The 141,717-nt window shown below is 40.6% G+C and overlaps 1 protein-coding gene and 1 long non-coding RNA gene across 9 annotated transcripts; both read right to left on the bottom strand.

The window, feature by feature from the left end:
* Positions 1-24,577: 24,577 nt before the first annotated feature.
* LCLAT1 (lysocardiolipin acyltransferase 1) lies at positions 24,578-136,580 on the bottom strand. 8 transcript variants are annotated; one of them, XM_059840868.1, is made up of 8 exons: positions 136,534-136,572; positions 136,299-136,392; positions 128,340-128,421; positions 98,854-99,022; positions 96,485-96,683; positions 83,862-84,008; positions 75,227-75,343; positions 24,578-28,733 (listed from the first exon to the last, which is right to left on the bottom strand). In XM_059840868.1, exons 3-8 carry the CDS (start codon positions 128,375-128,377, stop codon positions 28,225-28,227), a joined length of 1,179 nt encoding a protein of 392 aa, XP_059696851.1. In that variant the 5' UTR covers positions 128,378-128,421; positions 136,299-136,392; positions 136,534-136,572; the 3' UTR covers positions 24,578-28,224. The 8 variants fall into 8 exon arrangements, with proteins under 8 accessions (XP_059696851.1, XP_059696853.1, XP_059696858.1 ...); XM_059840870.1 differs by lacking the exon at positions 128,340-128,421 and having other exon boundaries at positions 136,534-136,580; XM_059840875.1 differs by lacking the exon at positions 83,862-84,008.
* Positions 49,402-67,694, bottom strand: LOC132324603 (uncharacterized). The gene is made up of 3 exons (XR_009485682.1): positions 66,471-67,694; positions 64,310-64,374; positions 49,402-50,105 (listed from the first exon to the last, which is right to left on the bottom strand). It is a non-coding gene; the product is annotated as an uncharacterized LOC132324603 (long non-coding RNA).
* Positions 136,581-141,717: the final 5,137 nt, after the last annotated feature.

Here is a 141,717-nt window from a genome sequence, read left to right as displayed (position 1 = left end):
GTTAAACTCTCAAGGGAAGAACATTAAACATGCACGAGAAATAATACAATGGCTGGAAGCAGTTCAACTGCCTAAGAAGGTAGCAATCATGCACATTAAGGCACATCAGAAACTGAGCTCAGAATTGGAAGAGGGAAATGAGCTGGCAGACAGAGAGGCAAAAGAAGCAGCAAAAGGTGAGGTGATAGTAGAAGGAGCCTTGATTCCCGATGGCCGAATCTCCCTAGAAGGTAAGCCAGTGTATAATAAAAAGGACAGAAGGCTAATTGAGGATCAAAAGGGAACGTTTAACCAGGAGGAATGGGCTGTTACTGCAGAAGGAAAACTAATTATCCCCTCCCATTTACTACGGCCATTAGTAAGAGAGGAACATCAGAAAACACACTGAGGAATTTGACACTTTATACAATTATTTGATTGGAAAGATCACTGCCAGGAACTTAGATGCCACTATCACTCAAGTGGCCTGGCAGTGGGAACTTTGCCTCCAGACTAACCCTAAGAATACCCCTAAACCAAAACTTGGCCAAATTGGAAAGGGCCAAGTTGAGAAAATGAATTATTTTATCAAGCAACAAATTGTGAGACTAGGGAAAGAGGTTAATTTGTCTTGGCCCAAGTCCCTCCTGTTAACGATGCTGCTAATTCGAACTAAAAACAGAACTAAAGAAAAACTGAACCCCTTTGAAATGCTTTACGGGAGACCACATGGAGCAAAAAGGGATATCCACCCAAACTGGGGAGGAAAGGCTGACAGCCTATATGGTGCCTTAGGTAAACAATTCAGAAAAACTGAAATACATGTGGCTGGAAGTCAGAGCAGAGGGTGAGATGGACCAGTGCATGACATTCAGCCTGGAGATTATGTGTATGTCAAGTCTTCTGCAGTGAAAACCTTAGAGCCACAGTGGGAAGGACCATTCCAAGTACTTCTCACCACTTTCACCACAATTAAGATCAAGGAACAGAATGCCTGCATTCACCACTCTTGAGTGAAGAAAGCTCCACAGACCCCTTGGATGGCAACACTGGGTGATAAGGAACTGAAACTAAAACTCACTTGAACAAAAGGAGTACATTTTAGTTGGGAATGTTTAGTAATCTAGACTGCAGGAATTTAATCAAGAAAATTGTTTTGTTTGTAATCATAATTGCATCCAAGAATTAGAAAATACCCATAGCCAGGACAATGCTGAGTGGCCTCTGTCCCAGACTTTTATTCACTACAACGGATCCATGGTAGAATATTCTACTAGAAAAGATTTAAATTGTAGTTGTGCATGAAAATCAAGTGTATGAAAGGCAAGAATGGCAAAAAAAAGGCTGTGGTCACTTCAAGGGACTATAGGAGAGGAAATTAGAATAGGATGTCAGATTATTAATGGAACCACTTATAAGAAAGCAATCCAAATTAGTTTCAACCACTCCCACAGACAAACACTGGGAAGTTGGTAGTTGTTCAAGTGAATTAGACTGTTGGTATAACTTTACGTTAGTACAGACCATTGAGATGGTTTGTCTTTGTGCTCTCATTTGAATTTTAAAAAAATGCCACAGCTGAGCCCGTTACAACCTATGCCAGCACTCCAGCCCAAACTCAAATCACGCCATCTAGGTCTGAACCCAAAATGTATGAAATTGGCCCTTATGTAATAAGGAGCACAGGCCAACAGCAATCGTTTAGTCCAGAGTAGTCTTTTGAGCGTGTTGAATTACTAATGTAAACTAACATCTCTGAAGTCCAACTGGCCTGCTCTTCTTTCCTAAAGCCATCCTTTGATGGCATGGTTGCAAAGGCAAGCACACACCAGGGGCAGAATGCAAAGGGATCTGACTGGAATATTAGGGACAGGGCTGGGAGCTCTAAACTGAATTGATTCAGAAGTATAAATGAATAAATTGGCCACTGCAACAAGTGATCTAACAAAATTAAAACAACCCTTACAATCATCTTTGTTGGCATTGGAACCAGTCAGTGGCAGGTTTCAAAAGTGTTACTAAGTTGGGAAAAAGCAGAGGACCAAGACCATAGGTTAATTATAGATGCACATGCTATGGCTCAGAGTAATCTGTCTTTGGCTTTTAGCTGTGTAAGCTGTGCACAGAAACAATTATGGTTGCAATCAAAGCTGCCTTAGTTATAAGTGAAGGAAGAGAAGGGTCCTTTCCAACTGAAATTCAAAAAGCTGTCTGGGACAATGCTACTGATTTTGAAAAGAAATTTCAATCTTGGTGGACTTTGTAAATTTTACTTATGATCCTATTGCTAACACAGCTCCTGCCTTTGTACTCACTATATGCAATGCCACAGTTTATGTTTTTCACCCCATTATAGCATTAGGATTAAATCATGAGAGATCAGTGCTCTGTCCTTTGGAATACAGAACATGGGCATAGAGAGTGGATGAGAAATGGCAAACTGTGAATCTAGAATCCGATGTTACCTGGGAGCAACACGGGTTTATTTGTGAAAGCAACACAATTGATGCTCAAGGCATATATCTTGATGATCAAGGCATATGTCTTGATATTGAGCAAAGCATTTGTCACTTCAAGATTCAGCCAGATACTAGTCAAAGAACTGTGCTTATATATATTGGTCAGGGCAGTGTATGTTTGAGGACTTTGTGTGCTTTTGTAGAAACAGACAAAGATAATGTAACTTCACTCTGTCATAATCATTCTAACTTTTGTATTTGTAATTTTGTTAAGATTGTTGGATGTGATGTTCTGTATTTAGTACCTGTTGTACCTCACCAGCTAATTAGGTCTAACCACACAATGTATCACAAGTTGTTACCTACACCTACTGGAATGAACCTCACCTTAGTGAAACAATTAATTAAGCATCAGGACCTTGTCAAAATTCTAAAAGGTATTCAAGAAGTCAGGAAAAAAACTTTAATCTCTGTTCATCATGACACAAAGGAAATAAACAAGGTCATGCAAAGGGTCAAACACGACAGGAGTCACAGCTGGTGGGATTCACTTTTTGGATGGTCACTGACTGCAACTGGGATTCTAAATACATGGTGTCAGCCCATTATTGTTTTATTGGCATTAGTTGGTATAAGTTAGCACTGTTTCTTGTGATATGATCCAAAATTGCAAGATGCTGCAACAAGTAGCAATATTAACCCCTTTATCCTGAGTACATGGCACAGCATTGAGAGACACATATGGTAGAGATTGGGAAAAGAATTTCTGTACTAAGTAAAATTTACTGCCTTATAAAAAAGGGGCGACTGAGACATGGGGTTAGGAATTAAAGGGGCATTGATTAGAAATAGATATTTAGATGAAATATTGTTGAATATTTGCTGCATTTTACTGTGCTAACTGCCTGTAAAGCGAAGACGGGGTGTATGTGAGGGACAGGGTATACGTGCGAGAGCAACATGAAAGAATGCAAGGATGTGTGATAAGGGAAGGATGATGTTCATCAAAACAGGACAAAGGCTACCAACATCACAAGGCTACCAACATCACAAGGCTCCTCTGGACCCCCGAAGCAGATCAAACCAACCTCATGGTTTGGACTGTGACCAAGGGATCAGCAAGCACGTGCATGAAGCTGGGGTGAGAAGGTCAGCTCTGATGAAGACTACTTACTTCATCCCCCTGTGACCCCCTAGGAGACCACCAGGGACAAGTTCACAGGTGCAAGGAACTGATAAGTTAATTGGCATACAAAGCAGGACAAGGTGGAGGCAGGAAATGAATATGCTTAGATGTATTGCAAACCCTAATGTATATGTAACATTTTAGAGGATAAAAAAAAACCTGAGAGCGGGTAGATACACATGCCTTTGAGAGGTATCCTGCATACATCTGTCCAAGAGTACATACCTACTTTATAACTCACTTTGTCTGTGATCTTTAGAGTCTTTCTGCATATCACCACTACCCACAACTTGGGCTGCCCTGGCAGTGCCAAGCACCTCTTGCAAACTGACATTCGGAAACTGCTGTTTCCAGGTGAATCAAAGCTCACTCTGCAGAATGGAGGGCAAAGGAATTGAAAAGACTGGAGTGGACTGATTTTCTTGGAGGAAAAGTGAGCAAGAATGACCTCAATGTAAAAATATTTTCTCTCTCTCTGCCTTTCTGTCTCACAGACAAATATAGCCCTACACATTATGCAAAAGCACTGTCCAAGTATTCTTGGAATGAGCATCTTGGGAGGCAAATTGCTACCACTTGTCCTCACTCTTGCTTTTTGGCTTTGATTTCTTTTTCTTGCTTTGTCTTCTCCCCTCCAGCATGGTCCAGCCTTGACAGCTGCCACCAAGCTACCTCAGAGTGAGTCCCTGAATCAAGGGGACAGAGGGGTGACAGAGGGGACAGCTGCCAGCATCCACAGTGACAGGCACTGCCAGTGTTCACAAAATGACCTGAGAGGAAAAATGGATTGAACCAGTGCTGTGTGGGTTAAAGAAAGGAGAAATGGTTGGGTTGAATAATGGAAAGGTCTTTCCAACAGTAATGAAATTCTGGATGGTGAGCAGGTCTTTCCAACAGTAAGGAATTCCTGGAAATCTTGCCAACACCCATCCCAGGCCACCCTTAGGAACCAGTTCAGCAATACCTGTCCAGAAAGGCACAGGCAGTCATTCCCCCTGACAGACTCACTGCTCAGCAGCAGCAGCCCAGACCATTTCCTTACTTCCCTATTTCTGCATAATTTCTTTCTCTTTCACTGTGAACATTGCGGAACATTTCTGCTGGGAGTCAAAAGGCTGCCAAGTGCCTTTAGCTGTTTCCATCATCTCCTGTTTTCCCAGCTCCAGCTGTGTTTTACCTGGAGGCTGCAGCTCCCATGGACTCGCTGTGCTTCAGTGGCTTCACTGCTGCTTGTCCTCACTTTGCTCCTCGATAGGAGCCAGCTCCAAGGGGCTGGAGGGGCCCTGTGACCCACTCTGCCCCACAGCCAGCCCCAGCTCATACCAACATTCTGTGGGGAGAGCAGCACAGGAAACACCTGGGGCTATCTCTGAAAAATGCTCCCATCCTATGGGTACCCCTGCTTGTGTTTCACATGTGGGGCTGAAAATCTCAGCCTTCTGGTGGAAAATAGGATTGCTCAGAAAAATTCCAGATGCAGAGTTGAGTGGCTGCTCCAGGGCAAGGAGAAGAAAGTGCAAGGCTTGGGTGCAAAGCAGAAATCCTGCCTTACATTATCAGCAGTAATTGAAACCTGCCCTATCCTTCTCCAGGACAGATAGAAACAGCTTCTGAGCCTTGAATCCAGCTCTGCAGCCAGACCTTGGGCTGAGTAGGTCAGGACAACACTTTTGCTACCCTCTCCTGTTCCCACAGGCCCAGGACAGAGCTGGGTTTTGCAGTCCAGAGTCTCCCAGGACAGGAAGACCCAGAAATAGGTTGCCAAGGGGCCCTACAAGAAAGCTGGAGACGAATTTTTTTACAAGGGTATGTAGTGACAGGACAAGGAGGAATGTCCTTCTGCTGAAAGAGGGTAGGTTTAGGTTAGATATTAGGAAGAAATTCTTCATTCTCAGAGGTGAAGCACTGCTACAGGCTACCCACAGAAGCTGTGGATGCTCCATCTCTGGAGGTGTTCAAGTAGCAATACCAATATCAATAATAACAGCAACAGCAATGGCAGTGTCTCCCTTCCAAGTTCTGTAATAATCCATGTTGTATTTATGAGAGAAAAAAAGAAATAAAAATGAAGAATTCAAATGTCTTCTTCAACCGCAAACTCTGAGGTAGCTGGAAAGAGACACAGATACCCTTAATGCCCTCAGGTCAGCCACTGTGTGAAGGAGTCAGACAACATCTGCAGGGCGGTCTCTAGGATGTGTTGTCCTTCCCAAGAGGGAAATGGGAAGCTGTCGTCACCCCCATGGGCAATGTCATGTCCAGAATAGATGGTGAGGGCTGGTGGCCTGGCAGTGCAGAGGTAAGAACAGCCTCTGCCTGCCATTATCCCAGATTGCATTCCCTCTTTTCTTGAACAAGCTTGATGCCGAGAGCATGGAAGCTCCTCCACAAAGCTAGTTGTGTCTGATTTCCAGGAAATCAATCAAATGGGACAAAACTAAAGCAAACAGATCAATCTGCAAACAGAGAGGCTTTTGTCAGTCTTTCATAAACTAAAAATGAAAGGAACAATTTTTCCCTTCCCTCAAAAAGCCCCCTGCAAAAGTCATCTGCCAGCACAGATATTTCCACTCCAGGGAGGGAGGCAGACTGCTGCTGCTCCCAGATTTTCTGTGAATGGGCTGGGAAGCAAAGCAATTAGGCAGAAGATAATAAACCATTCACCCAAACACAACAGCCAGCAGAAGAGGGGCTGTAAACAAGTCAAGATTTCTTACCTCCTTGCAGCTTCTAGCAGTTTTGTGATACACCCTCCAGGACAGGTTTTATGCCTGGTAAGAAGCCCGAGGATGAGGTGGTATTTACCCCCCTAAGGAGTAATTTGTGTGTGCAGAATATTAAAAATACTAAAATTCTCCAAGCTTCATATGGAGTTTTTGTGCTTGTAGCCTGCAAGAATTGGTCCAATACTAGTGGCTGGCATCAAGCCAGTTTGCAAACCAATTTATGCTTCCAGTCCTTGCTGGTGCAATGCCTGCACTACCTTGGCACTGTCAAGACAGACCAGAAGCTCTTCCTCGTGATGGCTCTGGTAAAACCGCCCTTCATCCCTGTGCTCACCACAAATGTTCCCCAAACACTGTGATTATAGCAGACCCATGGTGGGAGGCAGAGGAGAAGTCAAGGGGGATCCTGGCAGGAGCCAAACCCTTCTTGGTGGCCTCATATTGGAGACCTGCTGGTGGCCAAGGCTGCATGGAAGCAAGGAAGGCTGCAGGGACAGACCTCCCACTGCCAGAGGGATGCAGGCTTGGCCAGAGGTGCCATTCAGGCACCTCCAAGGGGTTCATAAGCATTAGTACAACCTCCCAAGGGATAATAAATCTATCATGTCCTCTACCACACTGTTTCCAGGTGTTTCAGAGTTTTGATGGAAAAGCTGCCTTTCTCACAGAAATGTCACCTCTTTGGCAGCAAAGAAGTCAGTTTTCAGCCAAAAATGTTGCAGTGGAGAGAAAGTTCCCATATGAGCAATCTGATTATCCTGACCTGAGCCATACAACCTTGGGCCTGGGGCAGCCATGTGTGGGAAGCTGGAGATACTGCTCCAGGTGTATCCCTTCAAAGAAATTACTTGACCAAATAGGACAGGATGGGATGGGGAAGAAATAATAAATGCAGTGTTTTCAATATTCAAAAGGAAAAGAGAACAAATTGAAAAAAATTTAAAAGAGTGAGATATTCTCCGTTTATGGGTTGTTGGCAAGAGAGGTGATGGGTAAGGGATGAGAGGAGGAAGGACTGTGGTATCAAGATCTATGACATGAAGAGGCTTTTTGAAAGCCTTCAACAGCCTCTCCTAGGCACATGTCTTAAAAGACAATAGTAATTTTGTTTAGTTTGGCACTTCCACAGCACCTGACAAGCAGGCATCTAGAAAGACTCTTCTGATTTTTGCTCCAGAAACACACGCTTCACAGCTGGAAATTTCTGTGTGATGATAAACCCTGAAAGATACCAAAAAAGCAAATTCCAGAAGGGGCTGCTTCAGGGTAAGAGTTACCTGTTTGACCACTGGGGCTGACTGCCTGTCTGGCATCAGCCCTTGGGAAGTCATGTCTGAGTGACCTGGGGAAAGGCACCAGCAATTTGGTATGCTCATTTTTTAGGTTCTCTACAATTTACTGGCAATTAAATCAAGTCTTTGTTGAAGTAATTTTTTTTCCTTCTGTGAGCAAACACAGAATAAAACATGTTTTGAGTGGAAAGCCTGAAGCCAAACAGTGATGGATTCCTTTTTACTACCATCAATCATGTGGAAGAGCTGTTTGGAGACTGTTGTCTCTAAAAAACAGCCTGCATGTTTGAGAAGTGTTCTACACAGACATTCCATCTGTCTTTGGGATGACAAAAACCTTCAGCTCAATCTCCTTACAGATTTTCTTCATCTGCATCTTCTGGTCCTGATGATGAGAAACCTGGGAAACAAATCTCTTCTGGCTCCTCTGAAACACTTCATTGCAGAATTGACACTGCCATATTGATGAAACCTGACAGCAATATTTTTTATATATTGTTTATTATGTTATTTACTTATTTATTTATCATGATTGGCCCTTCTTATATTTTGGAATTATTGGGACATGCATGGATTTCCTGCCTGAGCCAGGGGACTTTTTCCTTTAAATTTCACTTCTCCCAAACCACTGAGGGCATTGTCTGCTCATGAATGGTGGCATGGATGGCATAATTTGCTGAGTGCCCATAGAGCAATTCTTAGCCTATAGAGCACAAGAAGATACAAGTACAGGTCTGTAAGCAGGAGGGCTTCTCTCAGCAAGGGCAAGTGGCTGACTGAGGTGGTCCTGGCCTCGCCCAGGACTGCCCTCCCTTTCTGTTACCCTGGTAATGCAGATCCTGGCCCATTAAAGGCTTGCTTCCCCTTCCCTCTTTCAGGCTTTCTCTCATTGCTTCTCTCCTTGGGCCATATGGAGCATCACCAGAAGTATTTCATAATTTCCATTGATATCTGTAGGACAAACAAAGAGCTAAGCAGGCAGAAATGGATAGTCCAGTAGATCTGGAAGGAATAGCTGCATGATGTTAATTCCCCAGCTCTAATTCAGCTTCCCCGGCTTTGTACTGTTGTTCTTTATTCCCAAATAGGTTTGTGAATACTGAGATTGAGATTGCAGCTGATGTTCACCACAGGGGCCACATGATTGAGAACCCACCATAAGCTTAGGAGAGATGCCAGATACAAAGCTCCCCATGTCAGCCTGGGATTCTTTCTTACCCTTACCAGGACAATGGAGGAGTCTGAGGAAATTTGCTGTTCCTACAAGACCCGTTCTGCCTATTTTGCACACGTGCTGACTGGAGTAGGGCCCTTGGACACGCCTCTCCAAGCACATTTCCCTCATTGCTTTGTGCTGTGGCTCACAGAAGTTGCCTCCCTGTGATCTGCAGCAGAGCAGAGCTGTCCAAAAGTCCAAGCACTTTGTGCTAATTGAATTAACACCTTCCACTAGGGTCACTAGCTATCAATGTGCTAATTTGCTTCCTGAGGATGAGGACCAGATTTTCCAAAGTGATTTTCCAAAGCGAGGAGGCGACAGATGCAACATGAGCTTCTAATGAGCTACCTCTTGCATCTTACCTGGGTTCTCATTGTCACTGAACAGAGACTCATTTGGCAGATACCTCTGGCATCTGCAGATCCTGATTTGGCTGTCAGCAGAGACTGGAGCCACACCCATCACTGTAAAGATATTTTTCTGCTCCATAAAAAGAAATACACCCTTAAGCCAGAAGGATGTTGTAGGCTTTTGCCATTTCACGTTGTGTACAGAGATTTAGTGTGACTGTGAAACAAGGATTTAATCTTGCTGTACTGCAGATGACCCATGAAACAACTAACGGGTCAGTCAGCTCTGCAGATACCTGGTCTGCACAAAAAATCGGCCTACAGCTCTCCCTTACAGCTCTGATGTGCTGTCATACTGTGAAAAAATCAGACCTGTTTACAGCTGCTTCATGCCCAAAAATATTGTACCTTTGAGAAGACTAATGCAAAAATCAAGAGGGATAGCTTGAGACAAAAATCACTTAAAGGCAACTTTGTGTCTTCTCAAGTCTGTATGACACAAAGCAGTTACAGTAAGTACAAAATTAATTTACTATCAAGCCTCTAAAAACAAGCTGTGCACATTAGCGCCCCTGAGCATGACAGCGCCTGGGATGAGGGCTCTCAGAGGAGATAATCTCCATCCCTTCCCCTCTGTGCACACACAGAACAACATCCTCATCATTCTGATGTCACGGCACGTCCAACCGATGACAAACCCCATCTAAAGCCACCACAAATCTCCCAGACACATCGGAGGAGTGCAGCCAGCAGAGGAAGCCAGCACACAGCTTACATCAGCCTGCATCAGGTTGCTACGCGACTAGGAAATCTGCACGTGTTGCCATGACGATGCCACTTCATCATCATTCAGTGCACAGCCCCGAGGAGCGCAGCCAGTCCTCCCTGCGCACATTCCGGGACAGAAAAACGTGGGATCAGGCGGGAGCTCGGCAGCGCGGTGGGCGGGGGCTGCTGCAGTCAGTCTCTCACTCGGGCAAGGCACGCAGGGCTGCTGGGATAGGTCTTTAACCTTTTCCTCTTAATATTTTGTGGTTCATCATTTTCCTCTGGCGTTTCTCAGATGATGCCATGTCTGATATCTGTGACAGCCACGCACAGCATGCAGACGGGCAACCCTCTCTGCGGGAGGTGGCAGCATCCTTCTACCCTCACCACTTGCTGGGAATGGCAGCAGCCAGGGGAAGCTCGTAAGGGAGGGTAAATACCTAAATACCCCGTCTGGGAAGGGAGGGAGCTGCTGGTGTGTCACTGACAGTGCATGCTGCTTCCCGGGCTCTCACAGCAGTAGTGTGACTACAGCTGTGCTTGGTGCTCATGGTGAATAGAACCAAAAATATTATGGTGACAATGTTAAAGGTAACTGGAATGCCACAGGACGCCTCATTTACCCAGGAAGGATGAGCAAGCAGGAGCTTGTACAGGTAACCTCAGCTTGGTGTCACTGTCTAAATATGGCTCGGGATCTTTAAGGACACTTCCAACACAAACCATTCCATGATTCTATGATCCTGCAGTGCTGAGCTCTTTAAAAATGGGAAGAGAAGAAGAGGAAAGCTGGCATATTGTTAATCAGGCTTCAATATTGAGACCACAGGTCAGCAAAAGCCAACACCAACAAGCACATTGCAGCAAGAGGAAAGGGATGGTACGGAACACAGTCTCTGCCCCACAATGGAAAATAACCACTGTGGCCATCAACCACCTTTACTGCCCTGCTACACTCTCACCTTCTGCCACAGGAACCACTGCTCATTTGCAAAAACCAGCATCAGCTGCCAGTGCTCCAAGCATGGCAGATTATGGAAAGGTTTTGGAGAGGAAAATCTTGCCAGGCTGGTGCAATAGTCAGTTCTGGCCCCAAAAACACTGGAGGGATCACAACTGGTTTTTGACTAGCAGGCAGATGAAATGACAGATGACCTCATGCTGCGGTGAGTTATTCAGAGGTGATGTGGGACCAGTCCTGACAGATATAACATAATGGCAGAGAGGGAGAAGATAAAGATACAGCTGGAGAGGAGGATCTGAAACGAGTCACTCTGAGGAGCTGTCCAAAAGTAAGATTGCAGCCCAGTGTGATGGAAGAAGGGGCAGCTGGTGTTGAAGACTGTGGGAAGTGCTCTCTGCACACTGGGATACAAAGGAGAAGGTCAGCCCTGATGTGGTTGGGCTGATGGTTTCTCTCTGCAATGTCCATCATTCACTAGGGCTGGGACTGATTTCAAGACTGACATTTCTGGTTTGAGCAACAAGAAGCCCTTTTCTTTCCTTTTCTCAGACAAGACCTAGGCACAGCTGAATCCAATGTAAACTTGGCCAGATTAAAAATCAGAAACAGGACATGCAGGAGCTTTCTATAAATTCAGGTGTGAAGGCTGCCTGGATGTCTCCAGAAGCCCTTCAGCCTCCTGCCTGCTCTGGCTCCCTGTGCCCAAGACCAACTCATCAAAGTCAACAGGCATCAATACTGAGGCTTTTCAGCCAGGTTTGGACAATGCCAGGCACATTTCCTTCTCTTACTACCAAGTATCTGCTGCAGGTTGTATTCAGGGTTGAAGAACTGAAGGGCTGAGAGCAGAAACAGAAGACTCTCTTTCATATAGTCTGAATCCCAATCCTGCTCATTGCTACTCTTATCCTAGAGCAAGGTGTCCTGGCAATGAAATATTAAATCCAGCCCTTGCTCTGCCAGTAGGTGTTTTGCCTGGGTACCCAGCAAAATGCTTGTTCCTTTCCTTTTTTTTAATTAAAGTTTGCAATGCCAGACTATATGGTAAACACATCCATAGGAACAATATCAAGAAAATGGAAAAATTCAGGTCATTTGCCAGTCTGTTCATGCTTGGAGAAGCATCCAGGGTCTGGGTTTGAAAATAACCTTTACATTTCATTTAATAACTGCTATAAAAATCCCATCTGAACCCTAATGTAATTATTTTTTCTCTTCTCCATTTTCCACATCCATCTGAGGGAGGAATGACAAAATATTGTCATTATGTGTCCTTCAGGTTTCTGTACAACTCTTTGTAATTTATCTGGTATTTGACTCAGCCATTTGAAAGAGCAGATTGTACCACCACACATCCAGGCAGCTCCTTTCTCAGTGAAGGGAAGGAAAATTGCTGGCAGCACACAAAAGCTCCTGTATTTTGCTTTCCATGTATGTTTTCACCTTTGTGTTCTGCGGCTTTTCAAAATGACTGGATTCACCCAACCAACATCAATCTATTTTCTTTCCATCTTCTCCTTCTTCTTCTCCTCCTTTTTTTTTTTTTTTTTCCCAAAGAGAGGTTATCAAAGAGGTGTTTGTATTTCCCTCAGGGCCCCCATGGGACTGATTGAGAGGGGAGGCAAGAGTTTGTGCCTCATCTGTGCCCCAAATGTTGAGCTCTACACTTGATCCATAGAGTGACAGTTTTGGTGACACAGGTCACAGGCAGGTGACCCTCTCCTTTTCCAAAGGGAAAGTTAATACTGTTCCATCTTTGCAGTTACTGTGATAAAAGACATGGGGGAAAGCCCATTTTGTTTTAAGCATAACAGTTAGTTCACAGTTACCTTAGGACATGGGCTTTGCCCAGGGTGATCTTGAGAGTGATTTTATCTCATTTCTCGTTTCACAGTCACAACAGAGATGGAAAAATAGTCAGTGGAAAGTTTGAGAAAGTTTGTTTTGCTCCCACACCAGGCCAGGCAGAAGCTGGTAAGAGCAAAGGTTTGCACAGTCCAGTATCTGAAAAAGGGCTCTTGGGAGAACAATAAAATCAGGGCAGAACCATGAGGGCTCTTACTCACAAACCCTACAAACTCCAGCAGGATACCATTGAGGAGCTTGGCACCAGAGGCATTTTCTGGGCCTCCAAAGGGTCTTCTTCTGTCAGTGTGCCTGCTTTTCCCTTGGACCCTGCTACTTTTCTCACCACACAAAGGCCCAGCTCTTTGTTGCTGTGGCCCCACAACCACAAGTGATGCACAGAGCAGACCTCTTGATGGGGGGGCATGGGGAGAGCCCTGCCACATGTGACTGCTGCCACTGACCCCCCTCCCCATCTCCTGCCAGCTCCCACCCATACAGAATTCCTTCCTGGCCCCAAAGCAGTGCCAGAGCGGAGTGGTAACTTTCTGCTGCTTTGTCATTCAGGTCCCAAGTGCTCAAGCAGGCAATGAAATGGTGACTGTGGGATGGTGGGCAAGGGCATGGAGAGGGAGCCACAGAAATGGCTTTCAACAGCTGGCAGGGAATAAAAATAGCTCTGCTGGTGCATGGCTATAAAAAGGTTTATATGCTGCACTTTGAAGGAGAAAATTGACTCCATTACAGTCAAGTGGCTCAGTGCCTTCAGCTGTGTCTGGACACTTCTGATTATCAAGGAAATTCTTTTGATGCCTTTTGTCGAGCTCCTTTAGCAGAGCCATGCTGTCCATGTGCTCAGGCACCTGCTCTTCACACCACTGCCTTCTCTGTGCCCACTGGACCTGTGGGAGGCAGGAAAAACTGCATCCAAAGTCTCCAATCTTCCCCTGGTCCTACTAATGCTTTCCCAGGTGCTTTCAAACCCATGGTCCCTCCCATCATAGAATCTTCTCTGTCTCTGACAGTGAGAGTCTTCTGCAGGTGCTGGGCTGGATTCTGACTGCAGATGCCCCTGGCAGCCAGCAAAGAGCACTCCTACCAACCATTGCTGGATTTTGGCTTCATGGCCCCATCAGAGATCCTCCTCCTCCTCACCTCCCTCCCACACTGTGGCCCAGGGACAGTTGGGGCATCCCCAACTCCCCTGAGGTTTGGGAGATGTGAGATTCATGGCCCTTTGGGACTGTGCCCATGCTCCCAGCTGGGGTACCATGCACCATTTTTCTGTGAAACACTCACCTGGGTGAGGACCCTGGCATCAGCTGTGCTGCAGGGCTGTGAGCTCCATAGTGCTTTTCCCCAGTCTTGAAGCATCCGCTTCTCTGATGAGCTATGGGGACATCAGCAAGTGCCACCTCTCTCCAGTTAGCCCCCACACACCCATGGCAGCCCTGAGAGGGCATTGCTGTTGCTGGATCTGGACATCTGTGTGACAGAAAAGAAATATCTTTATCAGAATTTGTCAGATTGGACTTGGGATAGGGGGATCAGCTTCCAAGGACTTTGGTTAGAGCTACATGGGTTGACTGCTGCCGAGGATTTAGCCAGGTGTTCAAGTCTCATATGAAAGCCCAGAGTTTAAAGCAAATTTTGGCTTTGAAATATCCTGTGTGTTGGCTGCTTCTGCCTCAGTAAATGACTCATTTTGCCACAGTCACATATGCTTTAGATGCAAGGGCCTTTCTGGCACACCCATATTCCCTGTGGGGAACCCATATGCTGATGTCCCCCTGCCTGGGCACAGCCTATCAGGCTGCTAAGGGGGAACAATGGGTGATGGAGAATGAAGTTTCCATCTTCATTTTGGAGCAGCAGCCCCAGCGAGCAGATGTAGCCAAGTGATGCTGACATTTATAGCAACTCCCGAGATTACATTACAGAGATTATATTTAATATGGATGGCCAAGTCTTTCAAACAAAATCAATGTTCTTTTACTTAATAATACCCATACCACATCTTAATGAAGGCTCCTCCAGCCCAAGGCCCCAGATTTCTGCCGTCATTTGGTTCCGTGACATCGCTGACTGCATCAGATGGTACATAATGCTATTTTCATCCCTTTCTATTGGATTTTATGCGTTCCCATCCTTGATTTGTCAATTGCTGGATCAATTAATCAAGGGGCTCTTAGGGGAGAAACGTTTTTATTACTGAGAAGGAAAGGGAATTCATTTAAATTCTGCATCTTCCTGCGGCATCCAACATCTATTATTAACTCTCCCCACTGGGCACAGAGAGGAGGACAAAGGATCTACAGACAGATCTGTGGGCAACTGAGTTATTTGCAGAAATAAAAACCATGCTGGGCTGATGCCCGGTCTGCCCCTTGGTTTTCACACTGGGAGAGGCACCCAGGCAGTGCCCCTGAGCCTGAGAAGCCTGAGGGTCCTGCAGCAGGTCCAAACAGGCTGTGCTGGAGCCTGAGCTGCAGTTACAACATCTGTGGCTGAGAAGAGAGACACTTGTCATCTCAGTAAATTCAATTTAATTAGTGATGCCTGAAGATATTTAGTCGAGACAGGAGCTGTACTAAAACTTTGTACAATTACAGAGCCCAGCACCAGCCTTTGTGAAAGCTGGGGGGAAAACACAGTTTATTTATGTGTCAGCTGGTGCCTGTCTCAGGGTGAAGTGAACTCCAGCAGGGACTTCTGAGCATCCTTGTCAAGCTGTAAATTTGCTGCAGGCGCAGCTGTAGCCTGTTCCAGAAAGCAGACTCCTGACCCTAAACAACCACCAGTGACCATGTTTTCTCCTGTCACCTCTCTCAGGTGTGATTCCTGATTTCCCATCACTGAGTTCATTGGAATGTTTCTCATCGGGACTCCCTCTGTGCATGTTCCAATCTTTGCATGATCTCTCCCAAAATGCAACGTGGCCTTTCCCCTGGGAGACACTGTAGCAAGGCTGGTGGCTGGAAAAGCCAGCTGGAAGCTAATCCCAACCAAAACACAAGCTTCACACATTGAGTCCAAACACTTGTGAAATTTGGGCATTAAAGGACAGATCAGACTGAGGTTATCCCTGCATGATCCATTCCTCCCTTCAAATCTTCTCTTTCTGGGGGTCAGGTTGGCACCCAAATTGCCCCATGGACACCCACCTCCTCACACTCAGCTGACCAATGGCTAGTAGTCCTCCTGCTCTGGTAACATCCTCCCTGAAGGTCTGTGCTACAGAGATTAAAAATAAATTATGAAAAAGGATTATTTAAATTGTGTCTCAGAAAAGGAATATGAAATTGCACAGGCCATAATCCAGTTTGCCACTTTTCCATCTCAATCACCCCCTGTAAAGAACCATTATAATTGTTTGTCTGTATAAATTCTGCTGGGGCTGGCATAAACTCAGTCCTTGCAGCCACCTGCCCCCACATTGCAGTGGAAAGGCACAAGCTCACCATTTCTTTGGGCTCCTGACAGCCCTTCTCCCAACCCCCCAAGGAGGAGAACCCCCAAATTTTGCAGCCACAGGGAGCTGGGACCAGCTGTGGGCACACCAGACATCTGCATCTCCCTTGCTTTTGGGGCCTGTCAGTGATGATCAGTGCCTTGATGATCAGTGGTTATTTAATGAGGATATGTGGAGCTGCTGGGACTGCGGCCAAATGATAAAGGTAGGGCTTTTGTGGCCCAGGGTTTAAAAATTAAGAACAATTTCAGCAGCTACTGCAGGAGCAGGATGTGCCTTGTGAGCCTGTCCAGGAGATGTGGGGCAAGAGGAGGGGGAGCTGCAGTGGCAGCTGAGTTATCAGCAGAGAGGATGGACAGGAACAGAGAAATGTAATCAAGCACCTCTGCCAAGACCAGCTCTTCCAAATAAATTACCTTGCTCAGGAAATATGCAGTGGGCAGACCAGCCCCACAGCTATGATTGAATCAGTCCTTTTCCTTGTTTGCTGTGGGACAGAGCCTGATCCCAGAGAGGCCAGGGATGCTGGCCAGTGCTGGTGGTGGGCTGGGTCTCAGCCTCAGCCAGTGACATTGCTGGGAACAGAGAGGAGGTGGCACCCCGGTGCTTGACCAAGTGAGAGCCCAGAAGGACTGACCCAGTGGCATGGGTGGACTTTGCCATGACCACAGAGACCCCACAGACAAGAAGTAAGAGTGTGATGGGAGAACATCCTCCTGTGGCTTGTGTTAAATGCACCAAAGTTTTACACTGAAGGAAGGACAGAGACTATGCACAATGCAGATGAATGCCTTACCTGTGCCCTGAGCCCACAGCTCAGGGCACAGGTAAGATGTGACCACTGATGTTCACCTCCTGGTCCTTCTCCAGGGGCCTGTGCTTGCCACCAGGGCTGCCAGCATCTCCAGGTGTTGGGAACAGGATCCCAGCTTGTGCCTGACTGCAGAGCTGCACATGATGCACTGACACAGTCTGCATTCCTCCATCCCCTGAGCTCTTCATTCTGGCCCCTTCCTGTACTGCCCCCAAGACACTGTGGCTCCTCAGAGCTCAGCAGGATCCTCATCCTCCTCTCAAGGCTTGGTTTATACCAGCTGGAGTTGGGAAGCTGTATTGCCTCTGTAGGTAACCTCCACCTTGACTTCCGTGGGGTAGAGTTCTTCTTCAGAATCACACAAAAATACCAACAAGAAATGGCTTTCTGACCAAGCTTTTCCAAACCACAACAAACCATGGAGGCTCCATGTGGATCAGAGGGAGCCCCTGGGAGTGCAGCATTTGAATCAAGTACCATTTCCCTGCAAACCCCACTGAGAGGGACATCAGCCCTGGCTGCGATGGGTCACAGCTTTGATAAATCAATCTAATGATATAAATTATATAGAGGGGTAAAGTGGTGGGCAGGGCTCAGAGCTCATCTGAATCATGTGAAGCCAAGGACCAAAACATTACTGGGGATGTGGCAGGAATGCACAGCCATTGGGGCCTGGCCAGTCTCAGGGGACAGACAGTGTCCAGGCTCTACTCTCTGCACTGGGTAGGCAGGTCCACCAGCCTGTCTACAAGAAGGCAGAATTTGGTCCAGGGCACAGCATTCAGGATCTTATAAAGGCAAATGACAGTGTGACACTACACAAACACAGCATGGGGTAAGGGCCACTGTTTGCCTACACCCTGAGTAAACCAGGGCACTGAGCTGAGCTCCCTGCCACCACAGGCAAACAAATTCACTTAAAATAGCAGAAACCAAGAAAACAAAGGCTATCTGTTATTTCCTTCCACCCTCTCCAGTTCCCTAAAAATAGACCCACTAACATCTCCATCCATGCAAAGCAGCAGGAACACCCCTCCAGCTGCCGGCTCACCTCAGTGTCTTCACTCTGACACTCACTCCAGGGTGACTGTGGGCCACTGCTGATGTGCTGCAGCTTCCCCACTGTGATGACAGCTGTGGGACTGTGGGGTGGCACAGCTGCTCCTGAAGGCTGGGCACCGAGCATGATGAAAAAGAACCTGCCCCGAGTTTCTCCAGCGCTGAGGAGCCGGCACAAAGCTCATGCCTGACCAGCCCCCATAGCGGGGCTCAGCACAGGGAGCACAAACCAGTCTCCACGGCTGGCACCAGCCAAGGACTACCCTGACCCTGAAGGAAACCAACCATTTATACTAGTTCTATGACCCAAAAAGGAGGATAGATCCCACAAGTGTTGGTGTTTCAGGCTCAGAGGGAAAATAAAGCCAAAAGGAGGCTGACTTTACAATTCAGTGGTTATGGCATGGATTGGAGGGAGGTCTCCCTTCTCCTCTAGGCCCAGCTCAACATCCAAAACAACAGCCAAAGTCTGAAAGGAGTTTAGCATCAGTGGATTTTGCCTTTTCTGAGGCAATGACCATCTGAGCACAGCATCACCACTCCAGCCAGAGCTGGAAAGGCACATGGGGGCCTCCTGACCTTGGCTCCCCCAGCCACCCAATGATGTCCTTCTGCAGCCCAGTCATATTTTTAGGTCCTTCTCCCTGCTGATTCATTAGGGGAGCTAATGTTCGCCAAACTGCTGGGCTTTCTGACCCTCGAGGTGTGTACGCCATGCTCTCCTGATAAATATAGACCACTTCAATTACATAACCTGTCTAATAAGCAGCACCCATCCTCCCTGTGGGCAGGCAGGAACAGAAATGCCTCTGCCAAGGGTGTGAATGGATGTCTCGCTCTTCATTTTATTTCCATTGTCTTCTGTTTTCAATGACTTCCTGCTGCATCCTCTTAACGACTGACTCAGTGAGGGTCGATGGCCCTGGAAGCAGTCCAGGTTCAGGGCGACCTCTCTGCTCTGCCCATCACTGCTGGTGTGGGGGCAAGGCCCCCCTTTCTAATTCTCCCTCTGCTCAGGGAGACATGGTAGAGTGGGAGGATTAGAATTTGGAGACACTGAGCTAAAAGTTGGCTTTGTCTCCTAACTGGATGTGTCAGAGCATTTGGCAGACCAGAGGGGTAACCAGAGGACTTTATACCGAGGGGGTGCCATGGTGTGTCACTGGAAAAGGCACCTGGCTTAGAGCAGCAAAAGCACCTACCTGTGTGCTTGGCAATAAAGATGCCTCGGTATCACAGAGTGAGATATCAGGGGAGTCAGGCTGTGATTTTACAAGATGAATGTCTGATAATTTTAGGACTTAGATGTGACTGCAATGGCTGAGTGGCAAAATGCAGAGTAATCATTAAAGGGAGCATTTAAAGTACAGTGTGAAGCACATTATTAATAGACTTGACAAATGCATGCACAAGTGGGATGATTTCTTTCTGTGCTATGGTTTTCAAATCCTGGCCTCTGGTTCCTTGTGGCACTTGCAGCAAGATCCCTGTGGAAAGGACCCAGGGAAAGCAGGTCTGCCCTACAGCAGGAGGTTTCTTTTCCTTGAGGATGCAAGCCTTCTATCGTTTAGAGAGAGAAGGAGCTGTTCCCATCAGCTGCAGCCCTGGTTTGGCACCGCTCAGCCAAGCTGGCTGCGAGCAGCGACAGGATGGCAGAGGGCTGTCAAGACAGCCTGAGTGATATTTATGACAAGGACCACTCTACTTGTATTTGTTGTCCTGCTGTGCCAGCATCCAGCATGTCCTGTAATAACTTTAATAGCTTTTATGCAATGGCTAGGAATGATGAAGCTAATTCAAAATCAGGTGTTTAACCTCCCCGGTTTTATTCCTGTCTTTATCTGATCTCTTCCAGCTTCCCTCACTGTTGGATTCAGGCTGAAGCAGGGCAGAAGGCTCATCCCAAAGTGGTGGGATCTGCTCTGACCTTCACACAAGCAAATAGCTCTGTTTTGAACCAGGACTGTGCCTCTCCTGACATGCTGTGGCTGCCACTGGGCACCACCTGAGGAGATGTCTCCAGTCCTGCTGACCCAGCTGGGATGCAGGAGGTGTGTGACATGTGCCACTGGGCAGTGGCAGAGCCAACAGTAGAGCCAGGGTCTTTGCCCCAAGATCCACAGTCCCCCCATGGGGCCACAGATCTAGGGCCTGTCCCAGCCTGCAGCAGAGGACACCAAGCCCCAGCACTCCTTGCCTGCAGTGCCCTCCTCTACCTCCCGTCCTTAAATGATGCAGAAAGTCTGCTAAGGACTTTCCTGCTGGAAGGACTCAGCAGGAAGCAGCTAATGCAACCTCTCTTGTTCATCCACGGGACTGATGTCCAACTGGTAATAAAACCACAGGCTCATTTCTCATTAATCCCTAATTATGCTCTCTCTCTCACAAAGCACTTTCTGTCATTAGCAGTGGAAAGCTGAGAGCCTGCCTTTACCCTTCATATGTTGTGAGGAGGCAGACCTGAACACCTTGCTGTGATCTTGCATAAAACATCTCCTTGAGCTGCCTCTCAGGGGCTCCTGGAAAAGAATTTCCCTTTCCCCAGTGCAGGTAGGAAGCAAAACTTCTAGATTAGCACAGCACCTGTAGAGAGAGGCTGGAGATGTCCACTGGATGTGACACTTGGCCACAGAGTGACCACAGGATCAGGCTCGCCCTTGCCCTGCTCCAAGAGCCCTGTGATGAACCAGAGTGGCCTGAGCCCGCTGCCCTGCCCCTGTCAGTCATCCCAGTGCAGGAGTAGAGAAGGAGACCAGACTATTCCGAGAGCTTCAACACCTTCATTTAAAGCCAGGCTGGGCATGAAGCCTGAGGCACCCCACGTTCTGACACCACACAACATCCTCTACATGGTGCAGGAACTGTGAGAGAGCAGAGATCACAGCTGGACATCAGCTGAGTCAGGCCAAACCCCACCAAATCAGTAGGATGAACTCCTGGGGGGGTGGGTGTGCTGAGCACATGGCAGGGACAGGCCCAGCCAGGCTCCTGGGTTGCTGTAGCTGGAACACCTGTGGCAGCCCTCACTGCTGCTGGCAGTGTGGCATTTGCTGCCATTATCCTGCTGCATCCTGCACTGTCCTGCCCTTGTCCCAGCCAAGGCCTCGGGGGCCAGGAACAATACTTGTCCCAGATGGACATGCAGCATCAAACCCACAGGTGAATGTTAGAGCCTGATGCCAGACACAGCCCTGGCTTGCAGTAAGGGTGCCTGTGCTCAGTCCCTAGCCTTGGCCCACAGCACTCACAGCATCTCTGAGAGGAGCACCAAGGCCACCTGAGGGCTGTTGGTCAGCAGATCCTTTCCCAGGTGCTCCTCTCTGGCTTCCCAGCTGCTGGCTGAAGCTCTGGGATCCTGTGGGATGATGCTCCATGTCCTTTGTCCTTGTGTTGGCCAAAAGGATCTCGCATTCTTCATGCAGATGAATGAGCTGGCAGGTGCCCACACCAAAGCCCAGGGAGGAACTGGGCCCATTCTCTTTTTCCTTGTGTGGCTCTCCAGGGACAGCCAAGTGCAAGGAGCCTGCAGTGTCCAGCAGTCCTCAAGTCCTGCTTTGTGAACTTGGCCTGATCCATGTAGGACAGTGGCTCCAGGATAATTTTTCTCCTGCTTCAAGCAACAGAGGGTGTCCCAAAACCTTCTTGTCTCTCACTCCCGGGAGGGAAAGAGGAGAAGGAAGGCATAGAGCAAGAAAGGAATCACAAAAGTTTTGTTTGCTGCCCAGACAGGTTTAGAGCATTTCCTTTAAATGCTGGTTTTGCTCCTGCAGGGATTGGTGTTAAGGTGTGTGAGAAGCAGCACAATTTCAGATCCTGACCTGCCCATGTCTAGGACTGTGAATGTTTGTCTGATCCTCAAGTGTCAGAAGGTTTCCCTGCTGTGACCTTGAGACCAGCCCACTGACTGATCATTTGTGCCCATCACAAAGCACCAAGAAAAGCCCTGGGAAAGTGGGGACCTTTGCTTAGGTAGTTATAAAAAGGGCACTTGAGTGAAGTGAGTTCAGAGCTGAGTTTCAGAGAGCTCTTTGAGCAGCACTGGCAGGGGGTGCAAAGCTGTAGGAAGCAAACCTCAGGACCTACCAGCAGGCACAACTCCACTTGAATAATTTCAGTGGACAATCGGGAATGGAAACTAACTGTGCCAGTGGGGAAGGGGATGATGAGGCAGGTCCTTGCCAGGAAGGTGATGAAGCACCTGGCTGCCAGGCAAAACATGGATTGCATAAGGCAGCACTGTTACAAGTGATTTTGCAAGCTTCCCTGGAAAGGTGGATAGCTTCCCAGCCTGACAGTGGGAATCTTACTGACAGTGAGTGATTATTCTATCCTTAAAGAACTCAGGGTCTTGCACAAGTGCCAGGAAAAGAAGCAGAAGAAGCCATTTGCATATCTTTAAACACAGGACATCAAGTAAGAAATGTGAGCACAGAGAGGAGACAGCACCCTGTAGCTACAGAGGCACACAGGCAATGCCAGCATTGGTGGGCAGCCTGTCAGGTAAGAACAGAGAGACTCCTGGGGCAGTCCAGTGGTCCTGCTGGGAACCACCCTGTGGTGGATGTTCTTTCTCTTCTCACTTTCTCAAATGACGTCTAAGTAAAGAAGTATTTTAACACAGACCTTTCCTTTCAGGCTGTAAAACAGGATGACATGCTCCCAACAACTGCACCCCGCACTAGCAGGAGCCAAAACCTTCCCTAGCACCTCTATCCTGTTATCCCTAACATTTCCCTCCTCTTTGGGTTCAGTGTTAATCTACATCCCTTTCCCCTGGTTGACTGGACACACAGCTGTTCAAAGAGCAGAGCAAGCCTTGAAGGAAGGGGAAGAAATAGTGCAGGGGAGCAGAGGGCAAGACCCAGCAGTGATGGGAGTGCCAGGTTACGGCTCTGCAGGAAGCCATGCCTCCTGCTCCTCCCACACCATGCAGCAGCTCATCCTCCTCTGGGGATGCAGAAGCAATGCTGAGGCCTGAGCCCCTTTAGCTCTTCTCTCTGATAAAGCTGAAGGTTCTTCTCTACTCCCTGAAGCTGTGGGCATAGAACCCTGAGGCTGTGGGTGAAGGGGGCCTCACCTCCTCCCTCAGACAAGCAAGATGGAGAGAGAAATGCAGGGAAGAGGCTGCTGACCACCAAAACCACTACACCTACCTGCACCTGCACGTCTGCCTCTCTCATGCATGAAGTATCTCAGATCCAGCAAACACTCTCCCATCTTCTACTGAGAGCAGCAATGCATACCTGAGAAACAGTCCTCCTAGACAGAGACCTCCAGAAAAGGGGATGACAAACCACCTGGAGGCCCTACTGTAACTGAACAAAGACATCTACTTGAAAACTAAGGGCCTGATATCAGCTCCTGGTAAAACTGCTTGCCCAGCAAGGAGGGAGGCAAACTCCCTCTCCCTCACATGCCTCAGCCCAAACCCTCCAGGGGGACAGTAACCCAGCCATGTTATAAGCACAGCCCATGCTCCCTGCTCCCAGGAACATTGTCTGGTGGAGATTGCTTGCAGTGTGATTCAAAGTTCTTATGTCCTCAGGAAATCAGACCATATCCCCCCATTATATGGAGCTGCAAAGGAGGGGTTTGGGGCAGGTGGAGGGTGAAATCATCTTTGGCCTCCATTACTAATGTTTTTTGTAAGGACAAGTAAGACAGAGAAATACATTTTTTCATTGCATATTTGTGAGGAAACCAAGAGGAAGAGACAAGCACCCTTCCAGAGTGACAAGCCACTCGTTTTGACTTTGGGGAAAGGCTTTGAATGCTCTGAGCATATACAGACATGGCCAATTATCATTTCCAGCTGCAGAAACTGCTACCTACCAGGGTCTCTGTTTCTTCTTTCTGCTACAAGATACCTGCTGGAGATGTGGGTATTTCCCTAGAGGCAGCACAGCCAGGCTATTCTCATTGAGTAAGGAGGAGCTGAGAAACACAGCCCTTGTGTCTCCACACCAGATTAGCACTCAAGCAATGGAGAGAGAAATCACGGGGCCTGTGACCTGAAGCTACATTAAAAAAAGGCCCTCTAAGAATGTGAACCTTGCCATAGATGGTTTCTTGTGTCAGTAATTACATGGGAGGTAACAGAATACAGCTAAAACGGAGCACTTACCCACCTATCACTACCAGGTTATTCTTCAGCAATCCTGGTTAAGCAGCACAGCAAGGCTAAAGCTGAGCTGTAGTTCTTGCACACTCAAAGGTTTCTGTGCCTTCTTTACATGAAGAAGCTGGAAGGGGGGGTAGAGCCAGACACCCTTTTCCAGCCTCCCATGGAGAGATGGGGGGGCTCTCCTCCCCCAACAGCCACAATCCATGAGTCAAGCATGGAAACAGATACCAGTGTGCCCGAGCCAGCCAGCCATATTGTAATTCGAGACAAGGTTTGTTCCTTACAGGTGCAGTAAAAAGAAAACAGCAAAATTAAACACATGCAATGCTTCAGGTCTTTATTGTTGCTGTAGAGTAACTGGTACATGGTTAAAACATTCTAATAATATCATCAGTGAAATCTGAAAACTAAGGCTTTCTGTAGGTTTGTAGTGTCCTGGTGTTTCCTTTCAAACAGTGCACATATAAAATCAAGTTATCAAAACACAGATCTTTTTTAAACAACACCGATTGATGCAACGCACAAAACTAGGAACTACATTTCCTATGATCAAGACAACACCTCACAGACCAGCTCTGGGCCTTGCAGCTTTGAAGTTAAGAGAAAAATGTCTTGGTCTGACATCCTGCTACCCAGATGAGCCTGATGACACACAGAGAGGGCAGGATTTCAACCTTGTGTTCTGAGCAGAGAGAAAGAAACCCCCTGATGCTGATGAGGGAACATTTGATTGAGCAAAGGGGAGCAGCATCCTTAAAGCACAGCATTGATCCCAAACAATCTATGCAAGACCCAGCAAGACCTGCAGGCCCTGTAGACAAACTCAGAGAAGCAGCTGCTGGGACTACAAGAGAAGGTGAACTGGGACAAACCTGCTACTGAGATGAGACCCAGCACCAATCCATGTCCCATGGAAGAGGGCTGTGGGATTCCTGGAGTACTAGCACCGCTATCTCAACAGCATTGAAAAAATTTCCAAGTGATTCACCCAGCACAGAATCACAGAATGATTTAGGTGAGGAAAGATCACTGAGTCTAACTGTAAACCCAGCACTGCCAAGCCCACCACTACACCACATCCTTAAATGCCAACTTTGTGATCTTTGAAAAGGGAGACAGGGTAGGAACAAAGTAGTCTCCAAGAAATCTGTATATCAGAACCTTTTGATTAAAAAGCTACATTTTCACCAGAGGGAAAAAAAGCATTCACAGAAAAATCTTCCCCTAGTTCCTTAATCACTTTTTAAACAAAGAAGCTTCTCCACCCACAAAACTTTTAGTTTTTATTCAACATTTTTCCCATCTTGCATTTCTAATTGACCTGAAAAATGACGCACATAATCTAAACATTTACATCAAACACATGGAGGAGGATTCTTCACTTTCCACTCACTCTGCACCATGGAGCTGGGCATTGCAAACGTGACATTGCCAGCTGAAAAGCAGATTATTCTTTCTCTCTGATCCAAACACATGAAGGAGGAAGGTGAATTACAGATTTTGCAGGATGTTTTTACCACATTACAGTAGGTTACATGCTTGGCTCCAGCTGGGAGGAAATCCCTTGTAAGGGTCAACGATGGATTGCATTGACTTCATTTTCAGAGCCCAACTTAAATTACACAGAGACATAAATCCTGAACCGTGCCGTGACCAAGACTCACACTGGTGCTCCTGGTACATCTGATGACACCACAAAGTTCTCTGAACGACCGAGAAAAGCGTAGCTGGTATTTTATGTCACCAACACATGGAACCTGTCCTCTGAAGTCATTCCTGAAGATGATGTTAAGGCTATTGGAGTAGGTTATAGGAGTATGGTTACTCCTGGTATGAAAGCACAGCTGTGGCTCAGGACAGACTGGAAGAAGCCTTTTAGGTCTCCTCTGCATTAACCACAAACGAGGTTTTTAGGTTTTCCCTTGCAGTGGGTTACCTCAATGTGCAGGGTATTGGCTGAAGAGAAGACAGGCTATGGAAGTTTAAGCTGCAACCACGCCTGTGGTATCACAGAACTGCTTTAAAAAAAGACCTCCTTCCACTCATGACAATGCAACACCAGTTGTCAGGTACACAAATACAAACATGAAAAAATCATTAAGCAATATAACCCTAAATATAAACCTACTTTTATTTATTTTTAAGAAAAAAGGGATTAAAAAATTTGGAGTAAACCAGATGGCTTCAAGTACTTTCCGCATAATAACAATTAGTTATTAGCACAGATTAAAAAAGACTTGTCACCTTGCAAGGGACAGTTGAATAGAGGCTGGTGATTCGTCCAAAAATGGTCTTTAAAACAAACACATTAGACAACATGCTTCATGCTGTAATTTAGAAGCAAACAGGTGTGCCCACCGTGCTGCCCAACACTTGAGATATGCAGCACAGTACGAGGTACGTTTTGCACTCTGGACTTTCACATTTCACGGCAACGCCACTCAACAAACGGAGCCAGGCCATCTGGGTCTAGCTCAAACAAGCCCTCATGCAACAAAAACCAAATATTTAGTAAGTCAGGAAGGTTTTGCAGCAATACAATTGTTCAAGTTGTCTAAAATTCTGGAGGTTGCAAAACAATTTAATCTGAAGACCTGAAGTATCTCCGAAGTGCTGGCAACGTTTCTGTCTTTTTCTATGTGAGCATGAACATTACTTTTATTATATATGACAATGGATGCACTTCAAAGTGCCTTGTCTGAGTTTGAGCCTTCAGGTTTTATGAATGTCATGAAAATAAGGGAAAGCACCAAAAGTTGTGAAGGAGGTTGAAAAAGTAATGATGCCATCAGGAAACAAAGCCGGTATGCAAAGGGAAGATGCAGCTCTTCCCCGTGCTAAGCCCAAAACTCAAACCCAGCTCTTCCCTGCGCTAAGTCTAAAACTGAGACCCATCTCTTGTACCACCAAGGAGAGAACTGTTGCATTTCAACAGGTCTCTCTGACATGCAAGGAACAAGCAGTCTTCCTGCTTATGTACATGGACACGTGAAATGCCCAAGGAAGCAATGTGAAAACCAAAAGTAATACTACAAAAATTTAAAAAAAGAAAAAAGGTATCTTGCCTACTTTGAAAACTAAATAAAATGTTTTCAACCAAAGAATGTCTACAAGGATACAAGGAAGCCTTTTTTAAAAACATTTTCCAGTTACTCAAACAGCTATTTTTGCCTCTGTGAGGAAAAAAATACCAATAAACCATTAAAGAACCAGCTCCACTATCCTGCAGCTCTGCATACTACAGTAGGAACAAGTCTCCCACAGCTAACAGAGAGCCTAGAACAGTATGAAACAGTGAGAGATAAAAACTTAGCTGCAGAGGTCTATTAAATAATCAGCAAACACTTAAACGGAGGCAGAGTGAGCACTGTACTGCTTTCTGTAGTATGACACAAGACTGCAAGGCTTGAAAATCCTCCTGAGTGACCAAGCCAGAATAGGTGAATAGTTCAGTAGTGTTTGGAAAAGCTTATGCAAAAATATTACTACAAAATAAGTTTGAGTATTTGAAATAAAAAAAAGAAACAGAACAACTTCTCCTTCAACTTTCATCTACCACCAAAACTTACCAGATTTCCAAATTTGGTGCTTACTTCACACCAACATGACTCTAAAGAAATCATACATCTGCCTCTCTTTGCTGAACTATTTGGGTTTCTACATGAAACTTCAGTGCACATCACATTTATTAATGTCCTTATGATTGTTCAGTAATCCAGCAGTTTGTTTCTCAATGACAGCAGAATGCAGCTGCTAGCTGCTTGTGAGAGCAATGTCGAAATTACATTCAGAGATTAAAAACTACCATTTTCACGTGTAGCAACAACTAACATTTTTCTTTCTCTTCACAGAATCATGTGCAATTGTCTAACAATGGTGATAGTAAAAGACACTTCTCATGCAAAAATTGTTCCCTGTGCATAAAATTTGCAGGGCATCTCAAAACCACCCTTCCTCTACCCCATAACTAATTGATTTTTACTTTTGTGTTGTGAAATTTCTGTTGCTTTTTAAAGTACTGATGGCAAGCGAGTTCAATGAGTTCCAGCCCACCAAATATCTTCTGCTGCACAACGAAAAAGACGATCATGGCCACAAAGTACCACTGTGCAAAGCTGTACAGGTAGAGCAGCGCCAGCATTCCCAGTGGGAACACCGTCCAGTAGAGGAGCGAGGCGCACTTCACGGCCAGGACCCTGAGCTCGGATTTGCAGGGCGGGACAATGCTTTTCCCAGCTGCACTGAAGCATCTTCCACCCTCGTAGAAGCGTCGCAGTCTCTCCTCCTTCTCTTCCCAGCGCTGCCGGCACCAACGCTGCAGCTCCTCCTTGGAAGTGGGCACTGTCTCTATGGGGTATCTCCGGACGTGGAAGTGAATCTCCTTTGGGAAGTTTCCTTTCAAAAGGTGCTTCTCTGTCTGAGGAATGTTTTGGGGGTATGCCACAGTTATGTCATGGATGGCATCGAGGTTGTTACCTAAAAGAAAGGTTTGGGGGAAAAAAGATCAATATGGATCATGCAACAGTCATAATACTAATTTGCTTCAAGACATGATTGAAAACTGTCAAAATTATGGCAGAAATCCCAGAAATATCAGAGATACATTAACTATGCAGACTGTGTTTCATCTGCTAGAATATCTACAGACTGAAAGGTCAAACTTTTCCCAATCATTGCCTGTTCTGAATCTGAACAAAAAGCTTTGGGAACAAGATTACACACAGTACAAACTAATGCAGAATTACAATAGTAAGAGAATTAAGTCAAATGTAAAGGAGAGAAGAGGCACATCTGGTCTTGGATAACGAGCACTGTATGTGAGTCTGATGTTCAGCTGTTTGGGTAAAGGGAGCACAGCTAACCATTCAAACAGCAATTGCACATTAGAAATTCAAGGGGCTATTGATGAAAAAAACCCCTAGTCTTCATTAGAATGCCTGATTGAGCCAACATTTTTGAAAGGATATCAGTATTGCCAAAGCAGGGCTTGCTAGACCATCCTTGTTTTTACATTTTGCACTTTACATTTACTAAATGTTTTTACATTTTGCACTTTCTAAATACCCTCTTTATCCCCCAGCATCTGAACAGACATTCTTTTTAGATTTCATAAAGTAAATTCTGTTAGTGTAAAACTGATCTAAAAATAGGCATGTAGTGCACTGGACGTTGCATAACTGCTAAGTTCTGCCAGCAGTGATTTATGTTGCTGTTTTTATTTGGCTGGCTGGCTCAGGGCAAAATAGAATTGGAGACTAAAAGCTGTCTCCAGTTGCAGCAATTGAAGACTTTTTTTCTCACAGATGATGCCACTTCTTGCAAAGATGATCAAAACCTAGTCTTTAGCCCCACTCTTTATTTTCATTTCCTCTCCTTCCCTGGCATTTTGGTTTTCCTTTACAGCCCTAAAAATGACAGGGCCAGAATAGAAAGTTACTTTAAAAGGCCATGTTCAAAATGATGTATCTAAAGTTCAACTCCAAATATCACAAGAGGGAGAAAAACCCTATTCAGCCCTTCAGAGTATTTTATAACTGTGCTGTCTTGAAGCAATCTCTCTCGGACAGTTTTGTGGTAGGTTACTTTGGGTTTTAAAGAGATTTATATGTCTCCTTGGAGGTCTATCATGGCAAAACTCAATATTCCATCTTTTGTCTAGCTCTGGGATCACCTCTGAACTGAGCAGATAATCCCTGTGTTCTGCACAGGTAAAACCTGTCAGATCTCTTTCCAAGAGATACCAACATTGATCACATCTTTTAGAAACCCAGCCCTTACAAACTGCCAGCCTGTTGCACCTAGGCACAAAACATTTCAGTTTTGAGAACAGCTTGCATTTTAACTCCCCTATTCCAAAGATTTCTACCATCAGATTTACAGTCATCCTTCAGCACAGACATCCATCCCTTACTTCCTGGCCCAACCAGGGGAAGGGCTGCTACGCAAACCTCCAAGAGAATTCCATCTCTCACAATCTTCTTCTCCTTCCTCCATAGCTCCCCAGGTCTAGTGGAACATAAAGCCTACACATCTTACCCCAAAAGTGAGGCTAGAAAAGTCCAGCCTTTCTGATATCCTTGCATCAAAAAAGACTTTTATGAAATGAGTTTTTGGCCAGATGAGTTTCTTGCACATATTGCAGTCATTCATGTCTGGGCAGCTAAACTATCAGTCTGCCAACTACACGAACTACTTGAAAAATCAAGGCTTTACACTTAAGGGCCACTGGCATACAGACCACAGGTAATAAATCATCAGATCTGCTTAAGACACACATTTTCTGACTCTGTGCAAGCAGGACTGGCAGGACTCCCTGCACTCACACAGCTGGTCTGATGTCTTTAGCATGCAGTTATATTTCTCCCCGTGAATTCCTGATCAGAAACAGGAAAGACTCTACTCTTTGCCTATGGATCCATAGCTTCCCCAGACAAGACACGTTCCAGCAGGGCTTCCCACCAGACTGCAGAAGGTCTAGACTACATTATGGCTCCTTAGTTAGTCACCCAGAAGAAAGCTCCAAGAGCTGCACAGAGGAGTGAGGATGTTACTGTTTCGACATTACACATGGGGAATTTGAGGCAAACAACGATTACATGGCCTGCCCTGTACGTCCAGCTGGAACCAGTTATCTCCTAATTCCAGGCTGCAAGGTTCACCTATGAAAGTCTATTTTACACAAGAAGAAAAGAAACTTCAAAGGTATATTTAGCATATCTGAAAGAACAGAAAAATCAGAAAGAGAGAAGACCAGAATACCAGGTTTCATATGCAAGAGGCCCCTTGCTTGGGTCATCCATATTTAATAGCTCCACACAAATGGCAGCCTGAAGCCTTAATTCCCTGGCAAGGCAAGCTACAAGACAATCTGCTAAAAGGAAGAAAAGTCACCACAGCAGACAAAGGTAGACCATTCATAAGAAAGGGAATTCCCTTAGGCTAGGTTTAATCAGGCAGCTCTGAACCTGCATCCTTTGAGCATCTCTACTGTCTCTTTCCCTGTGAAGTTAGGCTGCTGTCTCTGTAGTCTGGAGATATCTATCAACATATGTTTCAGATCCATAGCAAAGTGCCAGTCAACCAGAAAATCAAGTGATCAGAAGTGAAGACACGGGGCAGTCACTGACTTAATGATGTTTTTTCCACCTGAATTTAAAGACTTGCTTCAACAATCTGTTTCTGCTAGTTTTGAAAAAAAAAATTTCCCATGGGAAACCACATCATTCTATGTGTCTGGTGGGTCAAAAAATAAGTAAGCAAACATATTTGTTCACAGCTCAGAGAAGCTGAGGAGGACAAAACACTTCTTGCTATGTTTTCAGTGACATCTGAGGGATCATCTTTATCCTGTGAGTATCCATGACCCCTTGAGGAAGAAATGAAGGACAAAGGAAATCAAATAATGTTCAGAGATCTGCATCTGAAATCTAATTAAGCTAAGAAACTGCTATTTAGGCTAAAATGTCAGGCAGGTAGCCCAGCTCCTCAGGACAAATAGAAACACCAATTTCAGTAGCTTTACAGTTCCATGACTTTCTTCCTGCAGCAGTAGAACTGTGTCTCCTTTGTACCCAAGAATAATATTTTGTCCTATGCTTTATAAGAGCACCTCAGAAAAGGAAAGTGCTCAGGAGTGAATATAAAGTTTATTTCTAACTATTGTTAAGCGGCTGGAAACTGCACAACATGCAGACGATGATTAATCCATGTGGCAGTCTCCATTTAGGGATGACAAAATGCCTCAAAAGCACTATTCTTTAACTTACTGAACTTTCTGTGCCCAATCAAAGTTATTTATAGTTCAGCTCTGTTGATACACGACATTACTTCAGGCAATTACAATGCACAGCTGGTTGCTTTGGGCACTGGACTCAGAGGTGGCATGGGGAGAACTTGACCAGGCTCAGGACTAAAACACCAGCATCAGAGAAAGACATGTTTTTTAAAAAAACACTTTCAAGGAAAAATGAGGATGTTTTCTTTCACTACACCAGTTGTTCAATCAGAATTTTTATCCTGCAGCATCTGGTAGCCCCGTACAGCTCAGTTTCTGCAATCCCCTGCCCCAGCAAACCTGAGCACACATTCCCAATATGCTCACACACAATACAGCTGCACTCTACACTGGCACAGCCACCCAGCATCTTTTATCTCATCACTTATCATAAAACTTTACAACCAAGAGCCTCTTACTAGGTTCAAAATAAAGATGTTACAGGTAAACTGAAAATTACTTTTGATTCTGTGTTCAATAATACCATGCCAGTGCAGTATTTTAATTCCAGGGGGAAAAACCCAGCCTGAATGTAAAAGGCAGGATTAAATGATATGCGGCTTCCTTCAAACACATTCACAAAGAGAATATTGCAGCGCAGCTGCAATTGGAGGCAACTACCAGAGGTGAAGCTCAGCCCTACAGCACAATCCCAAGTGAGATGGACCCAGCCCCTGGTCATGGATGGATGGATGGATGGACAGATCCATTCCCTGTGCTAATGCTTTGCTTGGGAGCTCAAGCACAGTCTGTTCCTCAGTTCTGACTCACACCAACCACAAGGACACTTGCTTGCTCCTACCCTGCGATGCTGAGCAAGCTCACTGTGAGACAAAGGGATCTGTACAAACCAGGGCCAAAATAATGACTCAGAACAGGAGCTCTGAAAGCCAGAATGACTGCCAGTGAGCTAAAAAAGAGGATGGCCCCAAGGCAAATCCATGCAATGAACTGCTCAGACTCCCAGCAGCCTCAAAGGTGAATTCAAGTCTCCTTGGCATTTACAGGGGTGGCTATTACCCATTTCCATCCCTACCAAGGATCTCAGCAGCCCTAATTTGTCCTACTTTGGTTATCATTGACATTCCTTTACACCTCACAAAGATTATACTGGCTCTTTCCCCGCTCTGATCCAGCAGAGAGGATGCTATTCTTAACCAGGGTACATCACAGAACAGCAGCTGATGAGCTGCTGAGCCACCATGGGGAGAGGCACACAGAGATGCTCTCACAACAGAATATCCATTCTTAATTTAAGCTGCTCTGTTGAAAGTGGGACCTATATGTGAGGCCCTTGTCCATCCTACCTCCCAGCTCAACATAACTGCTTTCTGCTGCAAAATGACATACCTGTCCCTTCATTGCACAGCTCCAGATATTTCAGACATTTCCAGGTTTCCATGAAACCCTGGCTGTTGTTCACCCACCTATGCCTTAATATCCTCCACCCCATTCACATTTCCTCTGACAGGAGGAGGCTTGGCACTTCTGTAAATAAACTGATCAGCAAGATAATGAAAGAAAAGATGGAAACAAGTAGAAGAAAACTTGTCAGGTTATACAATACCTGAGTATTTTATGTTAGCCCTAAACACAGGTACATTTTTGGACATCTAAAACTGCTTACTGGGAAATATTACTGTCTTGGCTCACAAGATTTGAGTGTTTTTTCCTTGAGAACACAGTATCAGGAGGGAGCAGCTTCAAGGATTTACAGCTCCTCCTGGGAAGTATCATGCTTGTGAGGATTTAAAACTTCAGGCAGCCCTCTTTAAAGCAGCGGTGTCAGCTGGGGTTAATCTAAATCACTTTCAACTCAGTAGTTATTGGAAATCTTTTTTAGGTAAGTGTAGCAATCAAATAAGCAAACAAAAAAAGACAGAATGATAATGCTGCTTTGATTAACAGAGAAGAGTGATCCTGCATACCAATTCTTTCTATACCTATTTGATTTTCCACTGGCATTGTGATACAAGGAGAGAGGGAGTCCTTCCACCTGCTGACACTAAGGAGTTAAGGACACTGCACCTCTGGTCCCTGAGGGTGGGAGCCAGCTCTGTCTGCTTTCTGCTGCCCAGCAGGAAGGAGATGTGCTCTGGGTGCTGCATACAGGAGTAGAGGACTTCTGGGATCCCACACCAGGTACCTCCAGCCCAGAGAGTACAAAGATCAAGACATGTAAGGACATCCTCACTGCTATCAGCAACCATTACATGTGCTTAATTCTGTTCCTAAATACATTTAAATCACATAGTTTTGCAGCCTGATCTCATTAATATGTAAACAATACCACTAACTGAAGCTGCTGAGAAGGTGGTGGTGGGGAAGGAGATCTGATTTGACTTTGAAATCTCTGTAAATACCTCATTTAATTATTCTAAGACCAGACTGGAATGTTATCATCATCTAATCTGATCTCCTGAATGACACAGAAGCTTATGCAGAATGCTTTGGTTCTGCCATGGGATGTGGTGAGACAGACAGCCTGCACAGCCCTAAAGCTTTCACCACCAGACAAGCAGCTCCCCTAAGTTATCAGGGGGGCGCGCATGTGTCTGTGTGCATTATTTTTGTACTTCTACTTCCTGACCACATAACTTGGCTAAATTAGAAACCTGTCTGCTCACAGAAATCAGTGGTGGTATGATCTGTCAACCTTGGAAGTTGCTCCTGAACAAGCTAAACCTACTAATTGCTGGGATCTCAATATGAAACATGGCTTTTAAAGTTCAAACCCCTTTAGTAGCTCTCTGAATCTCTTCTAATATTTCAATATACTTTTCAAAGTATGGGTGCTGGAACCAGTAGAATTTTCCAAAATGGCCTCATAAAGTCCATACAACAGGCATCTAGTACTAACATTCCTACTTGCTTCTTGTTTTTCCACTCCTACCTGTGACAGAGCCTGAGATTCTCACACCCCAGGCTGGTGTCTGCTAATTGGCTCCACCAGCTGCATTCTGGGCTGCCTCCCAAGCAGTGTGGCCAGAAGGTCCAGAGAAGGGATTCTCTCCCTGTGCTCCGTTCTAGTAAGACCTCACCTGGAGTGCTGCATCCAGCTCTGGGATCCCTGGCATTGGAAAGACATGGGCCTGTTGAAATAAGGCCAGCATAGGCCATGAAGATGCTCAGAGTGTTGGAGCATCTCTGCTACAGATAGGCTGAAAGAGTTGGGGGGGTTATTCAGCCTGGAGAAGAGCCCTGTGGAGACCTTAGAGCACCTTCCAGTAGCTGTGGGGGGCTACAAGAGAGCTGGAGAGGCACTTTTTACAAGGCATGGAGTGACAGAACAAATAGGAATGGCTTTAAAGCTTTAAAGTAAAGGAGGGTAGAGTTAGATTAGATACTAAGAAGACATTTCTTACTGTGGGGATGGTGAGGCACTGGCTCACATTGGCCCAAAGAAGCTGTGGATGCCCTATCACTTGAAGTGTGCAAGGCCAGGCTGGATGGGGATTGGAGAAACCTGATCTAGTGGAAGGTGTCCCTGCCCATGGCAGAGGGCTTAGAACCCCATGATCTTAAAGGTCCCTTCTAACCCAAACCATTCTATGATTTTATGATTCACATCTATTGCTTGAACACGTCTCTCCCCTTGTCCTCTTCATAAAAAATTAGTAAGGAGCTCTGCAGTTAAACCTGCCAGCTCCCTTCCTCCTCTCCAGACCAAATCAGATGGTTTAATATAGAGCAGTCCAGTTATGCTATAAGAAGTCAGTACTGTGGAAGACCTAAGAGCAGGTCAAGAAAAATCTTATCCTGATCTGCAAGTTAAGATGTATCAAGTACTAAACTGACCCTTAGTTTGTGGATTAAACTGGACAAAAATGCTGGGCACGGGAATTGAAGCAAAACACAGAAGATTTAGCTCAGAATTATTGCAAGCATTGTTTACACAGCTGTGCTTTACAGGATTCATGCAAATATGGGTCGTGCTGGTGGATTTCATGCGTTTCAGGACAGCTTACAGCCTGCACTAAGGTTTCACTGATAAAACTCAGCCTTCCCACCTCTCCAGACTTGAGGCCTCTGACCCTGCTGCTGTCAAAGTCACAGCCAGCTGGTTTGAAACAGCTCACGTGGCTCCTGTCAACACAAACCCATGAACGACTTCAGGAACCGAGGCTGCCTGTTAAACAAGGAACGAATCTCTGTGCAGATGAAGGAAGGATGTGCACGGGAAAGGGGGAATCCAGCCACAGCAACAGGGAATGATCCAGTGGCTCTATCCACAAGACTGCCCAGGAGCTGCTGCTCCTCAGTCTTCCCTCCCTGACTCTGAAGGGTTATTTTACAAATTGCAAAGGAAAAGCTGGGAGAGCTATAAATAAAACACAAAAATATGTGGAGAGAAAGGAATGAAGGGATAAAAGGGTTGGAATAACAAGTTATTTTAAGTCACTGGAGATGACCAGGCAAAACTGACTCACCACTCTTTACTCTATCATTCCCAAACTATATTTATCAAATCCAGATAACAAAAATGCCATGTTTATTCCCTTGCCTGTATATCTGCTCTCTCCCAACCTCCGCTGCTACAAGTCCTCTTGACACACACGTGGGATTTGGTTTTCACAGGTATGTTACAAGTTAGGTAGAAGAACACATTGCTGTTTCTAGGCTTATAAGACACCACTGTTTTTTCAAACAGAAAAATGATGTTTTATGTAACAGAGAGACACTGACACACTGGTATGCAACTTTCCAACTCCTCTGAGCTCAAACATGCATTTCTTGGCAAACAGCCAACCAGCTCAGACAAGAATCACAATTCTGCTTGAAATGAAGATAATTTGCTACACTTCAGTGAAATCTTTTCAAAAAATATCATGTGTACTCTACCATGTTACAATAAGATGTCTTGCTAGGTAGACAAATATACTTAAATTAGGAAATGGCTGAGTTATTTTTATTTAAAAAAATGCTAAACTAATCATCCAGGTATTTCTGGAAAGCTAAGTATCATTACAATTAAGCAAAAATAAGACACCAGATATCCTTAAAATAAATCATACACAAACATACAGAGCTCATTCTTAGCTATAAAATAACAGACTGTTCACCTAATTTTTCTGTTACTTGTTGGGCATTTCAAATCCCTGGGAATCTGGGAAAGAAATAATCCACCCCTGTATGAATATACATTTCTTTGCTGTCTACTTGAATGAACAATCTCTCTCCAGTGCAGATGAAATTAAGCATCAATCTCTACAACAGAAAACACATTCCTATTTGAGGTAATCCAGTTCTACCAGAATCCAGCTGTTGTATCTGCAATTTCCACTGCCATTTCTGACTGGTCTCACTGAGTTAACAGCAAAGCAAAACACTCTGGAACAGTTTACATACACAACTGTCATACCAATGATGCTCAACATTGCAGGATGTTAGTGCTAGGTAAACAATGGAGCTGGCTTAAACCCTGGAATTTTTGGAGAAGAAAAGTGGTACATTTTTAAAGATGCAAGCAGCAGCAGTATGTATAAACTGCCATGCTGTAGTACAACAGCATGTGAAGGCTTTTGGGATCCCAATTAAAATATAAGGGTTAAAGAGGTTCTACTTCCCAATCTCCCTGGTCTTCTTATTAAATGTCATTTAATTCCCTCAATTCCTCCAAAACCCTTGCTCATACTCTTTTCAAATGCTTCTATCTCTTTTCTATACTTCTAGGATTTGTCAGCATGTAAAGTAGGAATTTTCTCATCATTTTTAATCATTGCCTTAAATAAACATTTTGCCAAACCTGCAGACTGAGCACGCAACTTATTTTGAGCCTTGTCTTTGGTAAAGTCACTACAAAATCAGTGTGAGTCACTGTGAATAGAGGAAACTAATTCACCCCAGATACTCAGAAGGAAGCAGCTGTGGCAGTTCTTGCTTGGTAATCAACAGATCAAAGTGCACTCCATCTCCTCAGAAATGCCATGGATTCTTGCTGTCCATAAGCCCTCACTTCAGGCCAGTGAGGAGCCTGGTGCTATGAATAGCATAACACCTCCACTGCTGTACTGCAACAGTAGCAATAAGAAAATAAATTAAGACTGTTAGAGAAAAGACATTTTATTCTTGGCTTCTAGAACATTACAACTATTCTTTTTTATAATTCAGATATAAAGGTCAGCTTCCTTTCCTCGCCTTACTCTGTGTTTCTTCCTTTTTCCAGCTGCTATAGATGAGTACCCTTTCCTAAATTCAGGGCACTTTGCTGTCTGTCCTCACTACCCACAACCAACCGCTAGAGAGAACCCTTCAGCTGTGCACTGACCCGACTCCGCCTCCAACCCTGCTCCTTCAGACCGTCCCAGGCATCACTCTCAGCCTCCAGCAGCCCCAGGAAGAGCAATCAGGAATCAGGGGGCAACTCTGATTCCATGCAATATGACAGACTGGCTAGATGATATACCCAGTACCATTACATTTGGGATACACGAAACTGAAAATGCATTTTGAGATATTTGATATTACAAATATGGCCCATCCCAAACCAAAACACTAAATGAAAATGTACCCTGAACCAAAAATAGAGTATGAACTGGATATTGAAAAAAACACCTGCTAGCTGCCACCTCAAATATTTGGATGGAGTGCTTCTGCAGATGTCCTGAGCCGATCTCTTGCACGCCTCACCGATTTGTGCTATTGCCATTCTTGGTCACAGTGGTTTGTTTTCATTTCTGTGTACAAAGCAGGAGGAATGCAGAAGAGCACCAGCAGCCCCACGAGAAGGCATAATTTTGGCACACAGAAAATAGTGATGCTTATAAGCTCTCTCCAATGGTTATATACACTAAAGCCGTATCAACGGTTCAGTTTAACCTTGATTTTGAATCCCAGGACAAGGATTTTGCTTGAAAACATTTCATTCTCTGCTGTTAGAACTTCTGCCAGGAGCATCTGTTTTATTATCTGAATTTTCATTTGAGGCATATTTACATAGAAATGAGCTCATCTATACATCTCAGGGAGAGGAAATGGTTTGGGGTAGAAAAGCACTTAGGTTTCAACTCAGCAGCAAAGCCCTAGTCATGAAAGAGTCAAGAAAACAGAGCCTCTAACATACTTTAATCTTCCCTTCTTTATTGTAACCCACTAGATGTAACTTAGCCCTTTGAAATTCAACTCTAACACTGCTAATTCAATTTCCATGTTTTTATTCCACTGCTGGCTGGCCACACAAACCATAGAGCCCCCTGAAAGAAGAGTCTATGGTACAGTGCAAAACAGGCATTTAGACCCACGGCTGCCTGCACCAAGATATGAACTTACAGTTCCCAATCCCCTGGTGCTAAAACAGTTTCCACCAGACCATGATACACACAAGTGAACAAATCTTGTTAAATTTAATCAGCCCAGTACTTGGGGGAGCCATCTTAATCAGAAAGGGATTTAATGAAAAGCCGCAACGCCAATGAATACTCTTTAATTACGACTGACTAATATTTATCCACAAAGAGGAATTTGTTTCAGGATTAGTCTGAGACCTGGAAGAAGCCACAGACATCAATTTAATAATGGAATGCCTAATTAAAGTATAATGGAAACCTAATTGTGATATACTGCTTTGTAGTGCACATGATTTATTTAGAACAATTGCTTTTCACTGGGCTCATTAGGAAAAGTTAAACAAAACACGACAGCAAAAAAGAAGAGGGAAAAACAGACACATTGGAACTTCCAAGATGATTATAATCAACTGATGAGAGACAGTGACATATTTGTCAGATAAAACACTGCCATCCCTCCGCAGGCTGTGATTAAACTTTCTAAAAAGGATAATGATTATATAGTTTCTTTCCTCCCTAATGACACAGGATCAGACCCAAACCCCATTGCAGCTACTTGGTGGAGCTCCTCTGATGGAAGTGAGCCATAACATTGAAGGGTCGAATGGCCTTTGGATCCTCCTCATGCAGAGAAACCTCACATAACACAAGTACCCTCCCAGACACTATGGAAGGAGAAAATGAAACCAGTGCAGACCCCTCCAGCCCTTCCTACCTGTAGGAACTGACTGCAGGACTGACTGTTCCTGATCAGGATGCACTTCTTTAAGAAGGGATGGTCCTACAGGTACCATGGCACATAACCCATGGCACTTTTTTTTCCTAAATAAAAAATAAAAAGCTGCCCAATCCACTCTTCTTGCAAAACCAAACATCCTCCTGATGGCATCCTGGTGGCACTGGCATGGCAGTCCCAGAACACTGGGCTAGTTGCTACTCCTCCCTTCACTCAAGCCAAGGTGAAGGACATGAGCTGTTTACCCTGCAGCACATTTCTAGAGTGTCAGAGCAAACAGTCTTTCTTCCCTTCATGGTAAAATGGTAGGAAAACTGAAGGAAGTGCTCCTCTGCCCAGCAGCGCCCTGCAGAAAACAGACACAGGGAAGTCCAGGAGCAAATGAGCTTCCTCTGACAGTGACTGCTGGAATCATTGAAGAATTCTCTCAGCTCCAGCTAAGTTATGGTGATGTGAGAATGGCTGTACCAACAGAAGCTGTCACGACAATGCCACAGAAAAGAGAAAGGGATACTCCATATCACGGGATGTGTGGAAACACAGTACACCATGGCCTTACAGATGCATGAGGAATTGCAGCAATTTTAAATGCACAGCAACAAAAAGATCTGTCTCCAGTGATAAAATGATTTGCTAATGTTTTTTCCCAACTACTGCTATTCATGGCGATGCTTAGAGGAATTACACTAAAGTCAGGTCCTTGAATGAAAATGAAAGAAGACTGCTGGGAGTGCCTGGATAGTCATTCCTGTGCTGAGATGGAGGGTGAATTTTGGGTACCCATCTTATACTTCCACATGGGTGGTGCTGTCAGTCCGCCAGCCAGAGAAGTAAATACTGAATTCCTTTTGCAAGGACAGTGAAAGAGTCAGATACAGGCCAGTGGTTCATCTTCAGATCTGGTCTCAGTGTCACAAGAACAAGACTGAGTGAGGCCATTTATCCCAGTATGCAGTGGCCCAACACTGAGCCAATGTACTTCTCTGCTCAAGGCAAAGACAACCAGGTGTAGGGTCATCCTCTGTGCTTTGTACCTTCGTATTAAAGATGTGTACAGCAGTGGTCTGATTTTTATACTGATCAGAAGGCAAACCCATGCTGGCAGCTGAAGTCACAGATGAGAAATGTTGTAAATCCTTCTTGTAGAGCCATCTTTGAATAGAAGTCTAAAATTGGTTTCCTAAAAACATCTGCTATAAACTTCCATTTCTGAACTCCAGTGGAACATTTAACTCCATTGGCACTGCATGCTAGAAAGCTCTGAAAGCACTCATCACTAATGTTTTTAACATTGCTTTTTAACGCAAATAAAAGTATGTACATAACTAAACCACAATGAATAGAATCAACTTAGGCAGTTGAATTTATTTCATAGGAATTACAGAAACAAATGGCCTGCAATTTAAAAAGCCCATTGTTGTCAGTACACAATTGTTTTCCTTAAATATTTTAACTCAAGGAAAAATGTAGCCCCCTAAATTTCACACAGTGCATGGAGAGGACAATGCTTAATTAAAGGGAGAAACTATGTGTCACAACAGAAAATCCTTCTGAGCAACGTTTTCCACTAATACCCTTTGCTACACCTAACACATTTGAGTTCAGAAACAGTTTCCCTCAAAACCACCTGAACAATCATTCTATCTGCATGTTGCTCCCCTAAGGTTTACCACTGAAGGCACACGAAAGGCATCACAAAAATCTTCATTCCACAGCTTCCTCCACTAGGAGATCCCAAGGTGCACAGGAACAGCAAACAGATGGGAAACACTCACACTGGGAGGACATCCCAGAAAACTCCATGTTCCCCAGCAGAATGTTGCTATTTTCCCTCAAGTGCTCCTGAACATAACCCTGTTCAGTGCAAACAACATTTAGCCTTGCTAAATTCTGCCTCAGTGCCCATGGACAAGCTACACACCATCTGCACAGCCTTCAGGGGAAGACTGCTATTGCCACTCATATTTGGCCTACAGACACAAACAGCTGTGGAGGGCTTCAGGCAGGAGGGAAAGGACAAGAGACCTCCTAAACACCCCTGAACACTCCAACATCTCTGCTCTGGAGGAATGAGAGCCAAGGAAGAGACCCAGCTCTGGGCTGATGTAAAACTCTCAGTTGCCTGCAGGAAGGCTCTGCTGTGGTACAGCACGATGTCTTCACCAGCCAGGTGCAAATGGATGTGCCATCCCAGTGGGAAGGGAAAAGGCTGTCCTTACAAACAGAACAAAGAAGTTGCCAATGGGTCACAGGGCAGATCAACAAAAGTGGCGAGAGAGTTGAAGTTTATCTGAAGAGCATAATCTCTCTTCTGAGGAAGAGTGAGGCTTTTCAAGAGCTGCTGAATGACAAACTGCCAGTTAGTCTTCCAAAAATAAACAGTGGGGTGGGTGATGAAAAATCTAGTGTAGCTTGGCCAAGCAAAGATAGTTTAGCTCTAAGAGGTAATTTTGGTCAAAACCTTTCTCTTTTTTGGCAAACACATGCCAAGGAGAACTTAAGTAGCTTTGACATACTTTCTGAAACATGGAATGCTGAAACCTACCGTCCACCACTCAGTATATTTGCTGCCTAAGCAATGGTGACACAAACTACCTCCCACCAACTCTTCCATTTGCCCCGCTTCCAGGAGCAGTAAAACAAATAAACACACCAAACAATAAGCAATTATCGCATGAATATCTCTGGAACTACACACACTTAGTGTCTGAGACAAAAGAAATGCAAACCAAACAGTAAGACCTCTTATTTTTATTCTCCCAATGTCATGTCAATCCACAGTCATGAGTTCTTAAAGTGATGACAGCAACATTTACTGTGTTGCTCTATCACAGAAACAGCCTTTCAAATATCCAGGCTACAACAAAATTCATTTGACCACCTGATGACAACTGTCCAGGCACCTGTGGTAACTCATGTTTAAGTGGCCTGCACACCAAAGTGATGAATTTTTTGATTAGCTGATAAGAGATTTTGTAGGACAAATCAAAACACAGTGTAGAAGAGTGAGTACACTGCTGCAGTAACAGCTAATGTCTTAGGTTACAAACGGAATATTTTTCCAGATCAGTCTGTGATCCAGGAAGTCGTCATAGTATCACTCCACTCACCAACTGCAGACATGAATGAATAATTCTATACATAGAGTAAAACCCTGGCACATTTTGGCATTTTAAACTGACTGGTACATTGAGTTATGGCACTGCCTGTGATGAAATAACATTGTAGGCAAGAGACCCGAGATGGAAATGAATTGGCTACTGTCCATCTTTCTTCACTGACTTTCAAAAAACTTCTCCCTCGATTCTAAGAGTGAAAAATTAGGTACCAACATGTTTTTAGACTCTGGTAAATTATCTGACTTAATCTGAAATAGGGAACATATAAAAGTCTGGAACACTAACTTATTCACACCTTTGAAACTATTTTGGCTACTTCTCAGTTGCAATTGCAGGGTGCATTTTTATATTGCTCCCTGTGCTACACCTCTTCAGAGATGTAGCAGAGATGTACACAGCAGTAGACTGATAAAGCTACATCTCCACTGCTCTCCTGGCAGTCTCAGGGCAGGCAGGAGGCCAAATTAACTACCTGTTCCTAGTTTCTTATCAGGAACACCCTTCTGGAGCAAGCAGCAGGAAATCCCATACAGACTCTCAGAGGGAAAACTTTGGATGAGTCCTGTGCTTAGCAAGGATGCCCTCCCTAATTTGCTGTATTGGGACCTGGTGGTCTTTGTCCTCTCCAGCCAGGTTAACTCCAGGCAGACCCTATACATTGCCCAAGGTCCTGCATAGAAGGGTCCTGGCACCATATCCCAGCGGGACCTCAGTGGGATTTGTACAGTGCCTAAAGTGACAGGATCAGCCAGGGGAGAGCAAGAGGGCTGTGCTGCTGTGTTGTCACCAGCCCAGCCCTAAGTGTGCCATCAGAGCCCTCTGGCTGAGCAGGGCACTCCTGAGCCAGCTCCACCAGCCACGGGTCCTGAGAAGCCCAGGCCCTGAGTTTTGGATGGACCATCTGCAGCAGGAGCAAACAGCTCATCCATCTAGAGATGCCACAGGCACACTAACACACAATAATCATCTACACAGCACTTTGAAAAATACCCAAGAGTGCTTGTACTCTAAAAAAGAACTGCATGCAATAAGAGGGGAAAAGACCAGATGAACAATTACCTTCTCTTGTTTTCCTGCACTAAAGACACACTTCTACTACCAACAGCTGAACTCAAACTATGACGTACAAACTTGAAGTACACAAACAGAAATGCATCCCCTAAAGCAAGATGAAGATGACTAAATGCTGAGGAAGTACTTGTTATCAAGGAAGGATTCCAAAATTGAGAAGACCATCATTTTGTTCTGTCATTAAGCAGAACCTCAACTAAAACTGTTGATGCTATAGCTGATCTATGTAGCTGCTTCTGATTTATCACACATTGCTTTCCCTTCATGATCCATGGTCAGAAAATGTTAGCCAGTAACAGTACCTCTCTCATTTTTAAAGACTGAAAAAGGGAATTGCAGAGCAAAATACCAGTAAATGCATGATGCCCTGAATTCCTGACTCTTAAGTATACATTCTCAAAGGGCTGTTTTAAGAAAATATTTACTTTTTGGTTGTTATGGTGATCATCTTTTCACAGCAGTTTAGAAAAATAAGGATGGCTAAAAATAAAAATCCAAAGGAACCTAAGGCACTAAAAAGGAATATGGCATGCAGATTTGTCTGCTTCAGAATAAATCTGCATATAGTGTCCTGCAGCAGCACGTTTTACAATGGGAATTAAAGCCATGAAATTAACATTTTAATGAAGTAGAGAGACCATTGACGTCAGGACTACTCACTGATTGTTGCTTCCAGGTGGCCTAATGAGATGAAAATGAAGTTTATATCTTCAGCTAGTCTAAGCCAGCCTTGTTTTGTGATTGTGATTGAATTTAAATGAGAAGATACTGCTGTGTGCAAACATGTCTAGGCTGGTAAGTAGCCTTATCAAATCTAGGCATAATAAATGCTTGATTTTAAATATTTTATGTTAAGAAAAGGGATTTCAGTCTTCCTTTCACAATTCAACACAAATGGAAAGCCCAAGTCTAATCATTAATTGTATAGCATGCCACAGCTTTTGTGCTGGCTGCTCCAGGAATTCCCATATAAAATTTTTACTGCAAGATATGCTCGTTTATCTATCCAGGCACAGAAAACATTCTGCTTACGAAGGTGAAATAGGAAATTGTAAATCCAGCATAGCCTGTGGGTAACCCACAGTGAGATGTTGTGGCACCAGAGGCGTGTCAGGCATTAAGGCACACTGATGGAAATGTGAGACCACCATATATTGTGAAACACAATAAACAGAATATACAGGGAACTGTAGCACATCATAAATTCCATGTTCCTAAATGCCACTGAGAGCACTGCATTTCATTTTCTGTCTTCACTATCCAGAGTGAATAGATGTGTATAAATATTTTTCATTATTTTTTATTAGAGGAATGAAATGACACTGGTTTTGCTTTAAATACTGTATTTCTACCTAGAGAATAAGACAATCATTTCCTGGGGACAAACCCTCACAATTTCTGTGAAATCCTTTGAATAGTTTAGTGCTGTTTCACTCTTAACCCTTTGACACCACATCAAAAAATAAATAAAAAACCTAACTCAAAGCCAGCTCTTAAGACCACACATATTATTAAAGTCTAATTCTCACTTAATTCCTGGGTTGACACAACTGTGAAGCAGTCTTCAACAGTTCTAATTTCTCACTTCCAAAGATGTCCTGACATACAATCTGCTACTGCTGTTATAATTGATCAGCAGTAGAGACTGGAGCAGGGCTAGAGAAACACAGACAATAAATTGACTTGCCTTCCAACTCAGCTCTCCTCTGTAATCTAGAGCTGAAGAAGAGCTATGAGGTGATTTATTTTAGATATTCTCTATTTTGCCCATTACAACATGCATAGTTTTAGGGTCATAGCAAGAATAGAGGTAGCCCATCAACAACTCCTCGCTCTTTTTAAAATCTAAAAACCTCACAGGAAAGCCCCTTGTTTCTCTGTAAGATGAGACCACTAATATTTACTACTCTTAGCAGACTGCCTGTAAGCCTTTTATAGACATTAGCTTTCCAGGCAAGAGGCATCTCGGGATAAAATATGTATATTTACACTCCTAATTTTTTTTCCTTCTTGTTGTTCTTCTTTTTTTCTCCCCTCTTCCCCATGGGAACAAGCCCCATGTTGCACATGGATTACATTTAAGGACTCTGTAACTAGGCTTAAAACGTGGCCCCACTGGTAATGTAAGAGTCATACCATGCCTGAGCTACCCCTAACCCTTACACAGCATGGCCAAACAATCTTCCTGCCTGTGAAGGTGGAAATTTCTAGAAATTTCTTCCTGTTTGAGATCTTGAGATCTCCAAGAAAGCTGGTGAGGGCCTTTTTATAAGGTCATGTAGTGACACAAGGAAGAATGTATTAACTTGAAAGAGGGTAGGTTTAAGTTAGGTACTAGGAAGAAATTCTTCACAGTGAGGCTGGTGAGGCACCAGCACAGGCTGCCCAGAGGGCTGGTGGTTGCCCCATCCCTGGAAGTGTTCAAGGCCAGGATGGATGGGGCTCTGAGCAACCTGGTCTAGTGGGAGATGTCCCTGTCCCTGGCAGGGGGCTAGAACAAGATGATCTTTAAAGTCCCTTCCAACACAAACCATTCTGTAATTCTGTGATTTTACTGGGTATGAGGCACAGCAAGGCTGTTTGGAAGGACTTCATGGAGCGTGCTCCATGCCCTGCAACAGGAAAGGGAAGGGACTGCTGGGAGTGGAGGTACAGCTGGCAGACATGTATGGGGGATGCTTGTGCATCATCAGCACAATGACCCATGTTCTCACAGGCAAATAAACACATCTGAGCTCAGGACTGCTCTCTGCCCCCTGGGGACACCTTGAATATGGATCTTCTGATCCGCTGCTTGAGTTCCTTTAATTGTTGAGACAACTGTCCTGGACCGAGGGCTGCAGAAGAACATGAATGCTCAGTATGCTACCAAACCAGAAGTGTAGCCTGTTCAGTCTGAGAGCAAACACCTTTCCCTCCAAAAGGACGTTTTAAGCCACTTTTATTCTTGGGATGCAGGTGATAACCAATCCAGTAATATCCCATCTCAGAAAGGAACTATCTTGCTGTCTCTTGCCCCACACTGGATGCTCCCTTTGCTTCACCAGATTCTGCACTGAGTCCTTTCAGCACGTGGGGTCAGCAGAAGCCAGACCTGCTGAAGAGCTGTACTGGAGCTGCAGAGGAATCTGAGCCCCTGACTATGGATAGACATGGGCTACAGGTATTCCTATTGCTAGCCTGTGGAGCCAGGGAAGTTCATCAGGCTGGATGCTATAGGAACAGTACGTTTTCTTTTTAGAAACCCCTTCCTTCATCCAACAAAGAGGGTAAGTGCTGTTTCCCACACCCATCTAAGACGTGGGTCCAGGCTTGTCTTCTCATGGCAGAAGACCCAACCTGCAGCTGACATCTGCTGTGTTGGTAAGATGCAAAAACAAGATTACACAGAACACAGCGTCCTCCTGCAATTCATACAAATTCTGGGCCAAGGGTTGGGACATTTTTTCTTCATTATTCTCCCATTGCCTAGAGTAGCATTTTCCTCTATTAGTTGCTATTGCCTGGAAGGAGCATCTGGAACAAGTTAGGTAGCCAGAGGAGAGTAACAGACATGAGCTCAGTGTGTTCCCAAGACCTGATTTGCAGAGATACAACACACCTGCAGCTTTCAGCAAATTCATCACAGAGCTAAAGGGCTCAAAGCTATCTGAAAAAGTCAAGCCCATGCTGATCAAACCCATTGGGACGTATGCCACTGCTTTGTACACACCACACTAAATGCTGGGGAGACTTAGGATCCAAGTATGGATTGCAGTATTTCAGCCTGGGAGGTGACAAAGACATGAATAACCTCAGCAAGATCCACATCCGAGAAGGATGTTCACAAATTCCTGGCTAGCAACAGATGGAAAAACAAAGGCATGGAACCACAGCTGTTCCTTTTCTGAAATGCTGTAGGGCCCAAGAGGACCTCCAAGCTACAAACTCCATCAGAAGTGAGGGGCACACCCTCCCTCCTCCCTCCAGAGGTGTAGGCACTCACTCCATCCCTGCAGACAAACACGCTCGTCACTGCTGCTTAGAACCCAATCCCTTCACCACTGACAAAACAAAAGAGAGACTGCATTACAGAACAGGTACCTGCCTCATGTGCTTTATCACAAACATCCCCAAACTAGGTGAGGAGAAAACAGCAATGATAGACTCAAGTTGTCAAGAAACTATGAGGCTTAGCACTTTTTAATCCCTCCCACAGTATCCTTATGCATTCATTTACCTAGAAGAGCAAAACTTACCGTGTATTCCTGAAGTAAAAACTTTCAGGGAGGAAGAAATCCATATTAAAATATCACCCTGTGACATCAGTCAGTGATCAGCTCTGACACCTTCACACTAATAAAAAGGTTCCTGTTGTCAATAGGAGATACTCAAAACAGCAGTGCCTCACGAGAGGAGTGGAATGAAGACTGGGCTATGCCACTGCCTCCAGATGCATTGCCCTGAACTCCTGGATATTGGAATGTAACAGATTCCATCTTAAAAGCAAAATAAAAGTGCAAACAGAAAAACAATTGAAATAGTTTCTTAGGTTTTGGGGTTTTCTTCTTCTCCTCTACCAGTAGAGAAAAAAAAAAGGCAGGACTGAATTCAATTTATAATTTTAGGTTTGGGGATTGTTTCCTTTCTTTTCCAAACTGAGGTGCTGTGTTTCAATACAGCAATGTTTACAAGATGCTTCCTGCCTCCCATCAGTCACCCAGCTCTTGATCTTAACTGCTAGGGAACTGACAAGACACATATATTCCTTATTACACTGCAAGATGCTCCAAGCTCCCTCTATGACATACTGAGCTGATATTGTCTTAGTAAACAGTGCATTTCTGCCTTTCAGTGCTTTTCAGTTTCAATGTAAGAATTCCTACTGAAGGCTTAATACATACACTTGTAAACTGACAGATCAAACAGCGCTAACACTTGATGCAACATAATTACTTCTGCTGCAGAAAGCACTTTGAAAATGAGTAACCATGTTTCAAAAAAAAAAACCAAAAAACCAAAAAAAAAAAAAAAAAAACCCAAAAAAACCACCAACCCCTGCTTTGCCTAGTCCTTCAGTCTTGCTTCCTTGAGTTTATACTGCTTTCCAAAAAGCAAAGTGCTTGACCAAAAAATTAACTGCAGAGACAGAAACAGTAACCAAATCCCACCCAGGATTGTTTATAAGAAACCATGTCTAAAGGCACCTATACAGTAATAAAACTCTGAGTAAGTGGCTGCAAAAATCCTGGTTCAGACAAAGAAAAAGAGATTTGCCATCAAACTGGCACGGAAAAGACAAGCCTGAACAAGACACAGGCATTCTCCACTGTGACTTTTGTTACAGGTATGAAAAAGCAGCTATAAAGTGATGGTTAATGCATTTTCTCAAAACCAGATTGTAGTCTGTGCGCCTAACACTTGGAATTTACAATGCTTTAGGAGACAGAAGTATTTTTTCCACACACAATGTGTACAAGAAACATGCATGTTTAAACCCGTCTAATTTTATTTTCTGCCTTTACAAAACACATCTAGAATTTCCATCCTCAATTACACCTAGGATTCTTTATTGTAAATTACGTGACTCACCCCTGTATAGGTAATCTGCCAAAAACTGCATGGCAGGCACATTACTGGCACCCCTGCACATGGATTACCTCAGTCTCTGCTCTCCCACCCACCAAAAAGTGATCTCCAAAGTGTTAAAGTTCAAAGATGCTCCATGCTGCTTTTTGGGAATGCTCCCACCATGTGCAAAATGACCAAAGTTCTGCATAGAAACAATTTTCTTCCAGGGAGGATCAGTATCTTTTTGTCTGTTTATCATGTGTTCTCTGTGCTTGGCAGATATGCATCAAACCTTTGGGTCCTGGTTGGAACCTGCAGAACATTATTAAAATGCAATTCATTACAACAAATTTCAGCTTTATGGATGAATTTCAAAACAATCTTGTGGGTTCCAGGGAGGCTCTTACTAGGACAGAACACATAATTTATATTTGAAATTACCCAGACTGGTTGCTGAAAAGCTTGGTTCAGGTTTTTCAATGGTTTCTATGATGTTTCACTGCCTGTTTCTGAAAATTAGCTCCTAAGTGCAGTAGATTCACTTTCTCCTGCAGCTTAACTGAAGTACTTGACAGTTTAAGGATGCCTCACTCAAACAGAACTCGAGTTTGTACTTTTCTCTTTCTCAAGTGGAAACAAGATCACACAACTAAATGCTATGTTCACTTCTTGCTTCATGCACAGAATTGCAATTAAATCCTAACCTCATACGTTCAGAGAGGAGATCAACCAAGGTTTCAGAAAAGATATTTTTATATTCTACTCCAAAACAGAAAGGAGACGGGCTACTTGGAAAAAATTATGCAGTCATTCTGAATTGAGGATGATTGCATTGCATTTGTTGAGGCAAAAATCTGCATTCCTCAACCACATTATAGCACTGATATCCTGTATGTGAAAAAGACCCCAAGCCAGGTACTACACAAAAAGATGGCCAATTTTGGTTTTGAGAGAAATGCAAAGACAATTGTAACCTACTTTAGAATTCTGTAAATATATTTTCATATACCAAACCTTACTAAATTAGCCTAAAAATGAATGCAACTAAAGTTTTTAAAATTTACGATTAAAAATATCAACTGCTCATCTGGAAAACTACATATAGAAAAAAATTACATATGCAGTTGTATCTGTTTATCTACATGTCTTAAAAAAGCAAGCTGAAGGTTTTTATTCCTGTGGTTTCAGAGTAAAAAATGATTCAAATTGGACAGAAAGTGACTACTGACAGCATTTAACAAAATGTGTAAAATACATTTGGAGGAAAACCACAATAAAATAGAAATCAGGCCTGTTTTATTTAGTTGACAGGGTAACTAATAAAAATATATTGTGTTTCAACATGTTTGAAAGAAAGAAGATGCCTGCAGAAGATGAATTACATAAGGAACGCTGTTTGAGTTTCATATAAACTGCTTTATTTTTATTTTCAGAAACCTAATGCACTGACAGTCCTGAAATCAGATGTGCATAACTTGCCCTGTATATTTGTGCAGTCCCTTGACCACAAACGAAATTGCTAGATTAGGATCTAAAATTTAAAGAAGCCCCTTTCACCTCTTGTACCTGTTTATTCATATGCACGGCCACCATTGCCTTGAACAGCTTACAACCCCTCTGCGTGTGCTTATTAATTTTCCCTGTGCCAGCTCTTTCATTTCTCCTTATTTCCTGCAATCCACAAACCACATTTGTGCAGGCAGGGGAAGCCATGAAGTGAGCCTGCCTAGGCAGTAAGAGAAGCAGGGCATTATATAACATGTTATTCTCCCCTCACATACATTGTTTGATTTTCTCGGACACACAATTTAAAAGGAGGAACACAGACCCCAGGTCTCTCTCTGTTTGCAGAAGCAGTTGCTGTAACAGGACAAAGATCAGGTGAGTGCACATTCTCATTCTGGAAAGTACATCTGCATATCCCGACCTACAGAGTTTGCTGTAAGCCCACCTATCTTTAGTGCTGTAATTTTTAAAACCAGCACTAAAGGTTATTTTCATAGATTTGACTTAGCTCATGATTAAAAGTATTACCTCTAACATTTACCAAAAAGGACTCCTAAATCTTTGTTTTTTGAAATCTGCCAGTGAAGCTAGGAAAACCTTGGCTTTTTTACAGTTCTGAATTGAAAAGATTTAAAGAAAGATAATACCTTTTAAGTTGCTTCTCACAGACCCTTAGTCCTCATTGGAAAATGTTTATATAACATTTCCAAGTTATTCTATGTTGATATATAGACCCTGAATTTTATTAACAGAATTTAGTGTGATCAAAATCCCAGTAGGGTATGCTGACATTGCTCTCCCTCCAGCTGCTCCTCTCCAGCTGAAATCTTCTTCAGTCCATAAACAGGAAAAACTACTAAGAAGCCGACAGCTTCATAGGCTGCAGACACATGTGTCCCTGCAAACGTGCAGTTTACAGTATCAACAGCTGTATGGAAAAAACCACCCAGAAAACAAAAAGGAACATTTCATAACAAGATTAACACACAAAAAAAACCCCCTCTTAACAATTAAGCAGTTTGTCTCTGAAAAGCTGAAGCTTAATACAAATATCCTGTCTAAAAGTATCAAATTGTCCAGGTGCAGAAACAAAGATAATGTACGAAGACAGATGTCACTCTGAAGATGATGCTGCATGCAAAAATGTCCATTTTCATATCTACTAAAACACAACAGAGGGTGTGCAGGAGGTGGAATCCTTCTGCCAAATGGACAGAGGAAAAAAAAGAATTTCAATATGGGATCTGTCCAGAGAAAGAGGTCAGAGAAAAGAGAAAGGAGAAAAGGTCACATTCAAGCTTTTAATAGGCAATAACATTTTCTGGAGGATATAATTCCAAAACTATTTGGCAAAACTTCAGGACATCCATCAGCACAAGCAAAATGAGGGTCAGTTGGCTATTCTGTGAAATATTGAGCATTTTATGAGTCATAAATTTAATAAAATGTGGATGTGCTAAATTTACTCCACTCCCAAGTCACACCCTTTTTTGGTAACCTCTGTCCATGATAGTCTTCAATGCATCAATAACTGCAACCCTCCAAAAAACTAAACTCAAAGGAATTAAGACTGAATAAAACCAGACAATACATGAAAACTTAAGTCCCATTTAAGGTTACAAAACAATAGGGTAATAACTACAGACACACACACAGAAAACCAGATATGTCATTTTTGCTGCAGGGTTGTAATTAGTGATGGAAGAACCAACATTTCACAAGGCTCCCATACTTGAAGGAGCAGAATCTCATTAAGAGTTTTGCTAGCATCTGATAAGATATTTTGCACCTCTTTTACTGAAAACCTCAATTTTTAAGCTCAGCCATGTCCTCACACACCTGACATATGACACTACAGAGCTGCAGAATGTGTCCCTTCAGTCTGTCTGCCCACTGCCACAGCTCACAAAAGTAAATTTTGCTAGAGACAGATTTATAGCATGTACAAACCCATGTTTCTCTCTGTAGTAAACCAGCAATGATCTAGGTGGTAGACCCAGAGTATTTACATCTCTAGGTGATTCCTCGAGAGGCTGGTTATTACACAATTTCTTTGTTTCTTGTATCTCTTCCAGAAGCAGCTGCGGAAGGAGTTTGGATACTAGTTTCTTCATTTTTCTTTCTTTTAAAAGACCTTTGCTACTGCAATACAATACCTTCTCAAACCCCATCCTCTCAGCCACAATTTCAGTGGACAGGGCTCTATTTCCTGAAGTCTTCAATGGGAGACTTGCTGCTACACCACCCCTTCACAGTGTTCTGCCTGATATTCTTTTTATTTCGACTGTGAATTCCTTGGTTCAGCATTTTAAACTGTAGTGGAATGAAAAAAGAACTATATAATAATAAAAATAATTTAAAAAAACCCAAAAAAACCAAACCAAACTACAAAACAGAGCAATGCCAGACTTCATGTGAGTTACTAAGAGGTGAAGACTCAGGCACAATTTGCAGAGGGCCTCCGTTACAGTTTAAAATAATTCCTGGAAGAAAACCAGTAGTGGTAAAGGGACAATCTGTAGCTCCCAATACTTTTAATACCTACAAATTAGTGTGAGTCATGAAGAAAATGCTGGGTGGAGTGGGAGGGCAGGGGAAGCAAGGCCTAATTCAAGAAACCACCAAATGGAAGCTTTAACTCAACCGACATTTACATGTTCCCTTTTCAGGAAAACAAGAGAGAGAAAAGCAGACAGGAGGCAAATAGAACTGAAACTGGCAAAAAGTCAGGTTCCCAAACAAATCTTCATGCAAGAAACTATATCAAAACCACTGATAGATTAATGGACATTTAAAGACAGTGTTTTAAGGAAAGCCTTCCGTGGCTAAGGCTTTGAATTTCAAGCTCTAGCCAAGAAAGAAAAACAAGAAAGTGTCTCTTATTCTTGGAAATTCAGAAGAGAAAATAGGTTATCACTGTTTTACAAGCATGACTTAGCCTGTATTTTGGTGTCCTTCAAAAAACACATTTGTTTTTATATTCACTTATTACAACTGACTGCATATTTCCTTCGGAGTTTCAATCCATCAGATGTTCCCAGAGAAGCTACAGCAGTCAGCACAAAATGAACGATTTCTTAAATTGCCAGAACAACTGTCACCACAGGTGACAGATTTTGCATTAGATACATGTAATTACTCTTCATATCTCTAAAACAATCTTCTGAAAATACTCCTGCTTAGTTTAAACTCTTAGGATGGTCAGGAAAAAAGGCATTTGCTTCTAAGGCTGTGCCTGCAGATAGCTTGTTCCCATTGTTACCCCGAAGTTGGCTGCACCCAGAGGTTCAGCTTTTACAGCTCCTTTTGAAGTACTCACATGTTAAACTTAAATTATGCAACCTCTTGCAAAACCACTAAAATTGCAACTGCTGGTAAGGCTACCAAACAAGCTCATGAAGTACAAAAGGTTGTTTTGTTTCTGTCTAAGGGTTTTGTTTGTTTGTCTGGAGTGAGGAGGATATTTGCTGATTTTAGAATGATCCTATCTCATATGAAGTAGAGCAGGCCATGTCATGATTTTATCAAAACCATTTCTTTATTAGGATCTTTACAACACACAAGCCACTGCTGGCTTATAATTTCAAGTTAATTAGCTATAAATACAGGATAATAGCCACATTTAATGGAACATTTAGCTTCTTTTGTTGACTCCCGTTGTTTAAAAAGCAAAACAGGAATTAAATCAGACAATACCTGTAGTATTTGTATAAGAAATAGCATACATTAAAAAAAAAAAAAAAAAAAAAAAGTGAGATGAAGCTCTATAAATTCCAGTAAATATCTTTTTTCTTTTGGTATTTCTAACACAACCATTTTCAAAGAGAGACTAATCTGAATATAGAGATTACCAGCATTTTACTGAAATATTTTATACCAAGCACAGTGGTTTTTTTAAGTTCTAAAAAAAATTAAAATATCAAAAGAATCCCACAACCCAAAAGATATTCTAGAAAAGAAAAATGTTTAACTGTTCCTTGTTAAATATTTGTAATGAATTGCTTTGCCAGGTTGGATGGGGCTTTGAGCAAGCTGGTCTAGTGGAAAGTGGCCCTGCCCATAGCAGGGGATAGAACAAGATGATTTTTAAGGTCCTTTCCAACCCAAACCTTTTTATGTGTCTGAGATTTGCTGTTTTTTTGGAACCCACCAAGGAGCTCGAAGAGCTTGAGATAATAACAGATTGACCAGAGAGTATTAGAAGGCATTTACACTTGTTAATAGCTGTGGGTTATATTTTTGATTCATCTGTATCAACAAGACACGAGAAACTTAAAACCAGCAATGTTGACACCTAATATCAAGCTGATTTCAAATGAATTTGTGTTTTTTCCTTGATCCACAGAAATAAAGCATTGAATTCTCAGCTGATATACAAGAGGAGACAGCAAATACTAAATTTCATGAGATGACAGTCAACTGGAGAAGAACAGTATTCCAGAAAATGGCAAATGTACCAGATTTACCAATTTATTCCATAGCCCAGCAAAAACATGAGTGTGAAGAGGAGATTTTGCAGAGATCTGGACTCGTCATGTGCTCACTCCCATGAAAGCAAAACAGTTCAATACCCCGTGGTCTTTTCAGATATATCAAACTGAGTCATGTGCCTATTCATGCATGAAAGACTCAATGATTTCTTTTGCCAGCTGGTCTGATTGCCCTGCTGTTTTAGATGAAGCTGCAGCACTTGAGGTGGCATTCTCCACTGCCATCAAAATGAAACAGCTTCAACCACCTCCCTTGCTTTCTGGCTGTGGCATTGTAGGTTTGTTCCTTCCCCCTACAGCCACTGCTATGACATCAGGATTTGCAGGCCAGATGGTGAATCATATAAGAAAAATTCTCCTGTTGAAAAACAATCCTTTTCCTGTCTTTTTCCCCAGTGGCAGTCGCTGGTTTACATGCACATAAAACTACACAGTTGGTTCCAAAGCTTTTGGGTGGATCAATAATCCCCCATCCCCTGCACCTCAGCTGTGTAACCTTTTGAGAACCAAAGCAACTTATGAATGGCTTCCTGGTTTATCTTTACTAAAGTTTAGCTGGGAAATAAAAACCTGAGCTTCCAAGTGCAAATCCACACATTCTAGCTAAAAGAAGTGCAAATACTTGAGTGGATGTACAGTGACAAATTCATCTGTATTTCAAGAGAGCTGAACTAATTCTCCCCAGACTTGCAACAGTAAGGCAGAAAAGCAGTGAGAGCTGGATTCAACTTGGCAGCAAAATCACTTTACCCATAAAGGGCAAGATGCTATTAGTAACAAAATTCTTCACATTCTTGTCACAAAAAGATGTTTCCTATTGCAAGAACATACCCTAAGAAACCAGCCTTAGATGGCTGGACCAGGTTTGCACGGTGGCAATGCCAACATAGCAGACGTTCTCCGAGCCAAGCAAAAATCAAAGTAGGACAGACTGTCCAGGCCAGATTGGGCTATTTCATCTAAAAAGAAGAGTTCCTTAACACAAATTTTATGTTAGTATGAAACAACTCAGATGACAACAGCCAATTTCTTTTACTATAAAGCAGGCTCAGTACCTCCACATTACAATTTCCCAACTCTTTCATTACAAGAACCTACTGTAATTGCTATGTGCAACAACAAGTTTAAACCTCTCGGACTGAAGTGGTTTAAATTTCCAGGCTCTTTCAGACTCAGATTCCTTCTTTTATTTTTTTTTGAAGGGAAGAAGGAGCACAACAATCTCAGTTAAAGCAATTCAGCTATATCAAAGACTGAGGCTATGGAAAAAATGTTTTTGTTACTTAAAAAGTCACAAAGAATTTCAGATGGTTTGTTCTTTGGAAGGGAATAACATCCCCAAGCCTTGGAGCTGAGACTTGAAGTTTGGCAGGAGATGGTATTTGTGTCAGTAATATGCCTTTTGCCAACTTTCAAGAAAACATCCCAAATTTGGCCAACAACTACGAGCCTTTGAAGAATCTTAATTTTGCACATGCTCAGCAAACATTTTGTAGAGTTTACAGCTGAAATTTAAAAAGAATCTGTCCTTACTGAGTATTCTCAACTTCTGGTCCTTAATTCATGCACCATTCCCTCTGAGTAAGGGACCATGCTATATCTCCACCCCCCTGTGGCTCCTGCATGTGACCACCCATGCAGCACGGGGAAGGAAGCCATCTGATTCAAATACAAAGGGGACAACTATTTACCAAGTCTTGAAGGGAATTTGGCAGCCAAAGCAGAGACCCAGCCTGTGGAGGGATGGTGACAGTATCTGTTGTGTGATCGGCAGCTGATTTAGTGTTTGAAAACATCAGTAGTGAAGAACATTAGGTTGTAAAGTTCATTTCTCAGATCTAGGGAAATGCCAGATCTAAGGTTGCCTCTGCCTATATAATGGATATTATCTTTAGTTCTGTGATGATATACTACTTTGCCCCAGGACCTGAACCTCCAGTGAATCAGGGCTGTCTAACAGCTGAATGTAGGAGCTTTGTTTCATCTGCTGCATAAAGGTCTGCAACAAACAAAACAGAGGGACGGGGGAGCAAACAGGACAAGTTCAACTTTAGGCAGCTGAGTCTCAAACCACTATTCATGCTAAATAAAACCCAAGAGAACTGCATGCTATTTCTGCCTTTTTTATAAACAGACTTGAATTTCTCATCTTCTGGCTGGGCTGAGTGGATGTTTCTGGGGTCAGTTTTGCAGTGCTGCTGAGCAGGCTGAGCTGCACGGGGCATGGAAAGCACCTTGGCTGGAAAACAAACCCACAGGTGGCTGAAACCGCGCAGCAGACCTGACCTTAGTCTTGCTGCACACGTCCATTTCCCACACACATGAGAAATACAGGCATTGAGAAAATAAATGCTTTCAAAATCAGGAAGCATTCTAGCACTAGAGCAGCAAGCAGCAGTGATGCTTACATAGAAAATCTGTTTTCAGAGAAGAGTTTGAATAATGCAGCACGTAACATAAGCCCCAGGGCCACACACTGAAGAGGAGAGGAAAACAAAATATTTGTAAGTTGCTCCTTCAGTGAGTGCTCAATGAGGCAGAGGATGTGTGTGTGGAGAGAATGGCATGCAATCATTTAGCTAAAGACCAAATCATCTCATATATACATGTAAGAAAGCCCAATTAAGATTCCACAAATCGCTTTATGATGTTTGTCAACTTCTGAGTGTCGTGTCTAATTTTCCAAATGCTGTACTTTTTTTTCTCTTTCTCTCTCTTTTTCATTTTGCTTTCAGTATGGGTTTCATCCAATTAAAATTACCAGTTCTGCAACTAATGAAATAAAATAATCTTGTAAGACTTAATGATACTGGATGCAGGAACATGTTAAAGAAATTTGGCCTCAGTCCTAAAGAATACGTTAGACCTTCAAATATTCAGTTTTGCACCAGCTTTTAAATTCAAAGCCCAAACCTATCTGTGCAGGAAGACTCAAATTTTATAACGTCAATGATCAATTCTTGGCACTTTTCATGCAGAAAACCAGTGCTCACTAGCACCTATAAAGCTAATTCACTATGATTTTTCTGACTCTGTTTCTCAGACAGAGAAACAGAATCAGAAACAGAATTATTCATTTTAGACTTCAAATCCACATGAAAGTTGTAGATTTGGAAACAAGCTAAGGAAAAAAATTAGAATTTTGTCATTTTGATTTTCAGCTCAGTTATTAAAGCCTAACCCTTAAACTTTGCACATGTAAGCTGTTTGCAATAAGAGCCTATTTTTATTTTGGCCATTATAATATGAACTCAGATGATGCTTTTAATTTTTGTTAATTATCCCTAATACAAACACTTTTCCTCAGCCCTTCCAAAGTTCTACAAACCTTTGTAATACACAGCACTGTATAACACAGAGGTATAACACTGTGCCCTGCATGCCACTGGCAGTTTATTTGCTGATGAAGGACTCCTGTCTTACAGGAAGCTGAGTGGTGGCTCAACTAATCAAATTCTACAGTAGATTAGAAAGAAGGAATAGCACCAAATTTGCAGCTTCAAGCTGAACTCTCTGTCATGACAAACTATTTGACAGTCACTGATCTAAATGCCTTGGGATTTGTACTGCAAACTTGAATAGCCATATGCTTACCACTGAAACATGCCAAAGGCAGCTGTTCTTTCACAGGGCTTGAAGTTTGTATACCAGTACATATTAATAAAAATACATTTAATAGTGGCTTTAACACCTTCCTCCCTGACTCTCAAAAGACTAACAGCTCCAAGAGAGTTTTAGAAGGTATATACATCTGAACTTTTTGTGTATCCATGGACAACTCTGAACTGAAGTAATATGAGGACCATAAATAAACCATGAATGAAGTCATTAAAAACATTGCCATCTATCAAGCAACCTGCAGTAAAAGGCTGAAGACAAATGCACTATTTTTTTGAACTTTTTCTTCCTCCTCAATGCTCCTCAGTTTTTATTCTGCACTCAGTCACCACAGGTGAGTTTTCTTTCTTTCAGGTAACAGGCTTGAGCTGAATTTGTGCTGGAGCTGTTCCCCAAGGAAGCAGTGTGGTGCACCTGAGCCCATCCTTCAGAGTATCTCCACCTCTGCCAGACCAGTCTCATAAGACACTTCCTTGGAGGGAGCACCCCTTTTCATGAGTCCCACTAAGTTCTGGAAATAAGCTAATCCTTACACAATCTTGGCATTAACAACGCTTTCTTATCACAATGATTCAACACAAACCCCTCCCATCATTACAAGAGAGAACACAGACATGAAACCCACCGAAGAATTAAATTAGCTTTTAAAAGTCTAAATTGTCTGATTGTTTCTGGACAAGATTTCCCCTATGAGGACCACAGGGTTTTTTACTGTGGATAGAGCAGACATTAAGATATCTACCCAGGAAAAGACAGTTAAAGAAGAAAGGCTCCATTTCAAGTGTGAATTTGCTGCTTTGTTGTATTCAAATGCAAAACAGTGTTGTTGCTTATTATATTGCCACTTTCAAAGTTGATTAATTTACATAAAAATTAACTAGACTCTTCTTTTGCATGCATCAAGTATTCATGGTTAGCTATCTATGTATATTTAATATATTTCCATGTCATCATCCACTGCTAGGTAATTAGTTCCTGGAACTCTTACTGTGTTTCAAACGGTGAAACATAAGAAGATCTTATTTAACATCAAGTTTCCATTCAATAGATGAGCAGCAATTTCCCCTCATCTTCACCTCTTCTGTGTTTTGATTCTTTTTTTTCTGATGTTTTACATTTAAAGGAGATGAGCATTTCAGTTCCACTCAACTGAGTTCAAACACACATCTAAAGCTCTCCCCTCCTTTGTACTGCCCCTTCTCAAAGTCATTCTACCTATCCCAACATACTGACATACAAGAGATGCAGAGAAAGCCTCACTGAAATTTAGAATAAATACATCAATACCCGTTTGACACACTGGGATTTTAAAAATTGCTGTATATAGACATTATACATCATTTCTTGACACATGCAAGAACACATGCAACCGCCTTTCTAGTACAGTCAATGTGAAATTTTCTACCAACTTCACCAAGGGAGGGATTCTGCAAAGATCTCGTGGCCAAAACAGACACCTAAAATTATCTTAATGCAATCATGTGCTAAAAGCCACCGAAATTTCTGGAAAGGAATTTCTAGATAATGACAAGACAGAACTGCTATATTTAAAAAAAAAAAACAAAACAACAAAACCTTAAAAATGCTTCTATTTTGACAGTACACAAAGACTGGGCAATACCAAGGTATTGGAATAGCTGGGGCACAGGTTTGACAAAAACAACTTTGCCATTTCTTTTCCTTCTAAGATACCTAAAACAGTTTTCAGTTCTGGGATTAGGTTCCACTCACATCTGCTTTTCCTGGGCTAGACACTTTGCACCAAATTTCACCTACACTTACCAAGGTGACAACATGCTGTTTGTTTACTAGCAGAGGCTTAATCTCTTTTCCTTTCCAGATGTGGTGTTCCAGGCATTTATTTTTAAGGCCAGTCAAAAATTTATGGCAAAGCTACAGCTGGACACCTCCCCCCCCGCCAAGTCTCTGCCTCCTGCCCAGAGCATCACTGAAGTTCTGGTACAGATGTTCCTGTCCCTCACTGAGCTTTACTCACACATCCTCTGGGAGCTTTTCTCAACATGGATCTGCCTTCCAATCTGATAGATAGGATCACTCAAGCACATCACCCCCTAGAAGCAAATTCCTTTGAGACTGACCAGCTGGCTGGCTGTCATCTAAAACACGAGTTTGGGGGACTCTACTGATCATGACTGCTCATAAAGACAGCTCATTGAATTTCACTCAGAATGTCATCTATGGGGTGCATTATTTACACCGAACTAAAAACAAGAAACCAACTACATCTCAGCAGTGTTGAGTTGGAAAGTTTACTATCACAAGTGTCTGTTGTGTGGCAAGAAATTCTATCCATTGTATGCTGGATTAAAATATTACTGTACTAGGCAACTTCAAGGCACCAGCACAAGCAGGGCTGCCTTGGATGGAGGCATGCAGAGCAGAAGTCTCAGAGAGGCTACAGAAGGGTCCTTCTGACAAATGCCTGATCTGGAGTGACTTTCTTGAAGAAAATTAGCAAAGCATCATGTTTTTCATGTTTGAGAGAGAGGCCTATCTAAATTATGGCTTCTTTCAAGACAACAAGCTGAGCATAATACACAAAAATTACCAGCAATTAATTGCACTGTAGTCAGTTCCAGAGCAAGAATATGGTGGTGGGTGCACAGAGCAGAAAGAAGAAATGTCCAATAACCAAAATCAGGAATGCTTCAGATTTCTTAATTCTCTTGAACTTGAAAGTTTCCTCCCTTTGCTCTCAGATGAAGACAAAAAAACCCAGGTGGTGTAAGAGAGAAGGAACACTGAAGAATGAATGGCCTTCTGCAGAACTGTGATGCCACTTGGGACACTCTTGCAGGCCTATCTGAGGGAGGGGCATCAGGACATGCAGAGGACAGACCCACAATGACTTAAAAGTATTACATGGAAGTGTATTTGAAGTGTTTATAGCAGGGAAGTGTAGGAAGAGAGCCTTCCTAAAAACCCTGCTAGTGTTCTAACCAAGTATGTGGAAAAGATTAAGAATTTGGATGATCCTGAGCTATTGTGTAATAGCACACATTGTAATTCACCCAAAAGATCTTACTAGCTGATAAAGAGGGAGCTGGCCATCAGGCTAAAATCTAAGCATGCTGCCGTTCAGGATGGAGTACACTGGCAAAGGCACCAAATTCCAAAGCTGCTGTAGGCTACTAGAAAGGCAGCTCCATTTTAGAAGAATTGCACACTATGGTATTAAGGCTAGACTAATTTGACTATTGTGACAAACACAAGCGGCCTGTGGTGACATCAGTTACATAAAGGCACTCTGCTTCCTCTTCCACCCCTTCCTTGTCAGCAACTTGCATCAGATGGCTTCCAATTAATCTATTTCAGTGCCAAGGTTGTGCTGATAAGAATCTGCTCCTCTGGACTGGATTGCTTCAATCTCCTTTCACCTTGGTTGATAAATCAGAATGTTTGAGATCTTCATGTAAATTTGAACCACAAATATGCAAATATATTAGTTACTGCTCTTCGGTTTTGACCAAAGTAGAGTATTATGGAAAAACAACAGAAAGAATAATTTATCTCATCTATGTCAGCATTTTGTTTCTCTTGTAACTTTAAGTAACTCCTTTGGTTTATTCCTATTTAACCAAGCTCCCTAGTGTATTTATCTGGTTCTGAACATTCTTTTGTATAATAAACACTGCCGAAAATAATATCTTATGAATTACAATAACAGCCTGAGAAAGGCACTTTATCCTTAAACTATTCTAAAATCATTTTCTTATAACAGTCACATTTAGATATGCTTCAAAATTCACCCAACATTTTCAAACATAAAATTTGTTTCCCCAAACCTTATTTCCCATGAGTAAGAATACCTGGTTCTCAGAGTTCATTGTAATGCTAATGAAAACCTTTTTTCATACTGACTTAGTTGAAGGATATCCTGTCCTTCTGCTGCATTATTAATACTGCCAAACCACTGGAAAACTAATTGCAAATGCCAATTCACTTAGTGCTATCATTCGGCTCTACAGAATTTTCCATTTTAGCTACAGTGTGTGCAAAGTAGCAGACAAAATATATTTTACATGCAGGTCTCAACAGTCTTTGTTTATTTTGTGACAAAAGCCTGACCAGCATACTGTTCATGTTCCTATTTGTTTATAATTGGTTTCGTAGTGTGTTTAGTATTATTCAGAGAATGGTTATTGTGAAGTGTCATACTTCTGGGATTAAAACTATGCTGGTGCTCCTTTTCAAGACAGCTCTTGAATTTTTTTCCACATCAGGTATGCATAGCAAATTCCAGGGAAGAAAAAGCAACGTGACATTTCTGCTCCATAAAGCAGAAGTAAAATTTTGTAATGAAAGTTAACAAAGAAATATATCACTTGAAAATTAGAAAAGCTTTAGTGTGATTTTTATTTCTTTGGTTTGGGGGGTTTTGTCCTTTTTATTTTTAAGAGAACAAAATCTGAGAGCTAGATGCCTATTATATAACATGTGCAAGTATCTCTTTGACAGATCACTGTTTCCCAAAGTGTAGCCTGGATTACTCATGGGCATAAACCCCATTTTTGTATTTACAAGATGTGGATGCATGTACTGATGTGAAAGTATGAATCTTCAAGCCTCTCATTTCTTTTATCTATCTCTACTACTTCCATCCTTTTGTATTTGCCACAGCTCTTCTACTAAAATAATGAAAATATCTTAGGAATGTGTTTCTGGATAGCAAAATATTTTGAGAAAACAATGCTGAAATAACAGCTGTAAAAGAGTTACTATAGAATATTTGAAAATGAAGGCAACATTTCAGGAGTTATGACCAGATACTCCTAATTTCCACCTCTCTCCTAAGAAGAAACTACATTTCCTCAGGTTCACAGCTCTTGGGCTCTTCCAGAGAATGTTACAGATTATGGAATTTTCTTTATTCTTTCATACCTTCTCAGACAGCAGATCAGCTTCAAAGTCCTGCCAGCAAAAGCTCTCCATTCTGACTTTTTATACTATAGTTTGAAATGAAAAAGCATGAAATACATTATTAGAAGCTTGTCATTCTAAGCAAAGAAAATACCAAAATGGCAAAATACATTTGTTCTCTAGTTCCAAAGTGAACACCACAAGAGGGCTGCATTCAATCTCCCTTCCTGAAATTCCCATTTCTCAGTATTTAGTTACACAATCTGAATGCTTGACACTTTCCTCCAGCGTTACTTTGAAAAGAAGCAGTGCCCTGTGAAGCTGTAGATCAGGACAAGGCATCCTGGACAGCAGATGCTTGAACAGTTTCCAAGCAATGTGTACCTCCTTAATCGAGTTCCTCCCCTCACCCAGCTCAGAGGCAGCGATGGGCCTTCAGCAAGAGGCCAGTGAAACTCATTCTGAACAACAATCTCTTCTCTTTGGTCTGCCCACAGTGCTTTCAGTCAGCTGACAGGGAGGGGCAAAGTAAAACCATTTTGCTTATAAAAAATCATGGGGCATACCTCTTTATGCATAAATTCACAAAGGCTAAGCAAGATTTATTTTCTGTAATTGTGTTAATGGGGTTTTTACCCCAATATGATCCTTGTCCTAGACAGTTTTCCAAGAAAGATGGAAATTTGCCACCAAAACTCCTCTATATACATACACACAGTTCTCTACGCACACAGTGTACCACATCTTATAAGAAAAAGCCCCACCATTGAAGTCACAGGCACATTATGTTCTATCAGCATTTTGGCTGTTCATTTTTAAGTAATTCTGTGCTGTCTACTACTGATCAAACAAGAAGACATGAAAAAGAATATGCTGCTGGTTGATTGCCTGTGCCAGAAAACAGAAAGGCACAAGTCAAGAGAATTTTTCCCTTCAAGGAGGAGAATAATCCTTTGAAAATGTTCTATCCAAATGTAGAACACTGCTATTATAAATCAGAAATCATGTATATATTTGAACATTGAGTGCATGCTTACATGTGTGTCTCAGTGTGTAATGTCAACTGAATTTGTCAGCACAACAGGTAGCAGAAATCCTGATGAATCTCCACAGCCTCTATGGTTTGGAATGTATTATTAATAGGTTTATTAAATATTTGCAATGCTGTGAGCATGCAGAGTGCACTGTCTGAGACAGCTGTGGCTTAACTGCTACCTGTTCCAACAAAGCTTCTACACCAGTGAGATGGGTGTTTCAGACACACCAAAACAAAATCCCTGCCTCAAAAAGGCACATGGGTGTGAGCGATGGGGAGGAAAGAAGGAGCCACAGAGCTGCTGAGCATATGTTTCATTTAATTCTCTGATACAAAAGCTACAAAAGCAGGCAAGCAAAGGGCTGATAAAGGATGGCAGGGAGCTTTCAGGTCCATTGGAAGGAATGCTTTTTGGATAAGTGAAGGCAGAAGTCAACTGGTTGAATCACAATGGTGCTGCTGACAGGATGAACCTGCAGAGCACTTAGACAAAGAATGCTTTTGAGGGATGACTTTTCAAAAGCATCCAAGCAAATTTAAAAGAACACTTATTCTTATAGGATCTTAAATGGGACTTATGTCCCTAAGGCCTGCCCTCTGTTTGGCTTTTAAACACCAGTACCCATAGCAACTTCAAAGCAACGCAAACATGCCATTGCTCACAAATTCCAAAGTCTCTGAAGCATTTTGAAAATGCCTCTCTTCTTTTCACTTATTGTGCATGCTCTTTTCTCCTAATAGATGTCCTTACTGTCTGCAATGCCACAATCCATCAGGTCTGGCTGGCTCCTTTCAGAGCAGAGCAGTGAAGGACAGTGACCAGGAGAAGCCCTGCTCAGGTCCCTGCTTCTGGAATTATTTAATAATCATCAAGAGCATTTATTTTTATTGCTGGACTGCAAGGGCAACAATGACCATCTATGCAAACAAAATGACAGTTTTGCAGAAGTCTAAATATAGATAATAGGCATTTCAGAGATGCTTATTTTAAGATATTATTTGTTTTTAACGGTATGAAATAGTATTAGGGAGAGACAACTGACTCAAATGCATACTAAAACAGCTCTCCAATTTTTAATTGGCAATCATTCTACAAATAAATGAATTTATGGGAAAATATATACAAACCCTATAGCTGTAACATACCTCATTACAACACTTACTGCATGTTGCACTTCAAATTACTAGCATGGCACACAAGCAGTAAAGGGAAATCCCTCCTATATCCCACCAACGTTTAGTGAGAACACAGAGAGCCAAGACCTTCCTGTCCTCCAAAATCCTGCAGTTCAGAAAAAGGTTGACAAAATAAGTCCCGAAGACAGGAATATTTCAGATTATATATAAAGGGATGAATGAGGTGTAGAGTTGAATTTATGCTGAAGTTTATGTTTTGATAAAAATCTATTTTAAAAAACATTTATGCTTTACTACAATTTTTCCCAAGCTCCTCTGCCCCCTGATGTTTTTCATTTTTCAGTATCAGTCCCATAGCAACATCCAGGATTCATGGCTGTGGCACTGCTCAAACATCTCTGGAGCAGAGCCTTTGCAAACGATTGCTAAACTCAGGGATCTGAGTCAGCTCGGAAAAGTCTGATGCTGGGCTCATTTTTTATATCCTGAAAATAGTGGCAGGGGACTGGGAGGAGGGCAAAGGGAAGGAGAGCTGAAGCTGCAACAGCAGAAAGGAATGAAAGAAACAAACTACTTAAGGTTTAATGATACATAAGCAGCATATTTTGCAAGTAGATGAGATTGAGAGCTTTATTACTATCTTACAGATTTGGAGGCTATATCTGAACAGTTTCAAGATTCCAACATTTCCAGTAACTGAAAGGATACTCCATGGACCTTCTCCCCTGCCAGTAATTACTCATACAAAAAAGTGATTATCAAGAACACACAAAACACATTTGCAGCAACCTTAATGCAGCTGGAAATAAAAACAGCTAGCATCTGCAAAAAGTGGAAGACTGGAGAATCCAAAAAAATGACTGAGAATCTCCTGTACAATAGGACTCTTGATTTGGGATTAGTCTATTCAGCCTGTAGATGCTGCTATTTTTCTAATAAAACACATCAGGAAACATCATCTCCTAACGGAAACTAAAGCAGTTAAAAAACAAAAAAGAAAAAGAGACTATGGAAAAAGTATGCTTAGGTTCCTCTCTACTCAAGGCTGCTTGAAGCAATTATCTGCCTTACTAATAAACCGAGCTGAGAAATGGGTAAGCTGTGTAAAGCATGTGGTAATAGCATGTGAAACAAATAGATGCCAATACTATTCCTCTGCTTATAGGAACTAATTTCAACTTCAGCAATAATTAAATATGCTACCAATCCAACCAACATCATCTGAAAATTCTTGGATCACTGGCTGACAATAATGAGCAGTAACTAATGAACTTGTACTTTACCTCAGGCTCACCTATTGTCTGTCCTAAATCTTTATAAACCACCATAAAGCTCAGTACTCAAAACACTCAAATTGATGAATGACCTTTCAAAACACACACCCAGAGAGATGATGCTGACTCAGTCTAGACCAGCAGATACACCTTGTTACTCATGCCCCTGGTCCACCACCTAGTCAAAGCACATTAACTATTAGAAAAACCTTTCTTAAAAATATCTTCAAGAGGAAATAAACATTAAATCAAAATCAAAGAGCAGGAACATTTTCCTAATTCTGAAGAAAATAATTCTAGTTTTTCCTGAAAAATCATTTCTCCTGAACTCATTGGTGGCCAAGCTTAGTTTTTACATATGCAATCTGATGAGCTAGCATCGTTCCAGGCCTCCAGTTGAAGCAATTAAAAAAGTCCACACTCGCCAAACATTACCACATCGTTACCACAGATACTGTGTATTCTGAGTCAAGGGAAAACAGTGGAAACCTCTAATACCACTGTGGGGTAACTGCTGGCAAATGATAAGTTTTTAGTATGGTTACCACTGCAACTATTAATAACCTGTGAGGAGGTAAATGGAAAATGATCCACTGCATGGTGTATCTGCTTGTCACAAGCCATGACTCACACGTGAGAGACTGCAAGGGAATTACTGCAGTAGGTGGACGTTGAGAGGCTCCAGAACGTAAAACCTGAAATATTTCCGATGAATACCACAGATGTGTGGTGACTCTAACATGTGACCCTGCAAACACTAAAGGGGCAGCGATTCTTACACCATAAACCCTCCAGTGAAAGGCTCTGCTCCCTTCTCAATAGCAGGGGGGGATGGAAAGAGGAAAGGATGGGGGCTGACAGAAAGAATGGTTTGGAAAAAGCAAATCCTTCCCAGGAGGAATGAAACAATGGACTGTTTTCCACAGAGGTGGGGCGAGCAGTGTAGAATGCTGCTCCAGTAAGACATGAAAGAAGAGAAACAGAAACTTCAACGTGTACCAAAGGCCAGAAAATATCTAACAGAAAGCTGGTGCTCATTCTGAGAAGTACATCACAGCCAACACACGCAGATGTTTGCAAGACATGGTAATCATCAGCGGTTAACATGATTCTGGAAAAAGCTGAGCTGCCCTTTCCCATGTTCCAGAGTACAGAGACAACTGTCAGCATTTGCAATAAAGCACAACAGCCTGCATCCGATTTTCTGCTTTGCTGAATTTCACAGACATGCCCAGTGATAAAAGCGTGCTTTTGAACCAGGTCCCTGCTTTTTTTTTTAATATATAACTAATGTTATGAATTTTTTACTGACACACAAAAGGCATAAAAAGTATGCAAGCTTCAATTTACATAGTGATATTTCTGTATCAAAGGCTATGCTATTTAATGCACAGGATCCAATTCTCACAAATGCAGAAGATCAATTACAGCAGTCAGTGAAGCTCTAATACTGCATTTTCAGCTAAAAACTTGCTCAAAGCTCTTTCACAATAGCTCAGTAATTTCAGAGTATCAGTCTACTTAGTAACATGACTCTGGGAGGAACACATGCACAGAGGAAAAAGAAATTGTGAAGAAAGAATTTCCTTGCATTAAGGAATGATGGTTTGGAGCTGCTGTTTAATCTCTGCAAATTTGATGGACATACAGGTGAAATTAGTTGATTGAGGACCCAAAGCTAAGGGTGATGTGGACACTTATATTTTCCTATTTCAAAACCAGACTAGTTTTAGCTTACACAACTGAGCAACCAGCACGAACAGGCAAGAGCTGCTCTGAGAGATGGCAGTGCTGGTCAGTGTGCAAGCTCTGGCCTTGCCAAAACAGACAGAAATTTTGGCAGTGGTCCAATGTATAATTCTAGGAGTCAGAAAAGAGGGAGGCTAAATTTTGTTGAAAAAACAAATCTAACCTTTTCTGTCATTTGATGTGGGGCCTTTCTATATCCTATACTTTTGTTACACACAAGACAAATTATGCACAAACCTGGAAACTGCTGCAGTCCTGCTACATAGCTCTGTTTGAGCACATAAAACCTCTGCAGGTAATTCAGCAGATACTTCTGTGATTGAGACCCACACGCCTCACCCAATATATATATGAAGAGGAAAGAAACTATGCAATCAAAATAAAAAGCAGTTCATTTAATATGTACATTTACTCACTCATACACCCCTCTTACCACAGCCTGAACATTTCAGTCAATGAGTAGACCTGACTTTCACACCCGCATCAGTTTTCTCTTTAAAAAACCCAACACACTTAGGAACTGGTATTACTTTGATTTATGTTTGAAAGAATGAATGGCACTTGTCTTGTAAGCTGTAGGTGCTTTGGACATCAACACCAGAAGGCAAGCCCTTGGCAGTCTCCTGGTAGCATTTTTCACTGAATTTTCATCAACTCATACAAGCAACCTCCTACCTCTCTTTCAAAGTTGGAGTAAGAAAAAAGCTCCGAGAGCTCATAAACTCTGGCTACTTCAAGCTGAAGGGTTTCATTAAAAAGTATTCTTGGTGCACAGCAAGGATGTCCAGGCACTGCTCACAAAGACCTGCTGCCTAACCCTGGCTACTTCACACCTTAGCAAAGGGGAGCGAAGCCATGTGTCAGCTTTCAGGAACTGTTAATCATCATCTCCTATTGACTGCCTTCTACTTTGATCTGCAAATCACTAACTGTCTCCCTGCATTATTAGCTCAAAAGTGCTATGTAAGCAAATTGCACCAGAACCCAAATAAATGCCATGAAGAGCTCAGTATATAAATACGCATATCTGGATACTCTAACTTCCAGAAAATCTGAATCTACACTACTACTGAATCTACATAATAGTCACTAAGCATCCCAGGATTAAAGCATTTACAGTTTTTATATAGAGATAACCTAGACTGAACACCTAAAGAAAACTTTCCTGCCCTAGCAATGAATCAGGTTGAATACCTGCATGTAATTACTGAAGCAACTGTAAAACCCAGGTATGGACATTAGAAGATACAGATTAGCTTCAACTGTGTGTATATAAACATTAATTTTAGGTCAAAACTATCAATTCTGAACCAATCATGGAAAAAGGATGAGAATCAGAGTTTCTTTCCATCAATAAGAATGTGCAGTGAAGGCAAGCATGTTAAATTTGTATCTTTGTTTATTTTGGGATCCCGCAGTTGGCAGATGTTATCTACAATATTTTTTTCAGTTGGCTAATTATGAACCAGAAATAAATTCAAAGCTGAAATACTATAATAAGACAACTAATTCTGACTAGTCATTATACTGTACAACCAGTAAAATATAAACCCCACAATGGGAACATCCAGTCCAATGTATCCAGCTATTAAAGACTGTTGATGGCTGTAGAGGAAGTGTCAAAAAGAGGTCAGTTTAAATTTAATGTTGGCAGAAATGATTGTCTACAAAAGCATGAATAATCTTCTAATGATGCTTTAAATTGTTAGCTCTGTCTTAACACTTAGTGTTTATTTAGTCCTGAGAAAATGCTTAAAAGCCATGAAGCAATTTTAAGAAAACATTCGTAAACAGCTATTTTCTCTTGACAGACTATTTGGCTACAATTACAGATATTATGCCAAGATAATATATGTAATTCAATGAATCCAGACAATATTGAATCAAATCAAACCAATATTATTTTCCATCTCTTTGAAACTGAGCATTCAAGTCAGCTGAACTTTCAATGTCATTTGGCACTTCAGAAAAAACTTTACAAAATACAAACAGGTCTGAAAACCTATACATCATTTCTGAGTAACCTCCTGACCTCTTATAGAAGGATCTCACAAAGTGGATCTTCAAGAACATTATACAAACCACAAATGTTTTCAATTAACATTGTTAATGGCATGATTTTATAAAAGTCTTATTTAAATTCCTCCACATTTCAGCCCTTTTCAAAGTCCCACATTTTGTAAAAGGAGATGAGTTACCTTAGCTCAAGTTCTGCCAAAAATTACTCCACACATTAACATCTACTCAAAATTTCAGGCTTAAAAAAAAAAGATTAAATATTATTTTAGGAGATGGCAAAAGAGAGGGATTAACTAAAAAAGTAATGATCAATCCTCATTTTGGAGCCTGGAGTTCACTTTCTGTGCGCATTCACATCTTCTTCTTCTGTCTTTCAAAAAATGCTCATCTTTGTTCCCCAAAGAAATACAGCAAAAATCTCTAGTAGTTTTTTACCAGGTGCTGATTGAAATCAGGATTCCTTACAGCTCAGACAAGACAAATTATTCACTTGATCAAGTGAACAGGATTAGAAAGAAGCAAATCACCTATTTTATTTCTCTTAGCTTTCCATCAATAGTCAACCAACCAGGTAGCTCTTGCTTGGAAACTAGCAACAGCTGAAGTCCTTATTCTCTTGAGTATATATATTATTAATTACACATCTAAAGCATGTTCATAGTCTGTGTTTACTCGTGGGTGATTCTATCATTTCTATGAATAAGAAGAGAACAAAGTGATAATTTAAAAATAAAACAATATTTTCACTGTTTTGGCACTTGAGCATAATGAAAGGAAAAACCAGTCAGCTTCTATGTGGGTTTCTCATTAGAATAGACAGCTTAGGGGGGAAGAGCTACCACTTAGATGAAACAGAATAGGGAATGAAAAGGTGTGACTCAAAAGCCAAGGAGATGTACTACCTAAACTACTTCTATTGTTTTTTGGTGGACATCATACAGACCTTTTTTTCTTAGCTCCCATAATCTCAGAAGTGACTTAAAAACCATCACCACAACATCTATGGGCCAAAGAAACCAAATAGTTGAAATAATGACCCTGTAAGAAAGAGAAGCCAGCCAGAGGAGTTTGAGTGCTTTTTGCCACCCATGGAAAGCAAAGAACAGGTAAGAGCTTGGTTTATGCTGGCAGGGTGCAGACAGTGCTTCCTCCAGGAACAAACTCCTTTGCACAGATACAGGCAAAATTTTATTGAAGGTTATTTTCCCTTGATTCTTCATTTCCTATTCATAAGGGTCACTAATAATCATTTTTATATAATAACAGGTAATTCTTTCATGCTACAGCTTGTGATACATATTAATCAGGTCTCTTGTCAAATTAAATTAGTTTCCTCAACATCTGAAAAGCAGTTAAACTTCTAATTACATTTTTCCCCTCTTCTCATCAACCTATTTTTAGAGCAAAATAATGTACTCAGGCCTGAAGAAAAGACACTTGAGCCTCAGGAATGGAAAACAGCCACGAGCCATAATGTATTCACAGGGGAGCTATAGGGCAGTAAGGTTGTCATCTATGCACAAAAATACTTTCAAAGACGTAAACATGATATTAAAATCACCACTCCCTCCTGCATGTTGAAGTCACACTCACTGCTTTGTGCCTGCAGGTATGAGGAGTAAAAAAAGAAAATAAATCTGGTTTTATGATTATAACTATGATTGTAGCATTAAGACAATTCAGAAATGGAGACTCAGGTTAACACTATATCCCTTGACAGTCCTGGTTTTACTACTGCTAGTATCAGAAATTAGGATTGCAAGAAAGCATTCTATCAGTTTAAGTTATAACTCAAACCAGAGCTGCACAATAACACCAAGAACCAACTGGGCCATCTGCACCTGAATATCAACCTTGATATCTATACTGTACAGATGAGAGAGAGATAGATATAGATTTGCACATCTATATAATATAATGTAGTATTTTAAAATGCAGCAACTACAGATGGGTTGTATATATATATATATATATATATTTTTTTTTTTACACACATATATAAAAAAACCCAAAACTTTTCAACACAAATGGTCCCCATTTCGCACACTTGGAAGCAGTTGAAAACCAATTCTTAAATTAACAAGTAATAACCAAGTACTTGAAAATGCTACTTGAACTACCTTCTCACACACAGTTTACTACATAATAGCATACAGTTATAATATACACAGCTTAAAATGCCTATCAAAGTATCCAACATCTGGTAAATTCAACACAAAAGGGACATTAATATTTCACACAATATTTGCCTGCCTTAAATAAAAGGGAGACATAAAACCACTTCAAAGGCTGGACCGTTATTGTTTTTTCCCCAGCTTTCTACTGCATAAAATCAGTTAATCAGCCTCAAATATTTTCCTTTTTATAACCCAACAGCCTAATTTGCAAACATTGCTCATAGAGCAATGGAAGAAAAAAACATTTTTATAAAATTAGAAAATTACTGTATACCACAAAGCTTGCTCCTGCAGTAAATAGAGATTTTTTTAAAGTTATTAATATTTCAAGTGGAAAACATTTCTTTAACTGAAAATTCCAGGTTTGAAATACTGTTATGACTAGGTTAACTTAATGCTGTGAAGTTCTAAGTAAAGCAAGCTTTCAAAATTGTGTATGTGGCAAATTTTTTACTACAGCAAATTGAGTAATAAACATTCAAGAGAGATGAAAATCTAAGGTGTCCAGCTCTGAACGTGCAAAACTAATAGGGTCAAATAGATAAATGGGATTGTCCAGCTGGACAAAATTCCAGAGTGCTTGCAGTGATTTTAGGATATCTGCTTAGAAGGAAGCAGGTAAAATGCAAGCCAGGTCTGCTTCGGAAATCCGAGCAAAGATTCTAGCTTGTAAAAAAACCTACCAGAAGGCCCCTATTCTTTTTAATAACCTCAAACTTCTTTTGGCAGTCAAAATAACCAGCATGTGTTAAAGATCTACAATTGCTTTTCCCTGAAGAACCAGCCTATAAAAAAGTCACTTCATATCTACTGTACATGTTTATTTTCTTCAACCATAGATCCTGCAAATATTCCCTCATCTGTACCTGAATCCCTGCCACATCTGTACCATTTAAAGGTTACATCCTGATGGCCTCAAACCCTCTCAAAGTGCTCATTCTCAAAACAACTCCCAGACATCTCAGTGTACCAATCACACCTTCATACTCTGTTCTTTTAAACAGATAAAAGGGACTCAACCCTAACCCCTCAATTAATATTGGGATGGAAAACCACTTCTGGGTAAAAAGGAAGTATCATACATTCCCTTGCCCACTACCCTGCCAAGCAGCACAACTTGTATTTCACACAGCTTCTCTGAGTCACCATCATCCAAAACATCTGGCAGCCCTGGGCAGCTGACCTGCTGCATTTCCATGCTGCTGTGCATTCCCCTTGTCCATTTAACACAACAATTCATTTACTCAGCTCTCAGAATTAAACCCAGAAGCCTCTTCAGAGAGGGCAGTGACATATGTGCCTGTGTGGTCAGTGTCAATCACCCACTTGGGGTTGAGGACGGTACAGGCTGAACTTCCTTGAGATATTTTCCACTGGTTTTCTGATGTAGGACTGCTAAACAAGCTAAAATATATAAAACTAAACAACACAAAAGTTGCTTTCATTCCCTGCATACCTCCTGATGATATCAGTGTCCGTTATCAAGTCTCAAATCTCTCCATGTTACAATCACTTTAAAGGAAAAACAAGGACAGGGCAGGATTACCTTTCCTTAGACGCTCAACCACAAAGGTGAATCCGGTCGTTCGCGGGTGTAAGACGTACTTGTATTTTTTCAGTCCGTTCTTCTCAGCAAATTCATTACTGCGGGCTTTGGTATTTTCTGAGGAGAGAAGGAGAAGCAGCACTTTGTGTTACTGGGCAAGAAGACCATGGATTAAATGGAATGATTACACAACAGGAACGGTACAACAGCAGCTCACACAGTACGGATGTGGAGGCAGACATAAGTGCGCTTTCAGTTGGCCATACCATGGCATGAGGAAGAGCCACGTGGATTGCAAGAAAAGCCTTTTTACCCTCTCATTTCATTTTAGCAAATCATCAGCAAATCTTTCATACTTTATCAAATGCAATCTGAAATTTATAAATTGGTAGTCTGTTAATAGTTCTCTGTACACTTCAATACCCATTCTACAGTAAAATGTATTAATTGGTTCAGTTGTGTTTTGGGGGTTTTTTCAGCTCAAAAGGCACAACATATAGTAATGTAGGTTTGATATTACGAACAGAAATACCCTGAAGTCAGTGTTTAACCACATTACACTTATTTCAGAAAAAAAATATTAAAAAGAGGAAAGAAGTTAATCTAATAGCTTAAAATGGTATTTTATATCTTCATTCTGAACTCGCCACATTTTATTCATCAACCTGCGCTGCACACAGTTCCCCATTTTAACTTTTTGACCAAGCACCTCAGTGCCACAACACATGCCTGACACTGTACAGAGAGTACATGCATGGCAGCTGGAAAGTACCATGGCTAAACCCCATGACAAACATGTTTCAAATCTCTGCTAATCAAAAACCTCTCAAGAGAAACCAAAGGCCTTCCAGAGCTGGTTGCTAAGAGAGCCCACTTAGCAAGGAAGACAAGGACACCAAAGCAAAATCTTCTGGAGACAGGTGGAGAGGAGGCAATTTGTTCTCCTGTGATGTGCAGGAGGCTCTTCCAAGCAGCCCCAGTCAACAGCCAAATGGACTTTGCTGACTACACTGAGTTCTTTACTGTGGGTCCTGCTGTGCCTCCCCTGGGGCCAAAAGGCAATGGACATATGCAGTGTTCCCTTGGCAACATAGCAAAAATCAATCTGAGCAAATAACTTATTAAATAACTCATATTTATGAAGTTTTACAGGTGCTTAAAAGACAAAATCTCAGCAACAGATGTATAGAACAAAACCACTGCTTAAGCAATCTATTTTCTTTTTAAAGCAAAAAAAATCTTTTTTAAGGGTCCACAGTTAAGCTTAACAGAGATGGGAGATTAAGAAATGGAAGACATATCACTGTTTAATCATTTAACAGAAGTGATACTTAGAGATAAATCCTTTCTTTTACAGTCCTCCTAATTTTTCCTGTAAAAGTACAATAGCACAACTGAACAAATCAACAGCAGTGAGAGATTTCCTTTTTGCTCTAATTCAACATTCCCCCATCTTTCTTTCGTCCCTAAATTATATGATCTCTTTATTCTCAGAAATGCTGGTGCCCCTCCTAAAGGTTTGTCAACCAATTAATAAATGCTATAACATATCATCATACTAAATATCTTTTCCCTGTGACCAACTGTTTCCATGCCTGAGAGTGCTGCTTTTCATATGTGCGAGCCTTAAGAGTCACTGCACAGATCTCCTGACCACGTGATTTTGTGGAAAGGAAAGCTGTTGCACAGTAGCCAAGCAAGTGATTCAGCAAAGAGGATCCAAAGATTTAATTCTTGCCAAATTGCCAAAACATACAAATACTTGAAAAATATTGCAACTTCAAAAAGCATTGCTAAAATTATGGAATGTGTGAAATACTAAAATTACACTTGGCTAGGTAACTTTAATTTCTCTTCCCTTGGATATATACATTATGTCTTTAACCATATGCTCAGAATATCTATTTTTGTCTGCTCAACCACTACTCCATTCAATACTGGAAATAACTATTCTGAATCAGCAAAGGGGACTTGCCTTGCAGACTCCCACTGCAATGGCAAAACTTGTAAAGGGAGCCATGACTTGGAACGGCTGAAGAGGCAACAGTAATCTGGTAATTTTTAAATGCTCCTCCAAAAAAACTAGGTTCTACCTCTTAGGTGCAAGAATAAAACTATTTTCTAAGAAATTACACTGATGTCCAAGTGTGCTCCTATAAAAAATACCAAAATCAAGAGTTCCTTTCCAGATTCTGGAATGGTTCAAGTAAAATGTTTTAAATTTATTTATCACAAAAGTTCTTAAGGTAATGTAGTGTTGTTTCCAAAGGACAGAAGTATCATATTCTTCATTTTGAGCATATCCAAGTTTGGGTTTCACTTCAGAAAATTTGCAATCTGCAAATCAAGTCAATCAGAGCTTTCAGACACATATGCCATATATATCTCCATACAGTTTAACAGTCTAAAAAAAAAAATAAAATCTAAGTTTTAAGCACCTCAAAGTGCACACAGTTAGTGAGCACTCAGAATTATCTCGGTGTATCTGCTCACTAGCACTTTGCTTCAGAGGGAGCATGAAAAATGCTCCTTGGTGTTACAAAACACTCCTACTTGCACCAATGATAAGCAAGGAGTGAAAGGGCACTTATGTTCTTTGAGTAAAACCTAATTGATGCTGCAAGAAAAATCTGGGACCTCCAGTGCCCATCACCTTGAAGTAATTATCTTCAAACTTCTTCTAAGTGCACCTCCCTGTACTTGGAAAGAACTCACTGTAAACATCTGCAAAACATCTTCCAAATTTCCCTTTACTACACTGCCTTTCTGAAACATGTGAACAGCTGGACATCAGCACACTGGCCAACACTATTCAGCTATTTCCTGACATTTGTATGCCTGTCTTGCCTCTGGACTGTAAGTTTTATATAACAGAGACTGCTCCCCTCCCCTTTTGCATGACCCTAGTGTAATAGGATTTTACAACTAGAATAATGCTCCCAGCTAATACAACGATCATTGTCATCTGGAAAAACCATCTCCCTCTCCCCTTCCTAACAACTATAAAGCCACAGGTCTTTGTGCATTAAACATTATTTATTACAGCAAGTCAGGAAGGTCAATGTGCTTTGGTGATAAACTGAAAGCAAGGGTAGCATAAGCCTCCACACTACAAAAAAAGTAGGAATTATGCCCTTCCTCCCCCTTCTGTAATCTTGGCATTGGAAAAAACCCCAGTTTCTTCCTCTTTTATTACTCATGACTGCCATCTCATCCAATGTAAGGACCTTGGTGCCCACTGCTGCTTGGGATCCTTGTGCCAGACACCAGTGCCCAAACTTTTGAGGGGAGATTCAGAGCAAATTCTGCTGCACAGAACCAGAGCCAACAAAAGGCAGAACATTCAATGCTCCCCGTTCTATGAAATCTAGAGCTTAGAAAACTGATCCAGGAAATTAGAAACCCATTTTTATATCCTCAGCAGCTTGAGGGAATTCACACAACCAACGCCTCTTTAAAATCCCATAATCAGCAGACCAGGCTACACTGTCAGTGCCGCAAAACTTATGCAGATGTCTTATTGTTCCATAGGCAAGTTTATAACAGTCTTAGGTGGAATAATTAAAACAAAGTGAAAGATGCCTAAAAACTTCCTCAAAAAGAGGAAACATATGTTCTTTTCTTCCAAACTACCAACACAAATAGCATCAAGCAGCTCTTGAAACAGGGCCTAGAAATGCACTCAGTTTACTTCAGTCTCAAAAGGCCACTCACATTATTTGGTTGGCTAAAGGTAATGTCCCCTATCACCAAACCCTCTGAAGAGTTGAGCAAGTGTTGCTTTCTAGGAACAAATATTTTCTTTCCTACACTATACTTAAGTCAAAGCAAATTTAGTCCCCAAGTTTTTGATTATCATTCCTATTGGAAGAATTTTAACCCATTGGTTCAATTTGCTGTTAAAAAGGAATACGGAGAATAACTAATTTTTATGGAAAGCACCAGATTATCAACTGAGGGTGGTGTGGGACATTTCCAGGGCTGCTTCATGCCCTGTCTCCTCAGGTCTCACACCAACTTGCCTCTCCTCCCCTGTCTCCTTCAGCATGCAGGCTCTCAGAGCATGTTCTTTGGGGTGGTGACAGGTGCAACCATCCAGTTTATTTGAGTATTTAGACTCTACTGCAGAGCAACTATCAAACTACACAAAAATACAAGAATTTAAGGGTCCTTGACAAAACTTCTAAGGTTTTTTTGTGCTCCCGTGCCATCTTCAGTAAATAATTTGATTATATTTTTTCCCATTTTTCTCCAAATCCCATTTGCCACACTCTAAAATTACTGGAAAAGCTCAAAGTCAGCATTTTCTAGAAGCACCACACTTCAAAATTTCATTTAAAGTAACTGAAGGAAGAAATGGTGCTAACACATTTTCTTGATATATGAGTTACAGATTTTAAAGAAGTTAAATTGTTTTTGCTCCTGAAAAGCTGCGCATAAAATGAACAAATTCTTTTTTTTTTTTTTTAGTAAAATGGTATTTTTAGTTTGTGAGCTGAAATTTGATATTAACTACTACCTTTTCCTTTAATTTCACTTGTGATAAAAATGCACTGATAAAAACATTCATGTTCTTCTATGGCTTCAAGTACTCTCAAATTATATTAGTGCCAGACAGTGAAAGAGTAAATGAGTACTCCAAAAGTCTCTCAAATTGGTTAAAAAATAAAATTCTCATTTGCCTATTAGAGATTTGCATAGAAATGATAAAGCTTTACTGGCTTACAGTTAACACTTTGAGAAAAATTGAGAAAAAAATGAAGCAAGTAAGAACCTGTGCTACTTTCAACCTATTCCACATCGAGTAACCCCTTTCAGTGCTTCTGATCAATATTTTCTTTGCACTACCAAAGCACATCACATTTGCTAGCAAAGTTAAAAATCCAACTGCAGTTCATTGTTACCTTCTGTCATCCACATCACATCACATCACTCCTGCCAAAATCTGAACTTCAGCAAGCTTTCCTACTTGATTTTTAGTTGTTCCTCAAGGAAAAAAGCTCTGTGCAATCACACTGTGTCCACCTGTTTGTTCCCCTTAACTTTTGAAGCTATTGCTCCCTGCAAACACAGTTTATCAGGGACAAGAGATTCAAAGATAATCCAGCCCAGCAGAAGCTTTAGAAAATCCTGGGTAAAGGCAAGCTTCTGAGAGTAAAGATGTGAGTCAGGGAGAATGCAGGGCAGGCTGCATGGCTGTTGGTGTGCCAGGGCTCTCAGCACGGCATGCGGAGTCCCTCGGGACAGAGACTGGCCGGGCAGGCACAGCCCAGGCAAGGGCGGGAGCTTTGGGGAGGAAAGGTCACACGGAAGGGAACACACGGGAAAAGGAGCACTGGCGTGAGGAAAGGACCACGTACAGGGATGCACACACACATCCAGAGGAAATGAGGCTGCACCAGGCACAGAGCAACACAGCAACTTTTTTTTTTTCTGTTATTGCTTTCTGAAGAATTACTACAAACAATCTTGTAAGGAACACCAGGAAAAACAAAAGAACAGGCAATATGGTGGGTTGTATTCCAGCTTTCTGGAAGCATGAGACTCATGGTTGCTTTGTTTTCTTCAGGGCTTCAGAAAGTCTGGCTACATGTTTACCTGCTGAGGGCTTCTTTTTAAGCAATTACAATAAAATACCTTTGAGCTTTAACCTTCAAGTACTCCAAAGTGAAAAGATGGCCAACCTATCAGAAATAAGTATACAATTATGTAATTATTACCTCAGCCCCTATACAATCCAGTCTGCAAATACAATGTTCAGGCTTCATGACATTACTATTTCTAAAATTTATTTCCGTAGCATCTTCCACAGCAAAGTACTTCACCACCTTAAGTCAGGCAAAATACAGTCTTTTTTACATTTCAAAATAAATACAGTCTTATTTTACATTTCTTGGAAATCTCATTCTCGAATACCTGAAAATATTACAAAGAGGAGTAAATCTATCATTGTCACATGGCCATTGAGAGGATAAAGAAATGACAGCAGCACAGAGCTGCACAGCAATTCTGCTATTCAGTGCTGTAGAATGTTACGCTTCATTTTAAGCACCAGAGGAATTTTGTTTTCAGAAGTAATTAGCAGTTTTACCATTTGGCCAGAAAACAAGTGTCACTGCCTCTATTTGTGCAAAATGTTCCCTAAAATTCTGAGCAACTGTTCAGAAAAAAACCAGCTTATTTCTTACTCTAAAGGATGAAACATGAGGTTGCAACAGGACCTAATATGCGAATAATGCAACAGTTTTCTGAAAATAATTTCTTCAAAATGGTACATATATTATGTTCTAGCATTCTCATATGGCATACACTTACTGCTTGGTCAGGATTGGCTTGTCAAGAGATTTTTTTCCTGTCTCCCAGTATTTTAAAATGTATACTAAGCAATATTTCCTGTGAAGACAATCAGAGAGGAAGAGCTATTTACTTCCAGTGGGAAAACCCCAGGGTTTTGTCCATCTCCATTCATCCATGTAGTATCCAAGTGGCGTTCAATACTTGATGGCAATTTAAGAGTGGTAAACACAGGACAGTTTAATATGTCAGGAGCCAGCACAGCACTGCCCTGTTGTCTTCCCTACCCATCACTCCATCCTTCCCATCATTCTGCTTCCTCCTGGGCTGCTCACACCCACCTGCGGTGGCCTCAGCAGAACAACACAGTAAGTGCAGCTCCATTGGGCTTTGTGAAGTTAAAGAGAACATGTTACACAGGTAAAAAGAAGGGAAATCACAACAACAGAATTATCTTACCGAAGGAAAAAAAAATTCTGTCACCAACCTGTGTTCAGAAATTCAATTAGCTTTTTTTTTTTTTTTTAATTAATTAAATAAAGAAACTTGTTCCCATGAGTTTCTCAGTGGAGGGTATCAACAGCTTATACCCAAGTTTGGCCTAAGTAATTTATATCAGTAACTACAGCACAGAGAAAACCCTGTGTTTTTTTAAGCAGCTTTACATTCATGTGGGATCATCCTCACCAGTGTCTTTTGGACTCTGCAGCACCAATGTTAACACACTGTGGCTATCTCAGTGCTCAGCCAAATCTTTTTTAAAGCTGCAGTACAAAGCTTCCTCAATTCTTTAAAAATCTGTTGTCTCTCAGGAATATTAGATTCCTCTAGAAATTAGAAGACATACAAAATTTATGGATAAATTCTAAACAATCCAATTCTTTCAGACATCTTGAGATGGAAACACCTGTTCAGAGAGTGTGAGTGCTCCAAGGAGGTGCCTCCTGACTCCATGAGTAAGATACAGATTGTACCTCATAATTTAGAGCTAGGAGGAAACAGTTCCTCATGAATTCAAAGAAAAAAAGTTGAAGTGAGATAATTTCATAGAATCTTGAAATGGTTTGGGTTGGAAGGGACCTTACAGATCATCTCATTCCAACCCCTGGTCATGGGCAGAGTGGGACACCTCCCACTAGACCAGATTGCTCAGAGCCCCAGCCAGCCTGGCCTTGAACACTTCCAGGGATGGGACATCCACAGCCTCACTGGGCACCCCATCCAAGTGCCTCACAATTTTTTTAGTGAAGAAAATTCCATCCTTCTTCCTAACTTTAGGTACAAGATAACCAATTCAATAAGAGATGTCATGTGAAGAAGTCCAAGAATGTTTAATGAATTTATACTCTTTAAGGAGGGCTGATCAAGGGATGATAATTCCCTACAGTGGGATAGCATCTGAATATTACACACATACTCATTTTAAGGATATTTGGCATATAGAAGGAAAAATAGCACCATATGCTAGTTATTTTTATACCATGTGTACTACTTACTGACATGGCTTTGCAATACAGTATGATTTGAGAATATCTGCAATGAAAAATATAGCAAAAATCTTTAAAATAAGCTAAAAGTTAGAAGCTTAATTGCAATTCATTTACTATTTAAAGACAGTGCTTTTCAAATCAGGCATCATGCTGGAGGCACAAACCACTACAGAACATTCATGCAATATTTTCTTTTATAGGCACTTGAGTTGTCTTCAACATTGATTAACAGCTTCCTAATGATGCCATAAGATACCTGTATCAAGGTAGATATTTGATTAAAAATTAATACTACAGGGTCAAACTCATTACATTTACTCCTATGATAACCTCAACATTTGTTTTACAGAGATATTTCCCTTACAGAGGCAGATACAGACTGCTTCCAGTGCTTACATGGCCTAAGGAACAAGTATCTCCATGTTCCCCTCTTAAAACATTAGGCAAGAAATCAAATAGAATCATCAGTCCTTTTCAATCCCTCTTTCATTGGTATGAAATGATTTTGTCACAGTAATACAGGAAATAGGAGTATGCAAGTGATATATTCCAGGTCTTGAAACCTGCTTTTGCTAATGCAGTGTATGTACAGTACTGACCAATAAAAAGCACTGTCAATCAGTTGATGCTTTGCAATGGAAGTTATTTCAGGAAGACTGGCAAAGTCTCCAAGTGGAACTATGTTTGTGCCTCTCACATGAATCAGCACATTGTTTGACCATTTACTATCATTTCTACTACCCATGAGAACCAAGTCTTGCTCCTGCCTTGGACTTTCTTAAACTCTTTCCATAAACAACAAAGAATTTCCATGTTGAACATTCCCTGAGAAGATGACAAATGCAGCCTACCTGTGAGATCAGTTCCCTCTGGAAAGATGAGGAGTTGTAGTGGTTCACGAATGTCACAGAAATAATCCAGCATTTTTTCAAAGTGACTCTTGTCATCCTCCCACTTTCTCTGAACGAAAACAAAGGCTGCAACCTGCATCGCCCAGCCTGAAGTTTAAAAAAATACACTTTCAGTAACATTTCACTCAGATACGTCCACAGTGTCTGTTATTCTAGAGAATTTCATAAATTATGTTAGACCCAATCTGCTGCCCACCTGTCATCAACTCTGATTAAGAGTACTTGGTTACTTTGTAGAAAGAGTTTTGGATTGGTAAAAAAAAAGAATGCATGAATGCATTCAAAACTCCTTAGCAGACCAAGAATTGGATAAATGCTGTCCTGAAACAAGGTTGTAGCAAGGAGGGGGTTGATCTCTTCTCCCAGGTAATGTGCACCAGGACAAGAGGAAATGGTTTTAAGTTGCATCAGGTTTAGATTGGACACTAGGAAAAAATTCTTCACCAAAAGCTCTGTCAACCTAGCCCTAGGAACAAGCTACCAGAGAAGTGTTTGAGTCACCATCCCTGGGAGTATTTAAAAGCTGTGCAGATGTGCTGCTTAGGGATGTGATCAGACTTGATAATCCTTAAGGTCTTTTCCAATCTAAACAATGCCATGATTCTCTGAGGTGAAGCATTTAAAACCAGAAAGTATCTGTCCCTTTGAGGACTTTATTACATATACCTCTTTATAATTTTCATTACTCACAGAAGAAAATACTTTCAGCTTTTCTTTACACTTGATTATAAAATAAAAACTTATATATATCTATTTGTTTGTATTAATACACACAAAGATTTGCAGCCTGCCATCAAACTGACAATATAAGGCAGTGAAGTAAGTGCAACTGCTGCTCAGCCTAAAGCTCAGGGGTCCCACCCCATTATCTTCAGTATCTTCTTGGTTCTTTTTGGCACAAGTATATAGTGTACAGCATATCACATAATATTACCAGTTCATTAGCTCAGAGAGCAGGATAAAAATCAGGGCTTCAGCTCCACCACATGCCTGAGATGCTCCCTTCCTAAACAGGGCTCAGAAGAACATGACACTGCCTTACCACTGTACTTGGCGAGCTTGTACCTCATCAGAAAACCTGCAGAGAGATCCTGCACATCAAAGAGAAAACATCACAGCTGCCCATTCTCTTCTCTGCTCACCACCACTCTCAAAGCCTGTTTTTCCTTTGCTGGTGACTTACAGCATGTTATTCTTGCCCTTCATTTCAGCTCCTCTTCACAGGATTCCTTTATATTCTGTTCATAGCAGTATCTCATGCTAGAAAACTACTTATTAAAGTCACTCATTTTTCCATCAACTTTGTAAGTCAGTCAGCCTGGACAACACATTAACCTGCTGCATTATCTCTTCTGTATTGGTTAGAAACATTAATTGTATTGTTAAAGATTTGTGATCTACATCATGGGGTAAATATTTCTAATTTTTAAATCAGCTAAACAGATAGAACATGAATAACTAACAAGCTGTCTGCAACCTGGACCCAATGTATCTCAGATATCCAGAAAATCAATGATATTCAGATAACTGAATACTAGAAGTGGTTATATGACTTAAGAAAAGAAATGCCCAGAATGCAGTCTTAGCAAATCTTTTCATATTTGCATACTATATTTGTGAAAAACCCTTTGTAAAGGAAGCTCAACTGTGACCACAACATTTTACATGCATTTATGCACCTATCACATTCCCACATCTGCAATATCAAGAAGTGTCATTACAGCTTTACTAACAGAGGCTATCCATGTTAAACAAACTGCTTGCAAGAAAAAAAAATAAAGGTACATTTTACAGTAACTTTAAAATAACTGATGCAATTTAACTATGCTATGTTTTGGAATGTAATCATCTCCTACTGTTACAATACATGGCACAAAAATGGTGCCACACTAGTATTTGAAATGGAACTAATCAGGGCTTCATTTCCACACTAGTGTTATATAAAGAGGACCTCTTTTCATACCAAATGGTGCCCAAGCACTTGGTTCCTCGAGAAGATAAGTGGGGACTGCACAAAGCTGCATCAGGGGAAGTTCAGATTGGATGTTAGGAAAAGGTTCTTCACTGAAAGGGTGGTCAGTCACCAGGGAAGTCATCACAGTATCTCACCTGGCAGAGTTCAAAGAGCACCTGACTGACGTTCCTGAGCATGGTTTGGCTTCAGGCAGTCCCCTGAGGAGCAGGGAGTTGGACTTGATGGCCCTTATGGGCCCCTTCCAACTTGAGATATTCTGTGATACTTCATCTGATATCAAATTCATAAAAATGGACAATGCAAAGGACAAAATCCCTCTGAGCAGAAACAGAGATGCCTTGAACCGTACCATTTACAACTGCGAGAATGCAGATGCTCCACAGGACAGAGTGGAAAAATACACAAAGATTAGGAAAGTTCTGCTGTGGTCTCAGTGTTTTCCAATCGTTCTTAGCCCTCAGCCCAGACTTTTTGTATGTTTTATGTACACAGGACACTACACCTAAGTTAGTATATGGAAACCTGTATTGTGCTAAGCCATTTTATTGTGTAGTATGACACATCAGGCCTAAATTATTCAGTCCTTGTGTTCTCATTGCAGCATAGTCTGTAGGCTGAAAGAATGGAAGCAAAAAGCAAAATAAATGCTCACTTAAGGAAGCCTGCTGATACTTTCCCAGGTCAGCAGCTCCTTAGGAGTGACTCTGGTCCATAACAAAAGGAATATGGAAAAAGCTGCCAGATCCCATCCTCTCTCCTACCCTTCTTCATGCAGCGCAGGGCTTTAAATTATATGAAAACTTGCACATAAACTCACTCTAGCTATCATTCTTCAACAGCACTGTGAGCATCCAACTATAAACACCTTTAGCTACCAACAAAAGATGCTGCTTGGGTGACTTGTACTTTAGCTGACTAAACTGCATAAAACAGAGGAGAGAGTGCAGTAGTTTCCCATTCCTGCTCTAAGTGGTGGTGTTATATATGGGCTATGAATAATTAAACAGAAGCAGTAATGTAGTGACAGTACAATGTCAGGGAGAAGGAGTGGGAAAGGAGTTGGAAGGCATCCAGTTTTTAAGATAAACAACAGGTTTGGTTTTCTAACCTTTCCAATAAATAACATCCAGTGTTCTGGAAGAATGTGTCTGTCTTTAAGAGTATATCTAATTAGATAAAACAGTCCTGACTGTTCAAAAAAGAAGAGATTACCTAACAGATAGATGACTAAGAGTAAAGGACCCAGGTTTCCTCCTGACTTACCCCAGCACAGCACACTGGGCCAATCTATTTTACCATCTATGACTGTGAAGAAATCTCCACATTTGCCCAAGATTCAAGGCCTACAGGCAACAAAACTGTGAATTCCTGATTTCTATACAGGGGACAGTGCCTGCTGTTCTCGTGTCTCACCACCAGTGTCAAGTGGGTAAGGAAACCCCACTTCTCCTTGCCTTTGAGCAAAGCAAAAGCAACTCTTGCTTTTTTTCTGTTCCAGTGTGTCTGCATTGTGCTGCTGTAGAAACAACATGTTACAAGTCCAAGACATGATGTGAGAGCCAAATATGAATGTGCTGGAGAACAGGAGGAATTCAATAAATCAATGGGCAGAATGAAAGATTTGCTAATCAGTAATATTTATGAAAAAGCAGCAGAAGGCAGTCCCTTCTCATGCGCAGTCTGCAGTAAGACTTGCTATTCAGTTTAGGTCAACATACTGTTCGACAAAATTAAATATATTTTGCTTTCTTTGCACAGCATTTCTGGTTGTCTAAAAGCTCCTGGACAACAGGAATTTTCCTAGCAAAGGCAGCATTTACTTGACTGGGGAAAAATGGTTGCCTTTGGATTTGCATATTCTTAAGAAATCATTGATGACAAAAACACAGCAGAGAAACAGCAAAGCTGAAGAAACCACAACAATGCACATCCATTTCTTTGCTAAAATAATCTTCTTATCGGAGCCGACATTTTGGATGACTAACATCGCTTGCAAAGGCACACAAAAAGCACCACACTGCACAGCTCTTGTTCCAAATTGCCAAACAGCAGTGCAAAAACCTACCAGAGACAATAGCTAGCCACATTGACCTTTAAATCAACATTTCAGAGCTGAAAAAATAAACAAGCAGCTTAAAATCTCTAGGAACACAGACATAGTAATGATATGTATCCTATTAGGATGTAATTCTGCACAGAAAAAAAAAAAAAACAAAAAAGTGCTTACACAAAAAGAAAAGCCTGCTATTGAAATAGAGAGATGTGCTGTACATCAGAATTTCCTTACAGCCTTGGGGATAAAGCAAACTACAGCTTATGCAGGTTGAGAATTTGCAGCATTGTATTAAAAATGCTAGCTCCAAGTCTAAAGCTTTTTAAATTCTAAGACCCTGCACTTCTATTTTCCTCACCCCAAAATCCTTTAGAAGAAACAACACTCAAAGCTAAAATTTCCTTTATGTGTTTTCATAGCAAAGGTAATTTGGAAGTAAGCAGAAACCAAACATGGATGTGACAATGAACAAAAGCAAGAAAGAGCTGAGCTGTGCCAAAAAATAGTTTTTGTTTGGTTTTGTATCACAATTTTATCTACACAACCTCAGAAATTAGATATTCCCCAAAATGCCACATATCAAAGAGGGATATTACGGCTGATATTGAAAGCAAACATACACACACACCCCCCTACTTCAAGAAAATGGTATCTACAGTATGTTACCTATAGCAATGTAACAGAACAACTAATTATACTAAATCCCCTGCAAACAAATTCAATAAATGATTCAAAATTACAGAAACAAGTAGGAAGGTAAAAGGCCTAAGTATGGGGTTTGCTACTATATTCATTCATCCTCTCTCTTTTCTACAACTGGATTACTCACTGTTTCTTCATAGCACTATCTTGGTCAAAAATAAAAGCTTTATTCAGTGTGTCTGTATTCAACAGGGGTCTGGTCCTGATCAGGGCTTTTGAGGCATCAGGGAACCAGACATCCAGGCTCAATAAGGGAAATCACACGGAAGCTCATGATCCCACTGTACACAAATAACTGGGCCCACTGACAGTTTGTTACTCCAGGTGTTTTGCTGCATACAATTGCCACAAGGCAACAAGCATGCAGTTGTGAATGTCCCCTGTTTCAGAGATCTGTGGGTACTGAAAAGATGCTGGCTCATAGAAAATCACACAGGAAGCCAGGGTGTAAAGTTACTGTGCATATACACCATTGAGTTTTAATCAGTATAGACTCAGAAGCACATTTCTGCAAATGCAATTAGAATTGGGCATTTTGCTGTTGTTCCTATTTCCTACGTAGTTTTATGCCTAAAAGCCCAAAGCAAATAATTTTTTTAATATATATTTAATGTAATGGTTTGAGAGCAGAAACTAGAAAAATAAAGAAAAAAAATGCTTCTTGAAACAATCTTGTAAAGTACAATCTCTGCTCCTGGCAAGTTTTCTTTAACCATGCTCATTTCCAATAATTTAATTAATAGGAGCATAATGAATTGAATGATTACTATCTGATTGGGTGAATTCTTTAAGCAAATTACAAGATAAACTAAGAGATAAAATTCACAAATACAAATTCACAGTAGTGTCCTTGGTTTTATAGTGAATCATCTGATTCAGTCTATTTGTTAATTTGATTCAATCTGCGAGGTGTTCATTTAAAAACCACCACGCTTTTTCTATTGCTTTGCACTAACAGATTCTGAACATTTGTTTTAAAATTATTTTTATGGTCATGTCCAGCTTATGTTCAGATTATATATATATATATATATATATATATATATATATATATATATATATGTGTGTGTGTGTGTGTGTGTGTGTATGTGTGTGTATATATATATCCCTATGTAGCCTACCATGCATTCTACAGAATATCATGTCCTTCAATATATGTGAAGCCTAACCAAATATTTTTTCCCCTACAAAAACAATTAACAAACAGCAATGTTAGAACCACAGATTTTCAAGGTAACTGGAAAAAACCAAAAATATTCTGGTCTTGCTCTGATTGGTTAGTTTTATCTTCGACTTCCCCATAGTTCTCATGCATTTATTTCAGTACCAAATTATTCCAAATTTTATGTTCATCTAAGTCACACTCAAGTCTTAACTCTTCATTTCCTTTGCTCTGCTTCATTCTCTTGAGGAAGAATACAGGATGTGCCAGTACAATCCCCTGCTTTAGCTTACTGTTTACTGAGAACACAATTAGAAACTTCTACAAACAAGGCTTGCAGCACAAGATTTCCTTGTCAGGGCAATAACAATGCTGTCAACAAGCTAGTCAGATACAGGGGCCTATGTCTCACCTGTGAAAATATAACTGTGGAAGCTTCTAGAAAGAATGTTCCATTGAAGAATTGGTCTCTCTCAGCCAAGGAACAAACACAGAGCATGTGAAAGCATGTGGGAAAGACTCATTACAGGAGTAGCAAGGTATGTGTGCATATAAAGCACCCAGAGACATACCATCTTCTTGGGAGGTATTCTTTCAATGTTCAGTGCCTTAATCGTGGTTCAGAAGGATATTACTCCAGAAGGATATTATTTGGACGCTTCACATTCAAAAATTCATTTCATTTCCTAAATGATGCCATTTTTATAGAATATGGACAATCAGATGATTAGCTCTACCATTATATTAGTGCTCCTTACAAAATGCTATAAATGGCATTACGGACTATTAAACCTCTTTGGTTACAGTACACATCTTAAATTTTATTTTGAATTTTATTTGATTTGATGCACTGTGTAAAATCAGCATAACATAACAGAACATCACTCAAATGCAAAGGAAACTAAAGCAAAGCTCTGGGATGGCTGAAAAGTAGCTTTTTCTGATGCATTTTAAAAATACATCAATACAGTGAAACAGCACATGAAAACCTAAGTGTTAAAAAACATGAGTCTTGCCCAATACGTTTCTGAAGAAAAGCTCTATGTCACTCCAAAGTTTCCAAAGACAGGCAGAAAACAACCTCCAGTTGTGAGACTGTGGGGAAGAACAAGCAGGCTCTACCAAACAGTGTGAGACTCTCCCATAGATGTGTCATCTGAACTGCCAGTCAGGAATTGGGAGAGATTCTACAACAAAAAACATCTTCCAAAGTGCTGCATCCTCTTCAGATGCTTCATCTCCTCCATGGGGGACCATGAAAGGAACCCAGCCTGAAGAGCTGAGCTGTACAGATGCTGCACAACGCACTGGTAATAGCAAAGGAATGCAAGTCAGGAAAACACACCAACCTAATACTGCTCTGATTCGTTCTGGGAGCTTGGACAAAATAACCCCTCCCTCCATCACTTATTGTTTGTAAAATGGGGAGAATGAAAGAAGTTAGCATCTGATCTCACACTTTTGATGTGCATTTTGGAGAGGAAAAGGGGTAGAGAACAAATGGAGTCCTTATTATATAGAAAGGATAAGGAAAGTTTAATGGAACACAGGCCTGTTGGCTCTGGTTGTGGGATATATTTTTTTCCCTGACAGGGGTGGGAGAAACCTATTATGCCTTTCCTGGATGAGACAAGCTGGGAAACAGGCCCCTAAGCTTTTCTTCCCTACAAAAGGAAAAAAAAAAAGCATATAAGGTTACAGCCAACTTAAGCTGCATTTCTGCTGCAAATAATCCTTCATTCACACTTAAAACTTCTTCAAGACAGCCTTCACCAGGAATAGCTGATAGAATAACAATTGTGCTTGCCATTAGAGAGCATGCTTTTCTACTTCTACTTTCAAAAATCACGTAGGTTAACAACTCTGTGGTAATTAAGTCTGGCAGCTCATAATTGAATTGCTAGAAGACAAAACACTGCAGCTCCTCAAAACTCTCAGCCTATTTTAATGTAAGATACTTGACACAGGAACTACACTAGAAAGTTCAGAAGGTTACAGTTTCAATTTTTTTAAATAATACGCTCTATTGGTAAGAATTTTAATATAAATCCAGCTATAGATTTGCTTTTGCCTGAGCAAAGAAGCTTTATGCTGAAGCATTTCTATCCCTACCTATGGAAATAGCTGTGGCAGCACAAACATTTCCATGCCAATACAAATGTGTACAGATCCTCTACAGTGCACTGCTTTAGCTATACTCCAATTGAGTTAAGTGTTAAAATTTTCTAGGCTTAGTGACAACAATATTTTACTTCTTGGTAGCTGATCCATCATAGCTGTTGGTGTGTATGCTCTTAGCCTGTGGCAGAGGCAGGATAATTTGAGTTGTTTTGCCCTGCTTCATTGAAAAACAAGATGACTCAAATTACTTTGAGCTTGCTTCAGGCGAGGCTCGCACACTTGGACAGCTATAATGGATCAACTGACGTGTAGGAGAGGATTGGTGGGGCTGAGCCCAATGCTGAAACAGAGCAAATGTACTTTTTTTTTCCCCTTGGCATTCAACTTGAGCCTTTGTGAGCTACAACATGTGAGTGAACAGACGAGCGAAAAACAACGGCTAAAAAGTTCCAACATCTTGCAACTTTCTCTGAGAGCAGTGTTAGCCACAAAATAACTTGGATCCAGAGATGAAGATCTGGGCAGAGTTACTCAGTTATCTCTGCTCTCTTATTAACTACAAGCTTGTCAGCTTTGCTTATTCTCCTCTTTTTTCTTTGTCATCTTGCCCTTTCCTTACCTGTTCCTGTCCAGTCTGCTTCAACTATAATTCCCTCCTTTAGCAGCCTTAGTCTTCAAGATATGTCCATTAATGGTGCCTGCAACACCTGCACACTTTACATTTGTACACTGAATTATGATGATATTTATCTTTTCCATCTGCACTAAGCAAAACTAGAATTAATATTATCTCATGTGGTAGCCATGCTCTGACATTAGTCCCTCTGGTTACCCTCTCTCACTTTTCTATAAATTTATCCAATAGCGCTAAAATTAGAGCCAAATTTCAATTTATTTTTCACATACATGTTGAGGCACATTTAACTATTAAAATTCAAATATTACTGTAAGTTCATCCAACACAACCAAACTGTCCATCATTAAAACACATACCTATTTCCAGTGTGTGTGTCTTACTTGTTATCACAAGAAGACTTCCACAAATGAATGTGGAAATTCCACAAATGCTCAGAAAAAAATTAAAACCATCTCCTAGACATTATCTGGTCATCCCACACTACCCTGTATGTTTCTTGGTACCTACTGGAACAGTATGTGTTCCATAGCACATTCTGAACATGACTGCACCATAATCTGTTTCACTTCCCAAACTATCCCTAATTAAATGAGAATAGTTGAGAATATTAATTGCTCCTATCTATTACAAGTACTGTAGAGAAGTCCTATCATGTCAGACCATGCAGGAAACTGTCAATGCCATTGGAAATTCTCCTTGAAAACTGATACTGCAGAATGTGTCAGTAGCTTCTGATGATGTCAGATGAGAAACTGCAGCAACAGCCAAGAGCAGAGTAGTGCTCCCTGGAGACACCAGCTTTGGCAAGATGTACTGAAATGCTGCAAGAATGTTTCTGAAATTGAGATTAGTGAAACGTAATATCTCTTTTTGAAAACTTTACTGCACACAATTCATCAAGCCAAAGCTACAGTTCCAGGAAGAAAGGACCATCTGTTTTTCTTTGGACTTCTTTTTTTAAAGCTCACCTTTAATCAATTTAAAAGTTTTTTCATACACTGGAATGCAAAGAATGAATAACTTAAGAACTAGATAAACGACTCAATGTGTCTCCCTGAAATAGTGAATCCTCTAATTTTAATTATAATTAACTAGAAAATAAGGGCCTACTTGTAACACAGGCTCATTAAATATGATACCTTTACACTTTTAACCCACAAAAGGGGCCACAAGAACTCTGGGTCTATTTCCATTCCCAGCTTTGCCTTTCACCTATCATATATGACACTGGAAAGAGCATAATCTCTCACAGACCTATTTTTACACCCAAATGGGAAATTACTTATGACAACAGAAGTGCTATGCTGAATACAGCAAGGCTTTCAGAAACATGGATATGGAAAGTTTGCATTACAAACCTTATCTTAAATATAATTTTAAATTTAATGCTTGTTAAAAAAAAAATAAAAGCCTTTGAAAGATCACAAAAAATTGCACAGAAAGAAATATGGTATAGTCACTCAGGTATTTCTTGAACTCAGAGCATGATTACCACTAGGTTAAGATTTATTAGAAATTGCATTAAGCCAGCATATCAAACTTCCCTAACCCTATACAACTGACTATGTACAACTAATCCATATAAATACACGAAAAAATAAATCTAAAAGACATGGTGAAAAGAGCTCATTGAAATATCACAAATATCATATCTTAAATGATCAACATCTAAAGTATCAATTACAGATGCAGTGCCCTGAAATTGTCTGGTTGATTTCCAAGTGATCTTCTGGCTTTTACAAGCTCATAAAATAAAACATTTTGTTAAAAACCACAGGACACAACTTAAAAACAAGCCAAAAATCTGAATAAATACTTACTAAGGGTCTATCATATAACACAGCACGGCTGAGAGCAATAAGTGGGAGAAATTCTGCTGTCACTGAGGAGATTTAGGGCTCTCCTCTTTAGACACCATTCTCTGCAGTGATCCTGCCCCAACAAACATCATACAGATTCATCTTTTTCCATCAGTCTTTGTTTAATCCAAGAGTCTCACTTTCTAACAATCCCCTAATTACATAGATAACAGAATACTTTATTTTTACAAGCAAATGCCACCAAAACACAGCCTGACTGAACACAGAGACATGCATTTTTCAGGCCTCTTTTTTAGATACACTAAGATTAAACAGAAGCTTATCTTTCAGAATTTCAGGACGTCAAATCATGGCTTCAGTGAAGGATGCAGCTTAGCTGAACTCCCCTTCTGTGATTAATAACCCAACATTAACAGTTTACTGAAAAATAAGCTGTAATTCACAAAATTTCAACCAAAGTCCTCAAAGCCCGTGTATTGTGGAGAATTCTTGGGGATCTGGCATAAAAATAGTTGTTTATAACACTACAGACCCAAGTGTCAGCTCTACCACCAGACATTGTTATCCTGCAATGGAAACAACAGGATCAAATGTTTGCATGTATCACCTCTACATTAAAAAGTGGAGGATGAGCCCAGAATTTTGTTAGTGGCTTAAGCTGTCATATCAGAACAAAGATGGCACCATGGTCTGCTAATATTGACCTGACACAGATCCATCTGCCTGAGCCCACTGATCAAATCTATTAGATGTGCTCAGTTTATGCAGAAAATTGAGAATTTAATTTTTTAATACTAAAAAAAAAAAAACCAATCTCTAAATGACTCCTAACATCCTTTCAGGAACTGCATTTTACCAAGCATAGCTTAGCATCCAAGCTCCTGGAGCTTACCTTCCAATATTGTTAATGGCATTAATAAGTAAAAATACAAATGGCCTTTTAAATAACAAGACATATGTTACTTTTGAAGACAGAAATCTGTTAATCTTCCCCAGGATACTCCTGACTTCATCTTCCATCACTGCTGTAAAAAGTTGCATACACAGCTGATTCCAAGATTTCAAAACATTTCTGCTGTATAATGAAGATACCTAATATGCATTTCCTCATTTCCTGTCATGTTAAAAGAGATTTTTCTTTTGTCAAGTAAAATTGACCTTAATATGTGGCTGTTAGGGAAATAAAAGCACATTACCCTGTTGCTGCTGTTACTTGAAGAGCACTGAATGCAACACAATGCAACAGTGAATGCAATCCAATGAAACAGTAAGAGAGCTCCTCAGGATGGAATCCTGCCAAAACTATCTGTTCAGATAAATGGCCTGACAAAAGGCAACCATAAATAAGGTTACTCTTTCGACATCATAAAGTTGACGCATATCCTGCCCAAGCTAGTTTTGTATAAAACAGCAAATAAATCTAAGAGATAAATAAAATGCAGAGATGCTTTTATTTCAGATAAGTCTGCCTATTTATTCAGAAACAATTTGTGCAACAATTTTTGGACTATCTGAAACAATTTCTCTGAATACGTGCAACTCGGATCTCTTTCCAGCCTACATCAATATAAATCCTGATGATTTCATATCCTGCACAGAATATTTTGCATAGCCAAGTTCAATTTAAAATTAGTTATTAAAATGAACCATTAACTTTGCAATTGCCTACAGAGCTTTTTTTTTAATCTTCCCAATAGTTTACATTGGATAATGAAGAAAGAAGCTTGATGAGAGCATTTGCAATGTGGGGTGAAATAGCACCCAAACCACAATGCTGAAAGAGACTTTGAAAAAACTTAAAATAATTTTTCATCATCCTGAGAAATGCTTTTGGTATGTAAAGCAGAAATATATTTGCCTACAAGCAACAGCAGAACATGTAGTATCTTAAAAAAGAAATGCTTAGCATTTAGTCCAGGTGTCCTCTGGAGATTTATGGTTTAATCACTCCACATGCCACATATTTTACACAAGGGGTTTTTTTAAAAAATACTGAAACAGAATTTAAACCTATGTGATTTAGCAGGTTATGAACTGTGCTGGACATAATTTAAACATACTTTCCTTTCATATTAAAGGGTTTAGTGACATACCAAATCCCGGAATGCTTTTGAGACTGGATTTGAGACAGATTTTCTCAAGTCTGAGGTAGCTGTATCGCAGCAGGCAGTTCCACAGGAACATCCAGTCCATTCGTGTGCGATGGTTCATGATAATGACACTCCTTTCTCCAGGAACAAATCCATCTCCAGTGACAACCACCTTGGCACCACACACCATTTCCAGCAAGGCCTAGAAATAGTATCTCAGTATTATGGCTTTACTCCCAGAAGAAAAGCATCACCCCATTAGCAATAAAAATTAATTTGAATTATATAATTTCACTTATTCGCTCACATTACAACTGGTAAACAATGATGCAGCCAGCTAATAAAGCAGCCAGCTTTTCTCCATTAATAGCTGTTCAATGGAAGAGGAAGCAACAATTAAGCAGCACTTCTTTAAAAGTACTCTATTCACATCACTGCATTAAAGTTACCTTTCCCTGGTTTTCCAGGAATACTATCATGAAGGAACATAAGTGACTCAGTATGGATTAGACCTTGGTAGGTAATCTAAGGTGCAATTGGCTGCACAAACATCTACTGCCTTTAAGGTCAGGGTCACTGGCAGCACACTGTCCAACCCAGTCAGCACAGAAAAAGAAAACAGCAAAACACCATAAGAAAAAGGCCTTCAAATTACCTCCTTACCCTCTCTTCCTCACTCTTTCTCCAAAAAAACCAAACCAAAACAAAAAAACACCAAAAAACCCACCAAAAACCACAAAAGAACAAACATTGGGGATTTAAACCGAGCTCTAGAAAGTAAAATAACTTCTGTTCATATTTCTGCCAGCTCTGTGTGTGCCTAATATAAGCCAAACTAAACTGAAACAGTTCAGACCCACCTCACTGTCCCATCCTGCTGACTCCTAGAAAGGAAGTAAAATGTGATAGCAGAGTGAGGAAGGTGAAAATTTCTTACATCACAGAGGTCAGGGTCAGAGTTTCCCTGCTGGAGTCCAACTGGCACAAGAGCACTTTATTGTTTGGGGACACAAACCAAGAACCTGCTTTTCCTGACTAAGAATGCAGTGGGTGTAAGGACAGAAACCTAAGGCAGACAAGGTCTGAGCCTCAAAATGGTTGGATGCAAAATCTTTTTGAGACTCCTTTCCTGAACCTAAATCCCCAAGATTCTCAGAAGACAGAATCCTTTTCACGAAGATATTAAAATTATTTTGGTCTAGCTCTAGTGTGGGCTAAAAATCAAACTTCTAGACTGAAAAAGTTATCACAAACTAGTTTTAATAACCCAGAATTATAAAGCCCAGGCAACTAATCCAAGAAAAGATTGGTATTAGATTTTGGAGAGTTTGAAATTATAAAAAAATTTGAAGACAAGCCGAGAAGGAGTTATTTTGTGAAAGTATCAGTACCCAGCTAAATTTTATCATGACAAGAAATAACAATCTATTTCCTTTACTGCTGATTACATCAGCCCTCCTATTTTCACTGCATTTAGTAATGATAAAAACTAGAAAAGTTTTAGAATAAGAAACAGCTGAGGCCCCTTTAAAACATACAAGGCAGAAACAGCAAAAGCAGAAACTATTTGATCCACAATAAGGATAGAACTTCCTTTATGGCACAAGATACATATTCTGCATACCAATATGGCATTTCACTTCAGAAAAAGTTAAACAAATCTCTAATGGCCTAGAGGAACAACATTCCCTGGGTTTTAGAGAACGGAAGAAGAGACATCCCATTCACATTGCCTTTCCTTTGGAACAATTCAGGGAAGAGCTTTGTTATTGATTTCCAGATTCATATAGCTGTAAAGCTGATGATACGTGAGGAATACATCCTTTCTAGGGGGAGCTCTTCTTTTTCACCTAAAAACATTTATTTCTAATTCAACTACAAGGGCTAAATTCTACAAGGATTAAGTAAGAGAATGGTGAAGGTTGACAACAATGTACCAGGCAGTGGACAATTTTTCTAATACAACACTTGGGGCACAGTTCAAAGAAAGAGTTTACAAGACAACTCATTAAGGAAGTCAACAGTTTAAATAAATTTTCTTTTGCTTATTAAAGTTTCACCTACTCTTCTCTGCATCTGATTGACACTGGATGAAGATGTCAAAAAAAGACCTTTTCAAGCATAAAATGAACACACAACATTAGCTGATATATAAATTAAACTGTGAAAGAAGAGGGGGACTGTAAACAGGCACATGGTTTACAACACTGAGCTAAACCCAAAGTCTCCACAGATACTAAGTGTGTAAGGGCCTGTTTAGACAGAAGCATAAACAGCTTTAAAAACCCTAAAATAAAATCCAAAGTTTTAGTGAGCAAGGTAAATTGTGGGATTATGGACAGTTGCCCAGACCTGGATTATGTGCCACTTACCACAGGGAGTGTGAGCCAAGTGGCCACAATGCAGTCGGTGATCCAGCGGTACCAGGCTGGCGAGATAAACATCAAAGGCAGAAAAGGGCCCAGCATGAAAATACTTCCAAAGAAACTTCCCAAGAATAGTGCAAGTGCAAAGTACATCCCCTTCCATGACACCATGGCTCTGAAAAACAGGGTTGGCATTATGTTACACAGAGACAAACTGAAAGAAAATATGTAATTCTTCAAGTCCACAAGCCAGGTCTGAGGTAATATTCCTCCTTTTTTCCACAGCTAACAACACAGGACAACAGTAAACACAACCAAAATGTTCTACTTCCCCAGCAGCAGTAAGAGAAGGACTTTATAAACACAGTGATTTGTAAGGTGAGTTGGGATATTAAAGGGGCCATAAAAGTATCAGCTACATCATAATTTCCTCCCATTACTACAATATGTAGCTCCACTCAAAACCTTCAGCAAGCTATTTTTATTATCCAAAGGTACAAAAGGGCTATTAAGAGAACACCAGTGACATTAAATTTTTTGGCCATTATCTTTGTCTGTGGTGAAATACTAATGTTACCATTTTCTAAAGACAGGAAACTTTGTTCTTCTATTTCTCCATCCCATTTCTTCTTACTAAACACAGCATTGCAGAAACTCATCTTCCCCATCTTTGTGTGACCTCCCTCACAAACCACTCAAACCTGGCAAGGCTGACCAACCCTCTCAAACACCAGTTCCCTTTTCATCCCAACAAGGCAGGCAAGCGGTGGCTGAACCCTCCCAACCCATCCTGGCTTAGAGAACTCATCACTTTTTGAAGTCTGCTGTACTTCAACTGCCCTTATCAGTTATTTCCCAACTTGCTGCACCAAAAAGCCAATAGCCTGTGTTCTTTAAGGCATAGTCTAGACTTGAAATATTTCAGTGTCTCTGCTATCAGCTACACTGTCTTATTATAAATTGAAATGTACAGTACATTGAGCTTCTTAGTGCATTATGGCAGAACACTCAGCAATCCTCCAAGCATTTGTAATAGCTACAAGCTTTCACAATTTAGCAACTACTACCAGCAATGACAAAGCAAATGTGGAAATATCAATTCTCTAAATTAGGGCCTAAAAATAGACTGTTTTCATCTATTTAGGACTCAGCCAATTGTTTATAAAACCAAAGGTTAAGCAGAAGTCACTTTTTAGTCACTTTACTGAATTCCTTTTTTTGACAGGCTATTTTAGAAATTTTAAGAGCTCAGATAGACAGGACTTCAGGACAAGAAAAACAGGAAGCTGGGGGGTTTAATTTTAAAATGAGCAGTGGAAAAGCAATCCATTAAGCCTTGTGTATGGTAACATACATGATTTATCTCAAGCATGTTTTGTACAATGTCCACAGCCATGATGTTTGCATAGCAAAGTATTTGACAGTCAAGAAATGGCAACACTAGGGTTGCTAGCAGATGAAATTTGCTTCTGCTACTTTATCTTGACAAATAACAAGAAAGTAGCTCTAGTCTTGAGATACTTCTAGGTTTAAACAATTGCCTACACTGTATGGTATTTGGAGAAAGGCTGAGACAAGAGGCCATGCAAATTTTTAATGCAAGAAGGATATAGGAAGCTGTATTTAACTCTGCTTCTGCAGCATAGTAAAACAAGCAACACTAACTACAAATGTTTGCTGACCACTGTATTGGAAATGGAATTTGAATTCAAACAAATACATAATATTTATATCCTGGAGTACAGAGCTCTCTCTTTTCTGCCAAAACCAGGAACTAAATAACCACGTCTGCACATATGCATGCACTAAGTAGGATCAATTCTGACACATTAAGGGATCCTTGAAGAGTAAGGCCCTGGAGGAAATTTTCTTTCTGTTAGGACTTTTTCTATTGGTTATTGCAAACCTCTGTGGGGGAAGTCCACGATAAAGGCAGAAGAGGACCAAAAAAAAACCCAAAACAAAAAACCCAGAAAAAAGCAGGAAAGCAGGAACCAACAGGAAGGGGGGGGGGGGGGGGGGGGTGGAATTATTAGTTGCAGCAAGGTTAGAAGAAAAAGTCTTCTCTTGACATCAAGATTTGAGACCTACTGCAAAAGACAGCAGACAGAATTAAAATTCTATGTGCTTGATCTGAACAGGCATTTTTTTGAGGAACAAATGTATCTAAACAACCGGAAACAGCTTCAAGACAGGTAAAACCTGCTACCAGACACGGAACAGGAGTTTGCTAGGCTTTAGGCCAGCTGCTCTGGTCCTCTGTGAGGCTCTCAGAGCCATCAGTCAGACGCAGTGACATTTGCCAGGCAGACACAGCAGCTCCAAAAGGCTGCCAGACAACAGGGACAGAGGACATGCTCCAGTTCCAAACACCTGACTGCTGCACACAGGTACCCCCACCAGAGCTAACGAGAGGAGACACTGCTCTGTCATCCTTCTAGACTCTTAGAAAAGCAATGTGGGTCACTTACTTAGGGGCTGTCTTTTTCACAGTTTACACTGGTCCTTCCCTCAAATTGTTAAACTCAACCAAAGATTTAAGGAAAAAAAAAATCTTGTCTTTTCCTTGAAAGACTGCCTCATAAACACTTTTTTGTTTGTTTGTTTTAGACGAAAGTATCTGAGCTATGGAAAAGACCTGAGGAAGTTCTGAATTTCCCCTTCTTCAACCAGCACCAAGCAGTACATTCTTTTACATTCCAGTGTATACATTGTAAGTTACAGTGCATTCCAGTGGATTAAACACTGTGCTGTTTATTTCTAGACATAAAAGAGACCACGTGTGTTTTCAATCGATGCCATTTATCACTCTTGAAGCCACATTTTTAGTGTGATAAATACCCCATTTTGCTTATTGTTTCTATATAACACATTATATATCTTTACATATGCATTTATCTAGAGTAACAGATAGACTTGGACTTCGTCTCTGAATTACCTCAACCACAATGAAGGAGAGAAAGGGAGAAAGTTTCAGCAGATCCAACTGGGAGTGCAGTGCACAAGTTTGTAAGGGTTGAGATTGTAGGGCTGGCACACAGCTGGACCAGGCCAGGCTCTGCAAACCCACGCTGTTGTACCCAGTTTACCATTTCACACACCTACCACCAAGGACAGGAGGGAACTGACTATTTTCATCCTTTTGCACTCCTCAGCCCTTAAATACCTACCTTAGAAAAAAACTGTCTCTAAGATATGTCAGCCATCACAAATCTAACACCTGCATTCAACAAGTAACAGCTACAAATCAATGCAAAATACATGCCTGCAACCTCAAAACATGATAAAAACCAGCCAAAGAAAGGAGTACTTAATGAGGACTTGGAAAATGATCTAAAACAAATGTGAAAAATCTCAAAACAAAGAAAATTGGAGCTGACTCATGTCAGAGATTAGACACCCAAGGAATGAATTACAGGATTCGACAGGAAGCCTGAACAGGACGCAAGCATTTTCAAAGCACAGAAGTATTCTCTTACTGCTGCTGACAACTCCCTTTTGAATGCAGCAATCTCCCTCAACACTGAATTTGATGTGTAGGATGGTCTTTATGTATCTTAAAGCCACTTCCCATTAGCTGTGTGGGTCAGAGCTGTGGAAAGACAGTCAAAATTATCTTACAATTCAGACTGAAAGCTGCAAACAGTGATAAAGACAGCACCCTCATACTGGGCTTGTAGTTCTTCATCTATTTCATGGCAGAACTCCAAGTTATTGGGGTACTGTACTTCACATGTTCTTGTTGCCATAGCAGAAGGGAAACATGCTCTGTCTCCAGGTAACTGAAAACAGTAATTCTTTAAATACAATTTTGGCTTTCTATTTCAGTTAATTTGAAAAATTCATGGCTATAAGGGGAGAAAATACTTTCCCAAACAGTTTTTGTAAACTTCATTTTTATTAGAATATTTACATGAAATTATTTCGATAAACTATGCAAACAAAACATCTGCATAGTAACATAAAGCCAAGATATCTTCCTGTGATTTGATTTTGGCTTGTTTTATTTAACATCTAAATGCTTTTATTGAACGTAGAGATGAAATGGCAGACAAACCACAGCTTGTTGTGACGTTGATTTCAAAAGGTTTTAAAGAGACTGTTCTCTACAACAAAACTTCTCTTCACAACTGCTTCTGTGGCTTGTAAGTGGGCAAAGGATGCAAAATAAGTTTATCTGATAAGAAACAGAAAGTTCTAAACCTTAAGGTCTGAAAGTCTCAGCAGAGACAAGACTCACCACACGATTCAAACTTCCTTAACAGCTCCCAGCTAATTCAAAGTGCTTGTACAAACAGGTTAATTCATCTTCCAGGCTCAATGTAAAACAAGATTTTAGCCTCAGCATAGCACTGAGCAATACCACCTGACAAACAGAGCCAGCTGCCTGATAACGAGAGAAATTTTCAAGCACTTAGTACTACGAAGTGAGCAAATCAGGTTTTATTACACCATTGAAAAAATACAGAAATGCTCTTCAGAGCCAATAAAACAACGGTGGATTACTGGTCAGCACGTTTCCATTCAATCAGCATGGGCAATAAAACTGCTCATTAGCCTTCAAGCCTGAGTGGGAAATACTAGGCACTGGATTTAATGCTTCTTCCAGTCAATTACCAGTAGAAAAGGTAAACATTTTCAATTAAAATCAAGCAGAAACTCACACAGACAGCCAGTGACACCTCTTCTCTAACAGCTCTGCAAAGAAAGCCAGCCCTTAACTCCAAACTGACTGAACTTCTGGATTTCCTCCAAGCAGGGCAAGTGAGACAAGTGAACTGTAAATTCCAGCTCCCATGTTCAATTTTGCATTTGGAAACATAATTTCCAAATCAGAAGATACCATTTTCACAACAATTTTTAAAACCTTTGATTTGGGTGCCGTGAATTGAAGTTCTAGGAGGTGGGCAAGAGAGCAACAAAGTTTGCCAACTACTTAGGTGTCCATTAAATGAACCAGCAAATGAATGACCCAACCTTTCACTTGTCTATTGTTTTTTCAGGTTACTAAACAAAATCATCTAGAGAAGAGAGCAGGCGGATTGACAACCCTTCCCAGTTTTGAGGATGCAAATGAGAGGTCTGAGCAGGTCTGAACATCAGCCAAGCAAACAAAGTTTCAGTGGAAATGACACATCCTAGCAGAACGTTTCAAGTCCAACAAAGTCACCACGCTTTTCTATTTGAGCATTTTATGGTTTTCTTCCATAACAGCATTTCAAAGGAAATTTTTATCAATTCTTGCACCCAGAGCAAGAAACTACTTTCTATGTAGCACCGTTTTGAAAAAGAAACTTGCTCAAAGCAAGTTTGTGCAGACTGACTCAGTTGCATTTCCAGATCTACAACTCACCCCGTCTCTTTGATCATGTAACTTCTCACTTATGCCTCAGTTAAAAGAACTGCAGAAAGAGAAGACGTTCTAGGGGAAGCAATGGCAGGAGGAAGCTGAATTATTAATTGCAGAAATAGCTACTCTAATCAGAAGTCTACGCAACACAGGCAGGAAGCTCTGTCAGTCTCTGCAGAACTCTTTATGAACTATATTTTTTTTCTGATCTGTCTCTTAAGCACTTCAGTATTTTAAGGAACATACAAATATGGCACAGATCACTGTCACCAAAAAAAATATGTGAAGAAACAGGCACTTGACCACTGAAACTACTGCCTTTTTATACAATTCTTGCATTTAAAAAACTTAAGAGATACATTGAACATAAAACAATATAGGATAGGGTAATAAAAGGTAATTATCACCACAAGCCATGCCCCTGACAGTATAGCATATATTAGCGTAGCATATATTAGCTTACACATAAAATACAAAAAGTACAAAACTTAATGAGCAATTTCCGTAAATATTACAAATAAAATACGATTATTACTGCATCCTACAATTTATTATCTCTTTTATTTGCCAAGACTTAATCTGACTATTATAATTCAATAAAAAAATTAATAGAATATTAAATTTGCTCTTCCAAGTAATTGTGTCTTCCCAAATGCAAAAATGCTGGCTGAGACTCTTTGCAGTACAGCCTTTAGACACTGTAAGCAGGTAATTCAGTCAGGGTACAGACACCAAATCAGTCTGATGCTTTTTCACCCTCGTTTACCTGTTTTCTTTCTACTGTTGCTCCAGACAACCATTAGACCAATAAAGCTTGAATGAAAGCATGAGCTAAGGTATGTGAAATCATGTGTAAGAGGGTATCATGAAATAGCTACAGCTGCTTCCTGGAAAAAAAAAAAAAAACAAACCAATGATTTATGGAAAAGTAGCTTGCTTTTATTCCTTACTATAATCAGAAAATCTAGATGAATTGACAAATTTGCTGTAGGAAGAACTGCACAAGAACTTTTACTCCCAAAAGCTTCCTCATTTTTTTTGTTATGCATATTGCATAGACACTAGTAATTCTGAATTCCTTCTTCATGGCTTTCCATGCATGGAGCTGAGCTCTGCACTATCCATCAAGCTGCTGGGGCCCCACAAGCCTGTATTAAACAACAACCAATATAAACAGAATGCGCTGGCTGACAAGTCAGCAAGAATAGGTTTGGCAGATGAAAAACAGCTGCTGCATTCCTCCCAAGCCCTCTTTAAATAAAAGAAACAAACAAAAAAACAACATAACCTTTCAATAAACATGGAGCAGCGTCAATTTTAAGGGTTTATTAAGTACTTTATATAAAACCTGCAAGTCAGCTTGAAGCCCACTCTATTTTTCAAAAAAGTTACTTGTGGTCAATGGCTGGCAAATCTGTCCTTTGGTTTTCAAAGTTTACAGACCAAAACGTTGACCAACACTGATGGATAACAAATCCAAGTGGAAATTATGAAAAACAGATAAAATATTCCACTTTGTAATTGGAGATGTTACAAACAAACCAATAAATCAATTTCTTTTCCCCTGCATAAGAGCACCCCAACACTTTAGTTCAGAGCTATTCTTGGTGGGAAGGGGTGACATTTATAATTTCAGAAGTATCTATTTCACAATAAAATCCTCAGTGGGGAAACAAAAATAATGGACTTCATGCTGAAGAAGAGTTATTCAAATAGAAAACTAGTAATTTTCACAGGAGTATCTTTAAATCACTGGCACTGAACTAAAAATCACTCAGAGAAGGAGACATCCAAGAAACTTCAGATGGCTTTTTTTGCCCTCATCAAGACCAAATTTTCTCATCAGATTAACAACTCAAGAAATACAGGAAAGGCGTATGAAGAAAACTCATGTAGCCTGGGAAAACCAGTGGCTATCACCAGGACAGTAACAGCATGACAGCTTATGCTAACTCATATTATTCAGAGAGTGCAATTATGAAAATAAAGAGGGGGGATGTAAAAGCAGACTTTCAGATACCTTAAGCAAGGTACCCAGCTTGGAAAAAGTTTCATTGAGAGCTCTGTATTTGCGACCATCCTCTATAAAAACCTCTCTCAGTTTTGTAACAGAATATACTGGCCCAAATAATTCCTCCTTTTCCAGCTATAATGTATGCTGCAATGAATTTGATTCTGGATGGGTAATACTGCAGTCTGGTTTGTTTTTCTTATCCACTGCCGCTTTGTTGTTTTTTAGCATCTTTTATACTGTGACAGTCATCACCTGTACAGCAACAACAATTGCTAAACTACTTTATTCTTTTTCTCAGTAGCACATTACATGCTGCAAAAGTTCAGCAGGCCCTATGCTAAAAATCCAACAGCAAACTTACTAAAGCCAGTGAGTTTCCACCTAAAATCAGATTATGGATTTTATCTATTCTCGGAATTATTAAATGACTGAAGAGAAAGACCAGACACTTATCTTCATTTGCCCATCATGTAAGTGATTCTGGCTCAACAGTACTTAGATGAGAGATGGAGAAGAACACCTGCAGACAAATTTATGTCACTATTTTTTTCAATAATAATAAAGATAAATTGCTATTATGACTGGAATATAACTCTGCCAAGCCTCTGAGGCTCTGCAACCGCCTTGGGCTTTTAAAAATGTATTTCCAAGACAAATATCAAAGAAAAAAAAATTTGCAAATAATGTTTAAAATGTCCTAGCCATTTAATTGGAAAATTCCATTTAAGAACTTGAAAATTTGCAGAGCTGCCTTTGTGTCAGGAGTACAAAGCATTATGAAGCATACTTACGCATCAGCAAGTATCACAAGTTTATAACAACTTTAAAAGTCACATAAATTGTAGTTTTCTAGTGAGCTGTGCTTACAAGCTGGCTGCTTTCCAAGGTAAGCATAGAACAAACAATAGATGGGTTACCTGGCAGGCTCCAAAGCAAAAGAAGAAAAATGCAGCAGTTCTGCAGAAAATTTATAAATATTTCATTCCCACCAGAAGCAGCAGAAAAGTTTATTTGCATTTTCTCCATTTCTGGACATGAAATGCTGTTTTCAATCTACTATATTTTGGTGTAGATCAATATCCAAAGCATAGTCAAAACCCACATGTTGCCAAATTACCACCCCACTATTAACTAACAATATTTCTGCTTCAGGACCTTACAGTCAGAGATGAAGATCTGCTGTGCTTTTCAGTCTTCCAGACAACAGCCCTCACATCTCATTTGTACAGCTCACCAGCAGGATCAGTCAACAGAATATTTGGCTATTTCTAAGATTACATTACAAACCACTGCTAAGCAGGGTAGCTTTAACCCCATCTTCAGCTCTGTAATTTCCTCTTTCCATCAGCTACAACGGGAAGCTTTTCTCTTCTGACAAGACTGCAAAAGGATGTCCTGAGGGCTTCAGGTGGATTGAAGTCTTCAAAGTCATTTCTAGCAGAGCATTTCAGGGTGTAAACCATGGGTATTGTGCTGTGCATGGATGCAGGCTGTCCCTGGGAAGAAGCACAACTAAGCTGGTCCATCTGTACTTCTGCTTGTAAAGCTCCATGGCCCAGCAGGGATTCTCATGGCAACAGCCTGATGCAGACATGTTGCCTCTGCTTCCAGGGCTACTCAATCTGATTCTATAAAGCATTTATCTTCAGACTTAAATGTTCTCAAAGCCAGAAAATGTCTCATCAGTACAGTACAATAAAGCAACTCATGTTACTTGTTAAAGCTCAATGGCTTTGGTCCCTCAAACACCTGCAAAGATATGAGCAACCATTTGATTCTTACTTGTAAATTTTTTGGCATTTAGATGCACAGGATCCAGGGCTATTGACAAATGAGTAACAAAATGTTTTCCGTGAAAATTTATCAAGGTAATTTTAGCCTAAAACAAATTATCAGCATAAGAAGCTAAATAAAGTAATTCAATGCTGAGACAACCAGGGAAGTTTATCTGCCAGTGCTTATGCAATACTTTACTACACTGCCAGAAGGCAAACAGGGGTGAAAAAAGCAACATCTAAGACCATGATTTTTAGCTTATTAGTCTTTTATTATGTAAAATAGTAGCTCATTTGAAACAGAAACTCAGTTTCTAATAAAGTTTGCCAGAACTGAAAGGAGCTTATAAAAATAATTAGAAGTGGTTTAATAGGTGCTGCATTTCCCATCACAAAGACCAAGTCAATGTACAGTATGAAGGAGCTTCAAGTCAGCTGCAAACACATTTGGCAGTTGCAGATGCTTTAGACAGACATGCTGGGGCAGACACATAGATGCTGTCAATCCAAGAACAAAGTATACATGAAATAATTACAGAACAGCAAGTGACCCAGTAAGGGAAATAACCTATTGCAGCTACTCAGGGACTACTAGATTTTACACATGTGAGCAATGCTTTGCTTTAACAAGAGCTATTAGAAAAAAAGGGGGAAGAAGGAAAGTCTGCAAGAGCTACAGAAAAAGATCCTCTCAACGACATCTGGGGCATTGTTACAGACCAAGTAAAACCCCTTCCAGTCTCTGACTCAGTACCACTGATGTTGCTACAAAAGTGCCTTAAAAGCTGAAAAGCAATAGCAGAAAGAAACAAAAACAACTTTTAAAAGACCACTGAAACAAAAAACCACATTTATTTGGATCATTCAGAAAACTACACAGCACATACCTAGACAATGAGAGGCCAAAAGATAAATAATACCCTGACCTACACCAAAGCTACCATGTGGAAGATAAAGGAAACAGGTGACAAGGCAGAAATAATCTAGAAAAGGTTATTTTTTGGCATCCCCTCTCCCCCTTAAAATAAATATCAATAAAAAAGGAATCTAACAGGAAATGCAAGGAATCAATCTTTGCACTAGATAAATCTTATCCAAAAAGGGAAGATACCGCTCAAATCTGGCTGTGCAGGTCATGCTACCAGAAATACCTAAATCAAGAATCTTCTTGCAGCAGCTCTTATAGCCATGAAACACACTTAACATCAGCCATATCCTAGCCTTTTCCTTAGGGCTAGAAAGATTTAATGACCTACCAATTCGTTATAAGAATTTTTTTCCCTTCTTTGTTTTGCTACAAGAACCTCTTCCAAGAAGATCTAGTATTGTCTCAGTTATTTCCAAGTGGGAACACACCCTGGTGTGCACTTTCCCTTCTAGCAAGGGCCCTGTCCTTGCAGGAAAAAGATTATACAAAAACACAGAATTCCTGGAAAGAATTTGTTCCCTCTAATTAGCACAGTAATATCAGAGAAATAGAAGCAAGAACTTACCTTCAAGGTAGAAAACATGCTCATTAGTAAGTAACTGGGCAACTAACTAAGGGTATATGTGAGAAAGCAAGCACAACTTTCTAGTTGCATTTGTAGAAGGATTCTCAAATGTAACCACAGCTCTTGAAATACTTTTAATGAGTTCATTGCAATGGGCATTGAAGAAGTGATGTTTTTATTGGGGAAATTATAATTTATGGACTTCTCAAAAATAGTTGCTTATGACATTCCACCTCCCTCTCTTCCTCATCAGGCTGAGGCTTCTCTCCCTGTGTTGACTGAAAGTAAACACGATGCTGAAACTCCCAGAGTAGTTTCAAATAATCAAAGGACAGTATGCTTTTAGTTACTGGGATACTTTGCATTCAAACACAACAGCCTTAAGAAAATTACTCCACCTTAAGTATGACTGCAAGGCATGCTCAAGCTAACAAGAAACATCACAAACACAGGTACAAAGTTAAACACAGAAACACCAGCACTAAAAGTAAGAGTGTTGACTATGAAATATTCTTATTTTCCAGAGTTAAGTGACATTTTTCATCTGAGCAACAAAGAGACAACTATATTCTCCTACGCTGAGATGTTCACCTCTGAAATATTTTTTTTGCCAGAAAGACCATCTGAGTTTGATAAACAAGAGCAAGAGTAGTGATAGCATATGATCCAACCCAGAGATCAAAGAGCTGAAATTACACAGGATCACTTGGATTCTATTAAAGCCATTAATTTATGCTAACATAAGTAAATACATGGCAACTATTCAGAGAAACTGTAGTTACATACTCTTCATCAAACAAGGCACAGGAAAATTGTTCCAACTCTTTACTAAAATGTTATGAATTAATTAACTGGCAGCTGGGTCAACCTGCTGTCTTTCCCAAAGGCATAAACCCACGACAACATGCAGGGATGCCACTTTCCAAGCTCATGGGCAGAATGAATAGCATGGGAATTTCTGCTCTAGTGGAGGCACCAAATGAAGGTAACTCACTCCTATGTCTTAACTCCTACTAAGTAGGGTTTTACACCTAATTCTCCACAATGGCAGTGAAATAAGAGCCTCAGTGACAAGCAAGGCCTTGCTCTTCATAGTTCTGAGATCTCCCCCCAGCAGAATCACCTTGAACAGTGGATGAGGCAGTGGCATCTCTGAAAAAGTTAGCTTTGATTGTTAATTTCTCCAATTTCCACAGGAGAACATATGTGGACACTTCTAAGTGCTTCCACTCCTGACACTAAATATGAGTTCTTCTATATACTTTTATCTGAATTTATAAAGGAGCATAGGCTCCCATGAGGGTAGCTCTGAATATGTAGATGGCCTTAAAAGCTCTCCTTAGAAATACACACAGCATAGTATTGTTTTATTTAAAGATAAATAATGCATTTTTCACAGTTTAAATAGAAGATAAACTTTGCAACTTCTACTGCTATCTACAAATACCCTGTGAGAAAAATCCCTGGCAGTTAAAGTATCAGTTATATACTTGGACTAACAAAAATAACTTAAAAGAAAGAAAGCCATAATTTCTCAAGGCTAAAACATATAAATATTAATTTTACATTAAGTTGCTTAACATTCAAAACTTTCTTCTCACACAAATCATTTTCACCTGCTCCTGCTGTTGTTGCAGATGAACAACCAGGGAGAGAGGACAGAAAGCAGCAAAACAATGCAGCGTTGGGAATGAAGGAACACTCTGTGTCAAAGGGGAAGCCTAAAGCTATTGGAAAGCCCTGTACTCCAGTTAAGCAAGGCAATACAACATGCCTTCTAACAAAGACAATTTGAAACCAATTACAAGCCAGGAGATTAATGTACTGACTCAGCCGGGGATGAGCCTGAGTTTTCCACCGCCCGTATTTCCCAAGAATCCTTGTCTAACTCGTGGAAGGAGGGGTAGAGCTGCTTAGAATTTTGAAAATGCAGTAAGGAGAAAATTTGAAAACAACTTGAGGAAATATGGATTCCCGCTGAGCATAGAGTTTTCAACAACAGCTAAGATTTATTGTATTGAAATTTTTTTTCCAACATAGATACAAGCTACAACAGCATGCGTTTCCTTTCCAATTCGGCCACAGCTGAACATTTCACTGTATCATTACAGTAAGAAAATAAGCTTTCACAACAACTTTATGAAGCTCTCTTCTTTTGGGATCAAACAGATGTATTATTAAAGCAATGCCCACAAGAGTGGGCATCAGACTAAGTGATGTCAAGGACTGCTGGGCAATTAAATCCCATTATTAATTTTGGTGTCTTGATGAGAACTTCAGAACAGAGTACTGAGGAAAATAAACTGAAGACAAATGCTCATGAAACTATTCTTTGAGTCTTTACTTTTCCTCTGGCCTAGATCTGAATATTAAGAAATGCAAACAATCCTCTTCATCAGTATTTTAAAAAGTATTATGGTCAAGGCATACAGTAAATTCAGTTTTAAATAATGATACTATTAGCACACTTAATAAGCAATCAAAGTTTTATTTTGTTTGTTTGGGGGTTTTTGTTATAGAGAAATGGGAACAGACAAAAAAAGTGACACCTCTGAGGTTTTCTGCTATAGAAGGTAAGCTAGCAATAGTAATCAAACCCAGCATTTTTAGATCCTTCCCCCACCTTCACTAGTTTAGATATGACAATTTAACACCCTTTTCAAAGACAAATACATAACCAATGTATACAAACCCTGTGAAGTAACACAGCCATATGAACTGTTTGGAAGAGGCTGACTGGTCAAACAGCACAAGGTAAGCCCTCATTAGTCCCAGTGTGTGCTGCTCTTTGATTTCTTTCCATCAGGCAAAGGATGTCGAGGTAAAGATACAGCTGGTTCTTTGAAAGGAGTATCATTAAAGGATAAAAATAAAAAACTCCAAGTATCAAGGTTTTTTTACAGAACAATCAATTTTCTGACAACATGAGATGAACATTCCCCATTATTTCCTTACAGAAAGGAAAACACTTTTTGTAGAATACTACAGTATTTACAATCCAATAATTTTATTATTTACATAAGTCACTTTTAAAACCTCTCATTGTAAATCACATTTAACTGTATTATTTGGTTTTATTTTGCCCTTTTTTCTTCTCATTTTTTTTTAATTGAACTTTGCTCCACAGAAACATCAGCAATTATGCTTGGTTGAATGGGGTAAGAAGTTCACACAAAGCTCTCTCACTGCACAGGCAGTGATGACAGGTTCTGTTAAATATGCATTTTCTCACCTTAAAGATATTTCACTGGAAGAGCCTGAGCAGCAGAAGAAACAGTAATGGTCTCTTGGCAAGCACATATAAGCTGCCATTATTGTGATGTAACATTAAACCACAAGCAGCTTCCATAGCCAGACCTGCTTATGTAAAGGCGCACATTTCTTCAAGTGTTTTAGTTTAAATAGATATTAATGTACTTTTAAGAATGGTCTTCTAAACTCAGCTTTCACCTCTTTTGTATGTATAATACAATACATTACTGTGTTTTTGGAGTAAGGGTTTGATTGATTTTTATTTTTTAAAAATCTTTGAGAAAAGATTAAATTGAAAAGAAATTAGCTGCCTTCTGCTTCCTACCAGCAAAATAGTACAGAAGTTTTAAAATCCTGGATCAAAACTACCTTATGCAATTTTGAATTTGAGAAGCCCAGCACCAATCCATCAAAGAAGGATTTCCTTCATTTCATTTTGGGCATTTACATAAGCACCTTAAGTTGGGTCACTGGAATTACTCTCCCTCATTCCCCATCCCATCCCACTCTATTCAGAAGACTCATCCTATAATCTAATTTTACAAAAGAAAACTGCACTTTCTCTCCCTGTGAAGCAGCAAATATACATACAGCTTATTTTCCTGAAGGCTTGATCTACAGGGGGTTAATATTTTAGAATTCCTGGGTAAAATTTGCAATCACAGTAGGAAAAGCTAAAGAGACACTTAACCTCAGGAATGCCTCACATCTTTGTGACATTAGGACCATCCAAATGCAAATTACTGTGAAAGCAAAGATTTTTCAAGTTTTTCCTCTGAGAAAAGGGAGTGAAGGAAAAAAGTTCAAGATGCCATGGAAGAGCTTCCTGTTAGGAATAAAAGGTTTTTTAACAAGAACATGCTTATCTCTGTAGACCCATGCATCTTGGATTTCTAAACTGAATTTCAGAATGTAATGAAATTTAGCCCTTTCACACTGTTTCAGAGATCAGTTCCAGAGCCAGATCATCAGACTCACTGAGATATGTAAAGGATAAAACGTGACAACAAAATTGCCATTTTCCGCTTCACATATAAAAGATTACTAAATGTGCAGAATCATAACAAACTTCTTTAACAAAAAAAAAAAAAACAAACCCTGTTTGCAAAAGTAATTGCTTCTGCAAAATAGCTCCCCTTCAGTTTTCTTTCAGTTTGACCCTGCTGATTTGAACATACTAAAGATCCTTCAATCAAGGCCACCCCAGTTTAGAAAAACTGTGTTAGACTGAGGTGGTATTTTAATTATCATGGACTTGTCCTCCTCAAAGTTGAAGGCCAGAAGATATAATTAGTTCACTTAATCAGATGTTTATGGAATGCTATTCCGCAATATTCAACAACAGTTGGTCTGCAAAAAGGTTTCCCCATATTTTCATATGGTAATTTTGATCTATAAAGAGAATTGCAAGCTGACCAGAAAACTTCAGTCTTCACTTGGATAAACTGGACAAAAGTAATAATATACCATGATTAGCCAGTCTCCAGTCAAATTATTCATAATCCAAAACAATAAACAGTGACCAAGCTCAGAAATTTAGTTTTCCTAGTTGAATAGGGGATTTTCTGAGCAATTTTGAAGAACTTGGCCTTTCAACAACTACTTCTTACATTTATTTGAATGTTCAGAGACAAGAACATAAAAATTAGATTGCAAAGCTTTTGCTCAGGGTTCCTGTCTGGCTGAAAAACAGTTAGAGAGCATCTATCAATGTTTAGGTGCATTGATACCCCAAAGCAAGCTAAGAATTCACCCTTTACACTGAAAGTGAGCTGCAACACAGCTATTTACTCCTGGAAGGAAAACTCACTTCATTTTAGAAAGGGGAACTAAGACAGCATTGCCACAGCTGAGGAAAATGCCACTTTCTCTTAGTATTTGCAAGATCCTACCAGGTAACACCTGTAAGTTAATGCAGGGGATATTTTTCTAGTTATATTGGGATAGGAAGACGTGTGTGGGTAGTTTAATATTTTTTATTAACTTACTTTATTCTTATTTTGGATTTCAGTTTCCAGTTTGTTCTTGAGACCTCTTTTTGAGTATCCCAAACTTGTTTCAGATGTAGCAATTTGTCCAGCTAGAAGAAATTATGCTATTAATGATGTAGAAAAGGCCTAGATAAGAAGTCACTTGATTTCTCTAAAAGAAAAGCTCTTTTTTCATAAAGGATGAGGATGCTAAACCATGACATTTTCAACACTTAGGAGGACTGTACTGCTTAAGAGGAGAGCAGGTATTTCTAATTAAAGACTAAGTGAAACTCTTCTTTCAAGGTTCTCCATTTGGTTGCTTATGTTTTATAAAGGGAACAGTTAGTTATAGAAGTAGTATGTGTTTATGTAAATCATTATGTCATCATTTTGACCTCTACCAATGTAGAGATCAAAATCTAATTTATCTCTGCAGAGAGTTTTGCTTATAGTATTTATGCTTTATTTCCCAGTAAATTAATGATTGAGAATTTAAATAATTTTGCTTCACTAGAGGGATCGCATGATTTTTTTAAAACACTCCCACTGATCTATCTGAGCCCTGGATGAGAGTAGGGAGAAGAGTAGCCTTAATTCACTGTGGGAGCACTCTGATAGTTTAGTGATCTGATCACACAAGCTTCTATGGAATCAGATATTCCAAGAAACACTGCCAAGGTCCTGAAGAGTTTACAATTCTTCAGATGCACTGAACTGCTTTACTAAACACTAGCTGCACAAGAGGAACACATTTTTGTGTGTATTTCCATAAAAGAAGTCTTATCTTAGCAGTACAAGAAGAACCCTGAGAGTACTGATTTTTTTTTTTTCTCTTGCAAGAGAAGTCAGATTGAAGTGTTTTAAGCATATGCAAGAGTTGGATCAGACTAGATGGATTCACAGTAAATATAAGTATCTTTGGGTTTCATTTTTGAGCAGCAATGACTATGTCTTGGTTAAAGACTGGCATTCTGTCAAGCTTTCGCATCTCCCGCACAGGACAAAGAAAATCAGTTAATTATACAAGTTTTCAATCCAGAAAAGAGCTGCCTTTATTACTTAGAAGACGGTGGGTCACATTTCAGGGAATGAGTTCTAGAAAATTCTATACCTAGCAGGGAGGGTACATCAGCATGAATGGAAAACTGCAAGCCAGAAGCTATGAAATCATTACAAACTCCCTCACTGACCTTCTCTCAGCACAGGACCTTTGCAAGCATCAATACACACCTGCTAAAATAAAAAACCTGCTCCCCACCACCTCTTCCCTCACACAATACACATGATTTATATCTGTTTTCTGTGGAAGTGTATTCCTTGCTTCCGGTCTTTGCTCTGTGCAGAGAAATTAGAGACAAGAGGAAAACTGCCCACGTGGAGAATGGACTGCAATGTCCATATGTGAAATATATACCATTGCAAAATCAACATCACACTGGGACGGAAAAAGCTACCAACTTGTCTTTGAAAAGGAAAAAAATTTAAAAAGCCCAAACTACAGACTTAAAAAGGAATAAGGAGGAAATGAGTCATGGGGAAAATTTCAGGGAAATTTCACATGAAAAGGAAACCCATAAGCAATTTCATAAAGTTTTCCATGCTGTTGTCCTCCCCTTCTCCCCCCACCCTTTCTTTTCTTTTTCCCAGAAGCTTGAGGGAAGAGGACAGGCCTCAAAATACTTTTATTTATCCTGCTATTAGAGGGAGAACAAAACAGAGAACAGGCCACAGTGTGCTCTGACACTCTGAAGATTTGTCTGCTGCATCTTTTTATTCATGGAATAAAAAATGCATTGCATCAAGAACTGGCAACTACAAGCATTCAAAAACTATGAATCAGATTGCCAAAACCCAAACACATTAAATAACCATTCCATCTCCAGTTTTCAGACATGCTGTCAGGAAATGAATGGTTTCTTTCTTCTCCTACGTCAAATGGGCAGGTGGAAAATTCCCAAGCACGTTCCTCTCATGGCTATGTTCTCAATCAGCTGGAAAGCAAATGTGTCAAAGTCCCAATAAGGTCATTTGGATTTATATCTTAAGTCCCTCCCTGACACTCAGAGGCAGCCTTCTGTCTTTGCTCCTGCACTAGAGAAACCAGAAACTTGGGAATGTTCAGATATGGAAGGGGAAAAAAGATTCCAAGAGATAAAGCTGAATCCTCAACATCCCTATTATAAATTGGCTTTACTTAAGCAAATTATCTTCTTTCCTCTGTAAATATCTTAAGTCATCACCTAATTAAAGAAAGAAAAGCAAGCTGCTTTGCTGTTTCAGGCCAACATATTTTGCTTATGGAGAGCACAATAGTTTGTAGAGCAGATGGAAACACCTGCTGGAAGCTCTAAAGAATACTGATCTTCCCAGCTGCTCAGAAGACTGAAGCACACTGCTCTGCTTGATACATTTACCTGTTCACAAGTTAAGAACCTCTGCAGCTTCCAAACATCACTCAGAGTCAGTCTTGTCTCTGAACGTGGCCCAAGAAAAGGCTTTCTCAAATAAAGTTTACCACAAATACAGTCTGCAGGGTAATTTGTTTGAATTAATCCAGAACAAGAAAAATTGAGTCCTCATGCAAAACATTTGTTTCCAGGAGGCTCACAAAAGGATTCTGCTACTGAAATGACATCATGTTTGTCTTGAACAAGTGTGGTTTTCCAGGAGTCTTCCAATGAGACATTGCCTGGATTCAGTGAATCAGATTTTCTAGCTTTAGCCCTTTCCAAAACAAATAAAAGAAGAAACTATATTAGCAATCAAAATAGAAGCAAAAGCACAGGAATTGAGAAGGTCTTTTCCTACACAGAGATGGTACTCAGATTGCAGACTATGTCTCAATTTGGATGGCTGTTCCCTTTGATTTGGAATTTTACTTTGACAGTCATTGACCTGGAAATACTTTATAGATACATAACTCTTGGGGAAAGGTCACAATTAGGATCCTGAAAAAACCCCAACACTTTAGGGAGGTCACAAGTCCAACCATGACTCACACACATAGAGATAGCTTAAAGGAATCAATTATTAGCTGTTTGAATGTGTCATGGCACAGTTCGCACACAGCCATTTCATTATACAGATCAATTCTGCAGACCTGACACATCAAAAAACAGCAGTCTCAACAGTTTGAATGTATAAATTCAAACAATTTCTTCTAGTAAAGCCACTGGTGAAAAAATTATTCTTTTTTATCACACATATGAACACGTTTAAGTTCAATGGTTTGTTGATAAAAAACACCTCTGGGGGAAAAAACCTCTTAAACCTCTCCTACTAATAAATTCACTGTAGTTGCAAGAATTTCAATTAAAATAAGAACAACCTGTAGAAAAAGCAGCACCTGTGACTCAAGACAAAAGCTGCAGCCAGCCACCAGCATAACAGGAGCCAAGGAGCTGACCTTGTGAACTCCATCAATGGAGGTTGCCACACACTCCTGGTACAGAAGAAACCCAAACAGGGTTTATTCTGTAGCTACAGATAACATCTTGATTATTGCTCCAAGAACCTGCTTCCTGTCCCTCTTGCTGCCCTTTGGTCTTAAGTTCTGATCCAGCAGTGCTCTTTGCCCCCTCAGTTGTATGAACTCATTCTGCCAGCACAGCCTTGGTTTCTAATCTCACCTCTGGTCTGCTAAACACTAATTCCTGGATCTCACTGCCTACCATTGCCCTTCCCTTCCCTACTATTTCTAATCATTTCACTGACACTGGAGGAGGAACAAGCAAGCAGGAAAGAACACCTGGCCTAAAATCACTCTCTGGAGCTTGTACCCCCTTGTCTTCTACTTCTTTAAAAGAGTATTTCACTCCTGCCTGCCCTAAACTACAGATCTATCCACTCATGCCCCAGTTAAGATTCCCTGCAACCAAGTAAAAGAGAAGCAACCCAACCCAACTGATACTCTAGAAACAAGAAAAATACCTGAGCACCATCAAGGACCTACCATCTGCCCTTGAGTTTTCTGTAACCTTAACTGATGAGAAATAAAACCTTAACAGTCAGATAAACCATATACCCTTTATAGTACTTGTTCTCTAGTATTTTCCTTATGGCATCTATTCTGAATTAGAGCAGAGGCTGAAAAAGAGTCTGGTTTATTTTGTGGATTTTTTGGGAAGTTTTGCTGTTATGCTGGGACAGGGAAGGAAAGAAGTGGCAACACCCACTTTTCTTTTGTTATTTTGGCTCCCATTGCCAAGATTTTTGGGTTTTCATTCTGGAAAAAGGAGAAAGATGAGGAATTGTCTGAAGGAGTGTTTGCTGGGCTGCTTGCCCTCAGAAAACTGGAAAATTGCCGAAGCTGAAGAAAGAAAGTATTCTGTTAACTCAGATCTGACTTGTGCTGAACAGAACAACATTTATGGAGAATTAATATTTCCAGTGTCTTGACCTAGGAAACTTTGTTATCTTGTATGATGTTCAAAGAAATGACCAGTGGAAAAACCACAGGAACTGCCAAACAATCAGCAGTAGTGCTGGCTAGTTGTCCTGTCTGACAGTGTCTTGTCAGACATTTTGATAAGAACGTGCAGGAAGGAAACCTGCAAGAGACAGAGATGGTGAGTTTATTCTTAGCCTCAGGTAACATTTATCTTATGCCATAAAATACTCAGGCTTACATTCTTCTCACTACTACTCATTCATTAGCAGACTGTTCTTGTCTTCTATATAAAAAGACCTAATCCTTTTGCTCTACAAGCAATCTTTAAGTCTTCTTCACACTTGCTGAGTACCCAAATTCATGAAGGAAAAGGACTGACAGCAGCCAGACAACCTGCCCATTCAAGCAACAAAGGTACGAATCACACCCTGGGGTTCCCTCAGCTGCAAGTAGTAGGTAATCAGTCAGAAGTCCCACACTTAAAATCCTATGACTTTAAAATAAAGTCTAAAAGCTGTATCTTGTTTTAAGGAAAAGTTCCCATTTTATGGAATATCTTACTGGGAGGCATTGCTAGCTGCGAATGGTGGTGTGCAAAACAGCTTCAAGGCTTCAGGGAGCAAAGTATTACAGAGGAAGAAAGTAGTATGGAGAATACTAAATCTTACATCTGGGATTTCTTCAGTTATTACAGAGAAGGGATCCTCTTGAGAAGCTGCCTCTCCAAGCCAGGAGGTCTGGTTGGGCTGGCCAGCTGTCCAAGGTGGCAACTACTAAGATTTAATCAACCTTTAACTGTTGGAGGATGTTCTCATTCTCCTGCAGCAATCCCAGGAGTGGAACTGGGCAAAGGAAGGACACAACCAAACTAAAAGGCACCCCTGGCAGATCCTGTAAAGAACAGCTGGGAGCCACCAGCTCAGACAGCAGAACCAGCACAAGCAGTCATGTAAAAAGACCAAGTCTGCAGGGACTCCTTGTAAAACAAGTATCTGTAATCTTATCCAGCCTACATGGCTAAAACCACAGGGGGTAAAGAGAAGGAAAGGGGCCAGCTGAAGAAGGCTGGTCGAAGAAAACAAAAATATGAATTCCTGTTGCCTGCCTTATTTAGAGTATAATTTATTCATCCACCCCAGACTGAAACGTCTGAGCAACTTCCAGAGCACTGAGAAGTTATTTTTGCCCTCCAAAATATAAGGAGTATAAGAAACACAACCAACAATCACTGTTTAATACAATAATAATGCAATACTATGATTCACTTGCATTAAGTCTGACTAAATATGTCATTATCTTTAAATAGAAATGGCAGCTAATAATTTTAAAACTAAAAATAGAAAGATATGTGATGTGAATCCTATATGACTTACTCCTAACATGAATATACTATGCTGTCTTTCAAATGTTTTCTTAAGTGCTCTCAGCTTTGCTAATTTTTTGTTTTTCACTCAATTTTGCTTTCTATTTCTTTTGTGTACCAAGATACCATCTAGTCACAGAAATGCATTTCTAGAATTTTGTACAAAAAAGGACTACATCATTCCACTACTACAGAAACCATCCTGATATGAAATGTAGATGCCATTGTAACTAAAGTCAAATGGCAGAGAAGATGACAATGAAATATGTGGGATCTAATACACAAATAAACCCTTTATAATGAAAGGAATACTAAAAGTCTTGTAAAAATGTCAGCAAGAGGAACTCAATAAAGGTCAAGACACTTTGAAAAGGAGAAGTTAATCAAAGATTTTCTGTATTTACTTTACTGTCTTTTGTTCCATAACATAGTAGAATGTACTCTAGGTTACTTTAAAGCTGTAACCTTTCTTGCCAGCATTCACTGTTCACTAACATAAAAGTACCAAGTTTTGCTTGAAGAAGCCAAACCTGTTGATGTGTAAATTATGAGTCTCCAAAAGCACTACTTAAATGACAGAGCTCCACCAACATGATTACTTTTGACTGCTCTTGCATAAACCAAAATAAACAACAGGTGGGGAGTGACCCCAGAACTCCTTCATATATTTTAAACAGCCTTTAATGTTACCATTCCCACCACTAGCAAATGAAAATAGGTGGGGCAAATATCTTTGTGCCAATAAAAATGTTTCATTTAACAACAAAGCATGTGTTAAGAAGGCCAATTAAAATGTACAGGCACGTTTTGAAGTCATTGAATTTAGAGTTATGAAAATAAACCAGCATTTTCAAAATGGAAGCATGACAAAAATGACAAGCAGATTTCCATTACCTTAAGGAAAACCATGGTTTTCAAATAATTTTCTTTAAACTGTCACTATCAAAATCCAAGCAAAAATCAAGAGTGAGAGAGATTGTGACTAGCTCAAAACTACTCTTGAAACTTAATTTTTGTGGCTCCACAACCACATTTTCCTGTGCTTTAAAGTGCTTCTTTCCTTTTTTAAAGGGCAAGCACATTAACACAAGAGGAGAAACAGCCTATAGCAGGACTACATAGCAAGTGTTTCTGTCCTTCCCCTCCTCAGGAAAGAGTTTTATTTTCCTAGGGTGGCTTAGTTAAATGTACATTTAAGTTGCTCTAACAGCAGCTATAACTACAGCTTCTGTTTTCAATTCACATGATTCCCAAGACTTAAAAGTGGAAAGGAAATTTGTTTCCCAAATAACACCCCTGATTCTGCAGCTAACTTAAAGCTAAGTAGTTATTTCCTGTGAGAATTTTACAGGAGTTAATAAGACATCTTTTTCTTTTAAAGAGAATCATCCGTGAGTCATCTCAAACCCATACAGACACAATACCCCTACAGACAACAGATGTACACAGAATGGCTGAGGTTGGAAGGGATTTCTGGAGGTCTTCTGGTCCTATCCTGCTCAAGCAGGACCAACTGCAGACAGTGAGCTTATAAATATCTGAGGGAGACTCCATAACCACCTTGGGCAAGCTGTGCTGGCACTCACTAACCCTCCCAGTCAAAAAAGGTGTTTTCTGACGTGTCTCTGTTTGTGCCCATTGCCTCTGGTCCTGTCACTGGGCACCACAGAGAAGAGCCTTGTTCCATCCTCTCTGCACCCTCCCTTCAGGCACTTGCACACACTGGTAACATGTCCCTCCCCAAACCTTTTCTCCTCCAGGCTGAGCAGCCCCAGCTCCCACTCCCTCCTCACGTGTCAGAGATGCTGCTGTCCCCTCACCATCTTTGTGGCCCTTCATTGAACACTCTCATGTATATCCAGTATGTGTCTGTGCAGGGACTCAATCCTAAACATTTCTGAAAGAAACAGAGTATCCTGATAAACTGGGAAGTTAAGCCTGAAGGGTTAAAAGTTTCACCTAAGCTGCTTGCACAGGGTTTTTACAAGAAGTCAAAGAACCCTCCAAATTCACCATGAGGGGGTTTCTGCTTTAGCCACTACAATAATAGCTTTGGTCCTGGTCCTAACTCAGAGCAGAACAATTAAGGCCAGCTTTCAGGAAACTAAATTCTGCCTGAAAATATCTCCCTGCTAGCTGCAAAATTAGAGAGACTATAAAGTCACTTAAAAATTCAACAGTCCTCAGCTTTCTTTCAAACAGTTTAAGCTTCACGAAGCAAAAAATAAAGCAGATAATGTTGTTGCAAAATATTGCAAAGCTGAGAGAAAAAACTAGCAACTCTGTGTCACAGCATGACCTATCAAAATAGTTCAAATTACTTTAGGAAGTGATAAATATATTAAAAAAAAAAAAATGTTTACCGCTTTTCCAACTTTTCTCCCTCCACATTTTGGTAAGAAGACCAAATACCTAGGCAGACTAGAAGACACGAGCAACAACTGCAAGTTCCTTTACACTCATTTATATTAAACCATTATTCTTTCACAGCACTTCCAGAGCAGTTTACAGTAATCTGCACTCTGAAAAGGGATGTAACAGACAAAGAAAAGGAGACATTATGTGATGAGCATTTCTTAGGATGTCAGAATTTTTATTAACTTACACTGTAGCAAAGAAGAAAGAGATTAATGGCAACAGAGCAAGCAAGAAATGGGATTTTACATATATTATTGAAAATACAAAATTGAAAGTGATCTAAAACCTCTAACAGCATATTTATAGGTCTTTTTTACTGGTAACAGATTCCAAGCTTCAAATCAGGTTTGACTGAATGAGTCAGTAAGGAAAAATATAATAATTTCCTGATACTTCACTGAAATTCTTAGACCAAACTACAACAAAAATAAATAATAATCCCTTTTAGAAGGACTATTAGAACAGGATTCTCCTCCAGTTGTTCAGGAACGTTAGGGATTTAAAGTATTTCAAAATGTCTGGCTGCAGTTCAACACAACATAGCTAATGGGACTCAATATGAACTCTCCCATAACACTTTATCTAGTCAAATAATTTCTCTTTATAACTTTTTATCTCTAGCTTCCATACTCATAGAGATATCAAGCATATAAATGGAAAACTACATTAAGAGATATCATAACTGACTCTTCTAAGCTGAAAGTAGTTTTTCTGTATATTATGAACCACCTCAAGTCAGCTGCAAGATACCCTATAAAATAACATCTACAACCTGCAATTTCTGTAAAGCTGTTACACATTTTGATGACATAATTTCGTCACTTTCTATTATGCAGACCACATAACAGAAATGGTAACACTTTTGCCATCAAAGTCTACTTGGTCTGTAGAGGAATATTATTTTTTTTTACCACTAGCAGGGAATTCAAGGCATTAATTGTAATTAATTGTAATTTGTGATCAGAACTACCAATAAAGGCAACCACTGTGCCCTCCACCAAAAGCTGAAAAAGACTGAACTGATTACCAAATAAAGTAAAGTATGATAAATCTAAAACTCCAAGCTTCACACCTCATTCAAAATGCATCTCTCCAAGTTAACAATTGCAAAGATGTCTGCCAGTTTATCAAGTCAGCTTTATTTCATTCTAAATATCATAAAAGACTAAGGTATATTTACATCAAGTAACTTCAAGAACATTTTTAGAAGGGTAAAATTCACTGCGAAAGCCAACAAAGATTAGGGAAAGCTGTCTATCACCAATTAGGCAGTAAAAGTCAAAGCACAGAGGTTCAGTATTAACTCCTTGGGAGAAAGGCATCCCAATCTACATCCTTCACCTTCACTGCAGAGTTATCAGCCTGAAACTAGAAGAAGTGGTCCTGGATGGCCAATACAATTTTCACAAGTTACTGTGAGGAAAATTTCAGAATGTGAGTTGAGAAATTAGAACAGGCTATTTTCCTCCTACTTCTTGGAACAATAACCTATGTGTTCAATCATGCATATGTCAATAGACAAGGAACTGTTTCACTCTGGACCAAAGCAAGATTTAAGGCAGAATTTGAGAGGCATGAAGCAGAATTCAATCAAACTGCAGGACCACTTGCAATTGTAAATGGCTTTGAAGAAATAACTTGGAATACTGACAGATTTCTTTTTCTGGTGCTCTTGATCCTATATTCAGGAACTCAATCCAGTGACCTCTCTGTGGAGGCAGCATTGATCTCAGGTATGTGTCATTTGCCTGCAACAAAACAGACTGCCAGGAAATCATAGTCTCAGACTACAGATGAAGTGATTCTGTGGAAATCTAACACATAATGATTAGTTTTGGCCCAGAAAGTGTTTTGGTCAGATACAGCAACATTGGAATTTACAGAAGGGAGAGGATGACATTTAGCAAGGGCTCATCCTCAGTGTAAGTACAGTTTGCTACATCCACAGTGGAGATCAGGGGATTCAGCACCATTCAAAAAAAAAAAAACATTTGGGATACTGAAGCTGCCCAATGAAACAAAAAGAAATTATAAAGCACCAGATTTAAGGCTGTTGTTCCCTGGCTGGTTTGTTTTTTCATACAGGAACCCCACCTTATCTAATGCTCAGGCGTTGACAGCTGGGTGAAGAAGGAGAAATTCCTTTGGTTTTTTTTTTCCCCTTCCCACAGTAGAGTGCTTAGATATTAAAATTCTAGGGCAAAACCCTCTTTTTTCCCCTTTTTATTCCATCTTAAGTTTATTATACTGCTATCTAAAAGTGTTGTATTTCAGTAATTTATTTTCACAAAAGATCCTATTTATATTTTTATAACTCAAGGCCTATATTATAACTCAGCACACAGCATATGAATTGTGTCTGCTTAATCTGGAATGTTTCCAGACTAATTTTTTTTCAGAATATTTGTCACTGTGCAGTACATCACAAGCACAATTCACAGTTGTTATCAGCTTCAGCTGCAGCTGTGAAAGCTTTGCATTCTTTATTTTATAGATGTCCAATTTGGAACCTTACCATTCAAATACAAGGCTCACAAGTGGTTACTGTTAATGATGTTTCATATCTTGCTTCTTAAGCAAAAAGTAAAATCCAGGTCTTCAGTGGCATTTAACTACAGAAACCTTCAGATGATCATCTCCAATCCTTTACTCAGTTCAGGATACAACATCAGGCACATGGAACAAGTAAAAAGGGTTCTACAGACCACGTTCTTTAAATCTAAGGTGTTCCTAAAATACAAGCCATGGTAAACAGCAAGTTTTTAACAGGGGGAAAAAAAGATAATGTGTTAATGGAAATACATCATGGCGATTCAAATAAGGAGATGTGGGTGACAATAAAAAACTTAGCCCATATATCACTTGTCACTTATGTTTCTGCTGGTATTTTAATGAAGTCTAAGATCACGAGCCTACTGTGAAGAGAATCTGGAAGAGTAACAGCTGCTCATCTCTAATAGCAATCATGTAACTTAAGAAATGTCATTTTATTATTTTCAAGGAACAAAGGAAAGGAAAACACTCCAATAACAAGGCAGGATAACTTAAACCGAGGAAGACCCAACATTCCCATGTACAATATGCACGCTTTCCTAAAAATCAAAACCTCAGCATTTAAGTTGGCCAGAACCCATAACTTCCAAGCATTCCCTTCAAATTATTTAGCTAAATTAAAAAAAAAAAAAAAAAACCAAACCAAAAAAACCAAAAAAATACCCGAAACAACCGGAGCTAGAAAGGAATCAGACATAACTTTTTCTGTATTTGCTACATTTCAGGGTAGGTCTGATAGCACCAACAGGTTAATGGATGAAAGAGCAAAGTATTAATTAAAGCAGAAACTTTTATTTCCAAGCCATTAGAGTAAATCTCTATGGTCAGTGTACAATTCCTTAAACCAGCAGGCTTGACTGAGTTAAAGAAAGAGCAAATCCTATCATATTTAATGTTTCTCATGCCTAATCTAGGTACCTTTTTATGAGTACTTCACTTTTCCTCCACAGAAGCAAAATTATGTCTTCTAGTGCTATTAAGTGCTCATAAAATAACTGATTTTCAAATAAAAACATTAATATTATGAAAACCATAAAATGTAACCTATTTTCCTTATGAAATAAATTCTGTCCATCCAGAAGAACCAATTAAATCAATCAAACTATAGAATTTGAAGGTAATAAAACAATGATTCTAAGTATTTTCTTCTTCTTTTTTCCTACTAGTTACATTGTAGTCAGAAAATTTCTCTATTCTACATTAAGGAACAACTTAACCAAGCTAACTTCCTTCTGAAAAAATTGAGCTTTAATTAGGATTGCATTTAGAATGCTTAAATAGAAATTCCCTAAGCTTTTTCCAGAGCAAAAACAGTTAAAATGTTTTAATTAAACCACTTTTCCTTGAGAAATGTTTCCTTTACAATGTTTTTAATATAACTCAACATTGGCTGCATCTTTCTTGACAGATGGTATTTCCTTAACAGAGAATGTCTCAAATGGTTTATGTATAACATTCTTTCTAAAATTCATTTCCTTTCTGTGTAAGAAGTTAATACACCAAGAAAAAAAAAACACCAGGAATGTTTCATGCCATGTGGGATATAAGAGTTCTAGAGTTTTGCTTTAAATTAGCCGAGTAATATTTTTGTAGAAATATTAACGTGGTTGAAGCTTAACATTTGGAAAATGGAAAAATACTTGCCCACAACACTGCTTCTCTCCAGATCCCACTCCAAGATTAACTTCTCTTTTATGTTCTACTCCTCAGTCCTGTGTCTGGTGAAATCTGACAGATCTCAGTAAGGTTCAGCTCAGGAGAGAGATGTTAACTGGGTGATTGTTTTCAAGAACAACAGACTGGTAGTTCTGTAACAAATACCTTCCAAACCAGAAAGGAAAGTTCTTATAACTTTCCTCCAAAATCATTCAAAACACTGAAATCAGCAGAAAAGCACACCATAATCCTTCTCAGGAGGAGGACAGACACTGAGGTCTCACAGAAGTAGATGCAGCTCCTAGGGGTGGGCCACTGCTCCATATTAACATCAAAACACAAGTTCTTAAGAGGGAGACTTCTATCAGCTGGATGAAGAAGAACTAAGGTTCCACCAGTAAAAATCCTGGGGAAATTGAATCTTTGCAGGATATTCAGGCCAAAGGTATTGGGTTTGCAGCTTGTAATATACACTCCCTATGAAGGTTGTAAACCTTTGCCAAATGGCTGGAGAGCAACATCAGTAAGTGCAATCTCTAAGTGATAAAGAAATACCTATTGATAATTTCTTTTTCTTCTCGTTATGCTATAAGCATTTGTTAAAACATTACTTTTCTAACAGATCAAATAATTTTCTGTACAGCCAAAAATTTTTATTCTAAAATATTCTGCCGCCTGTGGAACTATATTTACAACAATATTTTGCAGTTTCTACTTTCCATTTTTGGGCATCTCTTAGCCAATATGCCATTTTGTGAGACTTCCACTAAACATTATCATCTGTGTTAATACTGTGTTCATAGACAATATCTTGCACTGAAATCCAAAGCTACCAGATAGTTTCCCTAAATCTGAAGGTTTGCCTACTTTATCTTTAAGAAAAAATTATGTATTTCTAAACTTCACAAAACCCTGTCCTAAATATGCTTTTTCCAGCTACTTCAGTACACAGTGAGAGATCATGGAGACTGGGAATATAATCTTTCTTTCTAGTATGCAAACTCATTTTAGCTTTCTGCTCACAGCAATGCTACCTTCAGTTCTGAAGGCAAGCTGAATGCCCAGAGCCCATGATAACAAAGCTTTGGGCAATATGTGCAGCGCCAGTTTGCCTAAAAGATTTTTATGGATGCCTTCCATAAGGTTAAAAAAGAAAGAACAGCTGTATTTAGCACCTCTATTTGCCACTGACACATGTAAAATGAACAAGGATCTGAAGGAACTTGGGGTCACAGACAACACGGGAGTAACTTACAGCCTCCCTTTAAAAGGGGAAGGATTACCTACAGCCATTCCAGGGGCCTGGTGCTGTTGCAGGAGGGTGAAAGTCTGCCAAGCTGCAAAGGCACAGAGAGAAGGCAGACCATCAGAAAACCCAGCTAACATGTGACTGAAATAAGAAAACTTTACTAAATCCTCTAGACTTAAGATTCTTTCCAATTAAAAATAATTGCTATTAGTATGTTTTTAAAGAGAACTACTGCACAGGAGTGCTGGGTAACACATCATATTTGTTCTTCAGTAGACCAGCCTACCACAATTGCTTCAACAAAACCCACATCATTTCAACTATTTTTCCCTTTAGACAGAATATGTACTCCTGTGCTATCAATAACCATTTTAGCAATATCCCTGTTGTGACCACTTCAGGCACATTTGCTTCTGCCTAAACTTAATTTCCATACTTCCATACATACAGAGCCATTGTCTTAATTTTGCAGGTCAGTCATCTCTCAAGGTCCTTTGATGGCCTGCTGTAATTAGAACACACACGAAAAAATAGCTGTTTGACCTTTGACAACTTTGCAGGCATTTATCTTTCAAAAACTATTAAGGTGGCAGACAAGATAAACATGCAGTTTTTTTACCCATGGTCATAATCTAAATGAGATGTGCTGTTCAATTCAAGCATTGTTTCAAAGTGTGGGGGTTTTTATTGCTTAGTGGAATTGACACTGTTCAACATCTAACACTGCATCGAAGAGAGGTGCAAAACTAAATGCTTCTCAGTGTTTACCAAAAAGACCAAGATTTTTAATTCATAGTAGGACTGAGATACAATACATACAATGCCTACCTTTATTGCAACTTAAGTAAAAATATTCTGTGAGATAAAATAATTTCTAACATTTTCTATTAAAATGTAAATAAATTGTGGCAATTGGCATCTCAAGATAGAATAATTTATGACAAATTAATGAAGTATTCATTCTGCAATGAATGGTAGACCCATGCAAGCACTCAAAATAGCGGATTACTGTAAGGATTTCATTTCAAACTTGGTATTCAAGAGAAAATTTAAACCTGGTGTTCCTAATAAAAGAACACACTTCTCTGAGCAAAACCATAATTTTGGGAGAGACACACCCTTTGTCGCTTCCAATGGTTAGAAATAGATGAGTCTGCAAAACATTTATTGTAAATCATATTGAGACAAGAGTATTTTTTTAAGGAAATTCTAGTGCAAAATCCATGTCATGGAGGCAGCACAGAATGCAGCAAAACCAACCCTTTCCTCAACCAATCTATCACCAAAGTTTAGAAAGATCAAACATAACCAGAACACTACATTCCATTTTCCTAGACAGTCTGTAATTATTTAAGAGAGATTCGAACAAACCAAACACCCTCTTTCCAAATGTGAAATGCATGCCAATTCCCAGGACATTAACTGGGAATTCCACTAGCTGATGATGAATTACACATAAATAGCTGACTAGCAACCCATCCTTTTTTCTTGTCCTGACCTGGGCAAATCTACTGACCTGGGCAAGAGAGCCTAAAAGAAATTGCTAAAACTGTTTTCTTTTTAAAGGAATCCACTAGGTAAGTTGACAGATTAGTGGTGTTTTCACTCTGAAGATGGAGGACCAGAAGAAAGCTTCTGTCTGTTTAGGAGGCTGAAAGGAAATGATTAGCCTCACCTTACCAGACTACAGGCTGTCTCGATAAATTTGGCATGAGTGCATTACCTCACACTTTCTAAAATGTTGGACTCTTGAAGAAAAGAGGATTTCCATGAGTGAAGAGTTTAAAAAAAAAAAAAAAAAAAAAAAAAAAAAAAAAAAAAAAATTGACTGGTCCAGAGACTTAACAGGTAAGTACTTTTTTTTACTTGTTTTGCTCTTTGAGAAATCTTTTGCAGTTTTCCTTGACTTTGTTGAAGAACCAAGCAATGACTTCCTGGAGCACTTGCCCCCAGCTCCAGCTGATACACAATCTCAAAATTTTACCCAGCAGAACCAGAAACAAGCTCAAAGTTCTGACCATAGCTTGAAAGCCCATTTGCAGCTTGGCTCACTTTGAAAAGTTCTATCTTCCATGAATAAGCATGTGGCCACCACTGTCTCCTGGCTTATCATACCAGGTGAGTTAAAAGTTGTTTCTCAATGAGGACAAAACATGTAAATGCTTTTCAGTGAACAGAATGCTTAAGAAATTCCCACTGTACCACAAGAATTCTGGGGAAGAGTTAGTCAAGTTTATGAGAAAAAAATCATTGACTGAAATTAAAAGTGCTTCATCATATAAGTTTCTTAAAGGTAATAGCACAAGCTGCAAATATTAGAAGAAAAATGAAAGCTTTACCAGTCATTATTAAATTTATTATTTTTTATTCTTGCTAAAGTACTATCTGCTTTTTCAAAACCAACGCTCTTTATACTCAAACTGATCACAAACATGATCTTGAAAACAAATGGAATTGATCAGCTGAACAAATGCCTGACTACTGCAGGTATCAAAAACCAGAAGGATCTAGACCTTCCAGCAAATGAATAATAAAATAAAGCATCTAAAAAAACCCAAATGTGCTTTCTCACAATTCTATGCCCAAACTAGGACAGAATTTTTTTTACATTATTTTCACTAGAGAAACAGTTTATCAAAGCTAACAGCACATCTCATATAAAAACACAAAATGGAAATCCAGAGGACTCATCATTCTCTTACATTTCTCCTCACACTTAGGGAAAGGAATTCACTCTACCTGTGATCAGAAGAAATGGTCTATCTGAAGACAAGTCTGCTGACAGATTGACTCCCTTGATCTCTGAACACTCTGCCAACTGGAAAACTCTCAGTATAGCCAAGACCTTTTTTTCTGCATTTGGGTATTAAACAGTGATACAAGATTGGTAACAGTTTTTGGGGTCTTTTTACTTGAAGGTTTTTCTAGCACTTTTCTAGAAACTGAAACAAGCAAATGTTTAGCAGCAACTCAGAAGGTTGTAATAGTCACCTGATAGATGCAATTCAGATTCCTTCCTACTTCTGTGTAGGAATACATAAAATGCTGAATATCATCTAGCCAGAGCTTTATACTTGCTATACATCTGTTTACAGCTTTAACTCACCAACTGAAAATGGTAACTATACCATGCCCAAGGACATACAAGACAACCAATGAAAACTTCAGTAATCTCCAAAACTTCACACACTGCTTGCAGAGAAGTCTGGAAAAACAGAGGCATTTTACTGTGTTTTGTTGTTGTAATTTAGCTGCTTGATGAATGGAATTTACAGTTTCTTTCTGAACAGCTACCTTTCAAATTTCAGAAATACCAGTGAAAGCACTTCACGCTGTATTTATTACAGAGAGACTACTAGCATCCTTTTTGAGGCTGTCTATAAACAAATTGTAAAAACAGTTCAAAAACATTAATCAGCTTAAAAACATTAATTTCTGCATACATTTTTCTATGTAAGTTAAATCCCATTAGGAGAACATACTTTTTAAAATATGGCTTGAGCTAATTTTAAAGATGGTTGGAAAAGTTTGGCCTACACTGATTAAAATCTATACTTAAATGAAAGGAAAATTTAACCACAAAAACTGTGCTCATTTTAGAAAAACAAGCATATCACTGCCAAAGTGCAGTCCTAAGTTTAGATTGCTGTCTGACTAAAACATTATAATTATGAGAAACTGAAATGGATTTCTAAATGTTTCAAGATGAAACAGCCATTGGGTAATTTGCAAGATACGCAATTATCTTCTGAATTCAAACACAATGGTAATACTTGATCTGAACAAATGCAGACTGTTTCTGTGAAGACTGAGTTTGAAATCAATGTTAAACATCAATACCAACACTACACAGGAGTATCCATAATGAAATCTAAGAGGAGAGTTACCAAGTGATGTGGAATTAATTAGTTCAAGAATTTTCTCTGAGGAGAAGAAAAAAAAAAGGCTTGGAATCTCTGTTGCTTCTGTCTCTCCAAGAGCTGCTCAAGCTGAACAGAGGGTCCTCAGCCCTTTTATCCCCCTTAAAACTGCATCAGGAGGCATTTCACCCAAGCTCTCATGTGTAGCAAGAGAGCAATATTTTTACCTTCAAACACCAGAGAGGGTCTTCAAATAGATTCAAAGGGCCATAGAACATATGTTCTGTTACTTCATAATTAACATTCATACCTTCATGGGATCATTATCATACTTGACCACGCAAAAGTTAAAAGGAAACAAAAATCAAACATAATCACACAATCACCCCAGATCTGTTTGTCCATTTCATGTAAAACCATTGTAAATTCCAGTTACTTGAAAAGTAAGTTAAATCTTGATCTTCAATAATCATTAACAGTTTGATGCAATTAGCAGGATTGCAAGAAATTCTAAGCACCTCCATTCTTGTTTCAAAATCATGATGGCATGTACTTGTCAGAACCTGCGCTGCCTTTTATTGTCTGTCTTGGATTTAGGAAAAAAGAAATTAATGACTTGGCTGTGTTCTATTTCTGGGTCTCCTTTGAAAGCCTGAGTGTTCAGTTATCTTCTGACTATGGCCCAGTCTGTTGTTTCACTGATTTGGTGAAAGGACTACAAAACAATCCATCATTTATATATAAAAACACACAGGAACTGTGAGGAGCATGTCTGGGGACACAGCAGTTCACAGGACCACCATCATTCAAAGAGTAATTTTATAAAGGACCAGAGAAACTTTTCAGCAAAAATTAATTCTCTTTCTACCAGCACTGTGAGGTGATCCACATAACTGATTCATACAGACTCATGAGGCAGTGTTCATTTAGCCTTCATGGCACCTCTGGAGCTGCCATCAAAGGAGAAGAGCAAGTAGAGATCAATTTCTCTCAACAGTAAGAGACGCTGGATGCCTTAAAAACAATAAAACCATGGTAAAAACAATAAAACCATGATGGTGGTCCTGTGAAAAAGCATCTGACATTAAGAAATATCTTTCAGAAACACTGGAATGAAAATAATACCTGCTCCCTTGATACCTAAAATAACATCAACAGCAGGTTTTACACCAAAGGATGCCTGAAACAAGCTCCTCAAGAATCAGGGGAGTTTTAGTATCACACAGGCAAAATCTTGGAAAAGCAAGGTGAAAAAAAGCAGTTCTGTTCTCAAGGGGAAACCACCTTAAGCCTATTATCAGATTAAAGGCAAATTAATTTCCTCAAACTCATGAAAGGATAGTGTGTGAACCCAGTGAAGCTACTAATTTTGTACTGGCAAGCAAAGACTCACAGTTTTTAACCCCTAAGCATACAAGAACTCTAACACAAACAAATATAATTAATACAATAAATTTATTGTATCAAAATAAGGTCAAGTTGACAAGTAAACTAGCTCAGCTAAGAGAAAAAAAATAGGAAAATGAAGAGACATTTTGGGTATGTTTGAAGAATTCTGCTATCATAGCTCTATCATATCCAACTGTGCCCTGCTACAGCAAAAAATTGGACAATTCACAATGCAGAATTGTCTTTCAGGAGCAATTTACTTGTTAGGCCAAGGCAACAAACAGTAAAATCAAACTGTGAGCTTTTGCCCACAGTCAGCAGGGACCCGTTCCAAAAATTCAACTCTCCAAAGGTTCCATCTCCCCCTCTCTTAGCCCTAAGTGCTGACCAAGCACCACACGCACGACACAAACAAGCCAGCTCTCCTCAGGCCAGTGCCAAGAAAACATTGAACCAGACTGTGGAGCTCAGTGCCTAATGTCTGTGTGTACCCAGCACCAGGACCTGAAGAAACAAGGGAACAAGGAAGGGACAGCCTTGAACAAGACTGTAAGTGGAGAACGAAATAAGGAAAGAAGGACAGAAGAAAACACAATTATTTGTAAATAATGATGAGGTAGGAAGAAAGCATAAATTGAGACAAAGACTCTGCACATCCCAAGAAGCTGGAAGAAGCAGCCAGCAAAGTGTAAAAAAAAAAAACCAAAAAAAAAGTGCTTTGGCAAAGCAGAGTTGGGAGGAGTAAGGGGCAGCAGCACACTGAAGGATGGGACAAGTGACAGGACAGAAAAGAAGAAAAGACATACAGGAGACTGTCCAAACAAAAATTAAGAGAAGGGAACTCCATGGGGAAAACTCTTGGACAGAATCAGGTAGAAAGCCAGCAGAAGGACAAGAGGATTTGCACCTCTGGCAGTTCAGATTAAGAACATAAGAATTAAAAAGCTGGCTTTACTAAAAATAGCTGCTGAAGGAGTAGAGACTCTGCAGGAACAGATGAAACACGTGAGTTTCCCACATGAGCAACTAGAGAAAGGGTTATGTGATCCAGCAAATCCTAACGCCGCTAAAACTCCAGGTGGGTGTGAAGATGACACCTTATTCCACTTCCAGTCTTCCTTCCAGATTGCTTTTGTGGGGAAGGCAAGCAATGCCATGAAAGCAAAACTCATTGAGACCATATCAGAATCAAGGTTTCCCTGCAGAATCTCAGTCTATTTTTCATAGTAGGGTACAAAATTATCTTTCCTTCAAGATTCTGCCTCACTAAGTACACATGGTGGACCAGCCCCTGAGGTCTAAATAAAGGTTTGTGTATTCCCTCAGTACAGAAACACTTTGGCAAGCAGTGAATGGAGAAAAAAAACCTTGGAAGATGAGAAAGTTCCTTCACAGGCTTATACTCTCTTCAATCTTACCACATATTCCCTACACATGGCTGACTTTTCTTTTTTTAAAACTGAAACTTTTCAGGAATTTGAGATGTAGTTCTGAATGTCTGAATGACCACTTTGAGATTTGGTTTCTCGAGGTACAGTTGACCCACAGCTGGGTTGACCCACAGCTGGGTTACATTAGCGCAGAAGGAGAAACAGCTTTCATTCGTATCAGAGCAAGCACTCACTGGAATAACTTCCATCCCCATAAAACTGTTAGATCAACTGTCCCTGAAATCATACAACCACTAAATCCACTACAAAGAGAGTAAGAAGAATCCATGGCCAGCATGGAAAGGGGTGAGACCACACTTTTCAGCTGCAGCCCACACACTGACCAAACTAGGAACTCACACTGCTGAAGGCTACCTTGATTTGCTGAGGTACAGCTTCCACTGCAGCTCTGCATTCAGGCTATGAGCTAATACTGTAAAACAAGACTGCAAAGTCAAACAACTCATTTTAGATTTCTGTGCTCAATTTAAGACATATCTTGGCTTTTTTTTAATCCTAGTTTCCCCATTTGTTAGGTAAGAAGCAGGACGGAGGGGGAACCATCTATTAATCTCTGTTTTACAGTGGAATAAGCTCATGCTTGAGAAACATTAGAAGGTTACCATGCTATCTACAACTGAAAAGTCCAATGGTCCAAAAGCAGAGCCTGGGTTGTGTCTTGGACAGAACACCCAGCTGCTATGAAGTAAGTGAGATATGGTGATGCTTTCAATCAGTAAGTAAAATACACTGCCCATTAGTGTAGTACACTCCACGCACTAACAAAAGTAAAGATTAAAGAAGTCCAAAGACCAAGAACTGTATTTCAATGAATATACACAAGCACCAGTGTGAATCTGGACGCCCAGTTTAACTCCATCTATTTTTAGTGTGCAGCTTCTTGCAGCCGCAGCTATGTGCTGAACAGGCCAGTTGTGCAAAGCTACGAGCCTTGTTGCAGCACTCGTCCTACATTTACTGCACAAGAGACCATTCAGGTCAAAGTTTAGCTTTGCCAGAGGGCACATCCAGCCCAGACGGCAGCACACACGCCAATGCTAACGGGAAAAGTGACAACAGACACAATAACCAAGGAAAACCACCCAGTTACAGCTGGAAAAAACCTGACTGGCTTCTGTGTATGTACAAGCCAAAACAAGACACTCAATTTGTTCCCCAAAAGGAAAGACACTAAGGATGAGATTATAACAAAAGGCCTCCGGTTATTTATTCCTCCAGGTGCAACAAAAACAGCAGCACTGAAACCGAGGTTTCGGGTACCGTACACGTCTCACACACACGGAACGCCTCCGCAGACAAGCTCAAGCGCTCTCCTCCATCGCCGCGGCTCCCGGCTGTCCTACAGCGCGGCGACCATGCCTGGGGACAAACGGGAGGCGGGTGAGAGAGAGCCCGGCGGGCGACAACGACTCGGCGAGGCCAGGGGAGCTGCGGAGCCCCGGCGCCGCTGCCACCGCCAGCACCGCGGCCCGGCCTCCCCTCCGTCCGCCCCTCCCTCACCTGGGACGGGGCAGCGCCGTGGCGGGAGGAGCTCACGGAGCCGCCGCGCCGCCGCCAGCGCCCGTGGGCGCCAGGGCCGCCGCCATGTTCCCGCGACCTCTGACCCCGCTCACTTCCGGTCACGGCGGTCACGCCGTTGCCATGGCAGCGCTCGCGGCCGGGCCCCCTTAAAGGGACCGCGCGGGACGGGGCCCGGGGCCTGCGCGGCGCCGCGGAGGAACAGCGCGGGCTCGGCTCGGCAGCGAGCCCAAAGGGACAGCGGCTCGTCCGCCCCACAGCGCTGCGCCAAGAGGAAAACCGTACTCCTGCTTAGCCGCGGGATTTGTCATTACATAGCCTGTGCGGTGGGGAGTAGTGGAAAACGACCGTGGCATGTTTTCCACTGCTGTGAGGAGATGGTTTGTCTTAACTTTCCCCAAAACGGGCTGTATTTTCAGTTTTTATTGCACCGCCTTTGCTACCGCTCACTGTTGATGGAGTTAACCTCTTTATACTCTTTCCACATGTGTGTTTTTATAAGGTAAACAAACGTGGTGAAACCCCCAGTCCAAGAAGGGAAAGTCCAGGAGGTTTTAAATAAAGTTTTATGTTTGTGTGAAACCAAAGTGAGTCAATGCCCGGCTGACAAGAGCTGCTTCGTGGGGACCAAAGCAACCTGGGCTCTCTCTCTGATTCCACATCACTTCCATGTCTGTAGATGAACATGTTCCTCAGCAAAACTCCTGCTAAGTACAAATGCCAGGGCAAAACCTGATCCCATATCCACTTAGAGATATATCCCATAGCCATTCCCCCTCAGGGATCATTCTTTCCCACTGCAGCTACCTTTGAGGACAACATTGTCTCTTCCAATATGCCTGCAATGATCCAGTGAGAATTTGTTGCCTTAGAGAGTACCTTTGTGGACTTGAGAATCAGTCATCAATTTGGTCAATACTTGAAATTAAAAAAAAAAAAAGAAGAAAAAAGGGAATGAGCCTTTGGGGAATCTCTTCCTAAAAGTCATAAAAATGTTGGAAAATCCGCTGTCGTTGCTTTTTGAGGGCTCTCATTTGTTAATTCAGCCTGGAGAAACAGGAGCTAAGGGGGAACTTAGCTGTTGCCTACAACCGGTGGAAGTTGATTGAGAAATTACCACCAGACTCTTCTCCGAGGTGCACAGCAAGCAGATGAGAGGCACTGGTCCCACGACACAGCAGGAGAAATCCTAATTAGTTAATAGGAAGGAATTCTTCAAAATTAGACCAGCCAAGCACTGTCTTCCCAAAGACCTTGTGCAATCTCAACCCCAGAGTGGACCGGGTCTAATGCAAAATTAACAATAACATCCCAAATCCTTCAGAATGCTTTAGCTGAAAAGACAAAGGCAACTCTGTGTGGGAGCACTCTGCCTCTTGTGTCGGGAGGCTCTTTGTTGTGTGATTCACCTCAGCTGACTTGTGCTAACCAGGAAACAGGCATTTAGTCAGACTTAGTCGCCAAGGTTCCCTCCTCTAGGCAGCTCCACAAAGTGACCCATTCTGTCCCAAACTGTCTAAAACAGCCCAGCACATGGGGAGCTGAAATGGCTCACCTTGAAGTCTCTGTGGCTGATGGCATGGTTAAAGCCAGGTGAAGTTAATCCTTGCTGCTGCCTCCTGAAAATAAGGACATGAGAAGTCAAACTGCTGAATTTTAAATAGCAATAACTTATCATGAAAGACATAGCATCAGCAGAATGTCCCCAAGGGTAACATGTGCCATGGGCTGTCAGCCATAGACTTGTGGCCAGGCTCCTGGGAAGCTTCAAAACTTCAAACAGAAACAGGGCAGTGATGGCATCTGCAATATCTGCAAAAATTCCTGGTGCAACCCTGTAATGCTAAATGGAAAGCTGTCCCCAGATTTTTATACTGCTGTAGTCTAGGAAGGTGAGAGGGGTGAAACTGCAGTCATGTCTACATGTGGCTTTTGGTATTTGTACCAAAGGGCACTCATGGCTCTTTTGATAAACTGGGCAAAAATGCATGTGGCTAATTGTCTCTTGGGTTGAAGGTCTCTGCATGGAAGAAATACATGCTAAAATGGGTTAATAAAATACTGAGAAAGATTTTCTAAGTAGCTAAGTAAGGAGCTTTGGCACTCCATGCACCAAAATGTAGACCAGAATCTTACTGCAGCCTGCTACTTCCAGGGTGACTCTGGAGAAATCATCTCACTTTCCTATCAGCGTAGTAAGAATAATGACATTTTCTTCTTGCTGAGAGTGCTGTCATGAGATGATAATCCAAGTTTGTAACTTGATTAGAAAATGTGAAACATTATACAGCACTCCTTTCAATGCCAACACCTCGCTATATAAACTTTTGGTTAAGGTTTTTTACTTAGAACTGTGGAGAAAACAAATTGGTAAGACAAACAATAATGAGTAATGGTGTTCCTGTTTTCCTTAAGAACCCCAGAGCAATTTTGTACCATTTGGAGATAAATCTCTTTGTCTATCACATTGACATGCAGGCAGCTGAAGAAGGACATGACATCTTTTCAAGCATTCACCATAGCACTCTAGCAGAAAATACAAAGGCAAATTTAATTTTCAGTTGCAGCTACACTGGCAAAGTAGATAAGCACCTTGTGCTTTACACACAGACGCTGAAAGCTGAACTTGTGTGAAGTGAGTTAGTGTAGGCATTTTGTTAGAAAGCAAAAAGTCTGCTCAAGAAAAATACAGGCATTCATAATGCCCCTACAGTTTTTGTGAAAGTGGAAAGTACAATTTCTACAGCCAAAGACAACAGTGAGGGGAAGAAAAGAATGTTCAGTATTCAGCAAAAAGGAAGAATCCGGCTGACTGGAAATGTATGTGCATTTCAGAAGGCTTTGTTAAAATAATATTAAGGTACTGGCTTTACGTCCACAAAAATAATGCCGTTTGAGGCTGAAGTCAAGCTTTTCACGTGTTTGAAATAAAACAATATAGAGTTAATTTAGCCACAAAACAATTCCTGTGGGGAGAGCTGGAAGCAGCAAGGCCTGATTCCCAACAGACATGCTTCCCTGTGCCCCTCAGCCCATCTCCATCCCCACTGCATTAATTTTGTCTCCCTCCCACTCCATGGACAGCATCCTTGCAAAGCAAGAAGCAATAGGTGCACGTGGGCCAGTGAGTACCAGCTGCCAAGAGAAACAATAATGTTTGTTCAGTCAGGGCATGACTTTAGTTCTCTATCATAATGTCTGTATTAACAGATCTTGTAAGAGCATGATTGTTTCTGAGAATTCTGCCTTTCTGCCCTTCCATCAGATTTGAGCAAAATTCATCAAGAAGGTTGAAAAGCTCTTGGAAAGGGACTTGCAGCCAGACTGAAAAGCAGCATGGCCCCATAAGGAAAGTTCATGTGAGAAAACAGATTGAAAAACTAGAAAGTTTCCCACATTGGGGGGAAAAAAAACTCACAACAATTAAAATCCTTTTGCAAGGGGGTGAAATTGAAAATGATTGAGTCCTTCAAGTTGTATTAGCACCTGAGAAACAGAAAGGGAAAACAGAAAATGATACAAGCTGCTATCTGTCCACTGGCAGGACCTGGAAACTGATGGCATGAAAAATTTAAGGTCTTCATAGGAACACAAGAGAAAGGAATTTTCTTTATTATTATAGCTGGGGTTAGCTTTACAAAGCATTTTTTGGCTATATGATTTGTAGCAGGACCTCTCCATTCATCTTGTGTTAGCTCAGCTGGATGACAATTGGCATCATGGAACTCATAACAAGTCTCCAAGAGGGGACACAGAGAGGAGGGAAATCATTTGAAACCTGTGTTACTAACAAGAGCAGTATGCCTAAAACATTTGGGGTTTTAATCACTATTGCTTAGCTCCGTGTTTTATTTGCGGACTAAGTCCCCTTGGGGCCTATATCTGAGCTGAGGGAGTGATAGACCATGTGGCACTCAAAGGGAAGAAAAGATAAACAGTATGGAAAATATCATTAGGCAGCCAGTCACGCCTCTCTATAACTGCCAAAGAACAGCAGAAAGATAACTCATGTTCTCCTGTTCCTTGGAAAAGCCTCAGTCACTTGAATAAAGAGACTTTCTAGGAGCTCTTGATGAGAAATGGCCTGGGCTGTGCTTGCATCAAATGGTTTTCAAACTAAGACTCACAAGCTACTTATGGATCTGCTGTTTACATGGCTATTTCCACTTCCCAAATCTCATCAGAATGTGTTAATTGCTTTCTTAATAGTCCTATACCATGTAAGCAGTTGCAAAATTAGCCCCAGAGATGGTATTAAATTATAAATTCAAGGAATGAAAGAAGAGGAAGAGGAAAGGATTGCATGAGAGAATGTGATGGATGAGAAGGGGCCATTAAATGCCTGGGGTGGGAGGTCATGAGGTGTATTCCCCAAAGCCCTGTGCCCCAGAGAGCAGTGCAGATGTGACCCTCAGGGCCCATACTGGCTCTACTCCAAGGTCACCTTGGGATGGCTCTGCTCTCATGCCCGTGCTCTCCCCCAACAACCCTCGTGTAGCTCACTTTCTGAAACTGCCATGCTCCACATCCACCTGGGTTTTTCTTCTCTCCTGGGTTTTCTAAGCAAATTTCACTGCCTGTGAGAAGAGCTAAGTTACTTGATGTCTGGATAATTCACCATCTCACCTCCATTTGCCTACTTTTCTGGAGGGTTTGAGATAAGGATATGACAAGCCTGCACAAGGATTTTCACCACTCCATCTGCTTGCAAAGAAAATCAGATATCTGAGCCCACATACCTTCCTAGGTGTGGAAATTTGCTAACTGTTCATAACATGCCTAAGCTGCACTTGTTAATTTTTCTTCCAGAAACAGCAGAAGTAGAGAAGGGGTCTTGACTCGAAGGGTATCAGCACAGCAGTGAATAGAGATTACCGTCACCAAATCAAAACAGGGGAGGCAGTGACAGCATGGAAAGCTTGCACTGATTTAAGCTGGTATAATATTTCTGGTGCCTGCAAGGTAGGTGTATATCTCTGGAGACAGACTAAGCTCGTTCTTATGCCCAGCTCCATGAACAGCAAACAATAAAGGCCACTGTTTACTGCCCTACAAATATAGTAACTGGCACAGGTGATATAATGGATTTAGCTGATTTGGGAAACATTATGAGTTTAAATGTTTTTACTATCAAATTCAAAAGACATCTGTAGGTACAACCATAAA

This window comes from Haemorhous mexicanus, chromosome 3 (genome assembly GCF_027477595.1).
Source record: "Haemorhous mexicanus isolate bHaeMex1 chromosome 3, bHaeMex1.pri, whole genome shotgun sequence".
In the NCBI taxonomy this organism is placed as follows: domain Eukaryota; kingdom Metazoa; phylum Chordata; class Aves; order Passeriformes; family Fringillidae; genus Haemorhous; species Haemorhous mexicanus.
This window is presented reverse-complemented; position numbering and strand designations above follow the sequence as displayed.

What these genes read in the sequence shown, in the direction of transcription:
- LCLAT1 (XM_059840868.1), bottom strand. Translation starts at nt 128,377, where the DNA reads ATGGCTGTAGGTAATCCTTCCCCTTTTAAAGGGAGGCT. An exon ending in TCCCCTTTTAAAGGGAGGCT is followed by an intron (nt 99,023 to 128,339) that starts GTAAGTTACTCC and finishes CCTGTTTTTCAG; the next exon opens with AGCCATGGTGTCATGGAAGG. An exon ending in AGAGGGAACTGATCTCACAG is followed by an intron (nt 75,344 to 83,861) that starts GTAGGCTGCATT and finishes TTCTCTCCTCAG; the next exon opens with AAAATACCAAAGCCCGCAGT.